At 42.1% G+C, this 144,179-nt stretch overlaps 2 protein-coding genes across 2 annotated transcripts; both read left to right on the top strand.

Annotated features, from left to right (window-relative positions):
* The first annotated feature begins 12,141 nt into the window (after window positions 1-12,141).
* Window positions 12,142-81,650, top strand: CACUL1 (CDK2 associated cullin domain 1). Its single transcript, XM_041740876.1, has 9 exons — window positions 12,142-12,846; window positions 35,813-35,939; window positions 37,027-37,129; window positions 57,350-57,445; window positions 59,457-59,559; window positions 65,289-65,378; window positions 69,130-69,268; window positions 76,090-76,133; window positions 76,564-81,650. Exons 1-9 carry the CDS (start codon window positions 12,480-12,482, stop codon window positions 76,602-76,604), a joined length of 1,110 nt encoding a protein of 369 aa, XP_041596810.1. The 5' UTR covers window positions 12,142-12,479; the 3' UTR covers window positions 76,605-81,650.
* A 56,794-nt stretch (window positions 81,651-138,444) lies between these two features.
* Window positions 138,445-139,557, top strand: PRLHR (prolactin releasing hormone receptor). Its single transcript, XM_041736195.1, has one exon. The coding sequence runs from the start codon at window positions 138,445-138,447 to the stop codon at window positions 139,555-139,557; it is 1,113 nt and encodes a 370-aa protein (XP_041592129.1).
* The last annotated feature ends 4,622 nt before the right edge of the window (window positions 139,558-144,179 follow it).

A 144,179-nucleotide genomic window follows, 5' to 3' on the forward strand; every position in this document is an offset into this window, starting at 1 on the left:
AAAGCTCACACCTCCAGGGGACTTACAGTCTCACACAATAAGACATATGGAGGCCCGCAGGTCCAGGGTTGGTTAATTTGCTTTCAAAACATCCTTGAGGACTCAGGCTCATTTCATGTCCCTGCTCTACCAACTTCAGCATGCTGGCTTCTGTTCTCAGGCTTGTCGCTAAGTGGCTATGTGATGGTTGCTACAGCCCCAAGCGAAAATTTCCCATGGCCTCAGAAGGGGACATTCCTTCCTTGCATCCCTTGAGACTCCAGCAGCCCTCTCATGGCTCCTTGGCCAGGACTCCAGCACAGATCCATCCCAAGGTTAACCATCATTCCTGAGGAGTCATCCTGACAGGCACGGGCAAATCCAGATTCATTCTGTAGAGCTTTTTCTGGAGCCCATGGTTCCTGATGCCTCCCAGCGAATTAGTAGAGGCTGTGGGACAGGGAGTGGCTGTTGGCTGGGCTACCAATGGTCCTTGCTGGAAGCCTGTGTGGCCACACCCTGGGCAGATCTGACTGAACTCAGCGTGGGTTCTTGACTCTCCATCAGATATTTGCTTTCTCTCCATTCCTGAGGGCTAAGCTTTGGCATTGCTTGTAGGTGGTTTTGGCAGTACGAGGTATAGTTAAGCAAGAATAAAGATGAAAGAGAGAGGATATTTTAGAAGATGCTGCAAGCCAACTAGAAGATGAAAGAGAAGTGCACATCATTGTGGGAGTGGCCAAATTGTCCCAGTTGTATCTGGGGAACATGGAGAGCTCTGCCTTGGAAAGACAGCATCAGGGAGAATGGGTTTGACCTTCAACACCTCAGGTAATGCTCTCAGCAGTCCTCTGAGGTATTATCTGACCCAGACTCTACTGTTCTGTTGTACCAGGCTGCCTCCAGAAGTGACCATCCTCTTGCTGGTGGGTCACCTGAAGCTCCTACTTCCCTCTGCTGCCATGCATGGCCCATTCATGGACAATGGAGTGTGGAGGACATATGGATAGGTCCTAGAGTCAGACTCCTTGTGCTCACATTCCAGTTCCTCTCATCCCTAACCTTGGGAGTTTAAGCTCTCTTAGCCTCAGCTTCTTCATCTGTAAAAACTCAATAGGGTTCGTTCTTGTGAGGATTAAATGAGATAATACATAGAAAATGCCTTAGCACAGAGTCTGGCACCTAGTTAATGGGCAATGAATATTTGCTATTTTTATTACTGCTATTAGTAGCCTTAATATTACTCTTATTATTATTCATGGCATTCTGGGCCATGTGGAAAAGATGGTTAATGCTCTCACCATCATGACCCCCATAATCCTTTTCAGATTTGGTGTTAAGGGGAGTTCTGAGCACAGAGAAAAGGCAGCCCATGTGGATGGAAAAAGCCTTGATATGGGCCTGGCACATAGTAGGTACACAATAACCATTAGTTGCTGTTTCTGTCTTAAAATTATACAAACAGCTCAATGGCCTTCCCATTCTCTCCTGTCAAGCCTCCAGAGTGATGCTTAAACAGTCGCCTTGGAGACAATGTGCTCCAGGAGAGAGGTTTCCATTTTGAATCTCTAATGACTGCTCAGGCAACTTCCATTTTTTAAAAAATCGTGTTCCTCAAAATGTTGGGGGCATTTGAATACATCAAAGTTGAACAACGGATCGCCATAGTTGTAAAAGGTTGTTCCATTCTCAGAAAGGTAAAAATATAAAATCCTCGATCATAACTGTCTTTTTCGACTGTCCTTAATGGTATTTTGTTGCCTTCTGAAATGAATCTTGTTCTTTTATTTTGCAATTAAACACATGAGTAACTGGCTGAAGTCCAGTGAATGGCCAATAGAGATTAGAGTCTCTGCAGCACTCCTAATGGTTTCCATCTGTGTCTAAACAGGATTAACTTTACAGTTTTTTAAAAATCACTGGTATCAGTTCATCCAGTTTTCCATTTTCCCATTTTTACAAAACAATAAGGCAAAAACATGCAATTTTCATAAACATATACTGTTGACCAGATAATGAAAGGGACCTGCCAAAACTGACCTGGATGGCTGGCAGGATGCACCAACCTTGCCAAAGCTGGAAATGTTTGGGTTGAGTATGAAAGGCAGTTTGGGGTATAATGTATGAAAGTGCAGATTATGTGTGAAAAAAATGGAGTCGAGACCCATTTGTATCTGCCCCTTCTTAAATATGACAAGATAGCTATTAACTCCTACCAGATGATCAGCATGGTCTCTAAAAGGCCCTGGCCTTTGCCCATAGCTAATCCACTGAGGATGCTGGCCCCATGATCATGATGCATCTTGGTCCAACCACCTGGAATGCCAATGAGAATTGCCCAGATTGACTGGCCATGAAGAACCAGGTGTTTCGTGCTCATTGCTGCCAACCACAGACATGCCCACAGCACCTGCCAGTGCTGGCTGATGGCGGAGGGCCAGTCCTGAATGTCAACCACAGGAAGGGTCTCACTTCCAGGCCACAGCTGAACTATGTTGGGCCCAGGTGTTCCCTTCCCCTAAGGCTCCACTGGGGTTGGATGCACTGGATCCTTCAAAGCTGTTTTCATCACTCAACGCGCAAACCATGACTTTTAATAAACTTCTGAATTTTCATCTCCAAAGTTCCCTTTAACCTGCTCCCCTGACACAGTCCTTCACCTCACTTCTCCTTCACAAACCTTTTTCACTGCTGCATGGGTAGCACATTCTCTTATATATTTTTTTCTTCAACTGTTCCCTTCAAGTCTCTGCTTTAAACCAACATAGCTGTTTTCGGAGTACAGCTTCTCTGCGACCTCTTAAGGAGACAGGTTTCTCATACTTTGTATTTCTCCGACGGTGAGGTGGTGCTAGCACTCTCCTTGTTCCTTCTATTCCCCTTTGTGAGCTCCCCTGGTAAGGCGCACAGCATTGGAGTTTCCCACCCTGCTCCTGCATGGCGACCATCTCCTGGTTATTAGCATCCCTCACTGTTGTTTCTGGATGACCTTTATCTCCACGTCAACTCCTGCCATCATTCCCATGAGGGAAACTTCAACACGCATGCGGGTGGCTCTTCCAGTCTTCTGAACTTTTACATCCCTAGCCCCCCAACTAGGCTGGATTCTAATATTTGCAGCAGGAGTACAAATGGAGGATCATCTGTATGTCCCAATATTTAAACGATATATATCCAGGTAACCAACTGTTTTTTTTTAACACATATCCTTTTCCCTTTCTTGATACGAAAAAAGATACATGTAAAGTTATGGTAAAATATCAAAGATGACTGAATTGAGCTGCATTTGTATATGTCTGGGCACTCTTTTGAGGAGCTTATAATTTGGATAAGTGATAAAATAAAGTCATACATAATTCATAGATTATATTTATTCCATAAAAAGTTAATTTTCTTGCCTTCATTTAAGTAAATTACTAATTATGTTGTTATAATCAAGAGTTTCACATAATTTGTGTTCTATTGAGAGTAATGACTAATTAGACAACTTTCTGAGGACATTGTGGTTCTTAGGGTGTTTTTCATTGATTTCAAAGTGGAGAAACTATGTTTGGCTGAGGTTGAAGCAGCTAGAATTGTCAATTAAATTCTTAAGGCAATACTCGGGTTGGCCTGGGATCATGAGTTTAATATATTACACTTGTATGATCATGATATATCATGAATTTAATATATATAACATTTTTGGTGGGGTTAATTTGTATATGAGCAATTATTGTCACTGATAATAGTACAAAATATTTTGATCTCATTATATAAATCACTAACCACCAATATCACAAGATTCATTGTCTCTTGAAAGAAATATCAAGGTCCATACAGTATTTTAAAGTATTTTCCTTATGAATTCTTCAGGACTGCCAACAGCACCATGTTTTTAATGTGTTAAAATTTTTCTCCAGATTACAGTTAGAACTGTAATGGCCCAAAATAGTCTCAAGAGAAATTCGCTTGGGGGAAGTTTTGTATGAATTTCCTTCATAATCATGACAACTTCTTTGTTTCCATAAAAATTTTAAAAATTAATGCTTTAAAAAGTGAAATAGACAAACTTAACTCTGGTTTTCTTTTGTAAGCAACAGCGCAGAACAGATAGCAGTGGGTAGTGCAAATATACTTTCTACAAACACATTTTCTACTGAAGACTATACTTCACTCATAGATAAGGATCTTCTGTTTCACTTAACTCTTCATGTGCATCTTAAATATCTTGTCTAAATTACATCAAATTTCTTTAACACAGCGAATAGCTCTAAGACCGTGAATAAGAGCATGAAAATGGACAGTTGGCACAACTGGGAAATGTTACTTCGTTATGCAAGAATCCATTGTATTAATGCCAAGTGGAAAGGATTTCAGAAGTTAATTAATTTGTCTTCTCTTTCAGTTAAGTGCTTCTGTTGCTCAAATCCTCCCTGCATCCTGATATATCTCTGTCTTGTATGTAAGTGGTGGACATCACCCAAAAGCCTCAGGCATCCAGGAGTGGTCACTTGTTTTGAGGACACAGGGTGTAGAGAAGCAATACCAAATTGCTAATTCAAACATTCTACCTTTTGGTTATGACCTATCCTGCTGGTTTCTTTTTTTTTTTTTCCTGCTGGTTTCTTAATTAAGGACAGATGTCCTGGGATCCCTGGGTGGCGCAAAGGTTTAGCGTCTGCCTTTGGCCCAGGGCGCGATCCTGGAGACCCGGGATCGAGTCCCACGTCGGGCTCCCGGTGCATGGAGCCTGCTTCTCCCTCTGCCTGTGTCTCTGCCTTTCCCTCTCTCTGTGTGACTATAATAAATAAATAAAAATTAAAAAAAAAAAAAAGGACAGACATCCTTGCAGTAGCTCTTCAACCTCACAGAGATTTCTCATCCATAAACAACTTTACCTTCTCTCTAGCCATCTGCCCCATCTGGTCTTTATTTTCTCATCCAGCTTGAAGTCTCTGGCTGATTCATCATTTCTATCACTCACTCAATTCTCCTTCCATTGCATGCATCTGATAAAACCCCAGCTATGGATGAGCATGATCGTCTACCAAGGTCAGTATCAGAGTGGCTGAGTCTTCCTTAAAACCTTTCCTTCCCTCACCTTCAGCATTTAATGCATCGAGTTCTGCCCAGCCTAACTCCAAAATCAATCTGCCATCCACCACCTCTCTCCATGCCCATTGATATCCCCCTGGTCCAAGACAGCATCATGACTTGCCTGAAGTATTGCCATAACTCTCTAATTGGTCTCTCTGTTCACTCTTTCCTTTCCTATAAGCCCACTCCCCATCATCCTTATAAAATGTAAAACACATCACAGCACTTCCTTACCCCTTTTCCACTCAAGCAGAAACACAAAATCCTCAATAGGACTTGTATTACCTAGCTATTACTTCCTCTCCTTTACCTTTTCTCCATATGCCATATCCCCTTCCCTCTCCCTCACTCCACTTGAGTCTCATTACTTTAAGTTCCTAGATGATGACAAATGCCTTTTCTCACATTGATTCTTCTATCTGGAATGTTCTTTCCCTAAACTGCTGATTGATGAACTTTCACCCTCCTTTCATCTTAGCAGAAATATGCTTTTTCAGAAAAATTCTCCTGATCATACAAAGTAAAATAATTTTGTTATGTCTTTTCATTGCATCTAGTATTTTCCTTGTCATGCTTTGGGTCATGTGGTTAATTGTTTAATACTTGACATCTTGGTGGAATGAAAACTCCATGGGAGGCAGAAACACTTTTTGCCTGTTTATTCTCCTAGCCCCAGCATGTGCCTGGACATGGAAAGATTTGTGAATGACTGAGTGAAAGGCAGAGGCCTGCAACAAGGTGCTGATATGAAGGACTTTAATTCTGCAGCCTCCTTCAGCCTAAGCCATTTTCTTCAGCTTCTAAATTCACCATGTTTACAGGGAGAATCTGTATCACTATCTGTTTCCCTGCCAGGATGAAATTTAGGATTCAGATGCTAAGATGTAAAAGGAAGGAACAAAATTCAACATGGAAAGAAATACTGAATAGTGAATACTCCCCCGAGTGGCTACACATTTTCACTGTAAGCAGTAATCTCAGTGAAACTATTAAGGCTTGGGTTATTTTCTATGTCTCTAATCCTCTTGCCTTCTAATCAAGATCATTCCAATAGCTTTATACATTTAGACTTCCAATTGCATTATACATCACAAGTCATTTCTTTGTCAAATGCTGTATTGGTCCATTATAATCTCCTAGGGATTAAAAAGAGCATTCTTCTTTATCCTGATATAGGTTATCTCTATCAAAGTCATGTTTTTAAGTTTTCCATGCTAATATTTTCATGAAATTAATAGTAAATTTAAAGTAAAACAGCAATTAAAAGAACTCATTTATATGCTGTGTGTTGTCTACTACATCTTCTTTGATTCAATTAGTTCTTGGCTACCTAGATGAGGCATGTATATAGTCTTTGGATTTTTTCACATACTTTTTCTTGTCTTCTTTCCTCTTCTTGTTCACCTCTGAGCAATGTCTTCCTCCACTAACAATGCAAGAATTAGGAGGGTAGAATAGATAAAAAGGTGTAAAAATGGCAATAATAAACTTTGCTTTCTCTTAGGGAAAAATATATCTTACCGTACAGATAATACTTTAAGAGCTGACTAAAGAAAAAAGAACTGTTAATATGAATAAGATTTCAGGTAACTTCAGCTAGTCACACATGTATTTATTCAAAAGTACTGAACAATCACAATGAACTATTCCATGAGAAAAGTGACATGAATGTATTTAAAACTGAACAAAGACTAATTCTTAATGACAAAGTCTCTGTGCTCCACCCTCTCCAAGTTTTAACTATTTTAGACAATTAGCCATATTTTTATCTAATTAGTTTGTACACAAGTTTGCATGCATATATTGATTAGGAAGGTGCTAATGGAGGGGGCAGAGTGGAGAGGCTTGGATGAGGTTATGTAGTGGATAGGCTCCAGGAGCTCAGGTACTTGGGCCTCTAATGGGCACTGTTGCATACCCAGCATTTATTTAAACCTCTCCACTTGGCCCCAAATTTTGTTCTGGTATCCATTCTTCATTTCTCAGCCAATGTACTTAAGGAGAAGCCGATTCCACTCTAGGATCCAGGTGTGGGCCTTATTTTCTAGGAATAAATCCATACCCTTTCCAGTAAATGGCTCTGGAATATGTCTACATGTCATGTGAATCAGTTGTGGAAGAGGAGCCAGTTCAGCACTAGAGGAAGTTTGCTGGGGACTTCTGGGGAAGAACTTGCTTGCTCATAATAGACCGCTAACAGAAGTTATGGGTCCTCTTCTTCTTTTTTTTAAAAGATCTTATATATTTATTCATTTATTTTGAGAGAGAAAGAGATAGAGTGCAAGCAGGGGGTGGGGCAGAGGGAGAGAGAAAATCTCAAGCAGACTCCAAGTGGGAGCGCAGAGCTGGACTCAGGGCCAAAATCAAGAGCCAGTCGCTCAACTGACTGATCTACCCACGTGCTCCAGGCCCTCTTCTTCTTGGCATCTTATCCATGTTTAAGAGGCCCGGGGCTGTGACGGTCAGGCTATTTACCAATAGCCTGAGGATGGAACTAATGAAAGAGGAGAGCAAGACAAAGACCATGGCAGAAAATGGAGCTGGAGCCCTGGCTGAACTACACTTTTCCTTTGCCCTGCTTAGACCTTGTCAGTCTGGTAGTCAATGAATAATAGCCTTGATTTTTACACAATTTTTACTTGAGAATTGTGTTTCTGGGAGCCAAGAGGTACATTTTAATGTATAGAATCCCAATTTATACTCCCCCCCCAATACATACTTTTAAAATGTTGTGTATTTACTTATTTATTTTCTAAAAGAATTTACCTGAGAGAGTGAAAGCACAAGCAGGGGAAGGGACATGGGGAGAGGGAGAAGCAGACTCCCTGCTGAGTGGAGAGCCTGATGCAGGGCTCAATCCCAGGACCCTGGGATCGTGACTTGAGCTGAAGGCAGATGCTTAACCGAGTAAGCCACATAGGTGCTCCTCTTGTGTTTATTTTTTAAACTTAAAGGTTTAGAATTTTTTTCTGATTATAAAAATACATTCATTATAGAGAATGTAGAAAACATTGGAAGATACAAAGAAGATTAAATCCACCCATAAACCCATTATCCTAGATAACTGCTATTAGTATTTCGTTTTTTTTTTAATTTTTATTTATTTATGATAGTCACACAGAGAGAGAGAGAGAGAGGCAGAGACATAGGCAGAGGGAGAAGCAGGCTCCATGCACCGGGAGCCCGACGTGGGATTCGATCCTGGGTTTCCAGGATCGTGCCCTGGGCCAAAGGCAGGCGCCAAACCGCTGCACCACCCAGGGATCCCTGCTATTAGTATTTTGAATCAGCCTTCTCTTTATGTATACAAACTTATGATGTAGGTTGGCCAGGTCAGAGGACCCAGAGCAGGTCCCACATGACCAGCCTAGGGGTCCTTGGCTTTGCACAGGATGGAAATCAAGTGCAAGCCAAGAAGAAAAGCAGTTTATTGAAGACATAGAAAAGATACAGAGTATTCAGAAGACTTAGAAAGTAAAAGGAGCAGGAGTCTTGTCTTTGCTCAGGGGTCTGGAGTTTTTATTAAGGCTGGTGATGTGGTGTACATGTGCTCCTAGGCATCCAGGACAGGAACTGGTAGAGCAAGGATGAGCACTCAGGTGTCCTCCATAAAGCACTTATGCCCTGGAACCAGGGGTCTTGGCATTAAAGGTGTTTGGAGTCAGTGGTCTTGGAGAAGTTTATAACCCTGCCCTGTTACCCCTTAGATGTTATGTATTGTGGTGAAGATTCCAAAGAAATCATTAACTCCTTGACCTTTATAAGAAGGACCTACATTAAGGCTTTGTATAAGGCAGGGGTACAGGCCCTAGCAAGAATAGAAGCAGGAAAAGGAGCGAAAAAAAAGATGGCTTTTTTCCCCATGGGGTCCCTTTATGTATATATTTATAAATGTACATACATATATATGTATATATATATAATTAACATATTTTTATTTATATATATGAATACATATATTGGCTTTTTTCATGAGGTCCCATATATATACTTATATATATCACATCAGGATTTATACATATCCTGGTTTAATGAAACTGATAACCTAGTGGGAAATAGAAATCAACCAACCAGGAATCCCTGGGTGGCTCAGGGGTTTAGTGCCTGCCTTCAGCCCAGGGTGTGATCCTGAGACCCGGGATTGAGTCTCACATCAGGCTTCCTGCATGAAGCCTGCTTCTCCCTCTGCCTGTGTCTCTGCCTCTCTTTCTCTCTGTGTGTCTCTCATGAATAAATAAATAAAATCTTTAAAAAAATCAACCAACCTAAAAGCCAAACAGATTAATACCTGCAACTATGGGAGCTTGTAGTAATTATTAACCTGTGTTATAACTGTCCATTGTTGGGTCAGTGGCTGCTAGTAATGTTATTCCCTATCTTCATATCCTAGAACAAATTATCTAAGATTTTAAGTTAATAGCTATTAAAATACAATATGCTTTTATGTGTAATTTAATAATGTCTCATAATGTCCATAAAAACAACCAGTTATCAATATATTCATTTGGTTTCCCTTTGGTAGGTGGTATTTCTTCTTATTTATGGCAAATTGCACCCTGTTAGTGATTGCTTAGCTCCAATCATCATTAGATTTTCCCCCAATGGTGCATTTAATTACAACTAAAATGAATGTCTTATACTGGTCATTTTGGCAGTATACATACAAAGGGTTCAGTGTTCAACAGTGTGCTGGGTAAAAACCTCTGGAGTAGGGCCTTGCTAGGATGGAAGCTACTTTCCTAAGATAGTACCAATCCCTTAAATTCTAAATGTTTTCCAATTTCCGTTATGATTTTTCTGACCCATGAGTTGATTGGAAGAAAGAGTAGAAATATGAAGGTTTACTAGCTGCCTGTTGGTTATTGATTTCTACTTTAAATACATACTGGTCAGAGAATGTGGTTGCTATGATACCAATCCTTAGATGTTGTAGAGAGACCTGCTTTATGACCCAGTATGTTCAATTTTTGTCAACTTTTCACGTATTCTTGTGTATTTCTGTTCTACGGTTTTTGAGTGCAATGTTCTGTTTGTACTCATTAAATTAAGCTTGGTAATTGTGTTATTCAGCTCTTCTAGTTCCTTAAAGGCTTTTTGTCTCCTTGATCTACCTATTAGTTTCCTGCGGTACTGTAACAAATTACCACAAGTGGTATGGTAAACAACAGAAATGTACTCTCTCACAGTTCTGGAAGCTAGAAGTCTGGAATCAAGGCATTGGCAGGATGGAATTCTCTGGAAACTCTAGAGGGAGAATCCATTCTTTGCCTCCTCCAGATTGGGGTGGCTGTTGACATTTGAGTGGGAATGTAGCTTTATCACTCCAATCTCTGCTTCTAGGGTCACATTATCTCCTGTTTTGTCTTCTCACATCTCCCACTGCCTTTCTCTTAGGAGGACACTTGTCATTGGTTTTATGGCCTACTTTGCTAATCCAGGAAGATCTCATCTCAAGAGCTTTAATTTCATCCTCAAAGACCCTGTTTCTAAAATACGGTAAAATTCACGGGCTCCAGGGATAAGGACACGGACATATCTTTTGGGGTACTATTCAAACCAAACCACTGCAATCCAGAGAGATGTGAAAATAACCTACCGTGATGGTAGATTTTTTCTTCTTCTTGTGCTTCTGTCAACTTTTGCTTCATATATTTTGTGACCGTCTTATTAGAGATAGATTTGTGATTTGTATTTTCCTTGTGTATTGAATATTTTATTACGTAGAGACCTCTATCTCCAGGCACACCAAGCCACTCCCCTAAATAGAAAGTCTATTGATGATAAATGATCAGTTGCTATTTGTCTGCAAAAGATTATGTTTGCCGTTTTCCATCTTCTTTTTTGCTGTGCACAGAATTCTAGGGTTACATTTTTTTCCACCCTTAGCATTTTACTCAATTATCTTTCACTAAAAAAAAATATTCCCCAAATTTCCCAGGGCCAGAAAATTAGTATAGTTCCAGGCTCAGGGAATTAAAAACAGACACTGCTTCAAAAAAATATGTGCCATTAGTATGTGGGAAGCACTGTCTAAAATTAAATCATCATTAAGTGATTGGTAAACAGATCCACTAAGTATAGCACAGAATATAGTGGGAAAACATATGCAGAGAAGCCGAAATAAATGTGGACATTGAAATACATCCGAGACCATGATTTCTCAGTGGCTGAAGTGATTCTTCACACTCATTACACATCTGTGGAAATACAGATTCATCACCTGCTAGAGAAAAATGTAACAACAGGCTTTTCTGACAACTTTACCAGCCAGTAGCCAGGACGAGCTCCACAATAAACCATTATAATAACGTTTAACCTCATATAATATACTGCTATTGCTGTAGTTCGGGAATGCAGAGAAATTCAAGAAATTATAGTTACATAAGCTCTCCTTTTTTGCCCCTCAGGACTCTCATACGTAATCTCAAATTTGTAGTCACATTTGTTGAACACTGTGTGAAGCTTGGCATTTAAAAATTCAAAATTCCTGGCCTCAGTGTATGGAGAAGTTAAGGAACTTAAAAAAAAAAATCCACAAATAGCTCAAACGCCTTTTTTTTTTTTTTTTAGTCACCTTGCTATGTTTCGGTTTTTATTCTTGGTTTTGAGAGTTTCGGTAGTGTGGGCTGAAGCCCACGAGCAGAGCATCAAGGGCCACCCAGAGCATCCCTCCCATTTGTCATGTGCGGACCCAGGCCTCTCGGGGGCCCCGTCGTCAACCAAAGCCCCGGCCGGCGAGAGCCTTCGCACATGTGGTGTGCGAAGACCCGGTAAATCCGGCGGGCGTTAAGAAAAACCCCACCGACACGGGGGCCTGCGCCGCCGCGAACGCCAGCGGGTTTGGGGCGCATCTTCAGCAGCCGACCAGGCTCCGGTCGTCCTGGCAACCGGACAGAGGACGCGCGTGCGCACTCTCTTGTCACGTGGGTCCGGCCTGGGAGGGGGGCGGGCGGGGGTGGGGGATCGACGTCGGCGCCTCCGACCCGGGGCCCCTCCCCTCTCAGCGCGGGGCCAGCCGAGGCGGGCCAAACCTCTGCCCTTTTGCGTGGGGGTGACTCACAAGCTCCTGCCCCTTTTCTGCTTTCTCCTGGCTCGGTCCTCGCACCACGTGCCCTCCTGGCCGCGCCCCCAGCTGCCCTTTCCAACTGCCTGTTGGACGTTGCTGCAAAATGTCGTGAGGGGCGCTGCGCTTTACGGCTGCCTCTCCCAGGCTAGAGCCCGGGAGCGCCCACCGCCGTCAGCCGTGTCTCTCTAGAGTCGGCCCGGCGGACGCGGGGAGCCCCGGCGCGCCGCTGCCTGCCCCGCCGCGCCCGCGCCGGCCGCCGGCGATGTGAGCTCGCGGAGGCCGCGGTGCCCCCTGGCCCGGGGTTGCGACGGGCGGCAGGTGCCTGTGAGGCGGGCGGGTGCTGGGGGCCTGCAGGATGGAGGAAAGCATGGAAGAGGAGGAGTGGGGCAGCTACGTGGCGATGATGGACGACCAGAACCACAACAACTGGGAGGCCGCGGTGGACGGCTTCCGGCAGCCCCCGCCGCCCCCGCCGCCCCCCTCGTCCATCTCGGCCCCCGCGCGAGAGCCGCCGGGGGGGCCGCTGCTGGCGGTGCCCGCGGCCTCGGTGGACAGGAAAGGCCCCAAGGAGGGGCTCTCGATGGGGCCGCCGCCCCCGCCCGAGGCCAACGGGGTGATCATGATGTTGAAGAGCTGCGACACGGCCGCCGCCGTGGCCAAGGCGGCCCCCGCCCCCACCCCCAGCTCCACCATCAACATCAACACCTCCACCTCCAAGTTCTGTGAGTCCAGCCTCTCCCCAGCAGCCTTGGCTTTTCTCCTCCCCGCCCGGACGCCGAACCCACCCTTGTCGGCCAGCCCTCCTGCTTCCTTTGTTTCAGGCCTGGGTCTCCCCTCCCTTCCCCTCCCCTCCCCGCCCCCCCCGCCCCCCCCGCCGCCCTGGGTGTCTGCGGCCAGCGCCGGAGCGGCCCTGGCTCCTCGTGTTACCTGGCCTAGAGGCGGCCTGGTGCGCACGCAGCCCCAAGTTCTCCCGCAGATGCGATCCTTAGCACAGCTGGCGAGCTCGCCAACATTAAGGAGCTCTTTTCTTCTCCGTTTCCCCCTTAAAAGTTTCGCCCTGAACGTTAAGGGGGAAAACCAGGCCCTCTGAGCTTCGTTAGCAAGAGTCCTTTTTTTTTTTTTTTTTGGTAGCCGGAGAGAAATCTGGCAATTATTCTTGTGCTTTTAGCCAGTCTGCGTTAAACAACTCAGGAATCGGAGACCTGAGCAATGTCTACACCTCGTTCTTTTTCCTTCTTCGGTGTGCCCCTTCTGTGTCCTGATAGGGGAAAAAATGTAGGAGGTGCTTCTTGGGGGTGAGGGGGACACACCACTGTGGTCGGGAGCGACATCCGTTTTGAAGCCAATAACGTATAAAATCAGTCTTGAAAGCCTACACTCCTAAGAAAAAGCCATTTTCAGCGTGTGTCCCAAGTCCAAGATCACGTTGAGGGTTGAACTTTATGTTAGTGAGCTGTCTTAGCTGTTCAATTGCCAGCAGGAAGATTGAAGACCAAAATCTTGTTTTGTATTTGTAATCCGAAACTGTCCCTAAGAGGTAGGCTTCTATAGCTAGGGGGAAAAAGTGCTTTTTTTTTTTTTTTTGCTTTGAGTGGGTTTTCTGGAGGTGCTGGTAGTGGTGAAAAGTGACCATGGCAGCCAGATTTTTACTCTCCTATTAATAACTGCAGGTTTTGAATGGCATCTGGTAAAGCAACTGGAGATTTCATTTCTAGTTACTAATTTTATCAAGCGGTACCAGTGATTGTCCAATTAGCTGTGCAGAGAAAATATCTGCCTTGATTAAGATATAAAATTACAGCTTTACACTTTTAGTTTTTTTGGTGGGAACAGCACATAACCTAATTTATTTGCCTTCAGGATAAAGCTTTGGTCAAAGACATTTGTGTGGACGTATGGTTGGTAAGATTCGGATAGGATTTTTTTTTTGTATTATGCATATATGCATATGTGAGAATAATACATAGTTTGTGTATTGAAGTCTGTATAGGTGAAACCAGGCCTTAAGTGGCCTGGTGACTTATCTAAATGCTGACGGAAGCTTGTTTTAGTGCTTAAAGGGTTCAGTTAAAGAGTTCAGAAAACACCAAGTTGAGAGCAGAAACCAATGAAATTAGGAACAAAAGAAAAATTTGCTAAACCAAAGGATTGTTCTTTGAAGATTAATAAGCTAGATAGACTTCTGATAAGATGGATCAAGAAAAGAAGACGCAAATATAAAAAATGGGGAATAACTACGAGCATGAGAATTTTTCAAAAAAACTTAATGAACTCCTATAGGTTAATAAATGTGAGAGCCTAGATGAAAAGCGTAAATTCTTAGAAAAATACAAGCTGAAAGTTGGTATCAGAAGGAGTGGATAGCTTGAACTAATAAATATTTAGCAAACTGAAATGGTAAAGACCTCCCCTTTCAAAAACTGGACAGAGGTCAGCGAGTTGCATTGAATGTTAAGTAACAATTTTTTTTTACAAGTCCTTCTAGGAAATAGGGAAATAAAAAGATGCCTAGCTCAGTTTACAAGGTTAGCGAAATCTTGATTTTACAACTAGGTAAGGACAATATGAGAAAATTATAGATCTGCTTCAGTTATTAGCATAGATATGAAAACCATATGTCATGTTTAACAGTATGTTAAAGGAATCACGATCCGTGGAGTTTTAAGAACGTAGATATGAGCATCTCTTTACTGTTATTGTATCTCATTATTAAACTTGAGAAAAATCATGGATATCATAAAAAAATTAGATAAGATTCAACAACTGTATATGATAAAAACTCTTAGCAAGCTTGGAATATGAGATAAATAGATCAAGGTCATTACCAAAAATCTGTAGCAAATAATAATACTTAATGGAGAAATTATATAGATAACATTCATTTTGAGATCAGTAACAACAAGGATGTCCTCTCTCACTATTATTGTTTAACATGGTTAGAAAACGCCTAGCTACCACTACAAAGGGGAAAAATAAATAGAAGGATAGGAAGGGAAGCATAAAAACTCATTATTTGTGAATTTTATTTTATTTTTTCAAAGATTTATTTATTTATTTATTCATGGTAGACAGAGAGAGAGGGAGAGAGAGGGAGAGAGGCAGAGACACAGGAGGAGGGAGAAGCAGGCTTCATGCCCGGAGCCCGACTCGGGACTTGATCCCAGGACTCCAGGATCATGCCCTCCGCCAAAGGCAGGCGCCAAACCGCTGAGCCACCTAGGGATCCCCTATTTGTGAATTTTAGTACTTAACTAGAAGGACCATTAGAATTCAGAGAAACTATTAGAACTAGTAAGAGTTTAGCAGGGTTACTGGATTGAAAGTCAAGCTACAAAAATTTGTAGCATTCACTACACTAGCAATAACCAACTAGTAAAGGTAGTCAGAAGTAAATATTGTATACAATAAAAGCATCAAAATTATAAAGTGTCTAGGAATTAACACGAGTACATAAGAACTTTAAGAAGAAAATTTTAACAACTTTAATAAGGAACTAGAAGAGGATCTAAGTAAGGAAAAACTTCCCATGTTTTGAGATATGTTTGTTTATTATTATGAGGGTCAGTTTTCTTCATTTTAATCTGTAAAGTTCGATTAACACTGCCATCAAAATTTCAGTTGGTGTGTCTAAACTGGTTTGTAACCTAAATCTGAAATCCGTATGGCAGATGGAATAAAGTTTGTGAAGAGCTAAAGCAATCCTAAAGATTTGTTTTGGTGGGGCTTGCCTTATCAGAAATTAAGATACTGTTTGAAGGCTGTGGTAATAAAAACTGTAGTGCAAGCGTATGAACAGAAAAAATAGACTTGGAGAACAAATTAGCAGAGCCTTACCCATATGTGTTCAGGAACTTAAGGGTAGCATAAATCATTGGAGAAAGGAGTCATGTTAGGAAGAGTGGCTCACTATATGGAGGGAAAAAAATCTTACACTACAGACAGGATTGGTTATGGATAAATTTTAAACGTGAGAGAAATTATAAAATTAATGGGAGACATTGTTGAAGAGGCTCTTTGGAGGACTTCTTAGGAGGACTCTTAAAACTTCAAAAATTTATAAAGGTAAAAAAATAATGACTGATTATATACAAATTAAAGATTTTTCACTCAGTGAAAGACAAGAAAGAATGAGAGAAGGTATTTGCAGTGCCCAAACTTGATAAGGAGTTAATATGTAGACCAGACAGGGAAGTACACATCACTAAAAAGAGGGCAGCAACTTCTGTAGGAAAATAGGCAAAGGGTATTAATAAGTAGGTTACAGAATAGCAAATGTTAACATGCATAGAAAGATGTTTGGAATTATTAAGTAATCAGAGACCTGCAAATTAAACGAGTAATAGTGCCTTCCTACCTGTTAGATTGGCAAAGAGTAGAGAGCTGGATGGCACCAAGTGTGGGTGGGGATACAGGATTTGCTGGCTGAACTAACAATGTAGTGGCTCTGTGAGGTGTCGAGATGCCCACAGTCTCTGTGGACCAAATAATGAAAGCTGGAGTGTTGAAGCCCTGAGCTATGACAGTCAAAGTGAATTTCTGGATTGTAAGATGAAAACAGCTTCTGGTGGTCTGTTTTTGGAATAGGTAAAAAGAAAGCATTTTTTTAGCTTGATGGATGCAAACTAGGTGCCAGGGATTGTGTTTATTTGTCCTAGTAGAGACCATATCTGGAACTACTACGATTGGAGTCACCACTTCATTTGGTTTACTGTAATCCACAGTCGTTCTCTAAGATCCATGTCCTCTGCACTGGCTCAGTAGGTTAGTGAAACAAGGTTCAGACAATCCCCATCCCACCATCTATTTTTAAGTCTTTTAAGTTGATATTGTCCTCTCCAGTTTCAGAGATGTACTTTTGCTTTGGGTTTATTATTTTGTTAGGAAGCGGCGCAGCTAGGGGATTTTACTTGGCCCTTCTGACACTGATGATAACCCTTACTCCATAGTTTAGGGAGCCTTTAACTGTGTGTTCAAGGACTGGGGAAATTATAGGGTGGGTCCATGGATTCACTGGGCCTACTGTAAGATGGATTGAAGCCAAAACAGTCTTTCTCGATATGACATCACAGCTTCTGATCTGACTGGTTTACCACAGTGACGATCTGGTCCCTAAGAGTTAGTTTGGGCTTAGAGCCAGTGTTGAGTAACTCCTAAAAAGCCCAAGTGATTTTGTTTCCCACATGCACTGTCTCCTTGATGAAAACTTCCATATTCTATTGGAACCTCCATTCATCTAGGAGGAAGACTTCAAGTATGCTCCTTTATGCAAATTTTGTAGGGTCCTTCCTTAGTGGAACCCATTGTCTCCTTTTCTCCAAGGGCTCTGTGTCTTTGAACAAACTCAGCCTGTATATTAGGTGGCATGCTATAATTCTTACATTGTAGCCACTTAAGTCAGGCCTCAGTTTGATATATCTAGGGTTTTTTTTTTTTTTTAAGATTTTATTTATTTATTCATGAGACAGAGAGAGAGGCAAAGACATAGGCAGAGGGAGAAGCAGTCTACCTGCGGGGAGACTGCTGTGGGACTCCATCCCAGGACCCTGGGATTATGCCCAGAGCCAAAGGCAGATGCTCAACCACAGAGCTACCTGGGCATCCTGAGTTTTTTGGTTTTCTTTTCTTTTTTTCTTCTCATCAGGTGGTACCTTACCATCAAGAATATTGCCCATGTGTTTTTCTTTAGATCACCATGGTTAGCTATCACCAGAGATCCAAACCATTCTGATTACAGTTTTGGTCCTCTTGCCTATTATAACCATGCCTACTTTATAAATCTCAGGATTAAGTGCTTCTACTTATTCTTTGTCACTCTGGGAATCCCACTATCCTGTTGAAATCAGGGAGCCCTTTTAATGGCACTATTGCCCATCTATAACCTAGAACTACAAAGGACAGCCACCACAGCAGTTTTCACTACATCCTTCACCAGTATATTTATTAATTCCTTGATGAAGGGTCTTCTTGGAGGACATTTAAGTGTGTGTGTGTGTACCATGTGTGTTGAATATGATAAAAATACACATTATTGTCTTTGTAAGTCTGGATTGATTCATTCTACATGCTGAGGAATATCTGGTGTTCCAACCTCTTCTTTCCTCTTCCTCATTCTCCTTCACTTCCTCCTTTTTCCTTTGTCCATTTCCTCTTTCTTATACACCTTTTTTCCTTTGTCCATTTACATCCAATAAATTGTACTCATTTGAGGCATAAAATTTTATCTAGGATATAAACAAGCTAAAAGCTAGCCTGTTACTGTTACTACTGAATGCTGGAATAAGCCAGGAGACTTTTTTTTTTTTTTTTTGGCCAGGAGACTTCTGAACCAGAGAAAGAAATATGTTATTCATGGCCAGCAAATAGTGTGAAAATCTGCATATTTGCATAGGTTCCTCTGCCCCCAAATCTCCCAGAGGCAATACAGTATGGCCAAGGTGGATGCTCCCTCATTGGGTTTGTGTTGCAGCTGAAGAATATTGAACTTGGGGAATCCACTGCTTTTATAGAAAGCAGTAAGCGATCTTGCTCTTTGTTCAGGGGAAGACATTACCTCATCTTTCAAGGTTACCAGCTATAGAATGAGTCAAGTTCAAGAGCAGTTGGTCTGGGCTTTGCAATCTTAGCACACTCAGGAAGACATACAGGGGTGCAAGAAGCCCAAGGAAGACTATCTCTCCAACGGTAACCACTAAAACAATCAATAGATCATTTTCATCACTAAAATCCTTTTTATGCTCTTTACTTTCAGTACTCCTGCCCCTACCTTTCTGCTTTCTGTTAACTGAGTTTTCTTATAAATGGTATCTTACAATCTATATTATTTTATGCTTGGCTAGTTTCCTTCACCCTGTTTTTGAGATTCATAAACATTCTTGCATGTTACTTCTTTTTAGGACTAAGTTCTGTTTTGGCAGGGGTATAACACAAATCGTTGATCTGTTCATATGCTGGTGATCATTTGTATTTCTCCAATTTGGGTCATTATGAATAAAGCTGTTATGAACCATCATGTAGGTTTGGTGTAGACCTATGTTTTCATACAAATACCTGTAAGTCGAATTGCTTGGTATTAGCTGTGTATTTAACTTTATGAGAAGCTGCTTACTTGCTCTTTCTCTCTCTGTCAAATAAAAAAAAAAATCTTAAAAAAAATAGGTAATGTGTAAAAGTTCCAGTTGCTCCACATACTTATTTATATTGGGTACATTTCACATCCTTGGTATTGTAAGCATTGTTTATTTTAATTTTAGTCTTTTTAGAGGGAGAATAGTAATATCTCGTTGTGGTTTTGTTTTGCATTTCTCTTTTATACATGCCATTGGCTTTTTCATGTGCTTATTGCCCTTGAATGTAATTTTGTTTGGGAATCTCTTTAAGTTTTTCTTGGGTTGTTTTATTGCAATAATTCATCATTAATTTTGGATACATATTTTTGTGAGATAATATGTATTGAGAATGTTATCTCTGGCTTTTCTTTTTTTTCTTTTTTAAAAATTTTTGCTTATTTATACATGAGAGAGACAGAGTGAGGCAGAGATACAGGCAGAGGGAGAAGCAGGCTCCCTTTGGGGAACCTGATTCGGGACTTGATCCCAGGACCCTAGGATCATGACCTGAGCCAAAGGCAGATGCACAACTGCTGAGCCACCCAAGCATCCCTTATCTTTTTATTCTTGACAACAGTCTGTGAAGAACAGAAGCTTTAAGTTTTGATGAAGTCCGACATCAATTTTTCTTCTATGGTTGTACTTTTTTTTATCCTAAGAAATACTTGCTTACCTCACAGGGAGATTTTTTTCCCTGTATTTTATTTTAGAAATTTGGGATCCCTGGGTGGCGCAGTGGTTTGGCGCCTGCCTTTGGCCCAGGGCGCGATCCCGGTGCGTGGAGCCTGCTTCTCCCTCTGCCTGTGTCTCTGCCTCTCTCTCTCTCTCTCTCTCTCTCTCTGTGACTATCATAAATAAATTAAAAAAAAAAAAAAAAAAAAATAAAAAAAAAAAAGAAATTTTATGATTTTAGCTTTTATGTTTAGATCTGTGATCTAAATTATGAGTTGATACCTGGTATGTCGTATGAGATAAGGATTGAAGTTCTTTTTTTCTTTTTTTGGTATGGATATCCAGTTTCAGCACCATTTATTAAAAAGATTATCCTTTCCTGAGTTACTTTGTTGAAAAATAACAGACCATATATGTATGGGTTTAAATTCCATTAATCTGTTCTTTGGTGTATCATTTATTATTGTTCAGTCTTCTTAATTGAATGGTTGTTTGATCATTATAGAATATCTGTCTATCTTTTGTAATATTCCTTACTGTGAAGGCTGCTTTTTTTTTTTTTGATAGCCGTGCCAGTTATTTTATTTTTTTAGGATCATTTACACAATATGTCTTTTCCTATTTTATTTTAACCTGTGTATTTAAGGTGCATTTCTTGTATGTAGCATATGGTTTTGTTTTGCTTTTTTAAATCTAGTATGACAACCTCTGCCTTCTTTAAAAAAAAAGGTCTCATGTGTTTTGAGAGAAAGTGCAAGTCAGGAGAGGGACAGAGGCAGAGGGAGAGAGAAAATCTCAAGCCGGCTTCCCACCGAGTATGGAGCCTGATGTGGTGTTTGATCCCAGGACTCTTAGATCATGACCTGAGCTGAAATCAAGAGTTAGATGCTTAATCAGCTAAACCACCCAGGTGCCCCAGCCTCTGCCTTTTAATTGGAGCATTTAGACCATTTATATGTAATGTAATTAATATGGTAGTGTTTAAAGCCACCATCTTTTGATTTCTTTGTTCCCTCTGTTCTTTTGTTTTTCATATTTTCTTTTCCTGTCTTTTTGCTTATTTTTTATGATTAATGTTTGTGTTCAGTTTGGCTTATTATCATGCTTTTCTTTGCCTTTTTTTAGTGCTTATTTTAGTATTTATAATATGAATAAACATATAATATACCTTCAAATATCAGACCACTTCACGTATAATGTAACAATATTGTATCAATATACTTCATTTCTCCCTCCCATCCTTTATTCTGTATTGCCATTGCCATGATCATCTACATAAAGCACGCATCAAATATACAGTTATTAACTTTGCTTAAAACATCCATGTATCTTTTTAAAAAATTGAGGTGAAATTCATGTAGCATAAAATGAATGAAGCTTTTTAAAGTGACCCATTCAGTGGCATCTAGTACATTTACACTGTTTTGCAGTCATCCCTTTATCTGGTTCCAAAACAATTTAAAAAAATATTTATTTATTCATGAGAGACACAGAGAGACAGGCAGAGGGAAAAGCAGGCTACCTGCAGGAAGCCTGCTGTGGGACTCAATCCCAGGACCCTGGGATCATGCCCTGAGCCAAAGGCAGATGCTCAGCCACTGAGCCATCCAGGCGTCCCTGGTTCCAAAACATTTTTATTGCCATCAAATAATATCTGGTACTTGTTTAGCGGTTACTTCTCTTTTCCTCCCTCCCCAAGCCTCTGGCATCCACCAACTTTCTGTCTATGGATACACCCGTTCTGGACATCTCAGATGAATGGAATCATCATATATGAAATATGTCTTAAATAATAAAAAACTGGAAAATAATTCTTTTTTGTTTAGTCAGATACTCTGTCACTCTTTTTATTCCTTTGTTTTGACGCAAGTTTCCACCGCTTTTCTTCTACTTTGAGAGCTTATATTAATATTTCTTATAGCACAGTTCTTTTGGCCTTGAATTTGTTCAGCTTTTCTTTGCAAAACTATTTTACTTTCATTTACTAAGGATATTTTTGCTGGATATAGAATTCTAGATGGACAATCTTTGTTTTTGTTTTTGTTTTTCAACACTTTCAAGATGTTTTTCCATTGTCTTCTGGCCTGCCTTGTTTCTCTAAGAAATGCCTGTGTAGTCTTATCTTTGTTCCTCTCTCCAACTTGTCCTTTTTTTCTGACTGCTCTTAGGATTTTCATTTATGGCTTAAATTTTCAGCAACTTAATTGTTAGGTTCCTTGGGTTAGGGTTTTCTTGATGTTTATTCTTTTTATTGTTCATTGAGCTGCTTGGATTTGTAAGGTTTTAGAGTTTGTCAAATTTGGAACATAAATTATATATATAATTAATTACATATTAATTATAATTATATATAATGAAAAAATTTTTTTTAAAAAATCATTCACCCCTTACACATATGTTAGACTAGTTGTTACTGTACCCAAAGTCAGTAAGGTTCTGTTCATTACCTTTTTCAGTCCCTGGCCTCATGCCTCAGTTCAGATAGTTTCCATTGCTCTGTCTTCCTAGGTATCTAATTTGCTCTGTTAATCCTGCTTTTATTCAGCAGGAGTTCCAGCTGTTTTTTAATGTAAGCTGTCATTGAGCCCAGATTTCAAGTCAGTTAAGTGAGCAAACTGTTATAATCATATCTAGTTGCTTGAGGTAGTACAATAAATAATCTTTGGTAAGTGTATTCCTTTTGATAACTTAAATCTTATCTGAAGTTGTTTTCTTTCTTACTTGGTAACTCTAGAGTCTGATCCCACATGCAGTTCTCTAAGTTGCTGTCAACATAAGGTATTAAAGTCTTTGGAAGTCTTTTTTTTTTTAATTTTTTAAAATTTTTTTTAAGTCTTTGGCCATCTTGAAGTTTTCCGAAGTCTAGTTTTTTTGGAATGTAAGCTGACTCCTGTTGGTTTAAATTTGGTACTTGTTCTCCTGGGGAATCTGACTTAATTGGATGCTTAGGGGCAGTGAGCTGCTTGCAGGGAAGGCATGAAGAAGATCTGCATTCCCATGTAGGTTTCAGGTACTGTCATGACAGTCTTAGTTGGGTAAAGATTAGTCTCATGTTGTGGAGGAGGGGGGCTTAGGGAAAGCACAATGACTTTTGTGAGGTCAGGGTTCCCAGATTGATCAGATTCCACCAAACTGGTCCCGTTTCAGGTCTCAAGATGCTGCTGTTCCACAGTCATTACCCTTTCACTTAAGAGATTTGTGTAAGGCTTTATTTTTCTGTGGTAATGCTCTTTTGGTCTTTGTTCATTGAGCTAATCATTTTCTTAAAGTTTTCACCTGTTAACAGAATCAGTCCACTTCACAGTCTTTCTCATTTCCATCGTAACTGCCAGAATATTCTGCCATGTTATTTCCTCAAGAAGAACTTTATTCTGGGTATGTACAGGTGACAATTTGAATAACTCTTTGCTGCTGCCTGCCATGTACTATTGCATTATGTTATCTGATGTTGGCACTGTCATCATTGCCTTTAAATCCAACTAGATTGGAAAACCAAAGCCAGCTTCCTGGCCTTTGAGAATGTGTCCTGTCACTACTCCAGTAGTTCATCGATTATAGTTCAGTGCAAGAAATCACTCTTGATATCCAAACCAAGAAGAGACTTAATACTGGAAATCAGGTCCTTTCAAAATTGTTAAAAAGGTTGGAGGTGTAGGAGTCAGTGGGACCTCTGCACCTCAGCTGAGGGCAGGCTCCCACCGCTGCTGTGCCACTACCATCTTTATGTCATCATAGCTGCCTCTCTCCTCCCTGAAGCGGATCACCAGACACCAGAACTTGGAATTTGGATGTCACAGATTCTCATATCTCTAACTTTACTTGCCAGAATCACCAGCAGCAATAATACGTCCTTTGCCTCACTTTGGCCTTCCAAATTTCCCTCAAATGTGTCTCTGGTGGAATCTGATTTGAGAAGTGTAATTATTTAGTTCAGCTTTCCATTCTCCATTGGTTAGCTTTTTATGATAATAACACCCCTCACTGCCCCAATCTTATGGAACAACACAGATTTTTTTTTTTGCTCATGTTTTATTTGTGGCTGACAGTTAGCTGTGGCTTTTCACATGTCCTCATTCACTAGATCAGCTCCTTTTTGGGTCCTGTCCTTGGCAAAGGCAGACAGAAGAATGTGGACAGAAGCACTAAATGGTTTTTAAAGCTTTTGCTCAGATGTAACATGTGTTACATCTGCTCGTATTGCAAATGTATTAAATAGAATAGAATGGTTCCCTGTGATGATGTGTTGGGGATGCATGTGGGACTGGGTTATGAGGGTGATAGGCAAGGAGTGGATAGAGACAAGGAGGGTGGAGGGATCCTGCATTGGTGCCAGGGGCTCAGGAAAATTATTAACCTAGTACATGAAAAGTTTCTCTTCCTCAGATGAACAAAAGCTTCACAGTATTTTAAATTGAATTTAGTGAAATTATTGTTTTTTTTTTAAATAATGATTAAAAGATGTATTAAAGTTGGCTTTTGAATTAAGTGAAAGTCTTAACTGATTTTGGTAAATCCTGCCCTTTACATCTGCCAGTTTCCAGATGGGTTGATCCTTTTACAGTATGTCAGTTAATGCAGTCAGGTCTTAAAATATGCATTGTTTATAGCATCTGTGGTGGTTAATTTGGTATCTTCTTGCCTTCCGGCTTAGTGGAATTGTGCTGCAATAAGTGGCACTACGATATTGATTGATGGGCTGAATTTCAGGGTCTCATTGGGAATCTTGTCTTGCCATTTTTTTTGACATGTATTGCACAAAGTGACATTGGTGAAGCTTTAAGAGAAAGGCATTGTAATGCTTATAAAAGGCTCAGTCCCAAATCCCTAAAGGAATTGAATGCTGCTTACTTGCCCTTTAAACTGTAGCTCTGTAAGGTGTAGACCATATGTAATCACATGGTAAACTGTTAGACACCATTATTGTTTGATAGTGTGTCTTAGTAGGACAAACTGGCCTTCCATTTTTCTTTCTACTTGTGTAGTCATTTGGCTGCTAATCTCTATAGATAGAGTTATGGATCTATAATTTGTAGTTGCATTTGTGCTGACCATCTGAATGGCATTTTATTCAACAAATGCTTATTTAGGATTTTCTGTATAGCAGGGTAATATTTTCACCCTTAGTGATGAGATAGAGTTTAGTGTGGGAGATGACAGATAATTATGTGTTACAATTAAACACTGTAGTAAAGTTATGTAAATACATGGTAGAGGAAAAAGAATCTTTAAAAAAATCAAAGTTTGTCAGGAGAGGGTCCTCTGGGTTGCACAGTGGTTTGGGCGTTGGGCTCCTGGTTTTAGCTCCTGTTACGATCTCTGGGTGGTGGGATCAGGCTCTGCATCCAGCTTCGTGAGGAGTCTGCAGGGTTTTTTCTCCCTTTGCCCCTCCCTGCTCGCTCTCTCTCTCTCTCTCTCTCTCCCCCTCCCTCCCTCTCTCTCTCTCTCTCTCACACACACACACACACTCTCTCTCTCTCTTTCTCAAATAAATAAACAAATCTTAAAAAAAAAAAAAAAGTTTGAGGAGGCGAGATTGGCTCAAAGAGACTTCCTTTGCAAAGGAGGCATTCTGTGCCTAAAACCCAGAGTTGACATTTTTGGAACGGAGTGGTGCAAATTAAATCTAAATAGAATGGTGTCTAGATAGTGAGGGACATGAAATATTAAAAGTAGGATTTTCTTTTGTAGGATAGGAGCCACTGAAGGATATTCAGAGAGTTAACTTGGCAAAATTTGTTTTACTGTGTTAATTTAGATTAGAAAGCAGAGTGAATAGGGGCCTTGAGATGAGTTAGGGGGTTGTAATTGCAGTCTAGATAAGAGATGATGACTTGAACAAATAAAGCATTGGAAGAGATCATGTTTCAGATTTTGGAAATATTTGGGGACTAGATTCTACAAAATTTGGCGGTGAAAGAGGAAGGATACAGATCTGGGATGGGTATAGGTAGGGGTGTGTGTGTGTGTGTGTGTGTGTGTGTAGAACACATGTTCTTATAGCTTCCTGAGAAAATGTGTGTATATAATAAAGTTTCACATCTTCTGTGTCTGAAAATTCTGCCTTCACTCTTGACAGTTTGAGTATAGAATTATTAACTGAAAATAACTTTTCCTCAGAATTTTGCAAATGTTGCTTCATTGACTTTAAGCTTGTAGTATTACACTGGAGAATTCAGGTGCCATTTTAATTTTGGTTCTTTTGTATGTGACCTTTTTTCCCCTTGAAAAGGTTTCTGGGCTCTTTTCTCATAAAATATGTCAATATTTTTCTCCCTTTACATTTTTTTCTAGAATTACTGGTAGTTAGATGTTGAATTTCCTGTTTTTGACTTCTTTTTTTTTTTAAAGATTTATTTTTATTTATTTATGAGAGAGAGAGAGAGAGAGAGAGAGAGAGAGACAGAGACACAGGCAGAGGGAGAAACAGGTTCCATGCTGGAAGCCTGACGCGGGACTTGATCCAGGATCGCGCCCTGGGCCTAAGGCAGGCGCGAAACCGCTGAGCCACCCAGGAATCCCCCGTTTTTGACTTCTATCAATTATCACTATATTCTCTTAATGTTTTAGAAGAATTTCTTGATATTCTGTTTTTTTTTTTTAACAGCTGCTATATTTTTATTTTAAGAATATTTGGATTGCTTCTTTTTCATGGCTTAAAATTTTTTTTTCAAGTCTTAAAATTTTTCTTAATTATCTTGATCCATACCTTCTAGTCATATGTAAAACTGAAAAAGGCTAATTGTGGTAGTTCTGTGTTTATAAGGGACCTTACCAAGTGTAAGTATTGGCCTTCACTTTTGGCTAGTTAGATGCAGAGCTGCTGTTTTGTTGGGGAACTGCCACATATTATTATGTGAATGTCTCTTCTCTGGCACTGTTTACTTTCTCTAGGGGAGGATCTTCCATTCTGGGAGAATGGTTGGGTTAGCTTAAGTGGAACAGGAAGTTAAGTACATTTCTCTTGGTCCTGATATTCTAGAATTTACGAGAGGAACAGAATTAGATGTTGAGTGTTTTTCATGTTGACTTTTGGCTCTTACTTAACCCACCAGCCCTGTGCTTCATACACATATGCTTGTGCATGTGCCTCCTCCCCCCCTTCATGTATCTGAAGGGGAATCCCAGACTTGTATCTTTCAGTTTCTGCACAGATTAATCCTTCTCTTATCACTGTTTTGTCTACAGATTTGCAACCAGTCTTCACCTCTCCCTTCCCTACCCCCTATTCTCTGCCTCTAACCCACATTCATTGTATCCTGTCTTCAGGCCCTGTAGTTCTCAGGATCCTGCAGGGCAAGATTAGCTTGCTTACTGGTGTTTTCACGTCAGCACACACTGCCTTGTGCTACTGCTACTACTTCAGAGTTAAATTTTCCTGGTTTTAACGCCACTGAGAGATTGACTTGTTTAAATCTTGTAAGAAAGCAACAGACTTTTAAAACTATGGTAGACCTGCACTTAGCATGATTTACACGTATGTATTCAGTTGAGCAGATACTTTCTATATGAATTTAGGAGATTTTGGATTACTTGGGGTTAGAACTATAATAGATGATAGCCCTTGATGTTTTCTTTTCTTTCTTTCTTTTTTTTTTTTTTAAAGATTTTATTTATTTATTCATCAGAATGAGAGAGAGAGAGAGGCAGAGACACAAGCAGAGGGAGAAACAGGCTTCATGCTGAGACTCCATCCGGGTCTCCAGGATCACATCCTGGGCTGAAGGTGGCGCTAAACCGCTGAGCCACCAGGGCTGCCAGCCCTTGATGTTTTCATATGTACTATCATAACCTGTTCATTTTAGGAAGTCTGTCACGGTCTCAGGTGTGATGTAATTGTAGAATAATGTTGTGTAGTAACTCTCCTGAAGGTCTGTAGATGTCAGTCTTGCTGTAGGCCACTGTAGCTGGTTTTCTGAGATAGTGATGAAGGATGTTTGTACCATTACATTTTGTGAAATTGAGAAATGTGTGGATTTTTAAGCAGTAAAAACAATAATGAAATGTATTTCCTATACAACTTTTATAGTGTTTTGAGGATAGAAACATGTTATTTGAAGTAAGGCAAAGCAGATGATATCGTTTCATATAGTTAGTATGTTAACAAGCCTTTTGTAGACTAAAATGTATTCCGTTTGGGGAGGATAGGATAGGATGGAGTGGGAAGAACAGAACCCGTAAACAATGAGTTAATGAGGACTTACGTGAAATAAGAATAAGATTAGTGTTATCTTATTGTTTATGTGAATGTAACTTCATTTTAACCTGGAATGATTTCTTAATGATCTCAGTAGACATTTTATATTGTCCATAGTATTTAATTGAATTTAATTGACTTAAACCACAAACTCTAAGACTTAGAAACTTCCTAAACAAATACCTGAAATCCGCAACTTTGAAAAGGTTTTTTGCCTGCTTTAGAAACAGTTGCTTCATTAGGACTTAACTTCCTTTATTGGCAAATTGAAATATACCTGAGTAGTAGGGTGGGTTTTCTTTTATTTTCTCCTTCTAATAAAGAAAAGGATATTTAAAGTATTTGGTAATTCCTGGTTTTTTTTTTTAACTATTATTTTTTAAATTGCTAGTTCTGTCTACTATTTTTTTTTTTTAAATTGCTAGTTCTTTTAGAAACACCAAAGTATTACTATCTCTTTTGTCAATATCGAGTTATTTCCTTTGGAGAGAAAGAAATAATTGGATTTTTTTTTTCCAGTTTCTGTGTACGTATTGGAATATACTACCTTGTTCTGATTCTCCTGTTTTACTCTATTCCTTTTCTTCATTCCCAAAGGCTTCCTCTCATTGCCCAGGCTTTGTTCTTGGCCTTCAGCTTCTCTCTGTCCATTACTTGAAAGTTCAGTCACCTCCTTGTGCTGCAGAGAATAGATCATTCTACCAGGTGGTAATGTTTTAGACAACATAAGCTTACCAGATTGTTAGATGGATGGACACACTGCGGCAACAAGAAGTCATCATTTTTTTTTTTTTTTCCTGAGATCACATAATACTAGGCAAAGTTAAATAGAAACCCAGAGCTTTTTGTCCTGGTTCATTCTTTCATCTTATCTAGTTGTAATTGATTACAGTTAATCTAAAGTCACTGCATTTGAGACATAGTTTGGCCTCTTAAATTTGGCTTAATAATTCATAATTGCCTTTGCTGTATTTTTTAGGAGTCAATTCTGAATAAAGGCAGTGTTCTTGGTGGGGAGAAAAGGGATGTCGAAGAGTAGAACATTAAGGAATCTGATATGAAAACAGTTCCTAGCTGTTCTTTTACATTTTTCCTTTTTTTTTAAGATTTTATTTATTTATTCATGAGAGACAGAGAGGCCAAGACATAGGCAGAGGGAGAAGCAGGCTCCATGCAAGAAGCCCGATAAGGGATAAGATCTGGATCCTGGGATCATGCCCTGAATTGAAGGCAGACACTCAACCGTTGAGCCACCCAGGCATCCCTAAAATTTTTGATACATTTACACCTTTATTTGACTCCAAGTTGTTCAGAACAGACTAACCATGTGCTGGCAATTGAGAACAGAACACACCTGTGATCCTGACTGTCCAGTGGCTCTCAAAACTTGAGCAGGTGTAAGAATCACCCGGAGGGCTTGGTAAACAGATTTCTGTATTGTGAGTCACTCCCCATTCCTCCCCAAGTTTCTGATTTAGTAGTTTTGGGTTAGGGCCTGGCTTTTGGCATTTACAACACGTTTCCAGGGGATACTGATGCTGTTCTGGGTATCCTCACACTTTAAGAACCACTGATACAAGGTTATGAGAGGTCTTTGCAGTACACCAATTGTAAATTAATAATATAGGGATGCCTGGGTGGCTCAGTGGTTGGGTGTCTGCCTTGGGCTCAGGCCATGATCCTGGAGTACCGGGATCAAGTCCCACATCAGGCTCCCTGCATGGAGCCTGCTTCTCCCTCTACCTATGTCTCTGTCTCTGTCTCTCTCTCTCTGTATTGAGAGATACAGAATAAACAAAATCTTTAAAATAAAGAAAAAAAAGAAAAGTTACTTAAAAAAAATAATACCTGATATAATTTCTGAATATATTTTCCTTTTATAAACAAGTAACAAAGAAATTCAAAAGAAATAGGAGAGCTTCCTTGATTTGCTTCAGTCTGTGTGAAATAAAATATACTTTAAGCTTTAATTTCAGAATGACTAGTGGTAGGCCACCAATTGTTTTTATAGTAAGCATTATTTTGACTTTCATTAAATTAATTTACATATATTATTGACATATGTTATTGAGTACTTATCATAAGCTAGATGCTGTTTGGAGTTGGGGCTCTAGCAGAAAGTTTCTTTTCTGGGGGGTGTATGTGTCGTTTGAGGGAGATTGGTAATAAATGTCAAGTTTTAATAAATTACTCAGATAAAAAAGTATGAACATATTTACTCCCGCATGGTATAAATTATATATTTTTAGTGGTTTCTTAGTAACCTGCTAATAAATCCCTGAACCTTAGATTTCAGCTGTTCCATGTGTTTTAAACTTTATTTCATCATAGTAAAGGTCAATTAAACAACTTTCTGAGGAAGTTTTAGGCTGCATGAACTTATCTTCTGTGTTACTAGGTTTAGGTTTTGTGGTATGATGTTTTGAGGCTGCCACTAGGGTATTTACGTATTTTGAACTTAACTCTCTCCAGAGGGCAGTACACCGTTCAGTTCTTCGAGGTGCTCATTTTATTTTTATCTTTACATGAGGCTTCCTTTACTCATCTATGTTCCTGGCCTGGACCTTGTTGGCTTTTGAGTTTATGATATCTTCTTTAAACTGTTTGAAAAGAAGTTCATTATTTTTTTTTAAGATTTTATTTTTATTTATTCATGAGAGACACAATGAGTGAGAGAGAGAAAGACAGAGAAAGAGAGAGAGAGAGGCACAGACGCAGGCAGAGGAAGAAGCAGGCTCCATGCAGGGAGCCTGATGTGGGACTCGATCCTGGGTCTCCAGGATCACGCCCTGGACTGAAGGCGGTGCTAAACCGCCGAGCCACCGGGGCTGCCCAGTTCATTATTTTCAAGCTGGAAAATCTAACCTAGATAAAATTTAGTAATTTAATGATAATTTCATTTTTGTTTCATTTCCATGCTTTGTGTTTCTTTTGGTCAATCTGAACTTTTTTGTGGACAGAGTTGGAAGTGATTGACTATACACACTTCTCTAACAAGAACTAGTTTTAAAATTCAACATTACACACCACACACATTTACATACATGCTTTGTATGTATTTGTATATATTTTTAAATCAGGTGGGTTGAGATTAGCAAGGAAATAACAACAAATACCTTAAAGTTTTTTGGACTGTTATTTTAAGTGCTGACTGCAGATTGGTATGAAAAACCTTCCTAATCTTTGGCTAAGAGTATATACCAGCAGGTGTTCATTCTTCAAACTACCTCTAGTTCTCCTAATATTCATCTTTATTTTCCTATTCTTTTGCTACTGTGGTGAAGATTGGCTGGTTTCATAGAAGAAAGTTATTAGCTCGTCCATTCAAGCTTATATAACCGTATCAGAGACTGAGTGGCTTATAAACAGCAGAAACTTATTTTTCACAGTTCTGAAGGTTGGGAAGTCCAAGATGAAGGTGCTGGCAAATTCAAATCTGGTGAAGGCCTGTGTCCTGGTTCATAGTAGACTAGTCTTGCTGTGTCCTTACAGGGTGTTGGGAGTGAGGAAGCTCTCTGTGGGCAGTAATTCCATTTGTGAGGACCTTACTCACTCCCAAGACCTAATCACCTCCCAAAGGCCCCACTCAGTACCATCATAGAGGAGGTTAAAATTTTACCATATGAATTTTGGGGAAAGGGACACAAATACTCCGTCTACTACAGCTAGCATTTAAGTTGAACTGAACTGGCTACCTATTTATTTATTTTTCAAGCAAAATCTATGTAGAAATAGATTTTTTATTACATATTATATGGAAATGTAGAGTAGAAATAGATATGACTTTTTTTTTTTTTGATATGACTTTTTTTGATGTGGAAATACGCTTTAAGATTTTTACCCTGATCATATCTTTTTCATTTTGGTGTTAAAGTCTCTTTTCAGAGATACTTAAAAGCAGAACATAAAAAAGAGAAACAGCCACACCACATGAAAGATACCTGAGAGGCATCAGCAATTACCACTTCTTCAGTGGGACTCCTCCTTTAGTGGACTCTGTTCTGTACTTACAGCTGCAGGACTTTACATTTTAGATTCTTCTTCCTCCTTTGTATCTTTGACTTTGTAACACTAATCCTATTTTTATTTCATGTAAGTCCTCATGAAGTATAAAGCCCATGCTTGAGAAGTAGAATTGCTCCCCATCCTTGGCCAAGGGTGGAGTCATTGAATGCAGCACTCAGAGTGCCCATGAGATTATGTTAATTCTTGGCTTCTGTACTTGAAGTTTTCTTTTTGAACATGCCACCTACCTTCTTCAAGCTTCAATTTTTGGTGTAGAGCTGGTATGTGATACGATTTAGGTGATATATTGATTGGAGATTGAGTAGCCTAGAATCCCATAGTTAGAAAGTGATGTTCTTTCCAGTTTTTGTTTTCAGTTTTCTTTGAGTCCTTCAGAAAGCAGAAAAGTGGTATTTTGGAGCTAGTGTGTAACACTTCTCAACATTGGTCCATCTCCATTTTTCACAGAGAAAGCAAGCTCCAGGCTCAGAAGCTCCTTTTAGCAGGCAATAGGACATGGCTAGAATTTAATAACACTGTATTTATTTTTATATCACCTTTTGTTTAATGGAAAACAACACCGCTTTTCTATTTTTGATAGATTGCTTTTTTTTTCTCTCTTTTTTTAAGCACAAATAGTTTTAAGCACAAGAGGTGATTCCCCTGCACCTGCAGGGGAGTGGAGACATGAGACAGAAAAAGTAAGGAAGCCAGTAAAGAGGTCACCACTGTGGACAACAGGAGGGTAAGCCCAGTGGGGAGCTCTGGGAGTCAGCCTAGGGCATGGCGCCTCAGCCTTGTCATACTCCAGAGTAAAGGGAGATACTGGCAAATATATACCCAGTTCTTGGTAGTTGTTATTGAAGCCCCCTGGGGTGGTTAATTCTTTAGAACTTCCAAGCTGCCCCTCCTTCATTCAGTCAGAGCACCTCTGACAACACCGCATTGGTGTTGACAGTCGACAGTCTCGCCTCTGTGGACAGAGTGCATGGGTGGGACACCAATAATTTCTGCTGTCCTCTCAAGTATGCTCAGCTTCTCTTACGTCCTCCTTGTCCTGGTGAACAACAGCCCCATCCTTTGGTACTCAGGCCACAAACTTTGGAGTCATCCTTTACTCTTCTGTCACTTCCTCCATGTAAACCATCAGCAAATCTGGTTGGCTCAGCTTTTAAAATATATTCCAAATCTGACCTCCCTCATCTCTGCTGCTGCCACCTGGTTCAACCTACATCATCACACAACCTCCTGCCTTTGCCCAGTTATGCCTTAGCAGCTGGATGAGCCATAGAAAACCTAAGTCAGATTACGTCACTTCATCTAAAACCCTCCAGATGTCCCCATCTTACTCAGAGTAAAAGCCAGTCTTTAAAAGTGCTTCTAAAGGGCCGCCCAGGTGGCTCAGAGGTTTAGCGCCAACTTCAGCCCAGGGTGTGATCCTGGAGACCCAGGAACAAGTTCCGCATCGGGCTCCTTGCATGGAGCCTGCTTCTCCCTCTGCCTGTGTCTGTGCCTCTCTCTCTCTCCCTCTGTGTTTCTCGTGAATAAATAAATAAAATTTTTATAAAAGTAAAAAAAATAAAATTGCTTCTAAGGCTCTCTGTGCTCTGGCCTTCTCCATCCTTGTGTGTGTGTCTTTCTTTGTGTGCACATGAATATACAGTTCCTTTGGTTTTTAGCCTTATACGTAGTCAAAACATTTGTTTCTTCATTCCTTTCAGTGTAGGAATTCATTTGTCAAGATTTTCATTCCATCTTTACTAGTACATCCTTAATTTTTTTTTTTTTTTAAGTTTCATACAGTAAGTTTTTGTGGTATGTTGGTTTTGACAAATGCCTGGAGTGCTGTGTTCACTAGGACGGTTCTACATAAGAGTTCATCCCATGCTGCCCTTTGTAGACAGTCTTCCCTACCTTCGAGCCTCCAGTCTGTTTTTCCTTTTTATAGTTTTGACTTTATTAGTATCATGTAAGTGAGAATCTTATAATATGTAGTCTTATATAATATGATTTTATAATATGTGGTTTGATTCAGTTGGCAGAAATGCATTTAAGATTATTCTATGTTGTATTTATCAATAGTTCATTCCTCAAGTGTCCTTTAGAACAAATTTAAGCAAGAAAAAGTGAATTGATTTAAAGAAAATACTGAACAACAATGACAGAGATGGCATATACATGTGAGAAACATTTTGAACCTGAATCTGGAAATCAGTAATGTGATGGAAAGGTGCTAGATAAGGCTTTCTTTATCTGGTACTCCTGGCAGTAATTAACCATGTACTTGGGGAAGTCAACTCTTTGCTCTCCAGTTTTTGATAAAATACCTGATCTAGTAGTTGTTAGCTCCTGTCTCCTGAGATAGTGGTGTTTCATAAGACACACAGTATTTTGGATGCCTGGGTGGCTCAATTAAGCCTCAGACCTTTTTTGTTTGTTTGTTTTTTAAAGATTTTATTTATTCACAGAGAGGCTGAAACATAGGCAGAGGGAGAAGCAGGCTCCCTGTGGGACTTGATCCCAGGACCCCTGGAATAACAACCTGAGCCAAGGGCAAACACTCAACCACTGAGCCACCTAAGTGCCCCAAGCCTCAGACTCCTGATTTTGGCGTGGGGTGTGATATCAGGGTTGTGGGATCAAGCCTGGCGTTGGGCTGTGTGCTTAGCGCAGAATCTGCTTGTCCCTCACTTGTCTCTTAAATAAACATAAAATCTTAAACTAACAGGGGATCCCTGGGTGGCTTAGCAGTTTAGCGCCTACCTTCGGCCCAAGGCCTGATCCTGGAGTCCCAGGATCAGGTCCCGTGTCGAGCTCCCTGCATGGAGCCTGCTTCTCCCTCTCCCTCTGCCTGTGTCTCTGCCTCTGTCTGTCTGTCTGTCTCTCATGAATAAATAAGTAAAATCTAAAAAAAAAAAAAGTCTTGAAATTTTAGGTTCTTTGGATAGCTCTTTTATCCATGGGAGGCGGGGGTAGTAGCTCTTTTTAACGTTAGCATTTCATTGTTGTGAAGCAGCTGACACCCTGGATTGTTAGGACCAGCTGTTATAAAGCTTTATGAAACCTTGATTAAAGGAATAAGAGCCAGACAGTAGGAATGAAGTAAGTCTCCAGTTCGTTTGTGTTTTTTCTGTTGGGCTTATCAAGTGTAAGATAGGTGGAATCTGAGTCAGAGCTGTAGTAGTATCTAGGAAGTCCAAAGATCCCTGCAAGTTTCTGACAACTTCTTTTGTACTGTAGCATTTGGACTTTAATCCCCATAGTCCTATTGTTAGGTAAATTTGTTCAGGGATCTCTTTGAAGATTGATTGTTGGAGTTCATAATTTCCTAGGACTTTATTGTGGTTCATGGATAGGCCATCTTGTCACATCATTGACAATGTATTTTGGAGGGTGAGTGTGTGTTTGAGACTCAGCCACTGTTAACAGATAACTGGAAAAGGAAACCAATGATACTTGCTTGTTTTGTTTTTATTTTTAAAGATGGACCCATGGTCATTCCTTTTTACATCATAATTAATGGCTGCTTTAATATCCCTGACAAGATTGCTGTATTCATTTTTTTGAAATAGGTTAGTAATTTAGTAGTATTTAGGTGATAGAGCATCAAATTAGATTAAGTGAAAGGAATTTGAGAGCACCGAATTGCTGTGATTTGTGCTTACTTTACATGTGGTATATAGTAATATTTATTTTATGTTTTACTTTTAGTAATGAATGTTATAACTATTGAAGATTATAAGAGCACATACTGGCCAAAATTGGATGGTGCCATAGATCAGCTTTTAACTCAGAGTCCTGGTGACTATATCCCCATATCCTATGAACAGATATACAGGTAAGTCAAGATTTCATTTACCTGGGTTTGAGAGGGTACAATAAGGTTCATGACACCTTGAAATATGGCAGTATATATACATATAATGTTCATAAGGTGACTTTGTAGGTTATTTGTATATTTCACACTTAGAGGCTAGAGGTTTGGTTTATACTTTCAAATCAAGGTAGAGTTAACCCTAACTCACTTAGACTTCCTCCCATCTCAGCCTGCTACCCCTGCTATACATAATGAAGAAACTTTGGAGGTTAGCGAAAAAGAATGACAAGTACCTGGTGTAAAAATCTGTATTTTTTGATCTCACAGAGAGACCCTAGCTTAGTTTGTTGATGTTTATTGACACACAGTTCTGTCTTTGGTTACTTTGTTTCCCAGGTCCTTGTAAGTGGAAGCAGTGAGGACCTGGGGTGGGACATGAGTTCAGCGCAGTCACAGAGGAGGAGGTGATGATAGTTGTGTTGTTCTACACAAGTGATGCATAAAGAGGTTACATTACAAACCTTTTTTGTGAGTTAGAAGCTTGGTGTGAATTATCACTCTCTCTCCTTTATTTTGACATGCATTGAAATGAGAGAGTGAAACTGGTTTATGAGTAGTTATCATAGTCCCAGTTTCAGATTATCACCCAATACTAAATTACCTAGTACTGCCAAAATGTGTAACACAGTACTCAGAAAGATTTGCAGATAGTGGTAGTAGCTCTTTTATCTGAACACTGATTGGGGCAAGGTAAATTTCTGTTTAAAAGTTGTGATTGGTCGGGGTGCCTGTGTGGCTCAGTCAGTTAAGTGTTCAACTCTTAATTTCTGCTCAGGTCGTGATCTTAGGGTCATGAGATTGAGCCCTACGTTGGGCTCCCTGCTCAATGCAGAGTCTGCTTAAGATCCTCTCCCTCTGCTCTTCCTCTCCTCAGAAAAAAACCACACTTCCTTGCTCTCTTTCTCTCTTTGGATTAAAAAGTTGTGATTGGTTACTTTTATTAGGCCTGAATTATTTGCCCCGTGACTGTGTATCCAAAGTATGCATTCATCTTAGGTTGAATGCTTCACCATTAACTTGGTTTTTCTGTTTTGGTTTTCCCCCACAGTTGTGTGTATAAATGTGTCTGCCAGCAGCACTCAGAACAGATGTACAGTGATCTGATTAAAAAGATAACTAATCACCTAGAGCGAGTCTCCAAGGAGCTGCAGGTAAAGAACTGATTGTTATTGATTTTTGCTTCCTTGAGATTTTTGGACTGTTTGGAATTAGTCTGTAGAATACATATTTGGAGGCTTGTTAATTTGATTATAGTATAAATTTATAAATATTTTCTAGATGAGTATTGACCAACTGTCTGTCCTTTAGAATAAATTGGTAGAAAATTAGAAATAAATTGTGGAGCTTTTTAAATTGAATAGATGTTAACTGATTCCATTTATTACCATGTCAATGTTTCTTTTATTTAAAATTTTGTTATTTCTGCTAACTTCAGATTTTGATGACTTTTATAATGTAAACATATGTATATTTTAAGTTTTTACTGTAACATTTTTTGGTATTCTCTGTGGAAAGTGGTGTTTGCCTGCTAGTTTCTGATATTTGCTAATATAAAAACAGTTGAAGTCAGCATATTGTTGATAAGCCCTCTTTAGATGAACATAATCCCAGCTGTAAAATCTGGATGGGGCAAGCTGTAGAAACATTCTGTTTAAGGAAGCACTTGGCTTCTGCTCCCTGCCCCTCCCTGCCTTGGTAAAGTTTCCAGTGCTTGAAGATCTGGGACTTTCTTTATGCCAGGGCCAGATAATATTTCAGTTCTGATGTAGAAATAATATGTTGTGTAGAAAAGTCATTCAGCAATAGATGACCAGGGTCCATCTCACACTTAGGCAAGGAAGTGTTCCAGCAATTCTGAGATACCCAGTTTCTAGCAACTGTTGGGGCCTGCTTTGGCCTTGGATATTGTTCCTCACTTACCTTGTACTCTGAGGTATCTTGGTCTTGTTTACCCGAAACAGTTGTTATACTAATGTAGCTTTTTTTTTTTTTTTTTAATTTTAGTGAGAGGAAAAAAAATTATGGTGAGAGCTATGTTTATCATAGCCAAAAGTATACTTTTCCTATTGTTAGAGTGTAAACTGTTTTATTAATCTTTTTGCCACTTAAATACGCAGTCTTTGCTCATTTAACAAATATATTTAGTACCTAGGCTTGTATTTAAGTTGTAATTGAAACCCAAGATCTGTGCATTATAGCTTTGAGTTAATTTGCTTACTAATTCTTGCCTCTCCCTTTGCCCTTATTTCTCACATCCAATTCATTACCGAATCTTATTTGCTCCTCATTTCTCCCTTGGCTCTTGTCCACTTCTGTTCACTTGCCACTGGCAGTCCAGGCTACCATCCATCCTCTCGTGTTTTACTGAAATGCTAATCCTCGCTGGTTGCTCTGCCTCTGGTCTTCACGTCTCTTGCTTATTCTACATTTCTGTCAAAGTGGCTGTTTCTAAAGCATAAATCTGATTATCTTTTTTCTCTTAGATTGAAGTTTAAACTTTTTAATATGCTTTAGGAAGCCTTTCATGATCTGATTCCCGCTTATTTCTGTGGCCTCTTATATTACGTCTCTGCTCCTGCATACTGAATTTATTTCAGCTCCTTGAACAGTTATGTAGCACTCTCTCTCACTTCTTGGCTTTTACCATGTTAACTTCACCGCCTAAAACATTCTTTGTTTTTCTCTGCCCTCTTATTTTTTTGGTCAGTGTGAATTTACAATTTTGGCTGCAGGTTGGATATCATTTGTTTTGGGAAACATTCTCTGATACCTTGTTCCCTGAAGCCTGGGTTTGGGGACCATTTATCTGTGCACACCTCGTATATTATTATAGTTCGTTTGTGTATTATAATTTCTTATTTAGCTGTGTCTGTACCTCCCTCTGTCCCCAGTATTTTCTGAGAGGGCAAGAAACATGTCTGACTTCTTTGTTACTGTGTTGTTAGTACCTAGCCTAGTATCTGATACATATGAGGCATTAAATACCTTTTGAATGAAATGTATATCACATGTTTACCAGTAAATAATTTACTGCTTGTTTGAACTGAATGTGATCATGTTTTTTTAACATCAAACATTAAGTGGGCTTTGGGGTTCAGGGAGTACCAGAGCTTTCCTTAGATCAACAAGGAACTCAGTATCCTCAAAAAGGGTTGTTTTATTAACACTGACTTGGTATTATTGAAGTAATACTAAATAATCTTCTAAAACAGAAAGCAAATCATTTTGCTTCAAATTATCAGGACAAAATATGTAACTTGTCTTATTTGTATCTATGAAATGTGAATTGGAAATTTTATACTGTTTATTATACTTTTGGGCTCTGATATCTTATTAGATCATGAATTTGACCAACAGAATTGTGATTTGCTAAATTAATTTATCATATTAGAGTTTTTGGGTGAATTTTTCTCGTATTTAGTTTTACTAAGCACTGTAAGACCTCTTTTCATTCTTTTTTTTTTTTAATTTTTTATTTATTTATGATAGTCACAGAGAGAGAGAGAGAGAGAGGCAGAGACATAGGCAGAGGGAGAAGCAGGCTCCATGCACCGGGAGCCTGATGTGGGATTCGATCCCGGGTCTCCAGGATCACGCCCTGGGCCAAAGGCAAGCGCCAAACCACTGCGCCACCCAGGGATCCCACCTCTTTTCATTCTTACAGTTAGAATGTTGTTTTAAAATATTTTGCGAGGGACACTATAATATGGTGTTATCAGTGATAGCTCAGTCTAACTGATAGTTTTGGAAGGCCCCTTGGCTACATTTTTGCCATGAGTTTGTTTGCCCAGTTGTCAGTAATGAAGGTAACCCGTAATTTACCCAGCTGGGCTGTCTGCGGTACTAGTACTTTGGAGTCACTGAGGTTCAGAGAGTAAGTTTTGGATATTTTGGAGAGTGAGCCCTGTCATTGTGCCTAGAGTTCCTTTATTCTTTATCATGAATGTCTGATTGTTCTGTTGCACCTTTCTTTATTGATGTACCTTCATTTATTTAACTGTTTTTTTGATTGAGGAATATTTACATTCCTTCTAGTCTTTGGCTATTACTTACTAACAATGTTGCAGCATTGACTACATCTGACCATATCGTAGTTCACAAAAGTAGTACCAAAGTAGCATTCCAACCAGTTACGTATTTATCAGTGAAGTGCCTATTTTCCCACATCCTTGCTAATACAGCTATATTATAAGAGTAAATAGTTTTTACATTACACAGTAGGAATTCTTATTAAAAACTAAAACATAAGAGTGCTATCTCTTTTAATGTTAGTATTTTGGAAACTATCGTGATAAATGTAAAGGTAACCTATGATGTAAAACCAGGGAATTTAGTTGATTTTAGAATCAACACATGTTCTACTTAGAATTTAGCAATATGGGCTATAAAAAAAAAATCTTACTTCAGAAGGGTATCTTTTGTAAGATTATAAAGTCTGACCATTGTAAAATGCCCTAGTGAAGTGGATAAAAACACGGGGACCTTGGTTTTCATCTTAATTCTGCTATGCAGCTGCTGTGTGCCTTTTGATTAAACATGCTAATACTACTCATAAATTTTCTCAACACTGAAATGAAATGGCTTTACTGAAATATCTGGTTTCTTTAAGCAGATTTCTAAGATACTTTGTCTCCTACTTCCTGATTGGCCTATCCTCTATTGTTTTCCCAGACTTAAACTCATTAGCGTCCACCTACGTGGAGTGTTCTGGAGTCCTCGTGCTGTCCTCAAAACAAAACAGACCATTGGAATTTCTTCTTTCATGGACTTATAGCATCTTGGCAGTAACAACCCTGTTAGCAGTGATTGTGTTGTATACAGGTCTGCAGGTCTGCATACATGTCTGGCCACCTTACAGGTCCTCCATTGAACGCAGGGATTCTGTCATGTGTGTCTTTTTATGCTTCATGTCTGGCACCATTACAGCTCAGCAAATGATTGTTGAGTAAATTGCTCAGCAACTAAATTTGACCTTTACCACGGAAAGAGTAGCATAATTAGCTTCACATGATTACTAATCTTTATGTTCTCTAGGCATTTGGGCATTTTATTTATTTAGAGTTCAGTTAATTCGATTTATTAATTTATTCAGTGTCACAAATATGTGGCATAATCTTCACATAATCTCTACTTTTATAGAGACCTTAAGAGCACTTTTCATATGGAACAGAATGGGATCCATTAGCCAGAAAAGTTGTATTTTGGTTGGAATGTTTTGTTTGCTGCTCTGATTTTAGAAACAAAATACTGTTGTTATGAGCTAAAACAAGAGTGGGATGAGTTGCATTTGGCAGATAATCAGAAATGTAGTGCTGGTGTTGATAATCAATAAGTTGGACCTTCAGGGCATGGGCCTTTATCTTTCAAGGACATCTTAAAATAGCTGCTGGTTTGTATAGTTTACATGTCAGAGTGATTTATTCATCTCCATCAAAAGGCATATCCTGTTGGTGAGACTGAGGGAAGAGTATATGAAATAATGTTCCATATTCTCCAGTTATTGACTTAAGAGCTTGATAATACTATTTTCAGAGATTTCAAAAGATTTTAATTTGTTAAATCTAACTGTTCTTGTGTAAGAGTGTAATCTAACATGCCACCTCATAAAAACTTTCTTTCATTTTAAAAGAAACAATGACTTTTCCACCTTAGTAACTTTATTTTTCTTATTTTTTTAAGGACTCATTTATTCATGAAAGACACAGAGTTGAGAGGCAGAGACACAGGCAAAGGGAGAAGCAGGCTCCTCACTGAGAGCCCAATGTGGGACTCGATCCTGGCTCCTGGGATCAGGCCCTGAACCGAAGGCAGACGCCCACCTGCTAAGCAACCCAGGCGTCCCCACCTCAGTAACTTTAAGAAGCTTTTTTGTGGGATCCCTGGGTGGCGCAGCGGTTTAGCACCTGCCTTTGGCCCAGGGCGCGATCCTGGAGCCTCAGGATCGAATCCCATGTCGGGCTCCTGGTGCATGGAGCCTGCTTCTCCCTCTGCCTATGTCTCTGCCTCTCTGTCTCTCTCTCTCTCAATGTGTGACTATCATAAATAAATAAAATTAAAAAAAAAAAAAAAGCTTTTTTGTTATTAAGTTTATTAAGTTACTAAAATCACTTAAATAGCTAACCCGACTTAGAATTCTTCTTACTATTATGTTGTATGTAAATCTATACTTTTTAAAAAATCTGTTACCAGATTAGATTGTTTGAACTATAAGCAGTGTATTTTGCCTTAGTTTTTTTTTAAACCATTCTTCCCCGACCCTGTCCCTTGTACTTCTCTTTTTCTTTAAATGTGATAAATTCTCTGTAAATATGTTTTCCTTTTTTCACATCTCCAAAGCCTCAGACGTTAATTGCCAGTCCTGATTTTTTTTAACATATCAGTGAATGGAAATAGATGACTGGTTTCCTAGTTTAGTGAATAATATTGTTAGTTTTTGGAAAATTCTGTTGAAATTTTTAGCAATCATCATGCTTCTGGTAAGGGCTCAGACCAGGGTCTCTAAATGTCTATTGAAATTTCAACTTGGATTTCTTCTTGTGGATACTTCATATTTATGTCTAACTCTGAATTCCTCTTCACCCAAGTCATTTTCACTCTTAGACTTGAGATTTCATGTTTATCTTTGACTCCTTTTTTCTCCTTTACCTCTTGTTCCCAGGTAATTGTTAAGGTTGATAGAACACTGTTGTTTCACTTACCTCTGTTTCTTTTCCTTCTTCACATCATTATTGGCGCATGTCTGCAGTAATCTCCTAATTGGTTTGTTTTTCTCCACTCTTTGTTTTTGGCTGAGTAAACTAAAAACACTAATTTGATGGGCATACTTTCCTGTTCAAAAACCTTAAATACTCCCTGTTGCCTTTCTCAGTCACAGTTGATTTTGTGGTTAGTATAAAGAACTGAGCTGGTTGATTTATTGCAGGGGCTCCTAGAGGGAAACCTGATGTAGCCAGTGCCTTCCATTCAGGTGTGCAAGGAACTTTATTAGGTATAGCAGCAGATATGTGATTGGTAAGACTAGATAATTTGGACTAACCCTCCTACTGATTAATGATTTTAAAAATGATTAAGGTTGCTATAAAAAGCAAAGAATTAAAGGACCAGGAACTGAGAAGAAGGAAACCCAGAGAGGGCAGTCTAGCATTTGAACCATTTCTCCACAAGGAGCACCTGTTTATTCTGGAAAAAGAGGCTAATAGGCTGAGCAATTTAATAGTGTTTTGATGGGCTTATGGGAATAGGATGATCAAAATTGAGAGTTTAGGGTCCATTAAACCTGAAGGATCACATCCCAGGAGTAGTAAGAATAATAAGTTATAGACCATTGTCCCTGGAGCCTGATTCCTGACTGCATTAAAATGGTCTGGATTTACTGGTGCTTCTAGTTGCTTACCAGAAGCAAAAGTAAATTGTCTCCAGAGAAAGATAACATTATCCTAGGCATCAAATTCATTGTCTGATTTTTCATAAACAATATCTGGCCTTCAATCAGAAATAACTAGTCAGGGGATCCCTGGGTGGCTCAACGGTTTGGCGTCTGCCTTTGGCCCAGGGCACGATCCTGGAGTCCCGGGATCGAGTCCCACGTCGGGCTCCCGGCATGGGCCTGCTTCTCCCTCCTCCTGTGTCTCTGCCTCTCTCTGTCTCTATGTCTATCATAAATAAGTAAATCTTAAAAAAAAAAAAGAAAAGAAATAACTAGTCATATTAGGAGATGAGCATAAAAGTAAGAGAAATGGTAAAATATATTTTTAGATAAGAATTGAGAGAATCCATCACCAGTAGTCTCTCACCTTAAAGAAATTAAGAGTATTCTTCAGATAGAAAGTGTTCCTAGATGAAAACTTGGAGAATCAGGTAGGAATGAACAACAACGGAGAAGATACATATGCAGGTGTAGAATAATAATGATAATGTCTTATAGGGCATAAAATACATATAATCAAAACACATGATAATTGGATATAAGATGGAAGGGAGTAAATGGATTAAAAATGTCCTAAGGTCCTTACATTGTGTAGGAAGAGGTAAAAGTACTAATTTAGTTTAGACTGATAGAACAGGGATGCAGTCTACAATTTTAGGGTAACCACTAAAAGAATGATAAAAGAAAATGTAATTAATAGGATAATGGAGAAAATGGAATAATTTATAAAATAAAGTCAAGAAAAAATAAGGTACAGAGAACAGATGGGAAACATAGAAAATGAATAGTAAGATAATAAATTTAAGTTTCATATATCAATTATGTGAAATGTTAAAGACTCCTGTACTGAAAGAAGTAAGCAGATTATCAAACTGAATGAAATTGTGCAACCTTATTCAGTGCTGCTAATATGAGGCAGTGTACTTAGATAATTTTAGGCAGAAGGATTGCCAATAAATGATGGAAGATGTATAGACATTAGCCAGAAAGAACGATGATATAACTACATTGATTTAAAAAAAAAAAAAAAAGTAGTAGATTCAGAGCAAGAGGTATTATTGGATATAAAGAAAACTTTTTATAAAAAGTTCCAGTTCCTGGAAGTTAACATGCACCCAGTAATACAGCCACAAAAATTAACAGACGCAAAGAACGGACAAGTCCACAATCATAAGGAGAAGTTAGTGCATCAATGACATTAGTAGCATTTATCTCAAATTAGAAAACGGGGGGATCCCTGGGTGGCGCAGCGGTTTGGCGCCTGCCTTTGGCCCAGGGCACGATCCTAGAGACCCGGGATCGAATCCCACGTCGGGCTCCCGGTGCATGGAGCCTGCTTCTCCCTCTGCCTACGTCTCTGCCTCTCTCTCTCTCTCTCTCTCTCTCTCTCTCTGCGACTATCATTAAAAAAAAAAAAAAATTAGAAAATGAATGCAAAGGAAATTCAAAGAATTAGGTCACAATCTTTGCTAGTAGGCCTTTGGAATGATAAGAAGTATTCAAGGAATGGTGGTACAAAGCACAATAAGAAAAGTGCCCTGTCTGAGAAAAGGTGTAATAATCACAGCCAGATGGAGGAATAAAGAAGAAGTGGCATTAAAAATGAAACGCCTGGGTAGCCCCGGTGGCCCAGCGGATTAGCGTCACCTTTGGCCTAGAGTATGATCCTGGAGACCTGGGATCGAGTCCCATGTCGTTGGGCTCCCTGCATGGAGCGTGCTTCTCCCTTTGCCTGTGTCTGTGCCTCTTTCTCTCTCTGTGTCTCTCATGAATAAATAAATAAAATCTTAAAAAAAAACACAAAAACACCATGAGGGGGGCACCTGAGTGATTCAGTGGTTGAGTGTCTGCCTTTGGCTCAGGGTGTGATCCTGGAGTCCTGGGATCAAGTCCTGCATCAGACTTCCCATGGGGAGCCTGCTTTTCCCTCTGCCTATGTCTCTACCTCTCTCTCTCTCTCTCTCTCTCTCTGTCTTTCATGAATAAATTTTAAAAAATGAAATGCTATGAAGAATGGGTAGATGTTTGGGGAGGAATCTATTTAGGCTGAGGGCACTTCATAAGCAAAGGCAGTTTTTGGATAGGCTTGGGTAGTAAGGAGTGGTCCTGTGAAGATAGAGTGTGACATTTGAGAGAGATTGGGAGGAGATAAGGCTGAAAAAAGGCAGGTTGGAGCTAAATTTTAGAAACCCTTGAATGCCAGGAGTTGTTTCTTAGAAAGATTGATGTGAAATACAAGAGACTACAAGATGGGTTGGAATAGGAAGGAATGAGATGTAGGAAAATAGTGGTTGCAGTAGACCAGGTGAATTACAGGTCTGTGGTTCTTTATCTGCAATTCCAAAAAAAAGCTTTGCAAATGGATTTTTATTTTTGTAGGTTTGGTGTCAAAACTCACATGGTAGTAAAACTTGGTCTAAACCTGTGAGGAACTTGAGGGGAGTATTCATATATTTCTTTTCCAGGTATTTTGATGTGTTTTATATTTTCTCCTAGAAATACCAATGCATTGATATTCCCAGTCTCTAGATAACCTTCTAAATCTGAAAAGTTCTGAATTATGGCACGTATCTGGCCCCAGGAATCTTGGATGAGAAATTGTGGACTTGGTAATGAGAAAGGAGAAAGAAGTATCTAGGATACATTGCAGGGATCAGAGAAACAGTATGTAGCTAAAAACCATGGCCAGTTGGAAGAGAGGCAGGGTGAGAGGATTGAGAGATCGATTTGGTTTCCATAGAAATGTTGGCTGTTGCTGAAGGGGACTTGAGGTGTAGAGAAGGAGGATGACAGTGGTTTGAGAATGTTCAGGTCAGCAAACACAGTGTCCATGTGCGAGCACATGTGCTAGATGCTTAGACTGCAGAGATAATTAAGATGTGAGTTTATTCTGCTTAGGAGAAAGGTGTAATGATCATTTTAATACACTGGAATGTGATGAGTAATAGGATACAGATCTCAAATTTATCCCATGCCACATGCCTAGTTTAGGTCCTCATTGGTACTGGGCTGAAAAATAGAGAAAGGTTTCTAGTTTGTACCTTGACTGTGTACCTTGCCTCAGTCCATTTTGGTTTTTTTTTTTCAGACTTACATCATTTTTTTAAAAGATTTATTTATTTGAGGAGGGAGGAGCAGAAGGAGAGGGAGAGAATCTCAAGCAGAGTCACTGACAGGGAGCCTGATGTAGGGCTCCATTCCACGACCTAAGATCATGACCTGACCTGAGCTACCCAGATACCCCCTCACTCACATCATCTGTTTTCTTAACCTTTGAATCTCTATTTAGCTAACGAGCAAAAGACCATAATCCTAAGCAAGGATTTCAGGGCTCTTCACACTGTGAACTCAGCAAGATAATCTAACATTATTTTGCTATTAAGATTTAAAGAGGCTGTGTGTTTTCATATTTGTGTATTTTCTCATTTGGTTTCTTTTGCCAGTATAGTTGACCTTTGAACAATGTGGGGGCTTGGGCCACCAACCCCCATGTAGTTCAAAATCAGAGTATAACTTTTCACTCCTCCAAAACTTTACTAATAGCCTACTGTTGACTGGAGGCCTTACAACAGAAACAGTCGATTAACACAGATTTTGTATGTTGGATGTGTTATATACCGTATTCTTACAATAAAGTAAGCTAGAGAAAAGAATATGTTAAGAAAATCATAAAGAGGAGAAAATATATTTACATACCATACTGTATGAAAAAAATCCGTGAATAAGTGGACCCATGTAGTTCAAAATGACCATGTTGTTTGAGGGTCAACTCCCCTCTTTCTGCAAAGGGGACATCTCCTTGTCTGTTAGGGTTTGCTGAGCTTTTAACTTCAGTGTTCTGGCATGCTTAATGAGTCACTTTCTCTTCCTTGCTTCTGTAGCCCTTTGTGTTACTACTGTCGTCCTTAGTTCAGCACTTTGGCATGTGTTTAGGATGCCATCTTTGCAGCATTGTGAGCTGTTTGAGAGCCAGAATCCTGATGTACTAGTGTTGGTTTCTTTTGGCCTATTGTAATCTTGAACTAGTTAAGTACTCATTAAGTAAATATGCTGATCATATTACTATTGACCAAATGTTTGCATTTCTCTTACTTTTGAATGCATGGAAAGAGTATACGTCTATGTTCCATTGAAATTAGACTTAGCCAAGTGACTGACTTTGGCCTGTGAATTGTGAAATAAAGTGAGGTGTGTATGGTGAAGTGTGTACCCAAAGATCTGAAGCTCTTAAAGATCAGCTCTCCAATTTTCAGTGTTTTCTTTTGTCTGCCAAGTGTTTCAGATGGTAGAGGCTCCCTTAGATCTTGGATCCCAAGGGTAAGTATGACATGGGGCAGACTTTCAAGATGAGCCTGTAACCCAAGAAAGAAAGTATTGCTATGTATTTTTTTTCTTGGTTTTTAATCCATTAAAAAATTTTTGAGATACAATCACATACTCTAACATTCGCCTTTTTAAAATGTACAAACTTACTGGTTTTTACTGTAGTCATGAAGTTGTGCAGCCATCACTGCTAATTTCAGAACATTTGAGTTACTGTAGAAAACCCAGTCATCATTGGCAGTGATTCCCTGTCCTTCCCCTTCTCTCAGCCACTGGCAACCACCAATCTACTTTTTTGTCTCTGGATTTGGCTATTCTGGACATTTCGTAGAAATGAAATTAAGCAATATGTGACCTTTAGTGTCTGGCTTAATTACAGTGTTTTCAAGGTTCATTCACATTATATCATGATTTTCTTCATTTCTTTTTATGAATAACATTGTGTTGTACTACATTTTATTTATCCAAACTTTGTTAAGTCACTGAGACTTTAGGCATTGTTTTTTTGACTGATATGATAAGTATGTGAATTGACAATATTTAGAATATCCTGTTTGCCTCACCATTTGGATAATTGGATTGAATGGATATAACATTCTTTACTCTTTAAACTGTCTTAAGTGACACTTCCATATTTTCGTTATTCTTATGTATGTCTGAATCCAGAACCCTTTAAAGCAATCAGAAGGCATTTTTCTCCCATGTAATGTTGATAAATTTATGTATTAATGTGCTTTATCCTGTTGAGAGTATATTTTCACTTTCACTGCATAAAAACTATTTTGATGTTTTGATCTGCTAGCTTTACAGCCAGCAACCCATTAACAAGTGTGTTCCTTTCAGCAGTTTGTCAGTGATTTGTAACTTACACTATACATTATGTACATGTACAGAGTGTTGAAACAGACTTGGTTCCCGTACCAGGCCAGTAACGTTAAAGCATTACGAATACCACCGCTAATACTAACCTGAATTCAGGTCCCCAGAAGAGACCACAAACACAGGTGGAAGAAAAATGTGCAAGTTTTATTCTCCCAATAGGACTGAATTTGGAGCGATGTAAATGAGTATTTGTCAACTAATTACATTTTAACCATTTATTTTAATAAGATTAGAGTAGTTTTGATGTCTTGGTTGAGGTACATATAATTTGACTCCCAAACTTATTAGTAGTAATGGAAATGGATAGAAACTAAGCCATAATTAGTCAACATTAACTTTGTTTCGCTCTTCCCAGATACCAGATTACACATAAAAGCTTTACTTTTTTTTTTTTATTGAAGTTCGATTTGCCAACATATAACACCCAGTACTCATCCCATTAAGTGCCCTCCTCAGTGCCCGTCACTCAGTTACCCCATCCCCCTGCCTGCCTCTCCTTCCACTACCCTTTGTTTGCTTCCCAGAGTTAGGAGTCTCTCATGGTTTGTCTCCCTCTCTATTATTTCCCATTCATTTGCCCTCCTTTCCCTTATAATCCCTTTTACTATTATATTCCCCATATGAATGAAACCATATGATGATTGTCCTTCTCGGATTGACCTACTTCACTTAGCATAATACCCTCCAGTTCCATCCACGTCTAAGCAGATGTGGGTATTTGTCCTTTTTGATGGCTGAGTAATATTCCATTGTACATATAGACCACATCTTCTGTATCCATTCATCTGTTGAAGGACATTGAGGCTTCTTCTACAGTTTGGCTATTGTGGACATTGCTGCTATAAACATTGGGGTTCAGGTGTCCCGATGTTCCACTGCATCTGTATCTTTGGGGTAAATACCCAGTAGTGCAATTGTTGGGTCGTAGGGTAGCTCTATTTTCAATTTCTTGAGGAACCTCCACACTGTTTTCCAGAGTGGCTGCACCAGTTCACATTCCCACCAATAGTACAAAAGGGTTCCTCTTTCTCCACATCCTCTTCAACATTTGTTGTTTCCTGTCTTGTTTATTTTCACCATTCTGACTGGTGTGAGGTGGTATCTCATTGTGGTTTTGATTTGTATTTCCCTGATGTGCATAAAAGCTTTACTGCCAAACTGCCAACAAACTAAACCAGGTTCTTTTGGTGTTAAAAATCAGAGCAAGGTTTGCTTTGCTGTTTGTGTTCTGTCCAGTGGGTGGCAGCATAATTCAGCTGGTTGTCTTGCATGTGGTCATTTGATATTTATATATTTTTTCAAGGCTATAATTTCTGTATCTGTTGAATCTACAAAGTGTGTTTTTAGAAAAACTTCCATTCCCCCAAATACGTTATTCACTCCTCACCAATTGAGGATTACTTTAGATAATAAGAAAATTGCCTGTTATCCCTATGTAGATTTCAATATAAAATAAATATTGCCAGCTGGTCAGTAGCTCTTCATATGTGTATTTTACTGATTTTTTTTTTCTGGATAACTTATTTGGATATTGTTTTTTAATCCAAACTAAAAGTTTAAGCAGTTATAGCAAAGTTGTACTTGTCTCGTAGAATTTGCCAATGAGAAACTTAGTAGACCACAATTTTAATAAGTTCACTATCATTTTTCAAGATAGAGACTGTGTTTTCTTCTTATGTCTTCATTGGGCTTAACATAGTGCCAGATCCAAGAGAGATCCAATAAGATACTTATTGATAAAGAGCGTATTAGAACCAGCTGAGATTACTAGAACCATCTACTTACTCAAGTTAAAGCAGCATCTTGGAAATGGAATTTGTGATGAGCAAGAGAGTGAAATCACTTAAAGAGTAGTTATTTGCGGTTGTTTATATCATGTGCACAGAGTGCACTATGAGTTGTATTCTTTTCAAAATAAACTTTGTTTTGAGATAGAGTTTTGTACTTAAATTAAGAAAGATAAAGAGGGCTGCCCGGGTGGCTCAGTGGTTTAGTGCCACCTTCAGTCCGGGGTGTGATCCTGGAGACCCAGGATCGAGTCCCATGTCGTCGGGCTCCCTGCATGGAACCTGCTTCTCCCTCTGCCTGTGTCTGTGCCTCTCTCTCTCTGTGTCTCTCATGAATAAATAAATAAAATCTTAAAAAAAATAAAAGATAAGATAAAGTTTCCTTTAAAATATAAGCACATTAGGGGTTAGTGGTAATTTTTGCCAAGTGTTAAAGGAGGTGAGGTGTGTAGGAAAGTGAGAAGTCGTCCTAGTCCATCTGACTTCTTTAGATATTTTCGTCTATTAAATAATCCTTGGACCTTTTGTAACTGCTGCGTCACCTAGCTTAGTCATTGTTGTATGGATAAGCTAAAGGAATCCAGGATCACAGAGTCTGAACTTTTAATTCAGTTTTCTCTTAAAGACCTACTGCAAACGTTGTAAAAGAACTAGAGCCCTTCATTTGGGGAATATAAATAATAGTGAAAGGGAATATAAAGGAAGGGAAAAGAAATGTTGGGAAATATCAGGAAGGGAGACAGAACATAAAGACTCCTAACTCTGGGAAACGAACTAGGGGTGGTGGAAGGGGAGGAGGGCGGGGGGTGGAAGGGAATGGGTGACAGGCACTGAGGCGGACACTTGATGGGATGAGCACTGGGTGTTTTTCTGTATGTTGGTAAATTGAACACCAATAAAAATTAATTTAAAAAAATAAATAAAAAAAAAAGAAAAAAAAAGAACTAGAGCCCTTGTGTTGAGGCTCATGGGGATTCTGTATGTTAGTTTACACTTGGCATTTAATGATTCATTATAGCTTCTATTTTCTTAACCAGCTTTATGGCAGCCAACCAATGGAGAAACTGTCCATTCTTTCCTTAGAAGAGATGTACACTTTTTATTTTTTTAAGAGATTTTATTTTTTTTAAGTAATCTCTGTCCCCAAACATGGGGCTTGGACACATAGCTCCAGAGTCTCATGCTTTACTAACTGAGCCAGCTAGGAGCCCCAGACCTGGTCACTCTTTAGAATTCATTTCATCTGGTTGGACAGTACTGCTATAAAACACAGAGACCCGAAGTCTCTGATTGAGCTTGGAAAACTATGTAGTTTAGCTAAGTTCTTTTGTTATCATCAGGGTGGGACTGATGTACTCTCCAAGCTTTCTGCATTTGATGTGGATGTGGAACTTCACTTTTTAATAACTTTATAAGCACTGAATTTGACAGCAGTCAAGAAGCTGTTAAATTTAAAAGAAAGATTCATATAGGGTCTTATCACTAATGTTAAATATGTTGTATCATATTTTTACTAATTTCAGTATAGTTTGCAGCTAAATTGTCGCTATTGTCCTGCAATAAATGCCTTATGTTGCATGGATAATTACTGCTCAGCGCTCTCTCCAATCCTCTAGATATCCTTCCCATAAAACTTTTCCTTTGAAATGGTCTAAACTTGAGTTTTCGAAATGTTTAATGGCTGCTGAAATGGCTGTTTAAAGAGTCCCCTGAAGTTCTCATTCAAAATATACCCTTCTGGAAAGTTTCTGAGTCAAGATTTTGGGGGTCTGGCAAAGGACTCTATCATTAACAAGCCCTTCAGATGATTAGGAGAACAACATTCTTTGAGATTGTGGAAATGCACATGGTTCCTGAACCTGGTCTCACACACAGAGAGAGAGAGAGGCAGAGACACAGGCAGAGGGAGAAGCAGGCTCCATGCAGGGAGCCCGACGTGGGATTCGATCCTGGGTCTCCAGGATTGCGCCCTGGGCCAAAGGCAGGCGCCAAACTGCTACACCACCCAGGGATCCCCTTTGAGTATACTTTAAAAAATAATGTGTGAAGAAATTGGAAGCTATATACCAAAGTACAGTGATTGTTTTATGATAAAGCACTTGTGTGGTTGTAAGAGTTTTGAATTAAACTACCTGGGTTTTCTTTTCCCCTATAGAACATTTAAGGAGGTGAGGTGTGTAGGAAAATGAGAAGTCGTCCTCACTGGGCTTTTATTTGGAAGAATGGCTGACTGCTGACAAATTATGGTTATTTAACTAGACTTTGGTATTCGATATTTTCTCAGAAATGAAGCCTATCACTTCAAGGAAAGCAACTGACATTATTTGTTGCCAATGGTAGAATTCAAGCTTTGAAGTGAAAATTAGAATTTGGAAAGCCTGTATCTACTACCATGACCTCGATGGCTTCCCAGTACTTAAAAAGACTTCTGATGAAATAGGTGGTGATAGTAACAAATATAATTTTTTCTTCTTGATGTGTGGTGAAATGTGTCAACATATGGAAAACGTATGCAACTCAGTATTTTACAATGACCAATTTCTGATGTTATAAAATGTATTAAAGGATCCATTCAAAGTAGAAGATAGACCAATAGGTTTTAATGTAGTGAGTACAGAGCGCTCATTGATAGTTTCAGATTTCTTGTTGCAACTAACCTTTAAGAAACTTGTTATGTTTCAAAGAAAAATATCCACAATTATCTGAAGAGGATATTAAAATACACCTTCTTTTTCTGCCTATATAACTGTGTGAGGCTAGATTTTCTTCATTTACTTCAACTAAAACAACATACCACAACTCATTCCATACAGTAGCAGATATGAGAATCTAGCAGTCTTCTATTAAGGCAGATGCTATTTTTCTTACCTTTTTTGAGAAGATAGTTATTTACATATAACTAGCTTATAAAATATATAAGAATTTTAACATTAAAATGTTAAAATGCAGATTTTATTATTGTCATTTTAGAATAAATTAATACATATTTTAAAAACTCAGTTTGGATTTCTAATATAGTAAATGTTGTTAGATATGACCCATATAATAAACAAAAGCTTTTTGGAATCAATAATCTTTAAGAGTTATAAAGAGCTCTTGAGACCAAAATGTTTGAGAACCACTAGAATAAAAGTCTCCAAGATCTATTGTTAGGAAAAGTATAGATTGGTGTGGTTTTATGCTAGCATTTGTGTGTAAAGGGATATAAATGGGGAGACTTATCTTCATGTATGTATGTAAAATTCTTCTGGAAGGATATAAAGGAATTAAGTGTTGATTCAGCGGGGAAGGAATAAAGGTAAACTTTTTACTTCCTTTTGAATGCATTTGAATTTTAAACCAGATGAATGTATTACTCATTTAAACAAAAACAAGAAATTGAAGCATTTCCACCAGCTATGTTACAAATTTCAGGGAATCTAGCTCAGTTATGAAAAGTTGAAGCGAGTTTAGAGCAATGGGTATTTTTCTGGCACCTCGCTTGCTCTTTCTTGCTTGCTTGCTTGCTTGCTTTTTCTTTCTTTCGAGAAGGAAATGAAGCTTGCTTATTTTAATGTAAAAAATTTCATTTAATGTCCAAGCCAAATACATTCATGTTGAATAATATAAATCAAATACATAGCAATTTCCCCAATGGGGCCCAGGGTATACTGAACTTAAGTTTTAAGGAGGAACAATTTGTTATTTTTTTTTTAATGGCAGTTATTTCTAGTTCCTCGTAAAGAGATTGGATTTATTTTAAAAGACTGTTATAATTTATAGTCCTGTCATTTAAAAGGTTTTGAGTAAGTGCTGCATGAAATGTAGAACTAAAAAGCTAAGTAAATGTTCTGACATTTGATTTAGTACAAAAAGTGCTTTTTAATACTTATAACCTTTGAGGCTTTGGGAATTCTTGAAAAGAATAACTAAGGAATTTAATTTTATTTATTCTCTCTGCCATTAAGTGTGCCTTTTGATCAATGTTCATACTTTTAACTTTTGAATAGATAAAGTGTCCTTTTATGAAGAGGGAAAATTATTTTAATGCAAAAATTCTTCAGATTTTCTTTTTCTCATATAATACTTCTAAAATTTATTTCTTTGAATGCTGAAATATCATTTCCAGAGTTCTTTGCAGCAGTTTAGAAAAAGATACTACATGTGATTCTGTCCATTAGTTATAGTTAAAAGTTTGCCCATAATGTAGAACCATTTTCCCCAGTTTCTTTTGTTAACAAAGCATGACTTTAGTGATGTTAATAAATAGGTTTTTCCAAAGTACTAGACAAATAGTTAATTCATAAGTTTACTTACCCTCAGTAGTTGCATGTGCATTTATAATGTTTGACATTTGTCAAAGCATATGCATATTATTTTCTTTGATTGTTGGCACATCTTGGAAGTAGTACAATTTTCCTATTTTATATTTATGGAAATTGAAATTCAGAGGGTTAGAGGGTTAAATGAATTGCCTAATGTCAATACAAGCTTGTTATATAATTTGAAAGCAGTTTAGATCGAAACAAGGCTAGGTTAGGTTAGATTTAGATTTAAGCAAGACTTTTCCTTGCAAAGAAATGCATTTATGTGTACATGCTGTGTTCCGGGTTCTGCAGTCTGCTCTGGAGGTATAAAGATAAGAAACAAGTCTTGCCCCCCAGGGCTTGAAGTTTAGTGGCAGAGACCACCTAGTGCGAAAAGTGAAGAAGTGGAATGGTGCCCTAGCTGAGGGCCGTATATCTCATACACAGTTTTGAGGAAGTGACACATAATTTTGAAGAGTGAATAGAAGTTAGCCAGGGTGACTGATTAGGGGTGATGATAAAGGCATTTGGAAGAAAAGAGTTGAGGGGATCTAAAACAGCCCACCAAACTGTTCATAGTGCCATGGGTGTGCTGTGCTGGGCTGCATGTGAGAAGAACAGGATATGAAAACAGACAGCATGACCTAAATTTTTCTAAAGGTTACAGGGTGCTAAAATGGAATGTACTGTAAATAGATGGAAGGACTCAGATTGACCAAGGTTTGAGCCTTAGTTCTTGGGCTTATTTGCCGTCTTTTGAGCCCTAATAGCCTCATATGTAGAATGGAAATTACATTCAATTTGCAGGTAATTAGGAAAACTATGAAAAATAAAGGTAAAGGACTTAGTATGTGCAAATTTCTCAATATGCAATAATGGAAGATGAATTAGAAGTAAGACAGTTCACTACACATATTCTAACATCTAAGTAGAACTGAAAAAAATATAAATTAAATCTTATTTTAAAAATAATATTGGGACATTTGGACATTTCTAAAACAGGTTAGCTGAAGTGGTTTTATAATTTCATTGTTAGGAATCTTTCAGTGTGACATTTCCTTGGTTTCCTTGTTCGAAAGTAAGACTTTCTGTACAGGGTATGGTTATCAGGTAATGAGACTGCCATGGGTTGGAATCACTTTCGTTTGCATGATGATTTGTGCCGTGCCCATCTCCCAAATTCTGTGGTCCTGGAATGAATTCTTACCTGGAAGACTTGAATCTATCCTCTTTAACTCTAATCTTAGACATATGACTTGTCCAGTTGTGTGTTTCTTCAGTATTAAAGTAGTACCTAATTAATTTAGCTTTAGAGAATAAAATGAAGTAGTAGATGGATGTGCTTTCATAAAACACAGTGCCTTAGTCTGCTGGGGCTGCCATAACAAAGTGCCACAGACTCTGGGTAGTTTAAACAGCAGAAATTTACTTCTCCCTGTTCTCAAGGCTGGGGAGTCTTAAGATTAAGGTAGCAGCTGATTTGGTCTCTGATGAGAACTCTCTTCCTGGATTGTAGACAGCTACGGGCTTGCCGTCTACTCACAGGGCCTTTCCTCTGAGTGTGCTAGGGGGTGAGTTAGGATGGAGGGAAAGAGAGAAGAGAAGAGGAGGGAGAGTGAACCGCCTGGTCTCAATTTTTATGACACTAGTTGCAAAGGATCAGGGCTTCACTCTTACGACCTCATTTATTTAGCCTTAATTGCTTCCTTACTCCAAAGACAGCCACACTGGTTTGGGCTTCAGCATATGAATTTGGAATGGGGGACACATAATTTAGCCTATAACACGCAGTAAAACTGGAAGTGTTCTTTTGATGGCTTTATGGTTTGATATTTTGGTAACAATGAGTTAAAAGCCGGACATGTATTATGTTTATTTTATTGTTCTCCAGAGCTACAGATGTATATGAACCATTTAAGTCCCTACTTTCTGGCTAATTGGTTAGCTATAGAAGTGGCTTACAACTAAGTTGATAGAGAACTCAGAACATTACTGTGCCTAAGGTAATTATAAAAATTCAACATCCATTCTAATAGTATATTAAGCCTATACCATTTCCTGGAGGTTTTTTTTTTTTCTTTCTATTTCTTCTTCTTGGCCCAAATCTAGTTTGGTTCCTATAGGAAATGTCCATAGTTAAGTGATAATTTTTAAACTCATTTATCTTAATAAATACAACTTGTGAACTTTTTACCCATTAACCAAGCAAGCCTTTTAACTAACATGGTAAAGTTACACAGTTTTTAATTTAAAAAAAATTTTTTTTAAAGATTTTATTTATTTATTCATGAGAGACACAGAGAAAGAGAAATAGGTAGAGGGAGAAGCAGGCTCCCTGCAGGGAGCCTGATGTGGGACATGATCCCAGGACCCTGGAATCATGCCCTGAGCTGAAGGTAGATGCTCAACCACTGAGCCACCCAGGCATCCCAAGTTACAGTTTTTAAAGACCGCTAAACCAAACCTTAGTTTTGCATAGCAGATTTTGGAACAAAGATAGAAGTGTTAAATGACTTTCAGAATATAAGCCTTCTCCTTTTCTTTATTGTGAATTTCAATAAGAATTTTAACTCAGACTTCTGAGTCTGTTTGCATTTTGGATTGTGGTGAATGGAAGGTCTTTACCTTGGTTTCCCAGAATGATTACATTTATGTTCCTTCTCACAGGCCAGCCCTCCAGATCTCTATATTGAAAGATTTAATATAGCTCTTGGACAGTATATGGGAGCATTGCAGAGCATTGTGCCTCTTTTCATATATATGGTAAGTTAGAGCTGTTTTCCCTTTCCAGGTATCTCAGTTTATTGATCTAAGTACAGATAGATCCAGTTAATAAGCATGTTCTGTTTATCTTTTCTATGTATTGTGTTAGAAATGAAAATTAATCTATTTCAGTAATGTTTGATTGTGTTGACATAGAATTGTTTACCCTTTTACTGTTTAAAAATTTCGTAAATAACACTGCTGAATAGACAATTAGGCATTATTAAAAAGTACTCAGCATTTGTTTTATTTCTGCCATATGGAAGATACTGTGCTTGGAAAATAAAATACAAGAAAGATATCTTGTCCTCAGAAAGTAGAGAGTTAAGATGTCTATCTAAAAACATGGTATATGATAAATGCCAAATAAATCATTACATAAAAAAATAGAATAAAGTTTTCTTCCATTATGATGATCTCTGTCATTTGGAGAATTATGCCACAAGTATAATTTATGGACTATTGACTTTGTTGATTAGGCCCTTCTCTCCTAAATATATAAAATCATATAGAATCTTAATGTTGGTGTTCCTGTTGAAGGCAGGGGCCCTTAGCAAACATTATCCCAATTCCTGTTTATTAGATTAGGAAATGGGATGTTTGGTTGATCCTACATTCTTTAGCATAAAGATTTCTATATGTGGAATACTAATCTTCAAAATGATTTATTCTCCATAAAGTAAACTTTACTGAAAAAACAAAACAGAACATTGAAAGAAATCTGTACTATCAGCAGGGGACTGTTACTTAAATCATTTGTGGGAAATATTTACAGTAGAAAAATAAGCAGTTAAAGGTAATGACATGTACATATGTTTAGAGAGAAATCTTCTCCAGATACATTAGGTGAAAAAGCAAAATGCAAAGCAATATGTGATATTTCTTCATAGCAAGTCTTTTTTTTCTTTATTGGGGGAAAAAAAGCATATCCATATACATGCCAGCAGCATTTTAGAAAGATATGAAAGTTTTCCCAGCCAAATGGAACTTTTAAGAATGCAACAGAGGGTCTGCTGTGGGAGACTGGTTTTTATTGAATGGTTTTATTTTGTTACTATGTGCATGTTATTTTTATAATTTTCACAGTGTGTTTAAGAATTAAGAGAATCAGTGAATAGCTTGTTAACATTGTTTTTATTTTCCACATCTATACATTGAGTTAACATTTAAACATGAACAAAATCTTGACTTGCCAGTCATTCTGATAGGGATGCTTTTGGCTACAAAAAACAGAACCCCTATTCAAAGTGATTTAAGTAAATAGGGAAAAGTATTAATCTCTTGTAATAAAACCCCACAAACACGGCAGTCTCTAGTGTTGGTTGAATCCCATGGTTCAATAGTGTTACTAGGGACTCAGGTTCTTTCTTGTCTCCTTGATGTACACAATATCAGTTTTATCTTGTTCTCATGGCCATGAGTATTAAGATTCTTTACACTGAAGCTTAGGCTTCTCTCAATCTGATTGCTCTGTGTTGGGTCATGTGTCTGCTTTTGAACCAAAGACCATTCCTAAGAATGCTATAAGCTGAATAATTTAGACTAATCAGTGAAGTGGATTGTATGTTGAGGAGTCAACCAGTCCATGTCTACTGCCTGCTCTCAGCCTAGATTATTGATAAATGGAATACCTTTTATTAGTGTTTCCTGTTGTTGCTTTTTGATGGTGATGTAGTCTTTTTAAAGGGCATATTATGTGCCTGTCACACAGTGTGGTACATTTGCCTCTACATTTCTGTTTATTTAATGTTGAGTGTCTTCCTTTGTTCTTTAGGTTCATAGCATTTTATCTTTATGGTTCATAGCATTTTATCTTTATGTGCTTTAAGCCCATGCCAGAAAGACAGAACTGATAGTAGCAGAGCTTTTGTTTTTTGATACTGAGTTTTTATGTTTTAATTGATACCTTTATGAATTGTTTCCTAAAGTAATTTATTTTTTAAGTGCTTCAGCTCATTAAATCATTTCCCCCTAATTTAAGCACTAAAAAATAATTTATTTTCTTTTTCAGAATAAGTTTTACATCGAAACCAAGCTTAACAGAGACCTAAAAGATGACCTTATAAAGCTGTTTACGGAACATGTTGCAGAAAAGCACATTTACAGCCTAATGCGTAAGTAATTCAACCCTTGGGGATGAGATAACTAGCAATGATCTTTTTGATTTTTGATCAGAGAATGCATGTACAGTCCAGTGTTGACATCTTCTGAATCATATAGTAAGAGGTGTTGAATTCCAGTTCTCTAGAAACCCAGAGGAATTGAAAATGTGACTTGAAGCCCCCCAGAGAGCTGGGAGCAACTTAGCCAGGTCATAGGACAATGCTTTTATATCTGGCCTGATACTTCCTTTTTTTCCTCCATGACAATGGGGGAAATATTATTAAGGGATTCACCCCTAACTTTGTTACTGGTAATTCTAGAAGGAGTACAATGTTGTATCTTTGAAATGGTAGCACAGAACTCTCTGATTTTTACTCTCTGGTGTAAAATCCCTTCTCTTTTCTGACTCTATCATTTATTAACTATGTCTTAGGCAAGCTTCTCAGTCTCAGGAGTTTTTTTCTATGAATTGGGATTTGTAAAAGGTTTAACATAGTAATGTAGATTAGTAAGTAAGCAGATAAAAATTCAGTTAGTTTTTCTTTTCCCACTATTCTTGGGCCCTCTACCCCCTCATTTATCCTACCTTTCCTAAAAGAGTATACCTCTCAAGCGGAGTTAGGAAGTCCCTACAACCTAATGTCTCACTCAAGCATCTTTTAAAAGTTCATATTTTATGTGACATATCATTGAAGTTATTTTTTAGAATTTGGCACATACTTGAATTTATAGTGTATATTTTTTGCTTTTCTAATCGTCATAATTAGTTTCTACCACAGTGAACTTTTACCATAATTTACAGAAGAATTGTTCTAAGCTTGACCATAAACTTTTTTTATTTTTGAGTTTAAATTAAGAGAAGGAATTATTAAACATTGGTCCAGTATTTTAAAAAGGCCAAGTTTTCAAATAATGTGGTAGATGAAGGTAATGTTTATTTCATCATTATGTTCCCAACAGATTTTTTTTTCAAGATTTTATTTATTCATGAGAGAGACAGAGGGAGAGGCAGGGTTCCTGCAGGGAGCCCAGTGCAGGACTTGATCCCAGGACCCCAGGATCACACCCTGAGCTGAAGGCAGACAGACATTCAACCACTGACCCACCCAGGCATCCGCATTAAGGATTTTAAAATAAGAATAGAGACCAAAATCTTGGGAGCATGACTTTTTTAAAAAAAAAGCTGGACAGATATTTATAAACATCTTTAAACATAATCTCATGAGATTTTCCAGCTGTTAATAACCTCTTAAGTATTATCTCTGATGTTGACATGGTCTTTGCTTTCATTGTAAGATAGAACACAGCATTTTGAAGTCTTCCCTATTAAAATTCTTTAGAGGAATGACACAATTTCTCTAAAGTACAAAAGCTTTAATTTTCTCTGTGAATATGTTTTTATATTTGTCATTAATTTGGAAATAAGTTTTATTGGGCATATGCGAAGAGAATATTCAAAGAGAATATAGTAGTCCAAATCTGGCAAGAGAAATCTCTTTTCTGATCCATATGAGTTTTCCATAGATTCCTGGTCATTTTATGAGATCACACCCTGTGAAGTCTCCATATAAAGGCCTCTCCACATAAAGTCAGGAAAAAAATGAATTTTTTTTTCCTTTTAAACTTTGAATTAATTTGTACTTTATTTTCTTAAAAAGTAATCCTCTTCTTGTTTATTACATAGTTTGATTTTCACTCAAAAATATACTTAAAGGTAGATACACCTTTCTCTTCCATGTAAACTGTTAAGTTCTTTAAGCTTTTTAATTTTTTTTTTTTTTTTTTTTTTTTGGAGTAGGCTCCACTCCCAGCATGGAGCCCAATGCAGGGCTTGAACTCATGACCCCAAGATCAAGACCTGAGCTGAGATCAAGAGTTGGACACGACTGAGCCACCCAGGCACTCCAAAGCTTTTGTAAATTGTATAAAACTGAGCCTATCGCATATTTACTGAGCAATTACCAGGCAATCCTTTAAAGTAAGAGATTCAGACAGTGACCCCTGGCTTCATTGGTTTGGCCTCTGTAACAAGGGATATTCTTAAGTGTTTAGTAATGCTATGTGGATGGTCTTCAAGAAGATTTTTTAAAAATACATATATTCACTGCTTATTATTTTAGTGGGACCTGTTCTAGATACTTTATGGATACTAACATTTATTTCTCATAACTCTAAGGTATATTAATCATTACGTCCATTTTAAAGACGGAGAAGTTGAGGCATAAAAAGATTAATATTAATTAAATTGGAAAAACACAGCTTATGAAGAATTGATTTCTTGTCTCTAGTTGTGCATTTTCCTATACTTGTCACTCATGCCAACAAAACAACTACACTCCAAATCTGTATTCTAAATTCTGATGAGTTAATTTCCTTTTGTGGCTTTAGATACACTTGAAAATGCTGGTGTTTCAATTTATTATTAACTCTATTAAACTACCCCAAAACATAGTTTTCTTTTCTTTTTTAAAAAAAGATTTATTTATTTATTCATGAGAGACACACAGAGAGAGAGAGAGAGAGAGGCAGAGACACAGACACAGGAAGAGGCGGGGAGAAGCAGGCTCCATGCAGGGAGCCTGATGCAGAATTCGATCCCGGGACTCCAGGACCACGCCCTGGGCCAAAGGCAGGTGCTAAACCGCTGACCCACCAAGGGATCCCCAAAATATAGTTTTTTTTTAATAAAGTCTTTCATTTTGCTCACAGATCTGCAATCTGGGCAGGGCTTGGTAGGTAGGGCACTTTCTCTCCTCTGTACTCTGCATTGGTGGATGTGATTCACCCAGGGGTTGGGGACTTTGAAGATGACTTACTTGTATGACTAGCGAGTTGTAGTGGCTGCAGTTTTTCCTCTCTTGTGTTTCACTCAGAGCAAGTGTCCCAAGGTAGAGGAAATGGAGTCAGCCAGTTCCTTAAGTCCTTGGCCTGGAAACTGGCACAGTGTCACTGTTACTGTGTTCTGTTAGGCAGGTAGTTCTAGAGCTCAGATTCCAGGTGAGTGGATGCGGACACACCTCTCCATGGGAGGCCTTCTGAAAGAATTTAGGGACCTGGTTTTACAACAAAGCAAAATGAACACCCTCTCTGGTAAATGCCCTGTTTTTTTGTTTTTTGTTTTTTTAATGCCCTGTTTTAAGAATTGTTTTGTGAATGAAGACAGGGACTTCTTGCTGCAAATAAAGGCTGTTTTCTAACCATCTTTCTGTATACATGTGCTTACAAAATAAAACGGCTTCTACTTTTGGCTGGTAGTAAAATTGTTTTCCTTTGAAAGTAATTTTTACTTTGCATTAAACTTTGAAAACAGAAATATTAGGATCTCCATTAGCCAGGGCATCTGTAGTATTTCTATATTGATGATTCCGAATAAATACGACAAAATGGGCCAGTTAATGGTAGAAGTTTCTTGAGAAAATGTAATATATTGAGTTGTAGTAGAAGATTTATAGTATACTTTGACAGAGGGCTTTAAAAACTTAGGTAATTATCAGTTATTATCCTTAGATTCTGCCTTTTAGTTCAGACCCTTGTAGTTTGAACTTCTTGGAAGTCAAAAATATTTTTAATTTTAGTTTTGATTTTAAGAATTCTCAAATTAAAACAGAAGAGAAGGTCTTTGGTAAGTTGATAACTCTGAGGAGTAATTGAAAGAGTCGAGGAACTTGGTTCTGGTTCCAGTTCAGCTATTAAGAAGCTGTGTGACTCTTAGGACAACACTTAATCTCTCTAGACTGCAATGTCATGAACTGTAAAGAAAGAGATTAGTCCTGGAAGTTCACTAAAGTCCTATTCTAGTTTTAAAACTGTTAACTTAAAATCGACAGTCAGTGAAATTGTTGGAGGATCCCTTTTTTTTTTTTTTAATTGTGTGATTTTGGGGAGAAAACTGTTACACTAAGATAACACCTTACTGGTACCTGTTACATATAAGATCTGTATTTCATTGGTGGCATGGTAAACTAGAAAGAATATAGAATTTAGAGTGAAACACAGGTTCTCAGACCTCTCTGCTACTTGATAGCTCTGTAACTTTGGATGAATTATGCAGTGTTTTTAATTTTCTTTTTAGCCTCAGTTTCCTTATCTGTTAAAAAAAGTAGATGATAATTAAGCTTGTGAGAAAGTAAATCCTAAGTAAAGTTTATGAGAATTATACTTGTAAAGTACATAGCACCTATTAAATCCTCAAGAAATAATTTTCTTCCTGGTCTCAAGCTGCTGTTTTACCCCACCCCCAGATTCTCTTCTTTTTCCTTAAAAGAGGAAACCAACTAGAAAATCTCCTAAACACTATTCTCCTAAAAATAATTTAGGTGGAGAAGATTTTAGTGAACTGTAAGACCTTCTCAATTCTGTAGTTATTTGTTATTGAATGTAATTCTTTTTATTAATACATCTCAAATTAATTTTAATGTATTTTATGTATAATTTAATCTGTGAATGCATCATTTTTTCATTTACAAATATATATTTGACTACATATTAAATGTGTGATTAAATGTGAAGTGTTAGTGGAAATAAGACTTACGAAGGCCAAAACAATTGGTCAAAAAGTAGAAAAATGAATTAATAGAAATAGAGCCTACGTGTGTGGCACATGTTGAAATTAGAGGTAACCTTGATTTGAAGAGACTCCCATAACCTAAAATTTAAAATTGCAATTTTTAAACATTACATTCTAAAACATGATTTTCTGTAGTGCTTAACATTTGTCATCCTTAAAATTTATCTGTGCCATTCAGAGTTATTACTGTCTACTGCTGATATAATCAGAAGGATACACTTGAACAGTACACCTCTGGCTTTCATCATATAAATTCAAATGTAACTCCCATTTTATGTTTGAAAACTATAAAATCATTGCTGGCCAAGTGAGGAGGCGTTTTCATTTTCGAAAAGGCAAAGAAGCCTGGCTTAGAATAAAATTGTGCCAAGTCTTACGGGTTTGGGGGGTAGTAAATTGCAGGTGGTCTTTGAGAAAGTAAAAATGAACTCTTTGGAATTAGTGTTATCTGTTGTATCCACTAAGATGATGAAATACATTCATATCTGTTAATGGTGTTATCTAGAGGAATTATTCCTATTTATTTAAAAATGTTTTAATAAAATTTTTGTTGGAAGAGGATAACCTAAAAGAAAGCTGTGACTCTTGGTGTGGTCAGTTGGGGTCATGTGGTTGTGAGAGTCAGTAAAGTGAGGAAGAGCCAGACAACGTCTTGCCTTTATGTTTAGGAAGGAAGAAGTATGTGTAGCTGTAGCATTTGGGAATGTGAGTTTCTGACACCTATTGCAGTTACTAAAATTACCAATAATGTGTGTTTCAGAAAAATCCCAAGGGGTTCAAATATGGTGATTTGGGGAAAGAGAAATGATTGGGGATTTAGAGAACATTTTATTTTCCAAATGTAAATCTTCTGACTCATGAACTTAATGGGAAGCACTTTCACTCACTTGCTAAGTATAACACTGCTTTCCAAAAGCTTATTTTCAGAACCTCCATGAATTGAATTATCTCCATTAGTGCTCTAACAGACCTGTATATATTTGCTTGTTAGATTGAGCTTTACTGCATTGGAGTTTTAAAAAAAATTCTTAGGGTATAGACTTGGTTAGTCCTTTGGGACTGTTCTGTTCTTGGACGTGTTTGCCTCTTGTCTTTGGAAGAAATAATAATAGAGAAACCTTGACAATCAGTGTGTTCTGTCACTTTATAACCCATTTTCTCTTCTTCTTTCAGCTTTACTTTTAGAAGCCCAGTCAACACCATTTCAGGTCACACCTTCAACTATGGCAAATATTGTGAAAGGCCTGTACACTCTCAGACCAGGTAAACAGTCATCATTTCTTTTGGGCTTGGACTCATTTGTTTATGACAGCTCCAGGCTTATCCAAGAGGGCAGTGTTTCCATATGTGTTTTTTGAGACCTAATGGTAATTGGATTTGTTAGAACAAAAAAAAATTGAGTAGATACTACACTCATTATTGTCAAATGTAAGCTCCAGACTCACCTGGAATTCTTTCTTTACTGATGAAAACTAACTAGTTTAGGAAATACAAGAAATAATTGGTAGCAGACATTTAGGATAAAATTGAATCTCATGTCTAGTGTTAATTAATCTCTGTCCTTTTTGCTGTGGAGTTTCTCCTTCATCTATACCCAACACTCCAGATACACATAGACATATATTGCCATGACTACATCTTCCTAGGCCTGTTTTGTAACTGGCAAGGCATTGAGAAGTGTTGGAAAAATTAGTCATTTTATAAGTCTATTGTGAGGAGAGGGAGAATAGCAGAGCCAAAAATCAAAGATTACTACATTTAAAGGCATGATTTGTAAATTATCTTAATGTAGAATTTAAAAAAGCCATTGTGAATTTAAAGGAATCCCAAGATATTTTTGTATGTATCTTTCCTGTTTGTAAGCCAGAACCTCAAACTTGTTATACAGTTGTCTAGCAAATTTATAAAAAGTCCATAGTAGAGAGATTGCAAAAGTTCTCAGGGTAGAACATTGTGCACAGTCTAGTGAAACATAAGGGATGCTTTTTTGACAATACTTTTTTTGTGGAATTCTTATGTCATGTAAGGATTAAATGAAATAAAACATGATCTAAAGAGCTTAACATAGTAACTGATAATAAGCATGTCTGACATTAGCTGTTTTTATTACTATTCAGTTAGGTTCAGTAGCTAATTTAATTAATTGATGGCTTGTTTGCTTAATTAATTTGAAAGATATGTCAAAATTTAGCTTGCCAAAATGGAAACCAATTAAAAACTGTGGTACTGACAGTGGACTATGATGTCAGAAATACCTTCTTTCCCAGGCTACTTTAAACAGTTAGGGTCTTCTAGAATATCCAGATGTAATAATGTTAACTTGAATATGCATCAGGTCTTCCTCTCTTCTTCATAACTTCATAAACAAGTTTTTCTTAGTAATTACCTATATAAATAGCAAAAATATTTTATTACACATGTCCAATAAACTGATGTTTCTAGTTTCTCACAGTTTTGCGTTCATTTTACTAAATGTGATGAAAATGGCTCATGAATTTTTCTTTAAGTGCTAGGTTGTGAATGATCTTATTTTTTAATTTTGGAAGGCATCCAAGTACAGTATGACAAATTTCTAAGTTCTGTCTCCCAAGTAGGTGGCTTTATCAGCTCAAGTAGGCAGCTTTATCAGCTCTGGCTTTTATCATAAATAACAAAATTGCAGAATAAAACTAATCACTAAGGGTAGAAAAACTTACAGATACATATTTATCCAAATGCTGTTTTATCCAGATTTGAGCTCTTGTAATAGGATTCTTACTACTTGTGAGAATTCTGTATTTGAGAGTTGTCCTTTTGAAAAGGAGAATTTTATCAGAGACTAACCTTTTGCTGCCCTAGGCATTTTCTGAGGTACTATTAAACATATTTTGACATTTACATGTCTTGCTAGTACCCATTGTGTTCCTGGTTTGTTAAAGTAGTTTTATTCACCTGACAGATAAAGGTTAGAATATTATAAAAGTTGAATTTTAAATGTAAAAGTTGTGTTCATTGCAGTGGTTCTCAAGTGCTGGTCTTTGTATAATGAACGCATCTGAATCACCCAGGAAAGTTTTTAAAACTATAATTCCTGGGCCCTAATCCTTGGAGATTCTTATGACTATTATGATTTTTGGTGTGTTTCCATCTGATCTTATCTTTAGAAGGTTAATTTAGAAACAGTGCCAGCTGTCCCATCCTGCCCTTCTTTGTTTAATACACACACTTTTCTTTGATTTCTTCATCTTTATTTTAATGATTGCCTGGAGTTCCGTAAAATGGCAGATCAGTTTGACTCCTGCCACCTCTCACTGACAGATCAGAGGTTCTCCAGGACACTGAATGGGGACTCTAAAGGTATATTTGAATTGAGTTGGAAGGAGGGACACTATTGAGAACAGTTTGCCTTGAGTTTATACAAGGCGTGAGTAGATTGGCTTTGGTATTTTTTTTTTTTTTTTTGTGGTACTTGTTTTTTTGTTGTTTTGTTTTGGTCATGTCTAACTTTTCTGTTGGACATTTTTTATTTAACCAATGACCCAGCATTGCACAGCATTAAACATTTTTTTTTCCAGATTTAGAATTATTTACTCAGATTTTAAAGTGAGTTCACTGGATTAAATCTAGATTGACATTTTATGGTTTTTGATTCATACAACTAAGACGTTTTCCAAAAGGGAAAATTTGAAAGGGTAGGATTAAAACAATTGAAAACAGGTAACAATGCTAAATTAGGACCAGCAACAGGGAAGTAGAGTGCTAGTTTTAGCATGCCCTTGATACAGGTGGGTGTTATTTATATTTAATGTTCATGGAATAAGGGGAAGAGAGTGTTTATTTTACCTTGAGTTCTGAATATTAAGGCTATTATTCTGGGCTTTTTTTCTTATATATTATTAGTCCTGTCTTTCACTCATTTATGTGGTCTTACTGATTTATAAAAATGCTTTATAAAAAGGGTACTGACTCACCTATGTCATATCTGATGCATATGTTTTCCTTCATCTTCTCTTTGCCTTTTTTTGTTTTGATAGCTGAATGTTTATTTTTCTGTAGTATTCTCTTGATATTTTATCTTTTTCTTAATAGTTAGATAACCATTTTGATTCTCTTTTAATACTGTAGATATTTAATTTGCTAGAATTTAATGTGGGGCAAAATAGTTTTTTATTTCAAAAAAACTGGTTATCTTTCAGCCTACTTATTACATGTTCAAACCTCATTCCCCATTTTTGTGGTACTTCTTTTGTATGTCTGCTTATTGCTACCCGTACTATTATGTATTCTGGAGTCAGTATACATGTATACATATGTGTATGTCTGTTTGTTTTTGTTTTTTGTAATGAAGTAAAGTTGATAAGTAACGTTATATTGGTTTCAGGTGTACAACATTGATTAGACAGTTCTCTCTGTATTACTCAGTCCTCACCACAATCAGCGTAGCTGCCATCTGTCACCATACTACTTTATTACAATATTATTTACTGTTTTCTGTGCTGTACTTTTCATCTCTGTGACTGTTTTAGAAGTGGAATTGTGTACTTCTTAATCCCTTTTATCTATTTGGCCTATTCCTCCTCCGATCTCCCATCTGGCAACTACTAGTTCTCTGTATTTAAGAGTCGTTTTGTTTGTTTGTTTAATTTAATTAATGCTTATAGGGGCTCGTATTTCCACCAAGTCCTTGCCTCTTAAGTACCATCCGACTCAGAATTCTTTGGTTATCTCACTCATGTGTTTTCCCTCCCATATTTAGAATTTTCAGTAGGTCCATTCACCAATTTTCAAGGGATTTTCATAAAGTTTTGTTAAATCAGCAAAATGTAAAAATATCTGCTTTCTTTGTACTATAAGTTCTTTTTTAGAAAGGATATTTAACCTGTTTATATTCCTTATAAGAATGGAATTGCACTAATTTCCCCCCCATTTTAAGTTTGGTTTAATATTTGTTTTTTCTGTGAATAAAAGAAAACTTTCCCTTTTTCATTTATTTTGTCTTTATGATTTCCTTAATGAATCTTTTCCTTCCCTCCAGAGTGGGTTCAGATGGCTCCAACTCTGTTTTCTAAATTTATTCCAAACATTCTCCCTCCGGCGGTGGAATCTGAACTTTCTGAATATGCTGCTGAAGATCAGAAACTTCAAAGAGAACTTATACAGAATGGTTTTACGAGGCAAGCTTTTTACCCCCCCCCCCCCTTTTGACAAAATATGTCCATTTCCTTAATCCAGGGGTTAGGGCCAGGGTTCTTAGAATGGGAAAGAGCCATCAGGCAGTCAAGGTGATGCTGCTGGGGGAGGTGGTTAGCTGCCTGTATTTGGAAATGGTGAAGCTAGAATTTGGTTTTAATGGAAGCTGCTCTTCACTAAAAATGGATTTGGAAGAAAGGAGTTCTCATTGGGTGGTTAGTTAGGCTGGGAAGTCTACAAGCACTCTTCCAGTTGTGATCCTCTACATTAGTTCTCAATGTTTGGGAAAAGATTGGTGAAATTTTATGATTAGTTATAATGTACTTTTATGACTGATCTTAGCAAATGACTAGTTGATGACTAAACTAGTAAAGCAGCTTTTTGATTCTGTTTTTCATATTTCTACTTTTGCCCCAAATTCTACTTATTTCTTCTTTAAAAAGTAGAAGATCTCTTTAGATATGTTCAGAAAATTTGCCTTGCTTGCTTGGTTTTGAATGTGTGTGTGAGTGTGTGTGTGTGTGTGTATTTGGCTGACTTTTCTAAAATTTGCAATTTGGTATCCTAGCTATATCCCAGAAAATCTTGCAAAGTATATATTTTCTTTTCTTTTTTTTTTATAAAAAAGATTTTATTTATTCATTTATTTATGACAGACACAGAAAGAGAGAGAGAGGCAGAGACACAGGCAGAGTGAGGAGCAGGCTCCATGCAGGGAGCCCGACATGGGACTTGATCCCGGGTCTCCAGGATCACGCCCTAGGCCGAAGTCGGCGCTAAACCACTGAGCCACTTGGGCTGCCCACAAAGTGTATATTTTCAACTGAAATAGATTATGCTATGGGAAAACACCCAATTGTGTCACCAAATCATTGAAGGGTGCAGTAACGCCTTTTGTTTTCATAATCCTTACTCTTAGCACTTTTACATATCTTCTTTTATTTGAATTCCTAACATTAAAGGAAGTTATGGAAAGTTTAGACACCTGGGTTTCTCCCTGAGGTATAAATTATGATCACAAATAGTAGGCTGAACACTGACTTGCTTATCTGACTAGGGCTGTGGATGAACAATCTCTTTTATAGGTTCTGTGGTCAAGCTAAATCTCAGAGTATCAGTCTTGAGCAAGATCGTTTTTTTATTGTCTCTAGTCTCAGCCCAGGTCAAGAAAGAAAGCAGAAAATCTCTTCTCTGCAGCCTTACGCCTTGGTATTTATTCCCATTTTGTCCTGGTGCCATCCGTATTCCTGTAAGAATCGGGGCACTGAGTAGTCCACTGGTCATTTACCTACTCACTGGCAGCTCACATGGGAAAGACTCACGGAAGCTGTGTAGATCCGTCTAGTAGGCCTGACTTTCTTGGGTCAAGTTAAGGGAAGGCAAAGCCATAGAAAATACTGGAAAGTAGGCAGCTGATTTTTCTCCCTGAAGCCCAGTGGTCAGGTGTTCTCTGATATTAATTGCAGTATTTCTAATAGCAGAATTACTTTCATTCCAGACTGAGGCAGTTTAATGCCATAGTAATTTTACTTACTCATTTTTGAAGAGCTGTTACATTCATGTGGTTCAAAAGTCATGATATAGAAAGTATACATTATGATTCTTTTCACTGCTGCTTTTTCATAGAAAGATACAAGCAGATACAGTATATGTTCTTACTTGTACTCCTTCCTTACTCATTCTATTGTGTAGATAGAGCTTTTTTTAACCAGTCCCCTGTGGATGGCAACTCGAATTATTTCCTATCCTGCTGTGACAGAGAATGCTGGGATGAATACCCTGTAGGTGCATAATTTTGTACCCCTTGCAGGTCTGTCTGGAGAGTAAATTCCCATAAGTGAGATCATTGGGTCAAGAGTAAATGTAGTTGTAACTTTGATTAATGTCATCGAATTGGTCTTCTACAGGGCATTATGCCACTTTGCACATCCAGTAGCAGTTTGGAAGTCCTCTTCATGGCCTTGCTGTAAGAGAATATTACGCTTGTAGATTTTCACTGGTCTGGCAGGTGAAAAATAATTTCTCAGAGTTGTTTTAATTTGCATTTCTCTTACTGTGAATGAGGCTGAGAATATTATCAGCTTTGTATTTCTTTTTCTGTAAACTGCCTGTTTATGCCTTTGCTCACTTTTCTGTTTGTTAGCCTTTTTTTTTTCTTGAATTCTAGCCTTTTTTCTTGAATTTTCTAGCTGTGTCTGTGGTGAGAGATTGATTCTCTGGCCAAGATAAGATAGTTAATTTTCTCAGTTTGTCTATGACTTTGCTTATGGTTGTTTTTTTTGTTTTATTTTAAGTCATGGAGAAGTTTTTTATTTTCGTGTAACTTTATCAGTTTTTTTCTTTAGGGCTTAAGGATTTTGAATTACAGTTAAAAGTTTTTTCTTAATTAAATGCAAAATAATTTGAGTATACCTTTTATGGTTTTCTCTAGGCTTGCCATAATGAAGTCTTTTATGCTTTTATTCATGTTTTTATTTGAATGTTTGCTTTTAATTTTAGAAGTGGGTTTATTGATGCCTTTAAAAAGTAAGCAGCCTTCCGAAAACTTATTTCTGTGAGGCAATATATGAAGATAGCTCGTGGATTTTTCTGAACACCTTGAATTCACCTTCCAGAACAGTGTGGAACTGTGTAAACATATCCAGAGATATTTTCCTAACCCTAATTTTGGAACTGGAAGAAGGGAACAGAGTGCAGGGCTGCATAGTGTATAGTAGTTCTTAAAATTTGCTTGGGATGAATGAGTAACTGACTCCATAAATAGGCTCGTGGAACCTTGACACATGGCGCCCTTCTGCCAAGGCCAGGTTGGTCATATTCAGGAAAATACCTTGGATTTTTGGTGTAAATTGGAATTCTCTCACTGGAATTCTTTCATACAACTTCTGCCTGAAATTTAAACATTAGTATTCCTAGAGGTGATAAGGTTAAACTGTTTTGTTTTTTTTTTAAAGATTTTATTTATTCATAGACACAGAGAGAGAGAGAGAGAGAGAGGCAGAGACACAGGCAGAGGGAGAAGCAGGCTCCATGCAGGGAGCCTGATGTGGGACTTGATCCCTGGTCTCCAGGATCACACCCCAGACTGCAGGTGGCGCCAAACTGCTGTGCCACCGGGGCTGCCCTAAACTGTTTTATTGTATAAATCAAAATGGGCCATTTCTAGAATTTCTGAGTTAACAACATATTATACATTCATTTTGAGGATTAAAGTCTGTCGCACAAATTATTTAGGTGGGTACTTTGCACATTGTCGGTCCTGCCTCACCTGACATTCTAGGACTTAGTCCATTCCACTGCTGAGCTGGTCCAGAACTGTCAGAAAGGATGTGCACACACCATGTACTTAGCAGCCGAGAGAAAGTTGCCTGCGCTTCCAGCTCTTGTGTAAGGGCCTTCCGTATTCGGCATTGCCAGACTTGATGCTGTCTTGATTATTTGACTAGGATTGTTTTGGAAGAAATGGTGCCCACTGATGCAGAAAACCTTGAGAATATAGTACAGGCTATCTAACAAGAATTCTGTTATTGGCTCTCCTGATTGAGCATTTTATGGTTTATGTCTAACCAGTCACATGATTCCTGTTTAGCTCGGCAGACTGGTTTTTTTCATTTAAGACTGTGTTCTGTTTACGTGGTGTGGTCCTGAAAGGTAGCACCCAGCTTTGATGTAGATGGCACCGAATGTCTTCAGAGTGTTTTGAAATGATGTGAATGTTGTCAAATATATCCTTCATTGCGGTTAATGGGAATTTGTCATTTGAACTGAAGTTTATGTGCAACATCTTTAGGTACATGGAAATATACTTACTTCTAAGCTAGAATTAATATATAAGCTAAAAGCAGTATTTTGTTATCAGTTACCTGTGTAATTCAATTGATTATTGGAGGGCGGGGGAGGGAAAATTGGTGTCTGAGATTACATTATGGAGGAAAGCTTGTTTGGGAACTTCTAACATGCATGCCCTCAGATGGAACATTCTCTTTCAAACCAGCCTATGGGCCTCTTCAAGGCTTGTACCAAATAGCTTTTAAAGGCAAGTATTTTGCAGGGTAATTGTTACTTGGATTTCTGGAACAAAATAGAACTTTATAGGGATATTGTTATCTTTTAGCTTAGAGGGTCACTCTAGAATTGGCACTTTTTCATTAAGTAACAGGTCCGGTTTTGAGGGCAGCCATAGCTTTCCAGACTTGGGACATTAGGTCATATTTTTGGCAGTCTCTTGCTATGTCATATTTATATTCTCTCTCTCCATCTTCTGTTGTTTTCACATCTGTATTTTTCTCCTATTACTTTTGCACGTTCAGTTTTTATTTAACCTTTCAGGGGTGGGAATGAAGATTTTCTTTAGAAGTTGAGATTCTGGAAATAAAATCCTATGTCTTCCTTTTTGACCAGCATTAATTTATTTGTTTCAGAATATTTGGTGAATAGTGCTGTGATGGTACTCACATAAGATAATATGTAAGTGTAAATAATAATATAGAATACCAGCTGGTTTTGTAGGCATAGTGTTAACAGGAGAGGTGTTTAAAAAAAGTAGTGTTAGGGCACATGCGTTGAGACTTCCATAGGCTACCTAAGGCTGGTACATACCAAATGTGGTGCATGTTTTTATCTAAATGCCCAGCCTAGAGAAGACACGTCAGAGGCCATTGGGTATTTTCTCTTCCTGCTGACCATTGAGACTCCTCACTCACCCAGCAAGAGGTTTCTGTCATGGTCTTGAACACAGCCAGAGAAGGGGAGTGGGGAAACTTTGCTAATCTAGAAGATCACTCCAAAGCATGAAATAATTACTTGGGCTAGCATCTTCATAGTCTGTCTCTAGAGGCCTTTTATGAATTTTTCACTGATTTGTAAAATCAGCAAATATTTATTTTCTGGTAGATACTGTTCTAGGTACTGGGTAGACACAACTGCAAAGTTCCTGTTTTTATGGAGCTTATGTTCTAATGTTGGGAGATAAATAACAAACATGTAAATAAATTATTTCAAATAGTAAAACGTGCTGTGAAGAAGTTGAAACAGAGCATGGGATAAAGAGTGAGTGAATGACCAGGGCATAGGGCATGTATGATAGGCTGATCCAGCTAACTGGAACATGAAATGTCTTCTGAGAGGGAGAATTCCAGTGAGTGATAAGTAGACTGCCACATGGCTAACTGGTGGTAAGAGTGCTACAGGCAGAGAAGATGGAAAGTAAGAAAGTGATGGCATGTCCTAGGGTGGAAGGAAAGCCAGCATGACTGACATATAGTGAATAGAGGTATAAAATGAGGGTAGAGAGATAGGCAAAAGCCATGTCTCACAGGACTGGGAAAATGAATTTGAATTGATTTTTAACTGTGATGGAAAGCCACTGAAGGACTTTAATCAGAAGCATGAAATAATCTTATTTATGCTTTTACATAAGATTGCTCTAGCTATGGTCCAGACTAATAATAAGACTTGGAGATGTGTAGGGAAGGGATGATAGTGGCGTGAATTGGGAGCGTAGCCATGGAGTTAATGGGGAGTGTTTGATTTTGGATTATGTTTTGCTACAGAGTGCTCTAGAGTGAGAGGAAGAAAGAAATCAAGAATAAGTAGGATTTTGGTGTGAGTAATTCATGGCTAGAGGTGCCATTTGTTGAGGAAGACTGAAAGAATGGGGATGGAGTGGAGTCAGATTGCATTCTGGTCACAGTAAACTGGCAGCATTTATCAATCTTCCAAGTGACAGTGGTGATGAGATAGTTGGACCCACAAGTCTGAAGTGTAGGGAAGAAATCAGAGCTAGAGACAGAACTCTGGGAGTCATTGGCATATGGATAGTATTTCAAGTCACAGGACTGGTATGATCGCTGTCCTAGACTAAGGAAAATAAATAGAGAAGAAACAGTGTTGCACAGTATTGAGTGGAGCCAGAAGTGTTTCAGGAAAGAGGAGATGAACTCTGTAGAAGCTACTAAGGGACCGAGCAAGAAAAAGCTAGCAAATTAGTTATTACTCATTACTTGAACATTTTAGTGATTTGCATGGATTATTGTCTGAGAAACTAGAGAGACAAAACTAGGATTTACAGGCAGCTTGGGACCTAATCAGGACCTCTATTTCCTTATCTGTAAAGTGGAACTAGAACTTCCTATCGAAGATGAACTGCTTAATACATGTGAAGATTCATGTTTTTCTACCTGTAGGAAAGGTATATATATTATATACATAAAGATTCTGAGATTTTTCAAAAGCTGTAAGTAGCATTTGGTCTTATAATCAGGCTTTCTTGGAGGAGGATCACCTGGGTGGTTCAGTCGGTTGAACGTCCGATTCATGTTCTCAGCTGAGGTCTTGATCCTTGAGGTTGTGAATTCAAGCCCCATGTTGGGCTTCACGCTGGGTGTGGAGCTACTTAAGAGAAGGGTGTTTGGGGGGAACATTTTGGATTATCCTGTATTTCATATCTGAAATTTGTTCTAGCATATGCAGGTCACTAGGGATGTTGGTAGCAGAATCCAGATTTATCTTCAAAGACGTTTTTAGCCTCAACCTGCTTCTAAAACCCAGTGTAAGCCTTTTTATAGATAACCTTTCCTTCGTTTAATAGCTTTCTATATTTAAAAGGCAGCACCCTTTAGATAAGAATATTCTGCTTATAAATGACCGTACTACTATTTAAGTTTAATGTCTGTTTTAAGATAGTTGTTAGAATTGAAATACCTGTTTTACTTCTGTTACCAGTTCTGTCTTTTCATGTCTCCTGTTTTGGTATATGAAGATGTCCATATGTTCTGTTGATCCCCTCTTCTTTTCTTATCCCCAGAGGTGACCAGTCCCGGAAAAGAGCTGGGGATGAGTTGGCTTATAGTAAGTAATGATGTTCCTTATCATTTCTGATGGTTTTGTTATGTAAGGCAGCTTCTGGTGGTGACCGTGTGGTGAGTATAATGAAATCTATAGTCTTGTTGATGATGGCCTCATGACGCAGTCTGTGTGATCAAGGCCAAGGCCAGACTGTTCACAAGCTGTGGCAGCTCTGGAGTCTAGTTGGTGGCCATGGTTTTCAGCAGCTGCCAAGAGCCTCCCAGATTCTAGAGTTTCTACTAGAAAGGGATGATGGCCCCACCTTAGTCCCTGATAACACAGCCCCTTTCACTACAGTCTTTTTTTTTTTTTTTTTAATCTCCTTTTGGGTTTTGAGAGAGGGGTGAGAAATAGATGTTAAATAAACAGATTCTTACCATTATCAAATGCCATCTGCTATTCATACTTTTTCCTGTTGCAATTTTTTTTCCAGACAGCTCATCAGCATGTGCAAGTTCCAGAGGGTACAGATAGTGAATGTATTGAATGTACTTTCCTTCTTGAAAAGAGGACACACTGGAGCTGCAGAGACTGTATTCAGAGCACAGTGGGGGGCCTGCAGACACTCAGGAGTCTGTTACGAAGTTGTTCTTGGAAGACGATGTTGGACTTCTTACTTTGGTTTGTAATTTTAAAAAACAAAAAACTAACAAAAACAAAAAACAGTCAGTTGCTGCTAGACTTGGGGATGATTTTGAAATGGGACAATCTTTTAATGAGTTCATCTACAGATTCTGTGAGGAACAAACATCTTGAAAAGTGACCATTGCTAAGGGAAATCCAGCAGCCAACATCAGCAGCTTCCTCTAAAATTATAAGAGCAGAAGAATTTTTTTTTTTTTAAGCACTTGTTTTGTTCATTTGTGGACTTGGCACTTCAGCGTATTGGCTCTACACATCAGGATCTCTTTTGCTTTAAAATCAAACAGATCATTACGATACAGTGTTTTTCACCCATTACCAAAACAACCCCCTTTTTAAAGAGTTGGTCTTTGTTTAGCATTAGAAAGTCTTGTTAAAGGAAAATGCTAACTCTCCTTCTGCTATAACTTCCCCTCACCAGTTCACAACTTTTTTCTACTCTGTGCCTTGAGCTTTGTGCACTTTGCAACTCTGTGACCATGTTGTTCAACTCACACATGCTTCCTGAAAAAGTTTATGGTATCACAGACTAACCCCCACTAAGTGTTCAGGTTGACTTTGTAGCAGGACGCTAAGTGGGGAGATAGAAGCATGTTGCTCATTGGTCAGACTTCCCTCTGCCTCCCCATGGCATATTCGTGTTAATGTTGGGGACCAACTCTTGTAGAACATATCCATTCCCTCTGTCACTTCACATGATTTCACCAACTGCTGTAGTATTGGCATTATGCTAGTGTAGGGGTGGGCTGTATTTTAGCACTAAAGCTCCCTTTTTAGTATCGTGGAGAAATTTCCAGTGGTGACAGCTAGTTACTGTGGTGCTGTAGGAAGCAGATATGGTTGTTAAATCCAAATATAATAATTGGTGTGGGATTCCTGATCCATTTCATTTTAAATGGGTGAGATAGGTACTTTAAAAAAGTCTGCAGTCTGCATATTTTTTAGCATTATTTTCAAGTATAGTAGAGAAGTAGCACTGCTGTTTCAAGCTTCCTTCCAGCTGTGACACAGCTATGTATTTTTTTTTCTACACCCACAGTTCTGTTTAGTTTCTTTTAAAGCTTATTCTAGTTGTTTTTGAAAGGCAAAGAGAAATAGATGTGGCAGGTGAAAATATTTTTCTTCTCAATTTTGTTTGAATCTAAATTGAGCATATGCTTGACTTGATTTGGTGATGTCACACTATATTTACCTCTTCAGAGAACGTAGGGGCAAAACAACATCTATCAGGGACACTGTCACACTTCTGATTGTCAGGTGTTTCATAAAGTTGGCCTTTGCCAATTCAGTTTGTCTTTTTTTGGGGAACAGGCTGGTTGGGAGAATTTGAAGTGTGATGATAGGAGCAAATAAGTCATCTGATAGAAGTCTCTGTAAAATTATCGTTCAGAGAAGTAAACATATAAAAGTTGTCAGATTTATTTTTTAAGTACTTATCAACCAGAGTTGGTGGGTTTTGCGGAGGACTTTAAATTAACTCTATGAGCATCTTAGATTGTATCAATAAACACTGAATTACTGTAAGAATATATACAGGCTCTCACTGTGCCCTGTACAGGTTGATTTGCTACCCCAGCGACATTCTGGGGTTAAGGAAGAATTCCATTCTATCATGAAGTCCAAATTTTACTTTTCGCCATGGAATGCTTGCTGTGGGCTTATATATAACACCTGTGACTAATGTCTCTACTGAGCGGTTTTAATAATAATTCTGAAAGGAATAAAATTGGGATGTTTCTTTAAATGTGGATGAATTCTTCATTATCCTAATAATGTGCCCAAATGCTTTTTTTCTGGGAGAGTATTCTTTGGCCAACAATGGAACTTTCTCTATAAAAGCACTGTATTATGTTGTGAATTGGCATTAAAATCTTCATATGCTTTTGCATTATTAAGTTAATGGAGAAATATTTCATACTGTCTTTTTATTATTATGTGTGTGTTAACAAGTGGGCAAAGTTTGCAGAATTTAGCTTCTCTAAATATTTGCACAGTGACTGCAGCTCCCTCTGGGCCAGGGCTTGGCATTGCAGAGCCGTGAATGGAAGGCACTATAGAAAGAATACACACATCCTCCTAGTGCATGAGACTTTTGGTTGTGACTCAACGTGGCCCCTTGAGGTACATTGCAGGATGAAAAACCCATTTCTTTAAGTAGAAATTGGCCTTGCTTGTTTAATTGGGTTTCTAAACAAAATTCTAAGTTTGTAGCATGAGAGGAAATAGATTTCCCCTCCATTTTGTATTGACTAAGCCCAGTTGACCAGAAAGTATTTTCTTCTCATGTTTACTTGTATTCTTCTTGCCAGTACAGTATCTAGTTTCTCCACCTCAGTTCAATACTGGCTTTTGTGAGGCTCAAATCATTGAGGACAGAAAATTGTGCATTGATTGCCTTATTAGTCAACACGTAGTTGATTTGGCGAGCCTTACTGGTGTGTACGTGCAGCCTGAAACTAGACTCTCCAAAAGAAAGCCAGTTCAGTCCCCTTAGAGTAAAGACATGTCATAGTAAATGACGATTGTTTTGAAAGACGGTACTTACTTGAAAAGTTGGCCTTATGCTCAAGTAATGGTGTCATCTGTTCTCTGTGGTCACGGCTGCACCCTAGCCTGACAGGAACTTCTACTTTGTTTTCTGTGGGGCAGAAAGCAAAACCTGGTATAGTGACTCTTAATCAACTAGTACTTAGGTAGAGTTACAAGAAACACAAACTTGGATGCATGTGTTGTGCATTACTAAATTTTGTGAGAAAGTTACTTTTTTTTTCTGTCCCTTTCACAATTCTGAGGCAGTTCCTTTCCCTTTCTTTGGGGTATAGGATGAAAACTGATTGGTTAAGTGAGGTTGCAAGAGAATGGATAGATGTTCATGGCCACTAACACTGCATGCACGTCTCCAGTGCTACAGCCCCTAAAGCTGCCACTCCCCTTGCTATATATGCCATGCTTTCTGTCGGGTTGCAAATTTGCACACATGAAGAATTCCTCAGGAAGAGTTTGCACATGCATCGCCTTGCAATATTCTGTACTGACCGAACAAGGGATTTGAAGGTTTTTCAGCACAAAAGGAGAACTTCAGAGTGGTGGTCTGTGCACACGTACTAGCAAAGGTAATGGTGATCTAGCAAACACGATTGGTTTCTGCAGAATAAAGTGAGCAGGAGCACTTGTATCATAGTATTTAAATAAGCTTGTTTAATCTCTAGAGTAGCCCTTCCAGATTTTGCCTTCTTTTCTTATTGAGACTGGCTATATTTTTGTCTGTGTTTTTTCTGTTTTGTGGCAGTTAATTATTTTCATGATTATTATAGAGGCAATGCCCTTGAGCTAAAATTCAGTTAATAAGCAGCTATTAAAAATAACTGAACATTGTTTTATGAACATACACTAATCTGAGATTTTAAAACTAAAAAGCAAAACAAAAAAACCTATATTAGGTATCTAGTCAGTTTGGAAGTTTTGAGTTGTATTTTTTTTTTATGGTGTCTCATTGGACTTTAGAGTATTATGTTTACTTTAGTCCAGGTCTAAGCCTCTTGAGGGGACTATAGATTGTAAGATCTGGATGTGAATCCCTTGACTGACACCTAGAATAGGTTTATAGGACCTTTTCGGTTGTGGTTGCAGTTTTCAGTAAGATTGCATAAGATGAAGTTCATGTTTATCAGAAGTTAAAATAGAAGTTATAGGAGTTCTTGGAGAAAGGGCTTTCTTGTTACTTTCATTACCTTGTTGAAATTTGCCCCAGTTTCTGGCCACCAAAATTGATGAAAGGAGACCCTGTTGTTTTTCAAAGGTAATAATTCCTGTTTTGTGCCCATCATTGATAAACCAGGTCACTGACACTTTCCCTTCTACCCTGGCCAAGACCCTATTCTGAACTTCTTTCCAGAGCCAAGTGGCACAAGTACATATATTATTTCTGCTGATGTTGATGGTGTGGCTGTGGGAGAATTCGACAAAATACTCATCAGAAGTACATTCTTATAGGACCTCAGTATGCATTGTACCCCTGCCGGTTGGAAATTATCTTCATTTCTGGTTGGACTGCATTGTTTAGAAAAATGTTAATGGTTTATAATTCTAGGGAATTTATAGTGTGGCTCTGGGGTAAATTTTGTGGTTTGGAAAAAAATAAATATTTTGCATTGATTCTAACATGTCATTTCAATGTGGTAACGATGTACTAAATGCAATAAGATTGTAGATATTCTCTTAGAAGGGTATGTTTTGTTAAACAGATGGCAATTTAATTGCTCTCATTAGCCCTGTTTGTCAATATTACAACCATGCAATTCAGGAGAAATTATTCAAATGTGAAGTTGTGGGGAGCTATGGCGGAAACAGGAATGCTTATGAATAAATGGGAAGTCAAACGCAGGCAAGAGGCTCTTGCCACCCACCAACCCAGCCAGAGCAAGGATGATGCAATCAAGTCTAGTCCCTGGTGGTGCTTATTTGTTGGAAAGCATGGTGGAGCTTAGAACAGGGTGTTCTGTATACCAACTCTTTTATTCAAGAAAAACAAAATGGTGGATGAAACTCTTATTGATTGGGGATTAAAGCCACTGACTTTGGCTCTGACCTTTAACTTTTGATGGATTTGGATTCACTCCTTGTGTATTAGGGTGTATACCATCACTCAAAAACATTGTGGTTAATGAAATAAATCTTGTACAGATGTCCTTGCCTTGTTCTGTTGATACTTGGTTCACTGGAACTTTGTTATAATACAGAACATATGATTTTGCTTACAGTATATTCATAATGCCTCCTAAATGATAATGACACTCAGCACATGTCTGTTCTGTGTTCTGTGAGACAGGGTGATTGTCCATCTTGACCTCTGTACCAGTGATAAAAAAAAAAAATGTGTGCGTGTGTGTGTGTATATATTTAATTATATACATTTAGTTACCTAGTCTGCGTATGTATGTAGCATTTATACACATATACATATATATGTCGTTTTTCTTCTTTAAACACAGGCACATTGTGGACCTTTATCAAAAGTTTCTGACTTGTGGTTTTTGCATTGATGATACCATGCTTTTAAAAAATAACCCTTTGTGGTTTCTTGCTATGGAATTAGTATTATCTCCTATGTTTTTTGAAATCTCACTTGACAGTTTAAGTTTTAGTTTTAGTCTCGCTTTGTCTTTGCGAGTGCCCTTCCTACTGTGTTCTCAGAATACCAGTTGTCATCCTCCTCTTTTTTAAAACTTAAGCTGTGTTGTACTGGTACCTTCTTTTTGATTACCACACCCGGCAGGATTCTGTGACTCTCTTGTCTTCTTCTCTGCATTGGAATCACTTGACAGTTTCCTCCTTCAGCTTTTTCTGTTTCAGCCACATTTAAATCCTCTCCCTTCTCTTAGCAGATTTTTTTTTTTAACTGAGCATAAAACTTTACTAGAGTCATTTCTTTGTGTGTGTTGATAGGTGTTTAATTTATTTCCTCTATTGGCTTATGTCTTCATAATCTAAAATTGCGAAACATTTTGGATTTCAAAGAACATGGTTTGGTAGAAGGAATATTGTACAGGTAATCTGATAGCAAAAGTCTGTCATGGCTTAACTGAGTTTAGTAAAGTTATTTTCTCAATCTCCATCTCCCCATGTTAAGCCCTTTTCTCTCCCCAGATTACTCATCATAGAGAGCCTCTGCCTTGAGCAATGGGTTTCATTGGCTAGAAGGATAGAACAATTCTGAACTCCTTAATTATGCACCTAAGTGACTAGTAATATACCCCAAAACATATTTAAGAAATGGCCACAACTACAAAGAGTAATAGATTAATCTACCAATATAATAGGCATCTTAAACATTTAATTAATAGATCACAAAGATGTCAAAATTCATGATGATGAAGGGCATGGAAGATTTAAAGAGCACAATTAATAAAGTAGACCTGATAGAGATATATAAAACACCCCTGCTCCCTGCTCCTTTAAATAAGAAAATAAGCATTTTTTGCAAACCAAATCTCATATTGTATCTAAAGTATAATGGATGATGACCATATTGGATTTATCCCAGGAAGCAAATTGGTTAATATTAGAAAATCATTCAGTGTGACTCATCTGTTAATGGATTAAAATATGATCAGATTGTCTGTGAAAATCCTAAGAGTCTATAAGGCAAATTAAAAGACTTAAATTTATCAAGGTCGCTGGAACAAAATCAATATGCAGTCAATTACATTTCCATGCATCCAGCTATAAGCTGTAACATCTTAAATATTTAAATGTAATTAAATAACAATTTACAGTAGGAACAAAACAATATAAAGTATGTGAGAATAAATCTTAAGAGCCATGTATATCTTTTAGTGAGAAAATAAGGATTAAAAAAAAAAAAACAACAACACCTTCATTGACCTAAATAAATGGAGAGACTGATGGAGAAGATCATCTTGGTCTCAACTCTTTGCCCAAATTGGTTAATAGATTAATGCAACTCTAACAAAAAGTCCCAATGATTTTCACTGTGGAACTTGGCAAGCTGATCCCAGAATGTAAAGTGGATGAAACGGCCAAGGATATTCAAAACATTATTTCAAAAGAATGAAGTGTGAGGGAACTAGCACTACGGGACTTTAAAACTTACTCTAAAATGAAACAAAAAAACTCAGACATCTTAAAGAAGTATAAAAAAAAAAGTTAACTATAAAATGTGATTGAAACAATGTGGAATCAGTAAAGAGATTACGAGTAAATGAACTGCTCAGAAACTGATCCACTTAGTATGAGAACTTAATTTTTAAAAGGGCAGTCGTGGCAGATTTTGAGGGAAGAATGGATTATTTAATAAATGGGGGCTTCAGTAGTTTTTTCACAAATGAAAAAAGTGAATGGGACCTCTGCTTTGCACCAAGCACAGAAAGCAATCCCATGTGGATTAAAGGTTCACATAGGAAAGTTAAAGCTGTAAAATTTCTAGAAGACAATATAGAAGAATATTTTTATGACTTTGGGGAAGGGAAGGATTTTGTAAACAAAGGAGGAGGTGCAAACCAGTGAAAGATGAATAATTTGGCTACAGTGATAGTACTTTTGTTTACTGAACATTCCACAGAGTGAAAAAATAAGCTCAAAGTGGAATATGATACAGATATTCACAATATATCTAACTTGTTAAAGAGCTATCTGCAAATCAGTAACAAAAAGAAGAGAAATGTACAAAGGTGCAAGTATTTCACAGAAGGAACAGAAATGGCCCATAATCCTGAAAAGATGTCTAATTTGATCAGTCATCAGGAAATGCACCCGTAAGTACCATTCCCTGGCCACCAAATTGGCAACCACTAAAGAAGTCAGGAAATACCAACAATTGGAGAGAATTAGAACAGCACATCTTTTTCATCTGCTGCTGTTGGCATGTCAGTCAGTTACTGTCATTTTGGAAAACAGTATTATCTAGTTAAGTTGACCACAGATATATCTTACAGGCAAGGATTTACACTCAGAGAAACTCCTGTGTGGGTGTCTACACCCAGGAAACGCATGGGAATGTCTCAACAGTTGATTATAATAAGGAGGAAGAGGGCCAATCCACAGTATAATGAGTAAGTGAAATCTATGGGTGCAGTGGAATTCTGGAGAGCAGTGAGTATGATGTAGAGCTTTGCACATCATAGGTGAATCTCAGAAATCCTGTTAAGGACATCAGAATGATTCATGACTAGTAAAACTAAAGGAAAATTAACATCTAAGATCATGATTTCCTTAGGGGCGGGGTAGAAGGAAAGCAGAGAGGAACATAGGCTTATAAGCACTTGATAATAGGAACATTTTGATTTGACCGTTGTAAATATGTCAGTTCTTGAGTTAATATGTATATTCGGTGCAAAGCCAATCCAAATGCCAAAGAATATTTATTTTTAATATAAATTAAGAATTCATACATATGGAAGTATAACATGAAAATAGGAGGATCTTCATTGAAAGGGGAGAAAAAAGGGAACTTGCTGTACCAAAAAAATTTTTTTCTTTCAAGTGCAATTAAATTTTTACACTTAATATAAAATTAGGCAATTCAATGGAAAAATAGTTTTAAAAATGAACTCAAATGCTTTTAAGAATTTAGAATACATTAAAGTTGGCTTTTTGAAATAATTCCAACCATGATGGATTTTACTCAATAAAAGGTGCTGGTTTAAGTAGAGAAAATTAAATTTATTCCCATCAGACCATTCACCAAAACAAATTCCAGTTGGACTACAATTCTGAGAATACGTTCTAAAAGAAGACAATACAGTTAATATTTGGGGGGATTGAGAAGTTTGTTCTAAGGATGTTAGCAACGGCATGAACCATTGCTGTCCAAACCAGTCACCCGAGTCATGTAGAGCACCTCCCCAGCATGTGTATATAGATATGTATATTTTTAAATTAATGTTTACGTACTATACTAATACACATAAGACAAAAATAGAAAAAAAGGTGAAAATGTTTTAAAATCTCTTTTGTGTGTATTGTAAAAATACCTTTTGCTCTTTCTAAACCTTTTTTTCTTATAGTGAGAGCTATATGATTAAAAATGCTTCATTATTTTTGAAACGTCTAGTTTTAACATTTTGTGATAAAAATTACTTAATTTCTGGTTCTAAGGTAAGTTTATTTCAATGCTGGGTTTTAATGGCTATTGTAGCTAACAAAGCCACTTCATTTAAGATCTGTGGATCCAAATGACTGTGCATACCGAGAAACAATGCTCATTTTCAATTCCATCTACTAGTCTTCAAAAGTGTTTGTTGAAATCTTTATAATAAATTTCCATCTTTCTCACTGTCAGTACCTTGTTGCTCAGTTGCAAGTGTGGCATTTTTATTGTTGGTTAAGAAAAAAAATGGGTTCAAAACTTACTGAAACTCACTTTTGGGTTTCATTTCCCAAGTTTTAAGTGTGTCCTTAGGAAAGTTTTTACAGATGGCAGTTTTTGGTAATACATTTTCATGAAGCCAGAAACCTGTGTAACCATTTTCAAAATGCTTTCAACTGAATTTCTTTTGGAAAAGATAGCTACTTTCTCAGTGTCAGAGTATCATTTTTACCTTGGAGGGTCAGATAAAATCTGTTCTTTTTTAAAATACCTTTTACATTGCATATTACTGACAGGCACTTGTCACCACAAGAAAGGTCGGCAAATTGCAAGCATTTGTCTTTTGCTCAATAAATAATATGTCACCTTTAAGTTTGACAATACTTTTAAGAAAACTAGCCACCTTTTTAGGATTTAAATTTCCCCATATTATGAAATACTATAAGCGTGCTCTTATGTAAGATAAAATCCGGGAGTCCAGTTGCCTTGATGAGGCTCACAAACTACTATGTTCTCCATGAGGATGGCACCATTGTCAATGCCTCCGCATTGTGGAGCTCTGGCTGCTTCTTGCAACAGACCTCATGTTTTCTGCGTGCTACCTAACCACTTAGGTGTGCACTGTGATTATGAAGTTTGGGTAAAGCTCCTTTACTCTTAAAAATGTATATAGCTCATGTTATCTTCCTGTACCTCTGTGGATCATCTTGCTTATTACTTCAGAGACCACGAGCTTAAAATTAAGGGAGTTAAATTAGCTCACAGAAGTCCTAAGATTGGACAGCTCCAGGGTTGATAAATACAGCACCTCATTCATATCATCAGGGAGGCAGGTCTCGTCCAGCTTCAGGTTAGCTTCATTCTGTAATTGCACCCCTCAGGGTCTTCACTTGGTTGCTACGGTTGCCAGACACGAGGCCAGCCACTCGAGAAGACCTTGTTCCCCAGCTATTTTTTTCCCATAGGAAAAATTGGGATACATAGACATCCCCAAACTAATAACTGGGAAGGAGACTGGGACTACCACAGTAGACTTAAATAGGTCTCGCCTCTGGGGCTGGGGCTGGCCTCAAGGAAGATGGACCCTGAACTGAGCCAGGTCCCTGTCAGGAAGCAGAAGAGAAGAACGGCCGCTGGCAGTTGTTAGGTACTGGGATGTCCTGCACAGGGCAATGACTACTGCTACTCGGGAGCCTCTGGGAGATGCTAAAAGCAACCCTTCTGATTCTACATCAACTTTGTTTTCCACACAAGTACACAAATGCCAACTTGTACCACCTCTTGTTCAGAGTGAACCGATGTACTCTTGCTTCAAAGTCATGATGGTCCAAATCCAGAATCCATTACCAACAAGAATATAGGCATGCCCCTGGCTGGAATAGCCCAGAAACTAACAAAAAGCCAAAAAGAGCTTGAGCTAGCTGAATGTAGGCCCAAGAAAACCATGTCTCTGGCTGGGGAAAGTTCTCTCTTGGGTGTGACTGGTTTCACCCATAACAAAGCCAGTTAGGGTGCTGGTATTTAACAAGGTAAAGGTGAGGTGGCATCAGGGAATAAAAGTAGGGCGATGTTAGTTGAGCTGGTGTTTTGGTAAACACATTTATCAATGAAAAGATGGCTCAGTGTAGAAGAGGGAAAGGAAATAGATGTGAACCAAGCACCTACTTTATGTCATGGTTGCAGTTTACCAGCTATCTGCCTGTACGGCCGGTGCTTTGTGGACATTTTAAGAGCATGAGGGGATTATTAGCCCTATTCTACAGAAGTGCGGTAGGCAGCTTCTAACATGGCCCTCAGTGATCCTCACTGCCTGGTATACATTCACCCACGAGTACGAGCTGGACCTCATAATGGCTCACTTCTAATCCAACAAGTGATGGGTGCCACCTCTGTGATTAGTTTACGAAAGACTGTGACCTCTGTCTTACTGGTGTGCACTCCATTGCAAAGGCCTACGTGGCAAGGAACTGAGTGTAGCATCAGGCCAACAGCTAGCAAAGAAGTGAGCCCACGAGGAACCAAATTCTACCACCTACTGAGTGAACTTGGAAGTGGATCTTGCCCCGCTTGAACCCTGAGATGATTTTCCACCCTGGCCAACGCCTTGATTACCACCTCGTGAGAGATACTGATGCAAAGAGCTTAGCTAAGCCGTGCCCAGATTCCTGAGCCATGGAAACGATGAGATATGTGCAGTGTTTTAAGCCACTAAGTTTTGGAGTAATTGGTTACACAGCAGTAGATAACTGGTGGCCAAGAAGGTGGCCAAGAAGTCAGAGATTTAAAAACATCCAGAGTCCCATGGTAGTGACAGATTTGAGCCTTCATCAGGATGCTTTTGTCTCCTGGTCCTCCCTCCAGCTTAGGTAAGCGCTGTCTCAGGACCTCTGCTCTGTTAGGGGCAGTGTCATACTTAAGACCCACCAATCCTACCTCTGGCCGGAGCTGTTAAACATGTCTATAATAACCTTGGGAGACAGCCTTCTCAACAGGTTCCATGAGAGAAGCTCGACAGAAAATGGTTTGAATAAAGTTTTTCACTTTTCCCAAGGATGGTACATAACTTCCAGTTGCACAAAGAAAAAGAAGTTCCATATAATGGATGCCTTTAAGGGCATAAGGGCTTAATTCTCTCCAGAAGCCTTCCCTCCAGAAGCTGGGGAGGGGGAAATCAGAGGTGTGCTGTGGGGAGAAAAATGCCTTGAGCATCCCCTGGAAGAGATTTTCCTCATGAAGCCGCCTCAGAAGATCCCAGTGGAAGGCAGGAACTCTCTGTAGGCAGAGTCTTCTAGGGCCAGCTCAAGGCTAGCCCGTGGCTCTCCCCAGGTGAGAAAAGGGTGAGTCTTAGCTGGATCGGGTACTTGAGTCCCACTTCTAAGGTATCCTGCATTTTCCGGGGGCATCTGGAAGTGGAAGGAGCCACACAAAAGGCTCTGGGGAGGGAGTAGAGCCCCGCCTCTACTTGCTTAGTGTGGACCTGTGCGATCCTTTGTTGGCCTACCCCTTACTTATCTTCCTTTTTGGCATCCTCTGGCTCCTCCCACTCGGGGTGAGTTCTCCAGGGATGGCCCAGGGTGCATTTCAGCACCCAGGAGGAGGGGCTGCAGGGGTGAAGGTGGTTCATGCCACCTCAGGATGCCTTCAACCCTTTCCTTCAAGGGGAACACTTGGGGTAGAAGTGCTTGCCTGGGCTTTGCAAAGGGCAGTCTGTGGTCCGTGCCCTCAAGGACAAGGCATGGTGCCTCTCCAGCAGGCAGTTACTGGACCACCACAACATCCCTTCCCTGCATGTGTCTGCCTCTCTGGTGCTTTGTTAGGTGGAGCTGAGGACATCCTATAAAAAGAGGTCAGGAGTGTGGGTTTGTCCTGCAGGGCCTGCGTGAAGGTGGTCAAAGCCCACAGCTGAGGGAGGATTCTACGCCTTGTAGGGCTGGAAGCTGGGGCTTCTGCAGGCAGGGTCTGGCCTGAGTGACCATGCAGAAGCCAGTGCTCCCCACCCCGGCCCCCTCACGGGGGCACTTGTCATGGCTTCACTGTTTTCCATGTCAGAAGTCCTGGGTTTCCCAAGTCTGTGTCTCTCTGTGGACAAGGTTGCTCTCCATGTGGCTGCTGCCTCATTTTCCTGACCTTCTAGGCCAGGAGCACATAATCCTCACTGGGGCCAGCCACTCAGGCAGCACCATCTGTTGGCATGAGGTCCAGTGGAGCTCTTGGGAAGCGAGAGATTTCAGGTGTGGGCTCCTTCACGGGCTGTGGTGTCCATAAGCCCAAGAACGCCTCTTGGAATATTGCTTGAGTACTTCCTGCTCCTCCAGGTACTTCATCTGTCCACTTAGGTAACCTGTACCCCCTGATAGGATGCAGAGAAGGACACTTCACACCTCTGATGATTTCTCCAAAGTCCATGACCTCAGTCTACACACGAGAACGCCAGACAAATCCCAAGTGAGGGGCTTTCTGCAGATCCCTCGTCAAAGGTATCAAGGTCATGAAAAATGAGGGAAGACCAAAAAATCTGTCACAGATTAAGGTGACTCTGGAGGCATGGCGACTAAACATAATGTGGGATCCGGGATTGAAAAAGGACATTTGTGGAAAAGCTGGGAGAACTCTGAGTAAAACCTGTGGCTTAGTTAATAGTGTGGTACCAACGATGATTTCCTAATTTTGATAAACAAACCAAACATAAGGTTTTAACCCTCTGAGAAGCTGGGGGAAGGATTTATAGAAACTCTCTGTACTAACTTTGCAACTCTTCCATAAATCAAAAACTATTTCCCAAAAAGAGTTTTTAATAACTCCCATGGGTTCTAAAGGGATATGAAAGAACAATTCTCAAGGAATCTGAGCTTCAAATTCCTCTTTCAGAAGCCACGCAGGGAGCCGCAATGATCCCAGTGCGCACGTGGCTGTGGGGCCTGATGGCTGATCCCCAAGCTCCACCATGAACAATCTGCTTTGAGATGACCTCAGTGTTTGTCTTCAAATCAAAGGGTCTGAGCCTAACAAGAGTTGTGTTTTGTTCCTCCTGTCCTCTTGCTGGTGTCGACAATATATTTTTGGCTCCCAATCAGGGATTGGAGAATTGGATTGATGTTGGCACTACCAGCTTAGCTTTAGCTAAAACAACATGGTAACCCATCAACCCATCAGAGGAAGCTTTGGAAGAGGGGCAGGCGAAGTCCTTGGCGCTTAGGTCTCCTGTAGCTGGGAGGTCTTCCCTGAGCATTTCGGGGTGGGGGTGGGGGTGGCGTGTTCCTCTCTTCTGGGTTGCTCACACCCTCTGCTTTCAGGCTTTCCAAGGATAACCTGGGTTTAGTCAGATACCCCCACGCCCCACAGACCTGGAGTTCTCCAGCTGACCCAAGGTGGCAGCGTGAGGTGGGGAGGCGCTTCAGAAGCACACACACAGCAAGAAGGTTAAAGACCCCAGCCCCTCATGCAGATACAGGCGAGGAAATCAAATTGAGGAAGGCAGATTCTTCTGCTGGGGGTGCCATCTCAGCAGGGGTACAGGGGAGCCTTGGAGAGAAAAATGGGAACATTCAAGTGAGAGGCAGGTGCTCCAGTGAAGGTTGGATGTAAAAGCATTTAAAAAAATATTTATTTGAGATAGAATGCACCAGTGCTGGGTGGGGCGGGGAGGAAGGAGCAAGAGAGAATCTCAAGCAGACTCCCCTGTTGAGCATGGAGCCCCACCTGGAGCTCGATCTCACGACCCCGAGATCGTGACCTGAGCAGAAATCAAGAGTCAGTCGCTTAACCGATGAGCCATCTAGGCGCCCCAGATATAAAGGCTTTTTTAAGAGCTGAGACTGCCAGTCACATCAGGCCATTCTGGGCCAGGGCCCCACAGGGAGCCATCATGGCCCAGAGACACAGGGTGGGGGATGTGGGGCTTGAGACTCTGGGTAGGGGAGCAAGTGGCAGAGCTGGGACACCGACCAGGACCTCGGAGCGGCAGCTTGGTGCAGTTGAAAGAATATACACAGAGGTGCATTGGGCCCGCTAGCTCCTGGCCTATGACTGGTTGTCCCTGTGCAGGTGACTTCAGCTCTCTGAACCCCAGTTTCTCCTGCCATAAAGCCAGAGGGCTCAAGCTTTCATTTTTGCCATGGCTCAGATGCTTCTCATCCTTCAGTTCTCAGGATAACGACTACCACCGGGGTTACTCCACTATTCTATCACCGAGTGTGGGCTGTGTGCCGGGCACTGTGTCAAGCACCCTGTGCATCGTCTCAATGATGCCCACAGCAGCCACATTTTCTGGTGACAAAGCTGGTGCTCACAGATGTGAAGTGACCTGTCCAAGGTCACCCGCTGGTGACATAGCAGCTGGTCCTCAACGATCACACACAGGATGGTGTAAAGGGCTGCAAGATGTAACCAGAGCACAGCCAGGCAAGGGCAGTAGGTGCTCACTTGCTTCCTTGTGGGGGCCGTGCTCCTCGATGGCTCAGCTGTCCGGATGGCGGAGGTGTCCAAGGGGCACGAACTCGGCCTCCTGTCTTTGGTGCTGTGCCCTCCGCCTGCAGGCTGTCTCGTGCCGGCAGCATTCTCTGCTGGCCAGTGCCTTCTGAGCTCTGGGTGGCCGATCGGCCTGCAGACAGAGCCCCCGCTGAGTGCCCCAGCCTCAGAGAAGACCAGACTTTCGGGGCACACAGAAGAAGAGGTGCCCAGCAGGTGTTCACGAGTCAGCTCTCTCAGCAGAGCCAAGACTCCCGAGGCTAAACTGATTGCCCTGCCAGCACAGCCAGAAATCGCAAAATTGAGCGGCTGATTATTATTTGCTCTTTGGAGGGAGAGAGATCTAAGCCAAGGTCAAACACACGCAGGGGAGACTGAGCCCTGTTGTAGGGACAGCCCAGCTTAGAACCTGGAGCAGATTTTTGGCTGCACCAGCAATTCACCAGGCAAGTCGCTGAACCACTCTGACCTCCAGTCTCTCCAACTATAAAACAAAAAATTGGCCCACGGTGGTGACCATCATTGTTTGAATTTTCTGCCCTTCCATTTCCCTTCTTCCTGTAGTTCACTTCGGGGGATTGCTTCTCCTGTTCCCCGCAGTCTTGGGGGCACTGCTGGTGAAGCGCTGGGTGGGCAGGTAACGCGAGCCACTGGGGCTTTCTTCCCTGAGTTGGGATGGTGTGTGGTGCAATCTGAAGTCCGAAATGGGCAGGAGCCAGCCCTTGCCAAGAGCAGAGACAGCAGGGACTGGGTGGGGGTCCTGTCGCTGCGATCCTGGGGGTACGGGGCAGGGGCAGGGGCTCCAGTGCTTGGCTCTCGGCACTCCTTTCACCTGGTGACCACCATCCCTGTGCCCGCTGTGCCCTTCCCCCCATCATAAGGGGTGGCAGCCAGTGACCGTGCTTGCAGCCCCGGTGCCCTGGCTTAGACTCCCCCTCCCTTGAAGATTTCTTGTGGGAGAATCCCTTCCCCATAGGGAGGACTTTGTTACCCACTTTGCAGCTTTTCTGAAACAAGGTGGTGGACATACATTAACACGTTTAAGGGGCACCTGGGTGGCTCAGCGGTTGAGCAGCTGCCTTCATCACAGGGCGTGATCCTGGGGTCCCGGGATCGAGTCCCGCATCAGGCTCCCCGCAGGGAGCCTGCTTCTCCCTCTGCCTGTGTCTCTGCCTCTCTCTCTGAGTCTCTCATGAATAAATAAATACAATCTTAAAAACAAACCCGAACCACGCTTAAAATACAGAGACGATGATGTCCTCCTCTGCATCTTCTCTCTGGGGAGTAAAGGGAGCCGTTACAGTGCATCCAGGAGGGAGTCACCAGGCTGCGGTCCCTGCTTTCCGACCGCAAAGCACCTCCAGCCGCCGCTCTCCTCCCGCTGATTATTTGTAAATTGCTTTTGCCCTGGTGCCCACGGGGCCAAAACCGCGTTTCCAATCCCCACCCAGGCAGCAGTAGGTGTCCTGCCGCTGCCCTGGGAGCTCCAGGGGGACCTGACACCATCGGGGCTCGGGGCGCGCGGCACCTCCTGGGAGAGCCGGAGCCAGGTGGGCCTGGAGGGAGGGGACGCGCCAAGGGGGCTCTAACAGCGGGGGGTGCCTCATTAGCCACCACGTGGTACCTGGAAGGAGCCCCCCGGAGCGGAGCTCGGCAGCCCACTGCAGGCCTCAGTTTCCGTCTCTAAACGAGGTCATTCTGGGGAACAGCCCAGTGGGCGAGTCTTCTTGTCCCAAGCCGTGCATCGGGCATTTTCACGGGGTGTCACGTACCCTCGGCCCTGCTGTTCTCCACGGGAGGTTCAGTCCGGGGCCCCGGGCAGGGCTGTGTGAGCCCAGGGGGGCTTCTGTTGCTCTGCGGTCCTGGGGAGTCAGCGGGCCATAACTCCAGGCCTCCCCGCACCAGCCCCGGGCCAGCGCCCCTCCACCTGCTCCGGCCGTGCACCTGCGCCTGGCCGGGCGGCGCCCGAGCGGAGGGGGGTGCCTTGGAGGGGTGATGTCGCAGCGCTGTGTGGCACCCGTCATGTGTCCCCTGCCCCCTGGCAGGACGCAGCTGGTGCTGTGCTGGCTGCAGTGGGGTTCGCTTCCTGAAGCTCGGTGCAGGCTGCTGGTTAACAGCTCGGCTCTTGGGAGGCAGGCGGATCTCAGGGCTGCCTCGCAGGGCAGGGTTGCTGGGGGCCGCTGCTCCCCCATCCGCCCCGGGGGCTCAGACTGGAGGTGGGGCTAGTGGTGGTCTCCTGAAAAGCAGGGAGTGTGAGTGACTTCTTCCCTTTAATGGACTTCTTCTTCATTATCACACGCCAGAGAGCGAGAGCAGTTAGGATCACACTGTCTAGCCAAAGTCCACTATTCAAGTTGCTTTTTAACTTTCTCTTCTTTGGGCTAAAATTAGATGCCTGTTTTCCTTCAACTCAATAAGCAGCGACCGAGCAGCCCCCACGGATTAGATTAGGCGGTCTCCATGGTAATCGATGCGTCTACACATCTTATTAGACCCATACCTAAGCTGTGGTCCCAGAATGGAAGTCCTTGGGTAAAAACAGTAGCTTTCAATTGTGGCGTCTCTTGTCAGGCTGTGAGCCAAGCACTTTGTATACACGATGGGATTTGATCCCCAAAAGAGTCCCATGAGGGGCCCCACTAGCGTTTTCAGTCCCATTTTACAGAGGGGTAAGTGGGTTTCAGAGAAATTCAGTAACCCAGCTGACGTCCCTCAGCTACCAGGGAATAGAGATGTGGTCCAACTTGGGTCTGTCCCCAGAGCCTGTGCCTAGTCCTGGCCCACACTGCAGACCCCAGAGTGGGAATGGGGCTCTGAGCCACCTCAGCTTTTCAGGATGCTTCATAGGAACCAATCATTCCCCCCCCCCCAAAAATGCTGTGGGGGGCTGGCTCGCTCTGCAGCTGTAACACTATGAACTCTTCATGGCCACCCTGGGAGTCTAATTTGAGTTTAATTGGCCCTGATGGGCAGTTAAAGATGTGATTAATGAAACAGAGGGTGAGTTAGCACTTAACTGCATGTGGGCAGGCAGCCTGGAGTCTGGGGAAGCTGGGAGCCCGGGAAGGAGGTGATGGAAGGACGTGGGCTGTGCGGTCTGGGAGCTCCTGTGTTGCCCTCCGCCCCCTTGTTTGCACAGAAACAGGGAGAAATGACAGAGGGAGGCAGGGAACCAGAAAGGACCCGAGAGGCAAACACAGCTGAGCAGCCTGGGTCATCTCGGGCTCCCCCAACAGCTACCCCAGGAAGGAGGTCTGGCCAAGATGGCCAGGCCCTAATCAGAGCCCCACCTGAACTGTCCCCTACACTGTCCTCTCTGCTGCCACCACTTGGCAGGGGACCCCAGACCAGTAGCTGTGCTTCTTCCCCACTGGGAGGAACCTGCCTGGCTGGCTTGCATCTGCTCCACTGGCGAAGAGGGTTGCTGGATCCCCGTCTGCTCACGTGCAGCTGAGACCTATATTGCAGCAAAAGTCCAGAGCCTTAGGTCTACCTGCCCCCCAACAAACTGAGATCTGGAACCACCTCTCCCTGCCCCCCATTCAGCTGGGCCGCAGGCCTTCTCCTGACATCACCTTGCAAGGGGTCCTTGCCAACTGGCTGCCCTCTGTCTTCTCCCTGGCAAGAAAAGGGGGTTCCTGAGCTTTGGGGCACACAGCTAGCACACAGGAGGCTTGTTACTCCCCTGACCTCCCCCCTCTATGAATCTGATGCTGCAAGTCTGGAGCAGGGCCCAGACACCTGCATTTCAGCCTCACACTCCAGGTGCCTTGAAGGCACACGGGGCCCACCACATGTCAGAAGGGAACGCAGGCTTGATGGGGTCTAAGATTTGAATTTCCATGTGGTCTAATTAAAGGCTAATTCTTAGTCACCTTTCAACTTTTCTCATCCAGGGCTAAAATTAGAATCCCCAATTTAGTTGACCTTTTCATTCACCTGTCACCATGTGCTGAATACCCACTCTGGTGCCAGGACCTGGGGTGGGGGGCTGACGGGGGCACATGGTGGTCCCTGTCCCCCCGCTGTAGGGTTCTCATAACAGAGCCGTTGGCCACAGCCAGGAGGAGCCAGACACTCCAATGGGGGCCCAACATGTAGGGTACACGAGTCCTGTTTTCTGGACTTGGCGGTGCTTTTCTTCCCGAGTGTTCTGAGCTTCCCCAGACAGGGGCTTGGCCAGGGCTCCCTCCTCTCCTGCAAGCCTCGTGAGCCCTGCTGCCGCTCAGCGTGCACAGACCACGTTTCAGTGGCTGCTCAGCCCAGGGGAGCCTGTTGTCTGCTGGCCCACTTAGGGTGGTGTGACAGCCCGGCTAGCTGGGGATAGGATGGGAAGGAGGCGGGGGGTGGGGGGTGGGATTTGGAACGGAGTCTCCCAGAGCCCTCTGCAGTCAAGGGCCGTATTAATATAGATTAATGGGCATAAACAGGATTCTTGATTTCCTCAAATAAATGGATTTTGAATTGTTACTCTGGCAACGAGGCCTGGTTCCTTTTATCATCCAGGGGAAGGAGATTGAGCTTGGTAGGATCCCTCCTCTTGTCCTTGTATTTCACAATCTCTGAGTTTGGGGTGGGGAGGACAGGGGGTGGCACGAGGAGGGTGTCACCCAAGGGGCTCCACTGGCCTCTTGGTATGAGGCCAGGCTCTGCAGGGAAATAAGGCGGGTCTTGTGTGGACTTTTAGGCTCCCCGAGTCCTGGGCCAGTGGGACCATCACCAGGGGCCATGAGTGCTGGCAGCCGTGGTTCTGACATTCGAGGATGTGGAGCACTGACCCAGGATGCATCCTGCCAAGAGATTTTTTGGCTGCCTGGCACTGGAGGGGGGCTCTAGTGGGCACTTAGGGTCTTTATGGGGAGTCTCCCCATGCTGCCTTCTATCCTCTCTACTCTTGGGACCCCCTATTGTGAGGAACCCCAAAGGCAAGAAGCATAGGATCTGGGGACTGTAGATATGCCAGGCAGGACCCCGGGAGCACTGGGAAGGGGGACCCCTGGGAAGTGGCGCTAGGTGACACCAGGCCACACTACCAGCTGCTCAGAATTCTCTCTTCAGACACAACGCTGACCCAGCAGGAGCAGTGGGACCAGACTGATGCCAATGGCCAATCAGGTGGAAATCAGTCTTCCGGGGTCAGGTGCATTTCTCATCCTCACCATAGCAGCCCCCCTTTCTTGAGTACTTCCCGATCTGTTTCTGCCTCCCCAGAGCCATGTGAGGCTCAAAGAGGTTAGGTGTGAGGTGGCACAGCTGGCAGGCACAGTGCAGACCCCTCTGGTCGGGCTCCAGAACCCAAACCCGTTAAGTTAGTTGTTCCTTCCATTCTTTGTTGAGTGTCTATTTTGTGCAGGTCCTGTTCTTGAAAGCAGGGGGAGGCCTAACGCCTCTGAGCCTATGTCTGGGACTCCAGGGTCGGTCCTGTCCCACCCCTCTGACCCAGGACCCCAGGGAGGGTGACAGTGTCCCTTGGTCAATATCATGCACCCACCATGTGGAGGCGAATGCCCCCCACTTCAGCTCATGGAACACGGGAGACGAATGGTCTTCAAGAGCCTCCTGTCAGGCTCAGGTGGGGAAATTGCAAGGGAAGAGCTAACCACCCTCCTCCCCTGCTCCACGCAGCCCCAGCACCCCCTGCCCTCTGAGCCAGGCCTTCAAACAGGAAAAACAGCAGAGGTGGGCCTGGCTCCTGCAGAGGAGGGTGGATGAGGAGGGTGGATGGTCTCCTCGCCTGTCCTGGTGGAGGTTCTAAGTCTCTCCCAGGCAGTAGGTGGGCCCTCTCTCATGTCTCAGACTGGCTCTTGCTCACTCCTCCCCAGGGCAGCCTTATACTTTGCTCAGGTGCACAGACCCACAGAAGCGCCTGGTCCGCAAGGCCGTGCAGGGAGGCAAGCTTCCACGGAGCACTGGTGTGGGCACTTGTGCCCTTTCTTCCCTCCCTCCTCCCTCTTCCTCCTACCCTCCTCCCTTCCCTCTCTCCTCTCTCTCTTCCTTGATCCCTCTCCCATCACCTCTCTTCCTTTGACTTGACCATCTTTTTAGGCATCCTGTCTGAATGCCTTGCACACTTCTCTGCCTCATGACACCGTGCACCAGCTCGTGTGCAGCACAGTTTAAATTTGGACTAAAAAAAATAAATTTGGTTTAATGATTCTTAGCTGCCATTCAGAACAGAAATGATTACAGACTGAAGAGCCAGATGCCATGAGGGCAGTGCTGTCCAGTACGTAGCCACTAGGTGCATGAGGCTATTTAATTAAATGAAATTTAAATTAAATGAAACATCCCATTGCTCAGTGGTCCCAGCCACCTTTCAAGCAGTCAATAGTCACATGCCACCTGGTGGCTTCCATCTTGCAGAAGGGTCTCTTGGACAGCGCTGGCCTGGAGACTGCCTGGGTGGAGAAATGATGGAGGGCTTGGGGGCCAAGGGAAACCAGGAGTGCCAACTTTCTGTGGGGGTGAGTCCAGGGACTTGGGCACCGCTGCTGAGGCTTGGCCCCTGGAGCCAAGGGGAGCTTTCGAGGAGATGCTTACCTCCTGAAACTTCAGGAGGACCACAGGTGCCAGCACCTAGCACCCACCTCTCAGCACCTCTCCTCCTGCCCATCCGGCTCTGGATGTCTGCACCCTGTCTTCTGTCTCTCTTTCTAAAAAAAGGTGTACCCAGAATCTCCTCACCTTGCCTTTGTTCACTGATAACCAATCCCATTAATTAGCTTTGGGTAATTCCTTTATATTGAAAATATGCAAACAGAAGCAAATACACACTGCACGTGCATTCTAATTCACCCCCCTCCCTACGCTACCCTCCACCTTGCTCAGACACCTCTTCCCTACAGGGCAGAGACCTCGGCCTCATTCCTTCCCACGGCTGCCTGGCATCCACCGCACTGATGTATTTGGCTGAACACTGGGGTTGCTTCCTGTCTTTGCCTGGTAATAGAGGCTGCAGTGAAAGTCCTGCACATCTGCCGTTTGGATCATGAATAAATTTATCTCTAGGATTAATTTCCAGAATTGAAATCACTGAAAAAAACAGCGTGTGCATTTAAATGTGGGCTTGCTATTGCCACCTCTCCCTGCTTAGAAGGGGTAACAACCAGTTTCGACTTCTGCTGGTGTATTTGCGGCAGTCTGTCTACCCACAGCCTCTCCTACCGGTGCTACTAACTTTCCGGCTTATTCTCAGTCAGACAGGCAAACTACGGGAGCTCAGTCTAGTGTAATTTGTATTTCTCTGATACTGATTGATCTGAGCATCTTGTCACATATTCAGGAGCCGTTGTGTTTGTTTGCTTCATGGAATCAGCATTGCTTTCTTCCTGGTAATGGACTGAGGCCCTCTTTTTTTCTTCTTATTTGGGAAAAATTTTTTTAAATGCAGGATAGGGGCCCCTGGTGGCTCAGTGGTTGAGCATCTGTCTTTGGCTCAGGTCGTGATCCTGGGGTCCTGGGATCACATCAGGGAGCTGCTTCTCCCTCTGCCTCTCTCTCTCTGTGTCTTTTGTGAATAAATAAATAAAATCTTTAAAAAAAATGCAGGATAGTGGAGAGAACAGTTAGATCAAAGCTCTAGAGCAGCACTGTCCAACAGAACTTTATGGGAAGATGGGAATGTTCTAGAGCTGTGCCATCCTGTAGGGTCACCACCGGTCAGGTGTGTCTTTCGAGCTCTTGAAATGTGGTTGGTGCAACTGAAGGACTGAATTTTAAATTTTACTTAATTTTAGTGCATTTAAATTTAAAGGTCAAGAGCCACAGGTGGCGAGTGCTACTGTACTGGACATCGCAGCTCTAGAGGCATTAACTACTGGCAGCCGGAGGGCCCCGTGCTCCAGGACACTCGGAACCATTCTCAGTATTTCAAGATCCTCCTGGACACAAGCTGTTTGTGCCCAGTAAGGCTGTGCAAGCTGAGGCCACGTTGATGCAGTGACTTTGAACAGAATATTAGGAGGGCAGTGGAATCAGTAGTCAGGGTTCAAATCTCAGACCCCCCCACTTCCTAGCTGTGTAGCCTTGAATGAATTACTTGACGTCTCTAAGCAGGCTTCCTAATCTGTGAAATAGGGCGGGGGCGGGTTTCACTAACATCTGCTTTTCAGCATTTGAAGATTAAAAGAGATAGTTTGGTAAAGTACCCTGGAAGCCCGACAGGGCCCAGGCCCACAGGAAGTACAGACTTTTCTGGGTCGTCCTGACCACAGCTCAGTTAACGAGAGCCAGGAGGAGTCCCAGTGCTCCCAGCACCTGATGGATGTTTTCTTATTCTTCTCCTAAGATTCTTAGGCATAGCTACTGTCCTTGGTCCACTTGGCAGGTAGGCACAAAGAGAAATCGACCCAGAGAGGTTAAGTAACTTGCTTCAAGTCACACAGCTAGGATGTGGCTGACCTGGGCTTCAGACTCAGGTTTCGTTGACTCCTGAGACTGCTCCACGAACCACCATGCTAAACGTCTGTGGTTGAGGGGCTGCTTCAAAGTATATTCTCTGGACCAGGAGAATCAACGTCATCTCAGAAGGTGTTAGAAATGTAAATTCTTGGGCCTCACCCTAGAACAACAGAATCAGAAACTCTGGGTAGGGCCCAGCAACCTGTGTTTTAAGAAGCCTCCCAGGTTGATTCTTGGGCCCCAGAGCTTGAGAAGGGTCGCTTGTGGGGCCTTCAGAATATTGGCTTTGAGTTCGACTGGGGTTCACAGCTCCTGCTCTCCCTGCTGGCCCCACACAGTTCTCCCCTCGACCAGGGTCTCCCTCTTGTCCCTTCATCTGGGGCCCTCCTCATCGACAGGAGTGTAGGCCAAGAGGTGGGTGGTCACTGGGGGCTGGCCTTGCCTCTGTCCCCTCTCCTGCTGGCCCAGTTCTTGGTCGAGTACCATGAACCTGCTGTCTGCAGCAGGGCTTGCTTCTCACACTGTTATCTGCCCAGTAATTAGCCCCAAGGAAAGCGGTGTGGACAGAGTTGCTACTACTCAGCCATTTGCAAAGGGATGCATCTCTCTGGCTGATGGCTTCCTGTGACTATCAGCCTCAAGCTGAGCCCTGGTGAGAACCCCTACCACTGCATGGAGCTCCCAGGCCCTCAGGGGAATGGAAGGGAGGAGGAGCTGGAAAAATGTAGGCCCCAGACAGCACACGGAGCCTCGACTGCGGAGCTCATAAGTGAGGACCCTGGGCCTCACCCCAGGTCATGAACGCAGACCCTCTGGGGCCGGCACCTGCACGCTGATGGTTTTTAAAATCTCAGATGATTCTTTTTTCCATCCCAGCTTCGTTGAGATACAATTGACATACACCACTGTATAACGTGTGCAGCGTGATGACTTGATGCACGTACATGTTGTCAAGTGATGACCACTATAAGGTTAGTTAACACATCCATCACCCCGGTTACTGGTTTTTGTTGGGGTGGTGAGAACATTTGAGATCTACTCTTATTGCAACTTCCAAGTGTACAATCCAGTATGGTAACCACCGTCACCACGCTCTAGGCTAGATGGGTGGAACCGACTCCTCTCACCTTAGGGCTGGAAGCTTGTAGACTTTGACCACCATCTCCTCCTGCCCCCACCTCCCAGTCCCTGGCACCCCCTCCCCCATCTACACTCTCAGTTTCTATGAGCTCAGATTTTTTTGGATTTAGCATAATGCCCTCAAGGGCCATTCATGTTGTAGCAAAACGGCAGGATTCCTTCCCTTTTTTATAGATATCTAGCTTGGGATCCCTGGGTGGCGCAGCGGTTTGGCGCCTGCCTTTGGCCCAGGGCGCGATCCTGGAGACCCGGGATCGAATCCCACGACGGGCTCCCGGTGCATGGAGCCTGCTTCTCCCTCTGCCTGTGTCTCTGCCTCTCTCTCTATCTCTCTGTGACTATCATAAATAAATAAAAATTAAAAAAAAAATTTTTATAGATATCTAGCTCTACCACATTTTCTTTATCTGCTGATCCACTGATGGATACTTAGATTGTTCTTGTCGTGGCTATTGTGAATAGTGCAGCGATGAGCATGGGAGTGTTGTGTCTTTTCAAGAGTCTGACTTCGTGATTCTAATGTGTAGCCGAGGCTGGAAGCCATTGCTGTAAATGAGCACGTCTCGCCCTTGAACAGAGGCTGGAATATCCTGGAGACTCTGTTTCAAATGCAGGCCCTGATTCGGGGAGTGTGGAGTCGGGCCCCAGGGTCTGCGTTCGTAGAAAACTCACCAATCAGTTCACCAAATGACCAATTTGTCTGCATAATCGGATTTCCTGTTTGGTTTGGTAAATGCAATATTTGGTAGGTTATTAAAGGTTATTATTATTCATTTTGGCTTAGGAGATTTCATCAGCAGAGAGCCATTTACCGGCATTTAATTAGAGAACTTTAACATTTATGCTAATTTTCCATGTGAGATATTTTCAATTTATTTGCATGATTTCATATGTGGTAAAATGATTCTCGGTGAACAGGCTGCTCTGGTGTCCATAAAGAAGTCTTTTGGCCAGCCCTGGGGAGAGAAACCACACAGATAGGCTTTGGGTGAGCCCCTGACTGTCCCAGAGCACCCCAGAGTTATCAAGCTCTGCCTTCACTTCTTTTGTATTTGGGGAATCTACTGCTGAATGTGTTTGAAAACTAGATCTTTTTATCCAAATGCTGCAGCTGACAGCTGAGATACATGAGGCTCAGAGAAGTCAAGCAACTTGCCTAAGGCAGCACAGCCAGGCCAGAGAGATGCTGCAGGCCCTACATTGCCCACTCACTGCAGAGTCTGGACCTGGTCGCTTGCCTTCTTGTTTGGGGTGGAGGGTTGGGGCTGGATTGACGTTTCTAGCTGTTCCTTCACATTTCGCCTTCGCTTCCCCTCCCCTGGTCTCTGGTGGACAGCAGAGTGAGGAACAGGCTGGACAGAGCAGATGTCAAAGGCTAAAAAAACCCTAGCAAACAGGCATGGAAATGACCGGGAACCTTCGACTGGGGTTTTGGGGATGGAGCAGCTGCTGGGGTATAGGGTTGGGCCTGTACCCCAATGGCTGATTCTGACCCGCAGGGTTGGAAGTTTCCTGAAGACTGGGTCCCGTGGCCTCCTCCCAGGGAGGACGCTGGAACTTCTCTGGCATGTGCTCCATCTGGGCACAAGGCCTCCAACAGGTGTATAGAGACCCACACCAGGCAAGTCTGCCCTGTGCGCTGTGCCCTCTGAGCTGACGAGTGTGGGGACTTCTCCCTCCCATGACCCTGACCCATCAAAGCAGCAGATGTGGGTGACATCAGAGCAGCACCCAGTGGAGGGGCTACTCATTCCCACCCCACTGAGATGCTCATGCCCCTAACTTGGGGCTTCTGTCCCTCCCCTGCCCTCTAGCTCTTTCTGCATCCTGCTTGAGAGCAGGCACAGGGTTCAAAGCCCACCACCACCACCACCACCACTGTCACCACTGCCGCAGCCACCACCACCAGTCCCTAAGCAGGCAATTTCCTTAAGCGGTCTGTATCTCCTCTCCTGATCTGTGGATGGGGACAGTATTATGACCTGTCACACGGAGACAGGTGGAGCATTAAGTGAGATGGTCAGGCAATGCCTGGCACGCAGGAGCTGTTCAGGGCATGGTTCTTGTCTCAGGGAATGAGGAGGGAGGGGCGCCCAGAGGCACCCCGGGGGAGGGGAGGGCTTGGGGCTAGAATCTCTGCTACTACCCTACTACCCGGGAAGAGGACTGAAGGTCTCAGCTGGAGGAAGGCAGTGTCAGGCTGGGCAGCTGAGGGCCTTCAGCTGGTTTTTGGGGCCAGTTGTGCCCTCCTGTGTTGGGGCCTCTGCTCTGGAGGCTTCAGGGTCTTTGCTCCCAGCCCAAGCCAGGCACAGGCACCAAGGCTTAACAAGCTTGTGGGCTGGGGACTCTGTCATCCTGCCTCCTGTCCTGCAATTTTTGTCAAGAGCCCTGGTGATGGGAGCTGGGCTTCTCATGTCCTCTAATTGGAAGTGAGATTTTTCTATTTCTGAGAGGCCTGTGCTGGGAAAAGGTAGCTGGGGTGGAGGATGGGGTGGGGGGGAGGGGGAGGGGGCAGTGCTTTAGGCAGCCAGCCTGGCTGGTGGTGGGGGGCACACTTTCCCAACCCTGATTTGAAAAACAGCTCAAAAACAGTCAGACCTCCCGTGTGACTCAGCACCATTATCCCTAATCACGCTGAGAATGCACTGACCTCTGCCTGGCAAGTTCCTATGGCAGCGCCTCCAGAATGATCCAGCCTTGAGGGAGGGGAGGACGGGGGCTTGAGGCAGCACTGCTTGCTCCTGAGCAACCAGAGAGAGGGAAGCTCCTGCCCCCAGGAAGGAGGCCCCGGCTGGGTGGAGGGAACAGTGTAGAAGGTGCTTTGCCTTCTCTGTCCGAGAGCTGGCGGGGAATGTGGGCTCTGCAGGGTGGCTGGGCCTGGAGCCTGGGTCCTCAGGCTCAGGATACTGCTCTCAGGGAGTCCCTGCCCCAAGACAGGAGGCATTGCTGTGACACATAAAAAGCCTCTATTTCAGAAATATTTAGCATATGTTGAACGTAGGCAATAAAAATGAGGTAGGTAGCCCTTACAGGGAAGGACCCTAAAAGCTGTCTACTGTGCACTATTACTTAAAAGCAGTTTAGGGGCACTGGGCGGCTCAGTCGGCTTAGCATCTGCCTTCGGCTCAGGTCATGATCCCAGGGTCCTAGGATCGAGCTTCGCATTGGGCTCCCTGCTTCTCCCTCTCCCTCTGCCTTTTCCCTGCTCGGGTTCTCTCTCATTCTCTCAAATAAATAAAATCTTTAAAAAAAATGTAAAAAGCAATATATAAAATGTTGAGTATTGTTGTAATCAGCTCAGGCTGCCATAACAGAAGACCACAGGTTGGGTGGCTTCAACATTTACCTTCCTGCCATTCTGGAGGCTGGGAGTGGAAGATCAAGGTGTCGGCAGGGTCGGTTCCTTTGAAGCCTCTCTTCCTGGCTGGTGAAGGGCTGTCTTCTGCTTTGTCCTCACGTGGCCTTTCCTGGGCACGCACGTTGGGGTGGAGAGACAGTACCTCTAGTACCTCTTGGTCCTTGTTATAAGGGCGCCAGTCCAATTGGAGCAGCACCTCCCATGGCCTCATTTAACCTGAATTACTTCTTTAGAGACCCAGTCTCCAAACACAGCCACGCTGAGGGCAAAGACTTCAACATAACCTGACTTCAGGGTGGTGGATACAAACGTCCAGTTCATACCCAGGAGCAAGCCCCGCAGCAGGACCCTGGGCTCCAAGCAGATCCTCTGTATACATGTTGGATCCCTTAGGTGGAGTCATGTGACTTCTCTGCGGTCCTCAGTTTCCCCTCCTGTGCTCTTGGGAGAAATTGTATATCTGCCTCCCACCTTCCAAAACTGTCATGAAGATGACGATGATCGTGAGGCTGTGAGAGAGCCTTGTAAATAGTCAAGGGCCCTGAAATGGGAGGTTGTCTTATGAGAAAGGAGAGCTGGGAACCTGGGGGACCCCCACCTGTCAGCCTCCCCCCGTCAGGAAGGGCGATGAGAGAGTGTCCCCCCCTCCCTTCCTGATGCTCTTCAGGTGCAGCTCAAACATGAGTACTTGAAGGCTGGGCTAGTCCACCCGAGGGGGTGAGAGTGGGGGGCGGGCTGGGGAAGGAGAGTGGGTGGGAGCCGGTGGGAGGCTGTGACAGCAACAGGGCCCCTGGAGTCGGTAGGCCCCCCACATCCTGCTCCAGCCAGGGAAATCAGCTGTTTTCTAGACTTTTCAAAATTATCAGGACAAGATGGAAATTTGACTTGTCTGCTGGTAAGTAGCTGATTAGAGCCTTTAAAACACTAGCAAATCAAACCAAACCGACCCAAGCTCGCCTGCAGCCCATCCATTCCTGACTTCGGCCATCAGAGCTGCTGCTGAGATGGGAGGTGGTGGGGGGTCAGGTTTGGAAAGGACCAAGGAGCTGAAGAGAGAGGGGGCTGGGGGTGTCCCTGAGTCTACGGGGCAGAGGCCAGAGGTGTGCTGCTAACAGTCCTCCCATGCATGGGCCAGCCCCCACAACAAAGAATTAACAGGCCCTAAATGTCAGTAGTGCTGAGGCTGAGAAACCCTGATGTATGCCAGGTTGGGCAATTCCTTTTTGTTCGGGGCTGTTCTGTGCATGCTAGGATATGCACACATGTGTGCACGCATGCACACATGCACACACAGGTGCGTGCACCCTGGACTCAGCCAGGCAGCAGGGGATTATCCCTCAACGCCGTCTGAGGCCACCTCCCCACCTGGAATACAGTCAGGCCAGCGGCAAGCTGCCTGCTTCTTGTTCAGAAAGCAGCTCTGCGACAGAAGATGTTTCTACACGTTTCGTCCCCTCCCTGTTTGTTCCTAGCCTCTCTAGGAGAAAAGTACAGCCCCAATATTGGTCATTACCTTGGGGACAAGATTACGGGGAGATTGTCTCTAAAATGTCTTATCCCAAGTATGATCAACGCTGTTCTTCAAGAGAGAAACGAGCTCATTTCATTCATTTGGAAAGCTTCCCATTTGGGGCCCAATTCCCTCCCCACCCCCACCCACCCCCACTGGGATGACACTGCCTTCGCCCTCAGCCGAGGGGAGGCTCTAAAGGCAGGTGCACAGGCCTGGCTGTCTGGGGCCTAGAGTCCTTAACAGCTTCCAGGGCTACTTCTCCATGAACCAGCAATCTCAGGAGTGTGTCTGTCATTTATTATTTGATTAGTCTCTCCAAGGGCATCTTAATTTGTCCTTCCCAGGCACGTACTCTAGCCAGACGGTTTGAGAAATTATGTCTCTGAGTCTGCTGTAATAAGACAATTATTCCAGCAGCGTCCCACACCATGGCATTAAGTCCTGAGCTTGGTCACGGCCTTAATTTCCATCTGGGGTGAGGACTCACGGAAATTTTGAGAAGCCATAGCTTTCAGACGACCGGGGCCTAGAGGGAAGACTCAGGCAGGGCCTTGTTTGTTTCCTTGGCCAACTTGTGTTCTTTGGACACCTGGGAGTAGTGTGTGGGAAGCACACGAACTCTGGGACATGCAGACTAGAGCTGGAATCCCAGTTCTGCCCTAAGTGTGTGGCTTTGGGGAGATGGTTTCACTTCTCTGGGCCTCGCATTTCTCATCTGTAAGATGGGTGTGTGTCCTGGGGACACTGGTTGTTCAGCTACTGTTCAATATCTCCCTTCTGTCCTGTGCTAACAGCTCCTTGATTTTCTTTTGGGCGATTACCATCCTCACCATGTGCAGGATCAGAGGGACATAGATGAAGGTGTCTGCATGCAACCCCTCCAGCCCCCTGCCAGGGTGATTGTGTGACTGAAGCGGGCCAATCCAAGTGCCCTCTGAGGTTGTCCCTACAACCTCAGAATGACTGGTGCTCCTCCTCTGGCAAGACCCCGGAGAGAACCTGCTTCTCCTAAGACCCCTGGATGTGCCAGGCTCCAGGTCCTCTTCTGATGCTGGTTCTGTAGCCTCCTTGTCACTCTCATGAGCCAACCAGTCTTCCAGAAGATTCCTTATTGCTTAAATCCTCCAGGGTTAGTTTCTCTTGCTTGTAACCAAAGAGCAGGTTTGTTGGGGGATGAGAGTGGGTCTCCCAGCATAAGTATGTGCCTGCCTCAGAGCTCGGTGTACGTGGGCACTCAGCCGACAGGGCTCTCTCCCAGTCTCTGCTCAGAAGAACAGAAGTTATTGATACGGAGGTTATAAGCTGAGACAAGCACCCAACGTGAGGTGGGGAGCTGGGGCTCCATCTGCTTCGAGGACTCTCCACTTCCCTCCCTTGGTGTGCCTGTTCCCCTCAGATCCTTTTCTCACTCGCTTCTGACTCCTTGAGGTGAGGGCGAAGAAAGCTCAGGGAGGGGACCGTGGATACTGGTCTGTCCCTCCCTCTGGCTCTGGCACCTGTTCACCTCCCCCCAGGATCCTGAGCCTGCCCCCTGCCCCTGGTCCACCCTGGGGAGACTCAAGGCCAGGAGCAGAAGCTCTGATGATTTAAAATTGCATCTCCATATGCAGAGATGAGCTATGAAGCCCCATCAATTTGCCTAAACTTCAGGAGAGGCAGGATGTGCGGGGCCCCTCCGGACAGCAATCTTTGGATCTAAGTGTGTTAGCGAGCAGCAATTTGAGTTGCGTTAAACATGCAAAAGCACTTCAGAATCACTCACCTCCGCCTCTTAAAAGCAAAAATCTATTTTGTGAGAAATTAAATTCCACAGAAAAGCAAGCACGGAAAGAATAGACTAATACCCATATTGTCAGCACTTAATAGTTGTTAAAACACCCTATTTTCTTACGTGCCTTTTTTTTGAAAAAAAGATTTTATCTATTTATTTTGAGAGAGAGAGAGCGAGCGAGCACAGGGGTGGGGAGGAGCAGAGAGATGAGAAGAGGGTGAGAAGCAGATTCCCTGCTCAGTGCAGAGCCTGACTTGGGGCTGTATTTCCTGACCCTGAGATCATGACCTGAGCCAAAATCAAGAGTCAGATGCTTAACCAACTGTGCTACCCAGGTGCCTCTTTTGATGCTTTTTTTTTTTTAAAAAATAGTATACATTAGCTGTGGAGCTGAGGTTTTTTCAGCTATCTTCCCCATTCCATTTCTCTCCTTCATGCCCTTGAGGTGACCTCCGGCAAGGCTGCTGTAGACCCTTCTGCACATAGATAACACACATACTTCACTGTAACTTCTGTATTCACTGTCTGATAGATCACCCTCTGCTGCTCCTCTTCCTGGACGTGCAGGTGTAATCTCCCCCAATTCTGGGCACCCGTGCCTGCACCTGTCTCCCTGAACATGTGTGTGAGTTCCTGTCAAAAAGATCCGGGTGCGCATTTCCAGCTTTACCAGATCCTGCTGGATGCCACCACCGTGTTATTCCCTCTTTGCTCTCCCTCGCTGCTCCCTGCTCCAACCTCCCTCCGGTTTCCTCTGGTCGTACCCAGGGGCTGCTGGCCAGCCTCGGCTTCTCGGGTGCTGACCGGCCACACCCACCTTCCTGATCCCACCCCCAACACCCTCCCCTTTTTTTCCTGCTTCCCTTCCAGGCTTGTCCTCTCCCCACCTCTCCATCCAAGGCTCTGTCACCCTTCCTTTATGGGACTCCCAGCTCAGAGAGAGAAGCAGATGTGGCTGAGACCAGTCTCACCTACCAGCACGATGTTCTTGAAACATTTAGAATGTGAACCCCAGACACCCCCAATTTCTTACACCAACCATACTGAGGTTACCCTCCTGGCACCTGCAGTGGAGATGTAGGCTGGTCCACTCAGCCTGTTTCAATGCCCTTCGGGGTTAGCATCCTCCAGAGCAGAGAGACTGGGAAGCTGAGATCAGTGTTTCCCAAACTCCCTGCAGGTGTGCGGCTCCGGAAGCCTTTCAGATTCACCGAGCCAGATGCATTTGCTTGAAACTTGAATTCAGAACTGAGTTAAGTGGGAGATTCGCAGCACCTGTTGGGCTGCAGCGTTTCCATCAGGCACAGTGTGGCTCTGGAGCTGGTAATTCTAGAGGCAGCATCTTGGCCTCCAACCACCCATGGTGTAGACCCGAAGCCAGCAGTCGCCTCCTGCGTCCGTAGCTCCCTGGTCACAGGTAGCAATTCCTTTTCCTTGGGGAACCAGTTCTGTGAAGTTTTTTGGAATCTCTTCTTGGCCTCAAGGTTTTTATTCTTCTGTCCCTTCCTATGACTCTGTAAGCACTTGATTCCTGGAATTAAAATCACTTTGGCTTAAACTAGCTAAAGTGATTGTTGTGTGCAGCTGAACCTTGACTCACAGGGAGGCTGAAGGAGCAAGGGTTTGACCCCTGATTTATTCCTTTTCTTTCTCTGAGAGCACATTCTGACTTCAGTTTGATATACTTATTTTTTGAACCACCCAAAAATATGAATTAAGCAGCTACTAGGTGCCTATGACTGTGCTGAACATGGGGGATACAATGCTGAGATCAGACGGTACCAAGCAACACCCCTACTCCAGTCTTTGGAAATGCCATTCTCCTGTCTTCTGAACTAGGAATCACACATACATCTTTGACTCTTTTTTTTTGGTAACACTGCCACCAACATTCCCATGGCTTCTCTATAAGTTCTGGCTTCATAGTGAGCTTGATTTTATTCCATAGGACCCTGAGGCCCTATCCTATCCCCATGTATCCCTGTGCAGATGAAATGACAGATAAGCCACGAGGAAGGAGGCTGTTACCTGAGAAGGTCGCCTGTGTTTCTGAGGCTTCCAAAGGGCAGCATTAGCATCTGTCCCCCAATCCCAGGGATTTGGGTGTAAGAGAACTGATAAATTGCTGCCTTTTCCCAAGACAAAAGGCGTTATCAGCCAAGCTGACAGAAATAGCTGCTTCTCTTGCAGTCAAGTTGCAATCACATCTGGGAAGGTTTAAACCAATCAAAACATTCTTTTTGCATAAATGAGTGTTCTGAGTGTTGAGATATGTCATGTTCCAAGAAAGGAAGTGAAAAAAACCCACAGAATATCTTTGACTTTAAATGAGCCAGGGCTGCTGCAGGGACGCACATGCTTTCTTAACTTCTTCTTTTTTAGACTCAGAGGGAGTTTATGGATTATTTAATCTAGACTTTAAGACGAATATTGTGAAGACAGAGAGGGACCTTTCATAATAATGAAAAAGGCCAATTCATCAGAAGGCATAACAATCCTAAAATATATGTACCCAATAACGGAGCTTCAAAATACAAGAAGCAAAAGTGACAGAGCTAAAGGGAGAAATAGACAAATCTATCATAGCAGGAATTTTTACTACCCCCTCTCCATAATTAATGGAGCAAGTAGATAAAGCGTATGGAAGATCTGAACAAAACTATCAACCTACTTAACCTGGTTGACATTTATAGACTCTCTGCCCAACAACGGGAAAGCACACATTCTTTTCCATTGCAACCGGAAGATTCTTCAAGATAGACCATATGCTGGACCACAAAACAAGTCTCAACAAATTTCAAAAAGGCAAAATCATATAAATAATGTTCTCTAACCAAAATGGAATTACACTTGAAAAAAAATATCTAGAAAACCTCCAAATATTTTGGAAATTAAGCAACACACTTAAAATATTTTATTTATTTATTTGAAATAGAGAGAGAGCATGAGCAGGGGAGCAGAGGCAGAGGGAGAAGCAGGCTCCCCTCCCCACTGAGCAGGGAGCCAGATGCGGGGGCTCCATTCCAGGACCCTGGGATCATGACCTGAACCAAAGGCAGATGCTTAATGGACTGAACCCCCAAGGCATCCCTAAGCAACACACTTTTAAACAATCTACTCATCCAAGAAGAAATAAGAAGGAGAATAAGAAAGTATTACAAATTGAATGGACAGTCAGGTTCCTTTTCACTGTCAGAAAGTAGAGTGATCAAACGTCATGGTCTGACCAGGGCTCTCCCAGTTTTATTACGGAAAGTTTCATGTCCTAAGAAACTCCCCAGTTCTGGATAAACCAAGACAATTGGTCACCCAATGAAATCTTTGCATCCAGACTATAAATTATGTGGTCACCTTAGGCATAGGACTTCTCTCTCTTTCTTTTCCCCAGATTTAATGACTATAAGGGAAAGCACACATTCTTTTCCATTGCAAAAAAATAGATAAACAAGACTGTATCAAGGCTGATAATGCCTTCGGCTCAGGTCATGATCCCAGGGTCCTGGGATGGGGCTCCGCCTGGGGATCCTATATATTTAAGGTATACAAATTGATGCTTTGATAAATGTATCCACTGTGAAATAATCACCATAATCAAGCTAATTAACATACCCATCACCACACAGAGTTACCTTTTCTTTTTTTGTAGCGAGAACATTTGAGATGTATCTCATTTTTCTCTATCTATTAATCTGTTGATAGACAGAGATAGGTTGTTTCCATATCTCGGCTATTGTAAATAAAGCTACAATGAACATGGGAATGCAGATATCTCTTTGTGGTCCTGATTTCATTTCTTTTGGCTATATACCCAGAAGTGAGATACTGGATCATAGAGTCATTCTATTTTTAATTTTTGGAGGAAACATATATTTTTTCATAATGACTGTACAAATTAAATTCCCACTGACAGTGTACAAAGTTGCCTTTTCTCCACATGCTTGACAACACTTGATACTTGTGGTTTTGATTTGCATTTCCTTGATGTTGAGTGATGCAGAGCATCTTTTCATATACCTATTGGCCATTTGTATGTCTTCTTTTGAGAAATGTGTATGCAGGTCATTTGCCCATTTTTTAATTGGGTTGTGTTTGCTATGGAATTGTAATTATATTTTGGATGTTAACCCATTATCAGACATATGCTTTGCAAATATCTTTTCCCACTCCGTAGATTGCCTTTTTGTTCTTTTAATTTTTGCTATGCAGATGCTTTTTAGGTTGCTACAATCTTGTTTATCTGTTTTTTGTTTTTGTTTTTGTTGCTTGATCTTTTCATATCCTACCCAAAAATGTGTTGCCTACACCACTATCAAGAAGCTTTTCCCCTATGTTTTCTTCTAGTAGTTTTATAATTTCAAATATTATGTTTAAGTCTTTAGGGACATCTGGGTGGCTTGGTTAAGCATCTGTCTTCCTCTTCAGGTCATGATCCCAGGGTCCTGGGGTGGGGCTCCGCCTGGGGCTCCTTGCTCACCTGGGAGTCTGCTTCTCTCTCTGCCTCTTTCCCCACTTGTGCATGCTCTCTCTCTCTCTCTCCCCCTCCCCCAAATAAAAAAATAAAATCTTAAAAAAAGTCTTAAATCGATTTTGAGTTGATTTTTGTATGCGGTTGTGAGATGAGCATCCGTTTTCATTGTTTTGCACATGGATAGCCAGTTTTCCTAACACAGTTTATTGAGGAGACTGCCCTCTCCCCATTGTGTGCTTTTGCCACCTTTGTTGAAGATCAGTGGACTGTTGATGCTTGGATTTATTTCTGGGCTCTCTATTCTATCAGTCTATATATTTATTTTTTGTGAGTGTTGTGCTGTTTCATTGGGGCTTCTTCATTTTTTTACAGAGATGGCTTCAGTGGGATAATGAGGAGACCTGGTTTTCAATTCAGACTCTGCCATTTATTAACTGGCGGCCTTGGGCAAGTTATTTCACCTTTTGGGCTTCAGTTTTGTCATCTCCCAAACAGGGTCTAATATCACCTGCCTTGCAAGGTACGTCTGAGAGGTAAATGGAATGTGACTCTGGTGCCTGGCACATAGGCGTGCTTCGTAAACAGTATTTGTGATTGTTAATATACCTGCTTGTTACAAACACTGTTTTGCTTATTCCATTACAAGTTAGAGAGAGGCCTTGGAAACGAGCCATTAGTCCATGCCCCATTCGACACTATCATTATCATTATCATAAAAATAGCTAATATTCATGGAACATTTTCCACAAGCCTCTCACTATGCTAACTGCCTTTTGCACATCTTCTGAGGACAGTAGTCACAGAGGAGGGTTGTAATTTACTATAATCACACAGCAAGTCACAAGCAGATATGGCATCAGCTTTCAGATCTCGTTAGCTCAGGGAATCTTTCCACAATATCTTGGAGGGTCTCCTAGCTCTTGGGGAGCATCAGAAAGCTGAGGGCTGAGGGGTTGCAGAAGGTCCCAACAACCATTGCATGGGCCCTGTCCTTCTCTGAACATCTGCTACATGCTCAGAAAAGAGTATGGAAATGGACTAGCAGAATAATCATTCCCACCGCTCCCTGCGAAAGCCTGGGGAGATCCAAGGGGGAGACAAGCTCCATTAGTCACAGAGTTGCTGTCACCAACTCTTTCCTGGTCCCAGATTCAGCACAGCTGGTATGTAGGCCAGCTCTGAGCCATGGCCCTATTCCCAGTGCTACCCTTATTGCTGTGGGGAGAGCAGAAGGCACAGACCCCACCGACCTCCAGCTGCCTTTCTTATGACCTTCCCATTCTTTTCCATCTAAGGCTTTTCACAGAGTTTTCATGCTGGCTGTGTGAAGGCAGTTACGCCTCCAAAGAGTCCTTATTTTGGTGCGATAAAAGAGCCTGTGTAAGGCCACTCTGACCTGGCAGGGGAAGCGGCTCCCTGGGATCAGGGGCCTCAGGTTTTCGGTTTGCATTTTCTCACTGAAAGAGTGGCAGTGCTAATTCAGAGCTTATTTCTTTGGTAAAAATGTGCTGATCACCCTGGTGCTTTTCTGGATGGCAAAAAACGTCTTCAATTCCTTCCTCACCCCGCCACCCCCCCCCAGAACTGGCTGATCCCCATGACTCAGATGCTCCAATTGCTCCCAGGCTTCAGGAGTTCCCTGCGACAGCATGCTTGGCAGATGGTCCATGCCCATGGCTTTACCTTCCATCTGCACAGGAAAGCACCCATTGAACCTCCTCATAAACCCATATGGCATCTCCACCTGGTTGGATGACAACACCTTAAGCACAGCATGCCCCAAAGTGAAACAATCATCTTCCCCCAAGTGCGCTTCTCTTACCATCACACTAGCCAGAGCCCCTGGAATCTGCCGCCTGTCCTTCCCTCCTCTCCTTGGCCAGCATCTATTTTCTCCACATGATTGATAAGACTGTTGATCAGAAAGCTAGCTATGAGGTAGGATGACAGAGAGGCATTAACATCAGCCAGTTGAAAGAGGAGCTCAACTGATAAAACGAGGAGAAGTTCAGTGGTCCAGCCAGACCTTGATGAGAGAAGGACTTGGAGGGGGAGAGGGGAAAGGATGGAAGGCAGGGGGACTAGAAGAAGACAGAGTTGGGCATCAGCCCCTGGAGTGCTTCTGAATCTGAGGCATTTGAGTTCCAGGAAATGTCTGGGTGGGAGCTATTAAGAAAAAACTGTTGAGATGCCAGGTGTTGAGGCGGCCATCAGGACAAGGAGTCAAACTGAAAGTATCACTCAAGCCTGTATTCCTGTACTGTGACAGTCACACCAGGGGTAAGGAAGAGAAAAAGAGGGAGGGAGAGAGAGAGGCTCCCCAGCAGAGTGCTGGGCGGGGTGGCAGAGACAAGCTGTGCAGCAGCCTGAAGGGTGGACGGGAATCTTCTTACTGCTGAGGGGCCCTGAACAAAAGTCTCGGCCTTTTCCTGAACCGGAGTCGCTGGAGGAAGGAGAAGGACAAGGGTAGAGTGGAGAAGTACTGAGTCAGTGTGGAGGAAGGGTGTCAGCTGAGGTGCAACCCTCCATAAGAAGGCCGCTGAATGAAGGCACATTGTGAGTGTAGGCATAGCATGTGTTAATTCATGCAGACATTTGGATATTTGGACAAAACTTCCCATAGAGGTGACTTGCTGAGTTTTGTTTTATTTTTTAGTGTGACTCCCCAAACTCCTGAAGGTGAGAAAAAACACAGTAATTATTTATAAGGTGTTAAGAAATACCGAAATGTAAGGTCACTGTGGAATTGAAACTATCATAATCTGTATCTTAGTCTTTTGTGGGTTCTTTTAAAAAATGTTTTAAAAATTTAAATTCAGTTAATGAACACATAATGTATTATTGGTTTCAGGGGTAGAAGTCAGTGATTCAACAGTCTTATATGACATCCAGTGCTCATTACATCACGTGCCCTCCTTAGTGCCCGTCACTCAGTTACCCCAATCTTCCCCCCCTCCAGCAACCCTCAGTTTGTTTCCTATGATTAAGAGTCCCTTTTGGTTTGTGTCCCTCTCTGATTTCATCTTGTTTTATTTTTTCCCCTCTTCCTCTATGATCCTCTGTTTTGTTTTTAAATTCCACATGTGAGTGAGATCATATGATAATTATCTTTCTTCGATTGACTTATTTCACTTAGCGTAATATTCTCTAGTTCCATCCGTGTTGTTGCAAATGGCAAGATTTCATTTTCTTTGATGACTGAGTAGTATGCCCTTGTGGGTTGAATCTTGAGGAGCACAGTATAGTCCATTCGGTGGAAGATATATAAGACATAGCAGTTGTTCTGTAAACTTCCTGCCTGGAAGTTTCAGAATTACTTTACTAGGCCCAAGTACAATTTGGGGTAGACTGATCCAACAAGGTCGTCAATCTCAATGGCTTCATACAGTAAAATTGTGTTTCTTGCTCATGTCACCATCTACTGTGGTTCAACAGTGGTCATTGGGAAGGGGGAGGAGGGTTTCATCTGTTCTATAGGATCATTTAGGGATCCCCTGTATCTTCCATGATATGGCCTTGCCTTTTTGTATTCAGCTGGCAGAAAGGAAAAGAAAGATCACGAAGGAAGGAGGATTTTTAGGAGCCAGACCTGGAAGTGATGTTCAGCAAGCCCACCTGAGTTCCATTGGCCAGGACTTGGTCACATGGCCAACCCAAGTGCACAAGAGGCTGGGAAATGTAGTCCAGCTGTGTCCAGGAGAAAAAGAAAATCGGGTTTGATGAACACAGAGCAGTCTCTGCCACAGCACATTTCTTAGATGACTTTGGATATTAATTTGATGCTCTTCTTTTGATAGTCTTGGTTAATTTAAGGAACTGTGGGCCAGCACTAAGGTGGGTATCCACAGTCCTCTGAGAAACTAGATAGGGCTTTGCACTAAAGATGCTCGTGACAGAGAAATACAAATGAACAAAAGTGAAAACAAAAATTAAAGGAGAAAAGAAAATTGCGATCCTGGGATATAATAAGATAAATATATATTTTGGTCTTCCTCCAAGTTTCCTGGAATATAACCCTAAAAATGCTTCCAAATTCCTAAGTGATAGGAGCTGTAGGGGCATCTTTTGTTATAATAATATTTAGTTTTTGTTCCCAGTTCCTGAAATAGCTCCAGAGTGATGAAGGTAAAATCTTCTGTTATTCATAGTGTTATTCATAGTCTTTCAGTTTCAGACTTTAAAGTTAATGACTGTCTAGGGAGGGGGCTGGTTGCTATGGGAACCACTCCCTCCCCTTAGAAAGTTAAAATTTTCAGCCCTACCTCCTGGGAGGGGAGATGGGCTGGAGATCTACTCAGTCACCAGTGGTCAATGATTTAGTCGATCATGCCTATGAGATGAAGCCTTCATAAAAATGCAGGTTTGGTGAACACACACAGGTGCTGGAAGGGGGGCTAGCATCTGGGGAGGGCCTGGTAGCTCTGCACTCCTTTCTCCATACCTTGCTCTACTCCCTTCTCCTGTCTGGCTGTTCCTGAGTTATAATATACCAGTGTTACGCTCCTTTCATTCTAGACCCCTAATCTAGTTAAGTAAATGGTTTCCCTGAATTCTGTGAGCCGCTCTGGCAAATGACCAAACCCCAGGCAGGTGTCTTGGTTTGTCGTGGTAGTGATAAACCTCCAATGTATGGCCAGTCAGAGGCACAAGGCACAAGCAATAGCCTGGCAAGCAATAATAGGGCAGCTTGTGGGACTGAGCCCTTCCTCACCCTGGGGGATCTGATGTTGTCTCCAGGTAGATCAGGTCAGAACCGAGTTACATTGTAGGGCACCCTGAGGGGTTGCAGAATTGCTTGGGGTGGGAAAAGAAAAAGCCTGCACATCAGGTCACAGGATTGTGAACCTGATAGAAGCCCAGTATGAGAGTAAGGGAGAGACTTTTTTTTTTTTTTTAAGTTCAAAAAGATTCAAATATGGAGCTCCAGTGGAGAAAATTAGAGGAAGATTTTGAACAAAACCGTAGAAGCTGATATTTTGTATTTTCTCCCTTTCAGTTGTATCTTTTGTTTAAGTGCTTGGAAATGTTTTTTTAAATTACACTGGGTGCTCTGTACCTTAGGGCTCCTGGGTGGTTCTCTGGGGGGAGGTTTGGGTTTCTCTTTTCAGATTGTTGGTATGCAAATGATGCTCTAAGACAGGTGATGCCTACACCTACATGCACTTCCAAGTCAACTCCAGAAAGCTAAGCCAAGAATCCAAAGGACCCAAGGAAATGGAAATTTGTAGGCCTCAAGGGAAAGAAACAGTTATTTAGACACAAGTTCTGTTTAGCTGGGAGATTAATGGGTGGTACTTATGGGAAAGGTGGATTATATTGAACAGGGTGATGAACCCTGTAAGAGGAGGTGGGTTGCTGAGTAACGGGGTCCTTGCTGTGAGCTCATTTGGTGGACGGTGCCTGTGGCTGACCCTGAGGCTGACAGTGCTGCTGGGTGTCATCAGGTCCCCACGGTCCCCACCAAGAGTCCGGGACTGTTATGGGAGGGCTGGGCCAGAAGTGGATGCGGGGCTGGGTCCTGCCCTGCTCTGAGTATGGCCGCAAGGAAAGTGAGGCTGTACCCCAAGTCCTTGCCAGGAAAATGGAAGCCCATCTTGCTTCCCGACGGGAAGCTGAAGCAGTGGCCCCTGGAGACAGGACTTGTGGAGGAGATGACACGATGGGCCTGTGTGTATGATGCTGCCTGGAAGTCCCTTGGTGCTGGAGGCCTGTTTGCCCCAGGCTCTGTCAACCCCCCACCCCCTGCACTCCCACCTGGGGGATTACTGGAGGTGCCCCAGTGGACGGACAGGCAAGAGTTCTGTTTGGAGGAGCCAGCAAGCCAGAGTGTTCCCACAGTGTGTTGTTCTGTTCCTGCCTTGACCAACAGGTGCGTTTAAGGACATCACTCTTGACATCTCAGAAGGCCCTGAAATGCAGTGGCAAAAAATGACAGAGCCTTTTCTCCTCGTGAAAGAAGCTTACCTTGACAATGGGCAGCCTGACACTTAAAATACCATTGTGAGAACTGGCAGGGGTTGTGAGGCACACAGAACAAAGGGGCAGAGAAACAAGTCAAAGCCCTCCATCTGCAGTGGTTTAAAAAACAAAGCTCCTTGGTATAGCAATTGGGCTGGATAAAGAGAGTGTCCCTCTGCCGAAGAACGGGTTTGGGAATGGATTATATAGCATAATAAGAGAATTTATGTCAACCAATTATTTTACTGGCTGTACGTTTTAGTGTAGAACAACACAAGGAAAAAATAAAGCAGGTGGAAAAAATAATTGTTATTGAGCTCCTTTTTTAGAGAGTGGTGGCAAGGACTGAAGGGTGGGCCCTGCCTTGGTCCCTGCCTGGACCTCTGCAGCAGACAGCCTCCCTTTGGGCACTCCATCTCCCACCTTTCCCTCTTCAGTCCTCTTGTCCTCCCCGCAATGAGCTTCATTCCCCTACAGAGGGCCCCCATCAGTGGGTCCCAAGTCCTAGAGATTAAAGCTCCAGCTGCTTAGCCTGGCTTCCAGGTCTCTTTCAGACCAGGCCTTGTCTCCCCTGCTGGGCTTTTCTGTACACCTAACTCTCTTCATCCAAACAGGCCAACCACCTGCACCCATGCTGCCTCTGGGCTGGGCTACTCTGACCTCCCAGGTCTTTGGAGGTTTTATTCCCCCTCTTTCAATCTCTCTCATCTTCTAAGATTCATTCTAAGTGTGTCCTGACCCATTCATTCAGACTAGAACTAGCTACCTCCTCCTGGGCCTTAGGAAGAGTGGGATCAGGTGCTGGGACACTGTCAAGATGCTCTCTTGGTCCATGTCCTTTGCCATTCTCTGCCAGTCAAGCTCTGTTCTTTCCCTGAAGGTGGGGACTTGTTTCACCTGGTGGGTGAAATAAGGCTCTATCTTAGGGAGGGCTTGTTCCTTTCCCAATTTCAATTTGAGAAGTCTTAGGGTAGAATTCTGATGGCCTTGCTTGGGTCAGGGTCCACCGTCCACCTCTGACTCAATCAACCATGGTCAAGGGGACGGGCCATTATCATTAATAATGTCATCTAAATATCTGTAGCTTTCTTATTAGCCAATGTGCCAACTTATTTCGAATGACCTTAATACCAACTAACACAGTGAGTTCATACTGGACTTGTGGCCAGTTAAAACCCACACCTTTCCACCTCTTCCATATAACCTGCTGCCAGGCTAATTCACAGAAGATCAATTAGCTGAATATCCATCGTCAATTCAGCACATTGACTAAAAAACAAAAAATTAAAAAAAAAATCAAATAAAGCTAGGTAGTTTTAACTTACTGATTTTCCATTTGTCTTCATAGAAGTGTTTTAAGGAAGTTCGATTGGGCTTTGCCCTCACTCCTTGTTGCTGACGCCAGAGGCTGTAGAACAGAGATTAATGATGACGATCAGAGAGGTGGGAGTCCCAGAGGAAAAGACGGGAAAATGAGGCGACATGAATATATTTATAAGAACATGTTTCCTAAGACTATAGCCTGAAGATGATATAGTCATTGAATACAGTTAACTCATTTAAAAATATATTCAAGAAAAATATATGCACAAAGAATATTTTTGCATTTAAACAATTCTGCTTGCTATATTCTTATGCGTAGAAATACACTAATGAAGAATATATTTGTAGGACACTTTGTATTCAAGACCATCTCATGCGTACATTTTCTGGAACCCTCAATCTCTCCTGGGTCTGCCCGTAAGTCTTGTTAACTGTTCCTCTTTTGTTTCTTTTCTCTTCTTTCTTTTTTTTTAAATTTTATTTATTTATTCTTGAGAGACATACACACACAGAGAAAGAGAGAGAGAGAGAGAGAGAGAGAGGGGCTCCATGCAGGAAGCCCGATGTGGGACTCCATCCCAGAACTCCGGGATCATACCCTGAGCCAAAGGCAGATGCTCAGTCGCTGAGCCACCCAGGTGTCCCCTCTTTGGTCCATGTCCTTTGCCATTCTCTGCCAGTCAAGCTCTATTCTTTCCCTGAAGGTGGGGACTTGTTTCACCTGGTGGGTGAAATAAGGCTCTCTCTTAGGGAGGGCTTGTTCTCTTCCCAATTTCAATTTGAGAAGTCTTAGGGTAGAATTCTGATGGCCTTGCTTGGGTCAGGGTCCACCGTCCACCTCTGACTCAATCAACCATGGTGCAACCTGCAGTGTTTTCCACTTTCCTCCCGGATGTAGCTTATAGGTTTTCCATCAGTTTGCACTTCTTGTCATTTACACACTGGCTTGCCCGCGTCTTTCTTCCTGACTGGCTCCAGAGTAGTCAGGTTGAGCCATAAGTAAATAAGTGAAATATTGGGACAGACAGTTCCTTAAACTCAGACCCTATGCTTCTGTTCATCATCATCATCATCATCATCATCATTGTAATTATTATCATTAATGCTGTCTAAACATGTGTTCTTTTTCTTAATGACTGCCCGTCACTGTAAGTTAGGGCTGGGCCTACAGCCTGGTAACTGCCTCACTCCTTTTCCACATGACTTGCCTCTGTCCTGGGGAAGATTCTCTACTCTAGACCCGTGACCCTTGAAAAATAACAGAGACTCCATCTGTGTTTTCCAAGCCCTTATCTTTGAGTGGGAAGAAAAGATTTGAGATCTGGCATCATTTGAAAATGAGAGTTTATACTACTGATGTTTAAAATTGTTTTGGAAGCGTCGGGTCCTCTTCCATGGTTTGGCCACAGTTCTAAAATTTGTAGACTGTGCTTGCTACCAGCTTTATGGAAATCCTGGCAACACCACGTCTTGATGGCTTGAATCTGTTTGTGTGTGGTCCTATCACACTTGAACATTTTCCTGTTTATTAAATCACATCATGCTTTCATTGGAGCTCTCATGGCAAACTCTGGGACTTAATTCGATTTTTTATTTAGTCACACAAGAAAAAAAGCACATAATGTTTCCAGACAGTGTTTTCACCTGAACTTGAAAGCATTTCCCTTCCTAGTCTAGGATCCAAGTGTGCTTTCAACCTGCTTATTTCTTCCTGACTTTCCTTGCTCAAGGCACACGTCAGAATTAGCCTTTAAATACTGATTTAATCTCTGTCATAATTACCCGGCTCTTTACCCTTGAGACGTAAATTCTAGGTTTGGGCTAAAAAGCAACAAAGCTGCTGGAAATAAAAATACATCTATTTAATATTTTCAAAAGAATCCCATGATAGTAGGAGGCATTATGCATGGATTCAGTTAGATGGAGGTGGTTGCTCATTTGGGCAGGCGGCTGACGCAGGGACTGACACACTCCAGCTGGCGGATCTAGTCTGGAGCAGATGGGCTAGGCCCTTAAGGGATAATGGGAAGAATCCTACAAACCGAGCTTCAAGCCCCTGCTCCTCTAAGCACTCAGATTCCCATCTGTAAAATGTGGATCGTCACAGCTACTGTTCATTGAGAGCTACCTCTGTGTCAGGTGCTGTTCTAAGCACTGAAGTCATTTGATCTTATGAGCTAGAGATGCAAATTACTGTGTCCATTCTAGACATAGGAAAACTGAGGCCACCACAGCCATTTACCTAATCTGTGGTGCAGTCTGGAGATGAACCCAGCAATCTGGCTCATAATCCCTACTCTTAACCCCAAGCTGTATAGCATGAGAGCAGTTGCCCTCTCTATTTTATGAAGGAATTAAATGAGGGACTCTGTGCTGGATGAACTGCTTTGCAAGGTCAGAAGCTCGTTGGTGTTCTTAGGAGCACCCACCGCCCTGCTGTCCAGCCTCATGTGGAACAGTGGGGTGAGGAGGCTGATGCACCCAGCTTGCAGTCAGGCTCTGCCCCTCCAGCCACAGGGTCTTCAGAAATCATTCAATCTCTCTCAGCCTCAGCATCCAAGTCTTTAAAATGAGCACAACAATCTTACCTAACTCCTTAAGGCTACTGGGGGATAGAAACAAAACAATGAATGCCAGGAGCGCTGAGGACACTATAATGAGCTGATAGGATTGCTAGCATGTCCTGAGCCCTAACCACGTGCAAGGGCCTGCATGGAGCCCGTTATGCAGTGTCTCGTCTAGAGTCACAGGGCTGTTATGAAACCGATTTTATGGAAGAGGAAACAGGCTCAGACAGGTAGGGTGACTCACCCAGCATTACAGTCAGAAAGGGTTAGGACATTTGAGCTCATGTCCTCAACCCCTGGGGTACTCTGTTCCTATCACAGACCCCCACAGGAAGTGGCTATGAAAGCTCTCTACTCCTTCCACGAAGCTTTCCAGTTGACCACCTCTGGGCCCCCACTCACCTACCCCAACGCCTCCTCCCTCGGGCTTGTGTTCCAACCACTACAAGCTTATCCCTAAGTGTGATGCATCTCCCAGGCCTGCCTCATGTCCCCCAGGAAACTTTCAGAGCATTTTTTTTTCTTGGTGGGGTGGGGGGAGAGGTTCAGTGAGAGTATTTTCCCATTTCTCCTATTCCTGTCTCTGGGTTCTGGCCCAGAACTCTGCCCAGACTTGGAGGTTCAGGGTTTGTACCACTGGGCTTAGAGATGGCTGCTCTGGACACCAGACCTTGCTTGGGGGCGCAGTAATAATTAACCAGGGCAGGCAAAGGCTAATGCAGCAGGAGATATGCGTTACACTCTTGGAATTAATTCAGAGGATGTGCTGCATTAATGCTACTCAGGACTCCTGGGATGGTGGAGAGGGAGCCGGGCTGGGGAGGGGGGTGAGGGTGGGCAGAGACACCTGTCAGCAGCAAGCCCTCTTACCATTCATTGCAAGGACTGTCCCACACTCCTGACATCTTAGAGAAACCAAAGCCCACCTGCTCTCTGCTCCAGCTTGAACTCCTCCTCTGCTTCGGCTCAAAGGCCAGTTTCAGTAAAAAGAAGGAAGGTGAACGGACATTGCACAAATTAGTCCTTTCTCTTATAAAATCAGTGCTTCTCAAGGGATGGAAGGAAACAGGCAAAAGTTGAATTTATAAAGCAGATACAATCTGTTTCACTCTATCTCCAGGGAAAGCTTTTTTTTCTTGACGCATCCCAACTGACTGGAGCCAACATCATGTCTTCTGGGTGCGCTCCTGCTCACAGCGGCGGCTCCAGCTAAATCGGGAAGTTGTCAAGTCGGCTTCATCTGGATTTAATTCAACCACAACTTATGGAATACTGTGGGGAACAGAAGGATGCGGTACTGTCCCTGGCTGATCTCACGAGGACAAGCAACCAAACAAACAAAACCATGAGAAGGAGGAAGCGCTACACACAGGAGAGAGCTGACGCCGGGGACAGGGACACGGGTGGGCAGCAGGCACTGGAGTGGCTGGGAAGTGGGAGAGAGGTCAGTGTGGACTCAAAATGCAGAGAAGTGCTTCAATTTCCTCCTGGTTTTATAAAATAGACAGGATTTTCAAAACTAAGCATGCTCTGGCCCACTGGGGGTGGGCACACAGACTAGCCAAAGACGTCAAGCGGGGAATGAACCGAGCCCACTTCTGTCTACAGCTCTTTTCTCTACTCTTCCTACCGTGTGAGCACAACCAGCATGGATTTCTATTTTGAATGAATGGAAGAGGCATGTCATAAGGGTGTGGAAAACCAGACGGAAGCTGTTACTCTTCCAGGTGGTCAGTGGCATCAGGAAAACACCCTGTACCCAGAGGAGAAAGCAGAGGGTGCGAGCTCCAGAGAGCTGGAGGCATGACTTTGCAGCACCCCTGAGTAGCTGGGTAACCTTGGCCTGCCATTCCCCCTTGGCCTCAGTCTCTCCCACCTGTAAAAACTCCTTTTGCCCTCAAGGTCCAGGCTTGTGTATCTCCCTGGGCTCCTTTGGGAGGGACATGGTGCAGTGGCCTAGCACAGTTCGGTGGAGCCAGCAACCCACTGCAACATGTCCTCAGCAGTCGAGACACCATCTTCCCCAAACCAGAAGGATTGAGGCTGGTTGTAACACATGGAATTTCAACCTGAAATGACCGAGAGCCCAGGGACAACCTCTGCTGTCACCTCATACCCAAGCTACGTGCCAGATTCAACACTCTTGGGTCTGGTCCTTCCTTCCCCCACTATCAAATGCCAAATGCACTGGTGAAAGGTTTAGGGTTTCCTGAAGGTTTGCGTGAGGTTACCTCAACCCACAGTAAAGCTGCATCAAACTTGTCTCAAGATACTTATTATTATTATTATTATTTTTAATAATAAATTTATTTTTTATTGGTGTTCAATTTGCCAACATACAGAATAACACCCAGTGCTCATCCCGTCAAGTACCCACCTCAGTGCCCGTCACCCATTCACCCCCACCCCCCGTCTCAAGACGGGTATTTGTGGGGTTTTCCCCCCAAGAATACTTCGTTCATCTCCCAAGCCTCCATCCTACTATCTAGGGAGGTCAATTGCAATCTCTCTCTTCCCCCACCTAGCAAACAGAGGGTTCTTTGTTTGCTCACAGGAACCGCTCCTCTGGTAAGGAACAGATCTTTAAGGGGGCATGTGTTGCATTCCCGGCCTCCCTTGTAGCAAGGGATGGCCATGCGGGCTGTGGGCAGGAGAGGTGTTCTGCTTCTGGGTCTTGCCATGGAAAGGGCTGGGAGGGTGTTTCCTGGGATTTCTGATGCTTTCCTTCTGTCCAAGGAGCCAGGAGAACTGGGCCCAGAGATGGGAACCTCATGTTGGGTGGCAAAGCCCCTGCCAACCCTGGGCTTCCACCTCTGGGACAGTTCATGAAGAAAAGAAGCTTCTTTCATTGAAGTTGTCATATATTTGCGGAAAGTCAGTGTAGCGTGCATTCAGATGTGGCACCTACTCCTGTACCAAGGCAGAGAGGTGCTATCCAACCAGTTCATCTCTTCCACACTTATTTGAAGTGTCCCCTTAGATGCAGGCTATGCTGTCTTCTTGGGAAGACAAAGCAGCAGGTGGAAGCAATGAAGTAGAAAACACATTGTGAAAGGGATAGACCTTAAAAGCTAGTATTGAATGAAAAAAATGAGCCCCCAGAATAAGATTTATGGCACAATAACATTTATGTAAATTAAACCTCCCTTCAAGCCCATAGCACTTATTTCAAGGATTTACATGTATATTCAAGGATACATATATATGAAATCATTAGAATAAGTGCCTATAAAGGGAGACAAGGGGAAAAAAATAAAACATTTACAGGCTAGGGGCCTTGCTCAGACAGATGATGATAATTGCTGTGATCTGAGGAGTATGGCTAAGTCCCCATCTGATACTCACTCACACACACACCAGTGTGATGCCTGCACCTGTGCCAAGGAGAGCAGGAACATGGCAGGGGTGGATTTGAGTGAACAAATGGGGCCTGGGATCTGCACATGGGATAAGATATTTCCACTAGAAAGCCCAGGACAAGGTCTGGGTAAGCTACGGAATGTCAGGATTTTTCAGAACCTGATTTCTGGCCTGAGCTACACACAGGGGGTAAATGATGCTGGTATATGTCTGCTCAGATACAGAATGAGAGGTGTGATCTGCACACTCAGCTGAAGGTGAGATGGAGAAGCTTCTAGCACAGTGCTTCTCAAACTGGAACACGCACACCAATCATCTGAGACAGTATTGACATGCAGGTTCTGATTCAGGAGGCCTGGGGCAGGGCCTCAGGTTCTCACAGACTTCCAGATGATACTGATGCTGCCGGTACATGGACTATGCTTGAGATAGAAAGCCCCTGAAATATTTCCCCCCATTTACGGTAGGCCAGTGGAAAAGGGTGGAAAATATTAAATGAAGACGTGAAAGCACGAAGGTCTTAAGCCCTATCTAATACTTTTCCAGGATTGTCAGTTGCTTAAACGTCCCATTTAAGACTGGACAATTCCTAAACAAACAAACAAAGCAAAAAAAAAAAAAACCCACAAAACACTTCATATTATTGCTTTGTGTCCTGTGTGTTTTCTTTTTTTCTTTTTTTTTTTGTTAATGAAGATATTTGCATAAGAAATATCTCAGGTTGGTCTCTAGCTATGTTTCATTTTGTGGGTTTAATGTAAGGGGGAAAACCCCCCTCTGCCTCCTTTAATTATGTTTTTAAAATTTGTGATACAAAAGGAAAGTAGCTGGGGAACAGTAAACAGACTATTACAACTTTTTAAATCTTTCGTGCACAATGCATCATGGTAACCAGTGGAGCCTTCACCTGTCTGGGAAATGCCTGCAGAGTGAGAATGAGGAACTGTGTTGGTTGGATCTGGTGAATCATAGGAATCAAACAAAATGCAACTTACTTAAGCTCAGAAGCCTGCCAACAATTACTTAGGCTGACTTGCCTCACAATTTTGAGGCTTGAGAGCTGAAATGTCTCGAGGAGTACCCAGGGACTAAACTATTCCCACAGGGATTTTTCTTCAGTGAATTGTGAACCCAAGGGCCCAGTGTTATTTCCTACATATGTAGGAAGGCCAGACCTCTGGCAAGCAAAGCCACCATGCGGCTGTGAAGGATGTCCAAGTTCATCTCACAGAAGGTGGGCCACCTTTTATTAAGGTGGAACTGGAGACTCAGGCCATGCAGGTGTGTGGATAGATGATGTCATCCAGGTGTGTACAGACAACTGATGTCATCCAGGTGTGTAGGTAATTGACTATCTCAGGCCACCATTCCTGGCCTATGAGAGTTTATGGAGAATTCAGGATTGTCGAGGTCTCCTCCCCAGCTGCTTTACAGATGAAGACATGGAGATCCTGAGTTGCATAGGGCTTGCCCTGGGTGTCTCAGACAGTTATTGTCAGTGTGGGGGTTCACACTCAGGTATCCTGATTCATAGGCTGGAAACATTAGTGTCCCCCTTACACCTCTTTGAGTAGTTCACTCCTTGTCCCAGCTCACTCTTGCAAGAGTCTGTATAGTGATGGTCCCAGCCTGTCCTATGGACTCCACCCAGTCCAGAGGTCCAGTAGCTTAGATTTTGCTTTAGACATTTTATTAGCTATTATTTGGGAGGATGTGGGGGTCTTCCCAACATCCATGAAAAATGGTGCATTTCTTTTCCATACTTGTCTGACCATTATGAGAACTCACGTCATAGATCACGAGGGCTTACAATTCATTAGGCAAGAGAGAGTTCCCTGCAGTGCGGGTGGTCAATGTGAATTGGGTCATATCTTGTGACTTACAAATATTTTTTTGGTGAATGGCTCCAGGAGAATTCTTCCCCAAGGAAGAATATGGGAACATGTTGATTTGATTTGATTTTTATTTCTCTGAATTCAAATCCTAAGTTTTTACAAAATAAATAATGAATACAGAACTGCATAAGAATATTTTGGGGAGCTAAAAAACATCGTCACTGATAATATGCTTTACTTTCAATTCAAATATTAATATTTAGAATATTTTTTTTCCAGCTTTATGGAGATATCACTGGCATATCACACTGTGTAAATTTAAGGTGTACAATGAGTTGATTCAATACCCTTACATGCTGCAAAATGATTACCGCTATAGCATTAGCTAACCCCTTCATCATATCACATAATTACCATTCCTTTTTTGTGATGAACATTTTAGGTCTACCCTCTTGCTTTAAACTTCAAAACATATTATACTTTCATATTATATACTTTAATATTACTCTAGTCTTATTAACTATAATTACCCTGCTGTATATTAGTTCCCCAGTATTTGTCTTATAACTGGAAGTTTGTACTCTTTGACCAACATCTGGAACATCTTTATCATGGTAAGTTTTGTAAAAAACAAAAAGTAGCAAATGGCCACCAGTAGTTCTTTTCTATGGGTTCAGATATATGCATGTAAATGCACAAACGAGGGACCTGTGTAACCTCTGAGAAAGGGACTGGGATTGAGGTCAAGGGGACTTTAGGCTTATCTGTTTCATTTTTATTAAACAGGAGAATGTTTTCATGTGCTACTTATGTCATTAAAAATAACTTGAAAAAGATAAACTACAGACTAAGCACTGAACTAGTATAATACACTTGTCTTCCAATATCTATCATGTAAGATGGGAGGGAGGGCTGAAATCTACTGCTGGGCTCCCCTGGGAGCTGCTCTGTGCCCTCTTGGCTGGTATCTCAATCACACTGGGGAAGGAAGAAGCCAGGATTATAGAGATTCACCGCCTAATGGCAGACTGTAGGACACTTACACTTGAGTGTCCATCAGAATAACCTGCAGTGCTTGTGAAAAAATTCAATTTCCCAGGTCTCACCATCAGTGATTCTGACTTAATCAATCAGTCTGTCCTGTGATCTAGCAATCTGCAAATTATTTATTTATTTATTTATTTATTTATTGGATTATTTATATATTTAATTCACACACACACACACACACACACACACACACACACACAGAGCACAAGCAGGGGGAACAGCAGGCAGAGGGAGAGGAAGAAGCAGGCTTCCCGCTGAGCAAGGAGCCTGATGCGGGGCTCAATTCCAGGACCCCAGGATCATGACCTGAGCTGAAGGTAGATACTTAATGGGACTGAGCACCCCTCCATCTGCATTTTAAATAAGCACCAGAGTTGATTCTGATGAGGGTGGTCTTTGGGCCACACTGGGAGAAGAATAATGCATTCCTGCTCTTCACCTTTTGTAGGGACACTCTTTATGGTCCCCTCGCATGGAGCACCAGGGCTGTTTCCCTGGTGACAGAGATAAGACACAGGAGAGATGCACCATCCCAGACATTCCAACTGCCAAACTACCACCCCTGAATATTATCTATATGTCCACATACCTGTATTACTCATTTGAAAAACACTGTGAGGACCATTTCAGAAAATATTGGAAACGGCCCCTCACCCTATATGGTGACACTAGAATGAATTTAGATATGTCTATGTAGTAATTCACAGATGGACATAATGAGACATGGTTTAGGTTCATCACTGAGTTTTGTCAGAAGATATGTATTAATGGAAACCAAAATGAGGGGCTTCTGCAAGGTCAAGGTTCCCATCTAAATGGAACTTCACTGTTAAATGGCAGGTGCAGATGCAAGATGATTTTTGCCATCCATAAAAGCCATTTCTAGCTGATAATGAAGCAGGGTTGGAATCAAAATGGGAAAGCAAATTGCCTTGTCTCTGCCTTTCAAAAAGAATGTAATAAAAATGGCTTTCAAGTGTTTTGTTTTTGTGTCTGTGTTTATTTATCAATTTTTTGTATTTGTATATATTTTCTACTCCTAATGGACGAAGCTGAGATACCTCACCCATGCTGCTAATGTCTAAAGTACATTAGATTGATGAAAGTCTAACCAAAAGTGAAAAAAATAAAATGTGCTGAGATCTTGAACGTGACCAGTTGGTCAACCTTTGTGTTTTTTAGGGTTCTTTGTATAGAGTGTCACCAGACAAGGTGACCTGGCTGGGTCATGGATCTTTAGGAATGCAGTGAGGTCCAGGGATGGTTGCAGTGAGACCGTCTGTGATGAGAAATCCCAGATATGCCATGGGCAGTCAGGGGCTAGAGCTGCTCCTGAATGTTGCCAGGGCCCGAGCAACTCAGCCAGCCTGGATCCCTCCAGCCCTGCATAATCTCACCAAATAGAGGCTGCACTGTCAGCATCCTTTGTGGACCACTTGGGATATTGTTAAAGATTACATTTCAAAATGAAACAATCAGCAAAGAGGAAGAAGGAAGCAATTTCATCCAGTAACTCCACCCCAGGGCCTGATAAGGGAGCAGGGATTCTGGTGGTCCTCCTCTGGGAAGAAATGACACTAAGCAGTGGCTAGGGGAAAGAGGAGGATGGATTCCTGACACAAAGCTTCAGCCTGCAGAACACTTTGATGATTAGAAAGACATAATGAACGCTCACTTCTTGTTCATTTCCTGCCACCTGAGAACTTAACTCATACACATCCATAAGGGTCTGAAGTTGTGCATGGCTCACATAAACATAGGAGGGGGAACATATTTAGGTGATATGGGCAATGTTGATATGACTGAGTAAAAAAAAATGCTGTGAACACTTAAAAGACTCTTGTACTTGAAAAAAAAAAGTGATCTATAAGGGTAAATACAATTCAAATTTACCAAAGCAATGAGTAAACTTCTCAGAAATCAGTGACGTCTTTCTTTCATAGTAGGTGGTAATAGTGGTATTGGCCATGGCCGTACAGCTCAGTGATTTTTGTAGATTTCTCTCTTACTACACTGCATATTTTTAGACAGTAATGTTCTCCTCCTCCTCCTTTTTTTTTTTTAAGATTTTATTTATTTATTTATTTATTTATTTATTTATTTATTTATGAGAGAGAGAGAGGCAGAGACGCAGGAGGAGGGAGAAGCAGGCTCCATGCAGACAGCCTGATGAGGGACTTGATCCCCGGACTCCAGGATTACGCCCTGAGCCAATGGCAGGTGCTAAACCGCTGAGCCACCCAGGGATCCCTCCTCCTTTTTTTTTTTTTTTTTAATTGTCTTTGATTCTTCTTACAATATCTTGCCCTGGACTTTGTGTGCCTGGAAAACAATGATGAAATGAGGAAAAGCATTTAGACTGAGAAAGGGAAAATTCTTCTCAAAAAGACAGTCTTCTGGAGCAATGTTCAAGTGGAAGAGTTTGGGAATGTCCTCTAGAATGATCCCCCCTCTTGACAAGAGGAATTAACATAAGGCAGGACAAAGAATTATCCAAGAGCATCCATCATTATTGTGTGCCAGTTATGTACCAGTTCTTTCACTCATGTTGGGTCTTCTCAATATCCTCCAGAAGTGGGCATTGCTATAAACTTCTTATGTTTTTCAGAGTTGGGGTTCTTCCAGGATAAGAAGTGTGCCCAGTAACTCACATTTAGTAGAGGTACGGCTATTACACAAGTCCAAGAGCCCTGTGCGATCCCTTGTTTGGGCTTGTGGACCAGTTCTCTCTTCCATTTGGCACACTTGGGCTTACTTTACCTTAGGGATTTTTTTTTTTTCTCTTAAATATCATCTTTGTCTGTTTGCCCTGTTGTTATTTCAGGAAGTGGTGAGAAATGGGAAATGAAATGTTTTCCAAATGCAATTCTTGGGTCAAGACGACTGAAGACAGTTGGCCTTGAAAGCTGGTAGCACTTCTAAGGAGAGTACTTTGTGTACTTTAAACGTGCTGTATTGGTGTAAGGTACCGGTTCTCAACCAGAGATGATCTTGTCCTTTATCCCTACCCACAGCAGACATTGGCAACATTTGGAGATATTTTTGGTTGTCACAATTGGGTATGTGTGCCCTCCCTTCTAGTGGGTAGAGGCCAGAGATGCTGCTAAATATCCTACAATGCCCAGGACAGGCCCCCATGAGACAGAATTATCTGGCCCAAAATGTCCATCATGCTGAAGTTGAGCAACCCTGGTATAATGTGGTGCTATATTTCTTATATCTTTGAAAACTAGTTTTATTTGGGGTTTTATTTTTCATAAAGAGGAGCATAATTAATTATATATATTAGGGTAAGCTAAATTAATATAAGATATTCAAAATACAACCTTAATTCTCCCATGTTTCTCTTGACATTTTCATTCATAATGATGGAGAAGCAGGGTAGAAAATTAAGAGAGTATAGGGGTCTCCTTGTAGCTTTTGGTCTTTACAGCATAACTGCTGAAAATATGAATATTTATCATAACTCATGGCTATGCATCATCTACTTGTATTTAGAGAGATTCCTCATTATATTCCCAAAGTGAAGATCAGAATCCAAATTCCCAGAATAATTTGCTGTTAAAACTCAGGTTTGAGGGATACCCAAGTGACTCAGTGGATGAGCACCTGCCTTTGTTTGGCTCAGGTTGTGATCCCAGGGTCCTGGGATGGAGTCCCCCTGCAGGGAGCCTGCATCTCCCTCTGCCTATGTCTCTGCCTCTCTCTCCATGTCTCTCATGAATAAACAAATAAAATCTTAAAAACAAAACAAAACTCGAGTTTGGTATCCTGGCTCTGCCACTCTGATGCACCTGAATGAGACTTTCATTCAGAAATTAATGACCTGAGGGAAGGTGCCTCATTTTGTTGGACAGAGTGCAGCAGAGGTGCTTGGATTTTAGGAACAGTGATGGCTGTAAGATTGAGTTCCTAAATGCGGAAATGGCATTGGTGGAGGTGACGGAAGCAGTGGCAGCAAAACTGCATGTGCAGCTCTCTTCATCAGGGATGGTTTTGTAAGCTTAGTGCGGAGTTCTTCCAACAATTATGAGGGCTAGCTTGCCATTTTTTTTGACCTAAAACCAACCAGAGTGGGTTCTATTGTTTGCAAGGAACAACTCAGGCTGATGCACAAAGTTTATCAGTGGCAGCGTTATTTGAAACCTAGAGTCCTTTATTTATTTTTTTTAAAGATTTTATTTATCTATTCATAAGAGACAGAGAGACAGGCAGAGACATAGGCAGAGGGAGAAGCAGGCTCCCTGCAGGGAACCCGATGCGGAACTCGATCCCAGGACCCCAGCATCACAACCTGAGCCAAAGGCAGACGCTCAACCACTGAGCCACCCAGGTGCCCCAAACCTAGAGTTCTTTAAAAAGACTCTTTTCTTTCACTAATGTTGTGAGTCTTCAGTTTAAAACAAAAGGCAGAAGATCCTCCTGTCTTGATAGCCTCTACATGGGGAGCTTTAGGACTCTGGTAGCAGGCAAGAGAGCTGGCAGCTGGAGATGCAGGCATCTCTTTCCTGAAGGGGAGCCCTGCTAGGGGAACCTGACAGCTTCACACTCCAGGCCTAGAAGAGGCAAAAAGACTGGGGGGATTGAGACATCTTCTCCCCAAGCCAAGAGCAACTCTTTGTTCACTATGGCACAGGCTTTGCTTAGAGAAGCCTTTTATATTTTATTTCAACTATATATGTTGATCACCTTCTCAGTGTGTGTTGTGGGGACAGTTTTACATTTGTCTGAAAATGTCCTTTGCATTTCTTTCTTTCTTTTCTTTCTTTCTTTCTTTCTTTCTTTCTTTCTTTCTTTCTTTCTTTCTTTCTTTTTTTCTCTTTCTTTCTTCTTTCTTTCTTACTTCTTTCTTTCTTTTCTTTTCTCTTTCTGACTTGATTTCTTTAAGCATTTGGATAATAAAGAAACTTGTCAAAAAAAAAAAAAAAAAGAAACTTGTCTGGAGGTAGGTGTCAGGATAGATGCAAGTGCCCATCAGTATGGAGTACTTCAGTGCTTCTCTCCATCCCTAACACCCTGACTGCTAACTCAAGGTCTTATTTTTACTTGAGTGCATAATTCATGTACAAACCATTATTTAAAAAATATAAATAAACAGCTTTATAATGAGATAGATAAGTCTGGAAGGAACTGGAAATTTGGTCTCAGAGATAGCTAATTTACTAAAGCCACAGGATTTTTCAGTTTTAAGAATGAATTTCCTAGAGTAGCACCTGAGATTGTTTTCATAGTTTCCTCCGCTGTTTCTAGCACATTCTGCCCTAGACTGTGAGTTCTTTGAGGGCAGGAATATGTTTTACTTACTCATCTTTCTCTCAGGGCACCTTTTCTACGCCCATCTGCATAGTAGATGTATCACAAACATTTGCTGAATTAGCACGTTTCATTGTTTGCTTTTCTCTTGTGTCAGGGAAGGGTTTCCTACCCCACCCCAACTTCACATGTTACTCTGGGGGCTCATCCTCTCCTTTCCAGGGGAGCTCAGATTAAAACAGAGCAGAGGCAAGATGTGTGCCTCACAGGCCACAGCAGAGGGCACAAGGCTATTGGGGGCTCACTTTTGATTTTGAACAGGCTGAGAAGAAAAGCCCAGCCAAGGACTGTTTCTGGTCAGCATAAGAGCTTTTACACCTCTATTCTGGGCAGAGCTATGTTGGAGAATTTTATTTTTTTTTTATTATTTTTTTGTGTGTGTGTTGGAGAATTTTAAAATGACTAGGGTATGCCTGACACAGCTGGAAGTGATAGTTGATAGGTCTGGAGTCTGTGATGAAAAGCACTTTCTCAAAGTGACATAAGGGAAATATGTGTTTTTTGTTTTCACTTTAGTATGTGATGTCATGTCAGTTTTTACACTACTGGTCTCAGGTTGTTGTCTCCAGTGGGCGGCCAGCTCTGCCATGCTGAGTTGGCCTCTAGATCCACCCCCGTCCCCCTGCCCAGCTCAGCCTGAGGAACCTGGAGGGAGCCTGGCTCTTGGAATACACACAGGACAGGTTTAAAAGAGAAAACTCTCTTCTGGGGAAGCATCTGTTTTGTTATGGCCTGGACCTAGACAAGTCTCAAAAATTGCTCTCTCCCAACTAGCAATTAAAAAAAAAAAAGATCCCTCGTGATTTCTAGTATGGTTGGGCTAACTGCAATGTGACAGCATGAAGTTAGCTGGCATAAAATTGTCAGATCCTTTAATCCAGTTTCCCAGAATTCTAACTACAGTCCTTATCTCTGTTGTCTCTGTCTTCTGTTTTCTATATCCTGTTGTCTCCTGCCACCATAAAGCATAAGACCATCCCCCGAGGTTCATACAGCCCACAGTTTTGTCTCCTAAAAGGGATCTAAGCAAGGGCCATTTGGGGTGAGCCATAAAGATCTGTTTAAACACAATAATGTTAGGATTGCAGTCAAATTTGTTAGAGCTTCCTTTAACAACCATGGGGGAGGAGGGGTTCCTATATTGATTTAATCCCATTTGAATCTACTTATATTTTCAGCATATATAGGTGCATCTCTCTTCATTCAGAGGCAGTAAAATAGTGGAGTGTTTTGGCTCCAGAATCAGGTGAATCTAAGCTGAAGTCCCAGCCTCACTACTTATCAGTTGTGCCATTATTCAACTAGCCTTGAAGAGCCAGTTTCCTCATCTATAAAATGGGTATAATAATAGTTTTGAGGAGATCAAGTAAGATCAATATGTGAAGTACTTAGCCTAGTGCCTGGTACATAGAAAGCCCTCAACAAATAGTGGCTATTTTAATCCATCCAATAAAAACAAACACACCATGTATTGACTATCTGCTGGGTTCAGTCACATTATAGGTATCCAAAAAAAAAAAAAAAAAAGAGAGTTTACAGTCATGGTTGGTGGAGGCAGGGGGCTAAAACGCTTTTAAAAGTAGAAAGTAATAAAGGACAGAAAGATCATGGAAAGGAAAAGACTTTGAGGACAGGATAATCTTTGAGTTGGGTTTTGCAGGATGTGAAGAATGTGGAGTTGAGTGGGGACAAAGCAACCAGGATTCTGGAGAAAGAGAACAGCCCCTGAGAGAGGTATTGGGCAGGAATGGTGAGAACATGTTAGTGTTAGTGTCTAGTTTGGCTTAAATCTATCTATTATCTATTATCTATCTATCTATCTATCTATCTATCTATCTATCTATCTATCAATCATCTATCTATCTATAGAGAGAGATGGATAGAGGTGGAAGTCCAGACCAAAAAAAAAAAAAAATGAGAGAGGGTCAGAATAGGAGTGCATGTCGTTTGGAAATCCATGCTGAAGGGCCTGGCCTTCCTTTGTTGGGTCATCGAAAGCTTTTGAAGAAGAGGAGGTAATAAAATCCTGTGATTTGCTATCTACTATATTACGTGCTATTTTTCTTCCATTTGTCTTGAAAAATTGTTTGTTTACTTGTGATCTCTCAGGTTTCTGGAGCACTACTGGTACAGGGAAGTCTGAACATTGGTATGGTTTAATCGTCATGTCCTGGCTGAGAGAGAGACTAGCCTTAATTCCAGTGAAGACTACAGAGAATAAAGATTTCAAGTGGGCTATGCTGGTCTTAGATGTTTAATTCCTTTTTACCTCACAATGCTGACAACACTAACACTCTTAGCAGAGTTGATCTGGAACTCGGCAAATGACCAACTCTCTTGTCTGGAAGGTGTCTCGGTGATGAACTTCCAAATACTGACATTTGCATGCAAATATTGAGAAGGTTGTCTTTTTTTTGTTATTTTTAGTATTATGGTATCAATGATATGGACCAGAATGATGCCTCTAGTTATGGGGGCCTAGATACATCCCAAATCCTTTTTCACCTTCATTACCACAATTTCCTCTGCTTAAGATATTTTGAAACAAAAGAGCGCCTCTGCTCTTGGGTGCATATAACCCTGTTGGTGAACATGATGGGAAACGTCACTGGGTAAAGGATTAGGCAGGCACAGCCTGTGTTTCATTCTGATGTTTTTTCTCCATATCATACTGGCTTTAGCGAAATCGATTATAACTCAGGGAGTGTGGGTTTAGAATAGATACAGTTGCATCAAATTGATTGCTTTTCTTCCCATGTTGACTTTTCCTCCTGTATGAGTCAATCACTTGAATTTGTAGGGTGGACTAATTTTACTTCTTTCCAACCTAACCAGAGTATCTGGGGCCAGAGGACAAAGGACAAGAGTTTACCAAAGGGGGCACGATGAGGGGGAGGAGATAGTTTCAAAGGAGGGTGGTTACAAAGCCTCCTTCCTTGACCCCCTCCCCACAGTGGTCCAGGTTAATTTGCATTTCAACGATGACTTAATGCTACTGAAGGTTTTATGTAACTTTTAAGCTTCTCTAATGTTTGTTACTTTTGTTATCCTAGTGGAAATGCTGCAATCATTAGTATTATCTTTAATCCTAAAATGAGGAGTGCTTATGTAAGGAGGAAGAGGGTAGGGTCCCAGTCCTGGAACTTGCCTACGGGCCTGGGAGAGTCAGGCAGATAAGGAGTAGGTCATGGTAGCTGAGAAAGAGCAGGGGCGCCTGGGTGGCTCAGTCAGTTAAGCCTCTGCCTTCAGTTCAGGTCATGAGCTCAGGGTCCTGGGATGAGCCTCACCTTGGGTTCAGGTCATGAGCTCAGGGTCCTGGGATGAGCCTCACCTTGGGCTCCCCGCTTGGCAGGGGAGTCAGCTTCTCCTTCTGCCCCTCCCCACCCCGCTTGTGCGTGCGCTCTCTCTCAAATAAATAAATAAAATCTTAAAAAAGAGAGAGAGAGAGAGAGAGCGCGACAAGGTGAGTAGGGGAGTTCTGGGGGGCCAGGTATTGAGGTGTGCCTGTGTAGGGTAACTGGCATGAGGGCAGCATTTCCTGACCCAGGGAGGTAAAGGACAGCGTCGTCATTGGCACTAAGTGCGGCGACCCACAGCAGGGAGCACCTCACCACCCTCACCGCCCCCCCCCCCCCCCGCCTATTTTCCTCCACTCCGCCTCACTGCTCTCTTGTTTCTCGCCCAGCAACCTGGCGGTCCCGCAGCTGTTTGAAGGGAACAGGCCCAGGGAGGCGTGGGGACTCCTTAACCGCGCTCCCCCCGGGCTGCGCCGGACCCACGTGCGCGGGAGCTGTCCGCTGTGCTGAACTCTGGTACCCGGCGGGATTCTCGGCTCTCGGCCCTGCCGCAGCCTGGGGGGGGGGGGGGGGGGGGGGGGGACTCCCGGGGGAAGGGGGCTCGGGGGTCCCGGGGAGGGCGAGGGCCTGAAGGTCTGCGGCGAGCTCCAGACTCTAAACTGCAAATCCCTGCGGGAACGTCCTATCCGTTCCAGCCCAGACTCTAAGCAGGGTCCCTCATCTCTTCCTCGCACCCCGCGGGGGGCCCCGTCCCTCACTCCACGTCTGGCCCTGCTCCTTCCTTCCTGAAACTGCACCGGGTCCTCCTGGGAGCCCAGCGCTTGACGCCGCTCTTCTCTCCCCGTGCACCGCACCCTCCTCCGGGGCGGGACTCTCCCAAGGCGCCGCCAGCGCCCGCAGTGGAAAGTCTCCCTGGTCCCCCTGACCCAGGTTTGCCGGCCCCTCCCCCCTTTCTGTGTCCATCCTCGTCGCACCGTCCTGCTTTCTAGTTGTCTGAGCGCCGAGTCGGTTGGTGCGCGCTCCGCCCCCGTTTTCCATACAAGGGAGCGCTGGAGTGGGGGGCGGGGCGGAGGGGAGGCGCTCCCAGTCCCTCCCCAACCTGCGAGCCCACCGGGAACTCCTGACTCTGTTCAGCTCCCGCGGAGAAGCGAGAGGACTGCGCCGCCGTCGTGGGCCGAGGACCGCGAGGGGACAGCCGGTGCCCTCCCTCCCCGGAGCGATTTCCCGCCCGCCGAGCCCCGCTCCCCAGGTAGGACCATGCTCCTGGGTCTGACCTGCGTGGACTGCGACGCCTCTACATTGAATAGGAGGCGTTTAAATAACCTGTGCACACGTAATCCCGCATAGACTTATTTTTACAGGGGGGTGGTGGTGGTGACAGCCCTTCTGATTGTTATTTTTTGGCCAGTTATCCAAAAGACAGCGTTGGGTAATTGAGGTGGGGGAGGGAGGCGCGATTGGTGTAGGAGAGGGGATGGGTGGACAATGGGAAGTGACGGGCTTTGACTCTCTTTGGACAGGTGGCCATGGCCTCGCTGCCCACGCAGGGGCCCTCGGTCCCCGACTTATTTTCTGGGTTGCCACCAGCGGCCTCAATTCCTGCCAACCAGAGCTCAGAGGCCTCGGCGGGCAACGGGTCCGCGGCGGGCCCAGGCGCGCAGGCCGTCACGCCTTTCCAAAGCCTGCAGCTGGTGCATCAGCTGAAGGGGCTGATCGTGCTGCTCTACAGCGTCGTGGTGGTCGTGGGGCTGGTGGGCAACTGCCTCCTGGTGCTGGTGATCGCGCGGGTGCGTCGGCTGCACAACGTGACCAACTTCCTCATCGGCAACCTGGCCCTGTCCGACGTGCTCATGTGCACCGCCTGCGTGCCGCTCACGCTGGCCTACGCGTTCGAGCCCCGCGGCTGGGTGTTCGGCGGCGGCCTGTGCCACCTGGTCTTCTTCCTGCAGCCCGTGACCGTGTACGTGTCGGTGTTCACTCTCACCACCATCGCGGTGGACCGCTACGTCGTGCTGGTGCACCCGCTGCGCCGCCGCATCTCGCTGCGGCTCAGCGCCTACGCGGTGCTCGCCATCTGGGCGCTGTCCGCGGTGCTGGCGCTGCCGGCCGCCGTGCACACCTACCACGTCGAGCTCAAGCCGCACCGCGTGCGCCTCTGCGAGGAGTTCTGGGGGTCTCAGGAGCGCCAGCGCCAGCTCTACGCCTGGGGGCTGCTGCTCTTCACCTACCTGCTCCCCCTAATGGTCATCCTCCTGTCCTACGCCCGCGTGTCGGTGAAGCTGCGGAACCGCGTGGTGCCGGGCTGCGTGACCCAGAGCCAGGCCGACTGGGACCGTGCGCGGCGCCGCCGCACCTTCTGCCTGCTGGTGGTGGTCGTGGTGGTGTTCGCCGTCTGCTGGCTGCCGCTGCACGTCTTCAACCTGCTGCGGGACCTGGACCCGCACGCCATCGACCCCTACGCCTTCGGGCTAGTGCAGCTTCTCTGCCACTGGCTGGCCATGAGCTCGGCTTGCTATAACCCCTTCATTTACGCCTGGCTGCACGACAACTTCCGCGAGGAGCTGCGCAAGCTCTTGCTCACCTGGCCCCGCAAGATCGCGCCGCACGGCCAGACCGTGACAGTCAGCGTGGTCATCTGATGCCACCGCGCCGGGCTTGGCTGGGGAGCTCCGCGCCCGCTGGTCTCCGCGGGTGTCCACCCGAGGCCGCGCTGGCGAGCTTGTTTCCGCACCGGGGCTGCTCCACTACGTGGCAAAACTTCCAGCCTTGTCCTCTTGCCCAGCTGTCTTGCCTTGTCCCTGTGTCTGTATAAAATGTTAAGTGGGCTTTGGTGGGAGTCTGTGCTTTGCTTGGAAGAGGCCAGGGGGAGGTCTTCTTTACGCCCTTGAATGCCAAACAAAGCTTTCTCCCGGTTCGCAAGGGTAATTCAGAGCCGTGGCTGTCTTCCTTGCTCTCCCTTCTGCTTGCTCCATGGTGGGCTGAAGGAACAATGGGGGTGGGATTTAAAATGACTGCGTTGGTTGGGGGTGGTGAAGCTTTCCGGGTTGCCTTTCATAAAGGACTCAACTGACCTATAATACCTGATGCTGCTAATCCCCCTGAACTCGTTAATTCCTAGGATTCCAGGGGAATATGTATTACACATTGATATCTGGGATTTCAGCATTTCCTGAATAAGACCTTTCCACACACCCAAAGGGTTTTACTTTTAGATTCGCTTGAATTTATAGCACAAGAGCACCCAGGAGCCACCTTTCAAAAGGTCTTGCTATTGTTTCCCTCCTCCTTATCCCCTAATTTCTATTTGAAAGTGATATGATGAATTAGTCAAAGAAGAGATAGATAAATAGGAATAAAGAAGAAAAGGTCCAAGTCACTTAAGGGGGCACGTAACTATATGGAGGACAGACATCTATCTGTGTGTATGTTTGTGTGTACACACGCAGTGCACACATAAGGCAGGCACACAGATATTTGATTTTCTGAACACTCAGTGTAAACCATGTTCCATAGCATTACTCTTACATTCTCTAATTGCTCAGTTGCAGCAGATCAACACCTGTCATCTGATCGCCCAGCACCTGCTTGGTGGTGACACACTTGGAATACAGTCAATCCAGGATGTAAGAGCTGGGAGAAGTTTACTTAAGGCCAGAACCGAAAAATAAACTACCATCAACTGCCATCAACACTTAATCCTTCTAGGGTTAAGGAGACAGGAAAAGACTGTTGGGCCGTGATACCAGGCTGATAATCCTCACCTCCTGAGAATTTTGCAAATGAGGACATGTGCCCTGGGACAAGGGTTTTCATGTTAATGTTGGAGCAATGACTGGACAGTGAGGGTGAGAGTCTTGGGAAGTTGATACTCGGTATCCACCTGTCAGATCAGCCCCTGAGGCATATAGTGCACAAAATAGTGCAGCAACTGCCGCAAGTCTGTGAGACTTGCTGTAAGACTGTAAGACTCAGTACCGTCCTCACTCATTATACAGTAGAATCAACCTCTCTCCTTATCTTACTCATTCCCTCATGAAAGTGTGCCCTGAAAGGAAGGGAAAGAGGGTAAATACTTGGGGATGACAAGATTAAGTCCTATTACTCCAATGCCAGTAACCATGTTGGGAGAGTCAGTATTCATGGTTGGGCTAGTTAGCAATAGAGCTCTTTAGTAGTTACATAGCTAGACCATTTGCAGCATAGGGGAGGGTAGGAAAAGGCTGGCTCAGGAGAAGGGAAAAGGCAGGCTAACGTGGAAGAAGCAAGTTACCTTTGGCAGTGGCACAAGTAACTAACTTTCGGCTTCATGGGTGGATGTGGGGAACAAAGCCTGTGCTCTGATAATGTATAGCCCACCTGCAGTTATTATGTCACCCCCCTGTTCCAAATCAGCTCATCCCCCAGGCATCCCAGAGACTGGCCTCTGTGCTTCTAGCAGCTCTATTACTTGGGAGGCTCAAGACCAGACAGGCATTTCATGTTTCCTTAGAGCATTCTTTTGATGGGAATGTGTGGAGAATTCAGGGGATGGGGGAAAGGATTCGATTGATTGGGGGAGGGATCTGATTAATTGTAGTTTCTGTTTTGGAAGGTTTAAGTCACTGGTTCTCAGCCCTGGCTGCTGCTAGAATCAATTGGAGAGTTCTCAAAAAACATCAGTGCCTCAGCTCTATTCCCCAGAGAGTTCAAAAGATTTGAGATGGGACCCAGGCCTCAGCATTTTTCACAACACTTCAGGTGACTTTAATATGCATCCAAGGTCAAGCACCTCAAGAATTGTCCTCTTTCTAATGAATCTCAGCAACATGTGAATGAAGCTTTGATTGTACCTGCCAAAGGTATTATGAATTTGGAGTTGAATTCTGACGGGGCATTTTATGCTACACTTGGGGAATAATACTCTTTTAGCCTTCAGACAGATGATGAATCACACAGAGGCAAATCTGTATAATCAGAATATTAAAAAAAATCAGAATATATAGGTATTCATTCAACAGTTTCCTTACAAATCTCCTACATGTAAGGCAGTACATGAGTCTAATCAGTCTTTTTTCAACTTAAGATTCATTTGCATTACAAAGTTAAACACCATGAATTATTCCAAATCCTGATTTCCAAGGTGTTAAAAACACTGAAATGTTCTCTGATTAGGCTTAAGTCTATATCAACTTTGAGAAGAAAGTGTCCTCATTAATGACTAGAAAAGCTGCCAACTGTTTCTATGCCCTCAACTCAAGTTAAAAATTTTAACATTTATATGGACTTTCTGGAGAGCCTAAAGAGGCCGGGGAGTTATGCTATGTTTATAAACATCTTTACGAATTATCCAAATTGCCACCTGAACAGCAACTAATTAATTCTTACCCTATCTGAAATCTATCTGGGACTAGTTTGACTATAAAACAAACTGGCTTGAAAAAAATCTTTCAGAAGTGAGTCCTATAGAAATCCACAGAGCGCTGAGGTAGAAAATGTTATTTAATATAACTTATTTTTAGTTAATACCAAGCCTCCAGTCATTTTCCTGCAAGAAGTCATACAGGCCATAAAGCTGGGAACTGAGCCAGCCGGGTACTTGGCAGCAGCCCATTCCGAGGCTGACGGGAGGTTCTGTAATCCTCTTTGCAAGCATTGTCACTAGGTCTCACTTTTGGCAGCCAATCAATAGATTTATCTCAGTAAATCAGCTGGGGAGTGTTTCAATATGTGTTGGCAACAGTTACCTGGAAATAGCAACTGTGAGAGATGCTAAGGTAACAATATTCCAATTGATGTAACCTTCCTGGATTTTTGTTCTTGTGGATTTTCAGCCTGCTCTTCTACTGGGGGTGCTAAGTCCCAGGTTTATTTCTTCCTCAGGTAGGCTAGTTAACCATCTCTGACCCGTGGCTTGCATTTCTGAATATTTAGTAGTCTCGCAAATGCAAGGCATGGAGCTGACATCAAGGGGACCCAGGCAAGAGTGTAGCTACATTTGAGAGTGAACCCAGGGTCCATCCTCCACAGATGAGAGGTCAGGAGCACCTTTATTCTGCCAAGTAGATCTTTGATGGATTTCCCTCCAGGGGTGATGTCTTTGTTATGTGTGTAAGATGCGTGTGTAACTGACACACTGTATGGAGCTCTTCAGGCTTGGGGCCTGCTCTGTGTTTCATACGTTGTGGGTGCTCAATAAATACTAAATCAGTACGTACATAGTGTAAACTACATAGCCTCGGGATGGCCAGGGTCAAAGCAAAAGTAAATCATGTCAAGGAAAACATGCTACTCAATCTGGATTTGTCATTTCTAGTTAATTCCAGGAATGAGCTGTTCATTTGAGGTCTTCTATGATCCCCTGGCTCCAACCTCAGTAATGACAGCATTTTAAGAACATGGCACCAAGCTCTGGGCTTTCCAAAATTGTGTGTGCTGGAATTGACAGGTCCATCAAAGGGAGAGTAGAGAATTTCGTGCTTAATTTCTATATTCATCATTAATCTGGATCATTATTTAAAAGCTAGCATTTTATTACGTGTTTCTACTTATCACTTGGGAAATTTAAAAACTTCCAACACATAAGTCTACAAGCCAAATTTGATCATCTAGATTCCAAAATGTACATGGCAGAGTCATAAAGAGGATTTTCTGACACTTCTAAACTAAGACTTAAAAATGCCATTGATGGACACCTTTCCAGGGGTCCACTTATTCTGCAAAGTGAGATAAGCTGGACATGTATCCTTTGGATGGATGAGAGTTGGAATCTTGCTTCGTTAAAAGACTTCATTCTCCGTCAGTCTTTGGAAGTAGAAAGCCTTATTTTGAGAAGTGAGTGTGCACACTTCCAAAGCTTTTGGATCATTCTTCTCTGCTTTCCAAGTCAATTCATCTTCATTTCCCACTCCTTATTTCTCCATTCTGCCCCCTTTCTATTTTCTCATATTATCTATAATATACGTCCAATCTGAAGCTCCCTCCTCTCCAGTGGATTCAAGCATCTGTCTTCTTGTGGGTTCGTATAAGGTCAATCATGTTGGAGAGATACTCTGCCTAATTCTGTGACAGAGGCAGGCTTCGTCCAATCAGTGGAGGGCTGCTGCCCATTGCATTTCCTGCCCACTGTGGGGTCTTGGAGCTCACACAGTTGATCATTTCACAGACAAGCTCCAGGCAGAGGTGGACAACAGAAGTGTGCATAGGATCTCCAGCTGGGCCCTTAATGTGCTAAATCTCACAGAGAGCTCTCAAGAGGGGCCTAACAACTAAAGGTCAAATGTGT

The sequence above is a fragment of the Vulpes lagopus genome, chromosome 2 (genome assembly GCF_018345385.1).
Source record: "Vulpes lagopus strain Blue_001 chromosome 2, ASM1834538v1, whole genome shotgun sequence".
Lineage (NCBI taxonomy): Eukaryota > Metazoa > Chordata > Mammalia > Carnivora > Canidae > Vulpes > Vulpes lagopus.

What these genes read in the sequence shown, in the direction of transcription:
- CACUL1 (XM_041740876.1), top strand. Translation starts at nt 12,480, where the DNA reads ATGGAGGAAAGCATGGAAGAGGAGGAGTGGGGCAGCTACGTGGCGATG. An exon ending in TGCCTCTTTTCATATATATG is followed by an intron (nt 57,446 to 59,456) that starts GTAAGTTAGAGC and finishes TTTCTTTTTCAG; the next exon opens with AATAAGTTTTACATCGAAAC. An exon ending in ATACAGAATGGTTTTACGAG is followed by an intron (nt 69,269 to 76,089) that starts GCAAGCTTTTTA and finishes TCTTATCCCCAG; the next exon opens with AGGTGACCAGTCCCGGAAAA.
- PRLHR (XM_041736195.1), top strand. Translation starts at nt 138,445, where the DNA reads ATGGCCTCGCTGCCCACGCAGGGGCCCTCGGTCCCCGACTTATTTTCT.